General features: G+C 47.8%; 3 protein-coding genes across 7 annotated transcripts; 1 reads left to right on the top strand and 2 right to left on the bottom strand.

The window, feature by feature from the left end:
* Nucleotides 1–1,434: 1,434 nt before the first annotated feature.
* Nucleotides 1,435–8,593, bottom strand: NARS1 (asparaginyl-tRNA synthetase 1). The gene is made up of 15 exons (XM_066569925.1): nt 8,479–8,593; nt 7,811–7,893; nt 7,569–7,634; nt 7,373–7,465; nt 7,110–7,199; nt 6,900–6,978; nt 6,492–6,562; nt 6,169–6,255; nt 5,078–5,299; nt 4,777–4,976; nt 4,483–4,618; nt 3,762–3,875; nt 3,197–3,328; nt 2,897–3,028; nt 1,435–2,779 (listed from the first exon to the last, which is right to left on the bottom strand). Exons 1-15 carry the CDS (start codon nt 8,519–8,521, stop codon nt 2,648–2,650), a joined length of 1,680 nt encoding a protein of 559 aa, XP_066426022.1. The 5' UTR covers nt 8,522–8,593; the 3' UTR covers nt 1,435–2,647.
* Nucleotides 8,594–8,702: 109 nt separating this feature from the next.
* Nucleotides 8,703–30,672, bottom strand: ATP8B1 (ATPase phospholipid transporting 8B1). Its single transcript, XM_066569913.1, has 30 exons — nt 30,562–30,672; nt 30,099–30,269; nt 28,249–28,352; nt 22,054–22,246; nt 19,685–19,782; nt 19,273–19,386; nt 18,695–18,793; nt 18,537–18,598; nt 18,048–18,120; nt 17,870–17,940; nt 17,442–17,524; nt 17,125–17,283; nt 16,870–16,958; nt 16,403–16,593; nt 16,111–16,319; nt 15,645–15,688; nt 15,372–15,528; nt 14,605–14,793; nt 14,268–14,380; nt 13,880–14,044; nt 13,673–13,784; nt 13,383–13,458; nt 13,139–13,271; nt 12,628–12,913; nt 11,821–12,044; nt 11,319–11,402; nt 10,805–11,050; nt 10,514–10,652; nt 10,302–10,432; nt 8,703–9,792 (listed from the first exon to the last, which is right to left on the bottom strand). Exons 4-30 carry the CDS (start codon nt 22,232–22,234, stop codon nt 9,568–9,570), a joined length of 3,753 nt encoding a protein of 1,250 aa, XP_066426010.1. The 5' UTR covers nt 22,235–22,246; nt 28,249–28,352; nt 30,099–30,269; nt 30,562–30,672; the 3' UTR covers nt 8,703–9,567.
* A 13,463-nt stretch (nt 30,673–44,135) lies between these two features.
* NEDD4L (NEDD4 like E3 ubiquitin protein ligase) lies at nt 44,136–127,425 on the top strand. Of its 5 annotated transcripts, XM_066569934.1 has the most exons (31): nt 44,136–44,243; nt 64,770–64,843; nt 73,802–73,883; nt 76,575–76,613; nt 77,979–78,032; nt 100,145–100,195; nt 102,081–102,142; nt 102,259–102,361; nt 102,608–102,771; nt 103,659–103,791; nt 104,307–104,483; nt 105,570–105,644; nt 109,668–109,799; nt 110,262–110,381; nt 111,020–111,217; nt 111,624–111,701; nt 113,060–113,114; nt 113,204–113,260; nt 116,973–117,031; nt 118,320–118,385; nt 118,853–119,082; nt 119,718–119,839; nt 120,602–120,672; nt 120,775–120,870; nt 121,918–121,991; nt 123,017–123,077; nt 123,376–123,435; nt 123,901–124,008; nt 124,320–124,416; nt 124,696–124,768; nt 125,729–127,088. In XM_066569934.1, exons 1-31 carry the CDS (start codon nt 44,196–44,198, stop codon nt 125,829–125,831), a joined length of 2,922 nt encoding a protein of 973 aa, XP_066426031.1. In that variant the 5' UTR covers nt 44,136–44,195; the 3' UTR covers nt 125,832–127,088. The 5 variants fall into 5 exon arrangements, 4 of the variants coding, with proteins under 4 accessions (XP_066426031.1, XP_066426032.1, XP_066426029.1 ...); XM_066569935.1 differs by lacking the exon at nt 113,204–113,260; XR_010785379.1 differs by lacking the exons at nt 44,136–44,243; nt 64,770–64,843; nt 73,802–73,883; nt 76,575–76,613; nt 77,979–78,032 and adding an exon at nt 81,176–82,369 and having other exon boundaries at nt 125,729–126,138; nt 127,064–127,425.
* Nucleotides 127,426–134,602: the final 7,177 nt, after the last annotated feature.

Raw genomic sequence — 134,602 nt, 5'->3', positions numbered from 1 at the left:
AAAATCTAAAAAGAGATTTAAAATGTTATTGTAGAAAATGCTGGGGGCTTTCTCAGCGGGCGCCTCATGAGAAATGAGGGTTCAGCTCTGCGCCCCGTCAGACACAAGGGCACAGGAGCACGGAGCTCAGCTGGTAACCTCCATTCCCAGTAGAAACTGAGGCACTGGAATTCAGGCACTGGAAAAAGCTGCCCAGGGAGCTAGAGGAGTCACCATCCCTGGAGGTGCTTAAAAAGCATCTGGATCTGGCACTGGGTGATGCGGTTTAGTGGCTTAGGAATTCCAGAGGTAGTGCTAAGTTGGTGGTTGGACTTGATGATTCTATGATAAGGATACTGCAATTTAAACACAAAGGAACAAACACCACAGCACTTATCCTGCACATGTGGGTGGCTTGCATCCCACGTCTCAGCAGGCCGAGGGCAGAGCCAGTTCTCGGTGCCAAAGGCTGGCAGCACCACGTTCTCCTCAAAAGTGCCCTACAAAGCGGGGCCAGGTAAACTTTAACACAGATAAATATAAAATAGTGCATGTCAGAAGTGGTAATCTAATCAAAGCTAAAGGATAGTCATCCCAAAGTTGCCAGGGACATAGCTGAAAGGTCCTGAAACCAGTGCTGCCAGTCCTGTTTACCAGTTCCTAATCCAATTACCAATCTCACTTTCTGGAGATATTGTGAAGGAAAATGAAAGTGAGGATGAGATCCAAGTTCTGACTACACATTTTTTTCTCTTCTACAGGCTTGTTTTCCCTGTCTAATAAAAATAAATGCAGGTTCTTGTGTTCCAAGCAGCTGCAGCATCTGTCCCAGATCCCAGCCCACCTCTCTCCAGCAGTTGCCGAGGGAATTGCACAGCAGTCTCTGGTAAGTTCCACAGCATCTTTCATCTGGTCACCTTTTAAGCTCCTTATCTGATCTGCCTCTTCCATGAGCACTTCTTAAGTCCTCAGCCCTTCCTCTAGCAGCTCCCCTGATAAGGAGGCCTTTAACCTTTACAAAGCAGCTCAGCCCTGTCAGGTTTAAGGACTGAGAACTCATCCCAAACAAGGGATGTTTTTCTAGAAGCATCTTTTCCTGACACTCCTGCCTTCCCATCACTTCAGGCACTAAAAGGAAAGTATTTTATAAAGTCTTTACCTGGTGCCAAAAGTCCAGGCTGCTCTCCCCAGCACTGCTGCCTTAATCAGCACCACATTGATTCTCTCCAGCACATTTCACTGGGCAGCTGAGGTGGTCCCTCCAAACTAGAAAAATTCATGCTTTTAAGTTGATTAGTGGGGATTTTGTTTACAAAGGGAAAAAAGCTCATGCCAGTTCTTGGGATACATTTACTGCTCTTGGGTAAGTGGGATTTTGTCCACACTGTATCAAGCAGCAAGCTCCACAGACTCAGTAAAAGGAATAAGCATTCAAGTACTGTCTTGCACACCAGCTTCTGTTGCCATAATTTATTGGTTGCTGATTTAGACCAGTTTATATAACATGCAAGATGAAGAAAACCAATCACTTATTACAAAAATGTGGGTATCCACAGCTCAACAATTCCAGGAGTGAATGGCAAATGCAGCCCAAGTCTCAGTGCAGGTGGCAAACGATGCACCTACCTTTTTCTTCTCTCTGGTAAAGGAATTGCTTTATGACTAGAAACAATACCAATGACTGAACACATGAAGTATTTCATTATCCCTATTTGATAAGTTCATTACAGCCAGGGGAGCTGCTCAGCTGCAGTAGCACAAGGGAACAGGGAGCTGCTCTATGAACATGACATGGGAAAGCCCTGCTGGGACTACAGTCTGGAAACCCAGCGTGTTTCAGTTGCTATTCCTCCGGGTCTCAGTCAGTCACTTCTGGCTGCACACAGGGAGCAAAAGGCACCACAAGCCCCCGTGCCCAGGAGCCAACAGACATGTGCAGCTGGGCATGCATGGACCCACGGCAGCTGCACCCACAGCCTGGGGAAAGGGAGCAAAGCCTGCCTCGCCAGCCTCAGCACCGCTGAGCAATAATAAATAATCTGGAAAACCCCCAAAGCCCCAGCCCCAACCCGCCCCTCTCACAGCGGAGTCCTGTGCACTGTACTACACACCCTGCTACTGAATCAGCTCAGAGAACCCCATTAAAATCAGCAGGAACTATAAACGTGCAGTGCTCAAGGTACTTATTCCTATTTTTATCATTTGTTCATGCCTCTCCATACCGTTCTCGCAGGACACTCTTAGGGAATTTCAGGAGCTTGAACTCCTGACTTCCCCAACAAGAAACCCCAAGAGGAAGGAGATTAAAATGAAAGCAAATTTACAAATAAAATTATCAAATGCCCAGCATATTTTAAGTCACAGAAATTAAAAGCAGAAGTGTATCTTGTTTTCTAAATGACAACTTATCAGGATCTTTGTTTTGTGATGACTCAAGAGCATAAATGCACCTAAACAATTTTTCTAAGGCTTTTTCCAGTTAATTACTAGTATTTTGTTTTAAAAAAGAGGTTTTGGTTTTTTTTCCTTTTCACATCCTAAACTGGTATTTGAATTAGCAACAGGTTGCAGGAAGTCTTGTTGTCAGACAGGCTGTAGTACAGCAGCGTGTATCATTCTTTCCCAAGCATCGGCTGCTCAGTTTTCCAGGAGTTTTTCCCAAGGATGGCTAAGGTTTGCAGCGCTGGACAAAGCGTGGATAGAGACAGACATCTCGGATGTGGTGTCTGTTCAGAATCCAGGTCAGGAACCGCTCCAATCCCAGACCGTATCCTCCATGAGGGCACGTACCGTATTTCCTCTGTGAAATCCAGGGAGGGATATGACACATTTTCTAGTAATTTGCAGCAGCCAAGCCCTGTAGGAGGGGAGAAGCCCCAGGTGCCGTGTGAGCCCAGCACAGGGGTGCTGTACTGACCTGATCCGTGTACCAGTAGTAGGGTGTGGGATCGATGCCCTCTCTCTTGTAGCCCTCGAGCAGCTCCTCGCTGTCCCAGATGCGCATGGAGCCGCCCACGATCTCGCCAACGTTGGGCATCAGCACATCCACCTGCAGGGCACCACAGCACGGCCCACTTAGAGCTGAGCCACCGCAGAGGGCACTGGGCCCAGGCAGCCGTGCCAAGGCACCCGCATCGAAACGCGGCAGGGATTCCTGCAGCGCTCGTGTCCTCACAGCAAGCATGCTCCAACTACCCCAGCAGGTAAAAGCACTCACAGACTCGGTGAGGCGCGAGTCGTCGCTGCAGCGCTGCATGTAGAAGGACTTGATCTCTGCAGGGAAGCGGCACAGCAGGATGGGCTCGTTAATGGTGTCTGTCATCAGCCTCTCGGGAGCTTCGGGAATGTCCTAGGGTCAGAGCAGGCTTTATTCTTATTCAGCACCAAAACTATGCCCACACACAAGCCCCACACGAAGCGCGCATGAAACGAGACAGTTTCACACTGCACATGTCCACGCTTTCATCCTAATATACCTAAACTCTTAAAACTTATTTTAGAAGAAAAAAAAACCCACACGTCTGGGAAAAAAAAATCTGTTCCATTAAAACCTAAGTCTCTCCAATATATGGGACAGAAAACCAAGGGGAAAGAAAATCCTGGCTATGCTGTCAAGTTCTCCTGAGCTCCTTCAAACAACTGTCTCACATGCTAGAGAAGCGTGGCCAGGGAATTGATGACAGGTGACAACACAGGTTTCTATCCTAATGTTGAAGGACATCAGATCAAATCCCAACCCACAGCTGCATTCCTACAGGACATTACATCCCAGCAGGACATACCTCCCCAAACTCATAGTAAGTGCCATCTTCCTTCTTCACATCGTGCTCCTTCAGCCACTCAATGGCTTCAGCATAGTTCATGCGTCGGAAGGGACGCTTGGGGGGCTGGAAACCCTGGGGATAAGAGCAAACACAGGTGCAGGAGCACCATTTTAAAAGGGATACTTTTCTAGCTGATCAGCACGTCCATAACCTTTCCCAGCTCACAGGCCATTAAATTACCACTTAAATTAACAAATTAAGCTCAGAACTACAAAGCTAGAACCAAACACAACCATCTCAAGCCCAGTAAATCCCATAGATCACCTGGGAGAAAAGATAAGGAAGTATTTCCAGAGCTTTAGGCTCATATTCCAGGGGAGGAACTGAAATGCTACTTGTTTCATCACTCCCTCATGCTCCATCAGCAAGCACCAGCTGGTTGATATCCAGTCTCTGGGATGGAGGGTTTTATTCCACTGGCACAGCACACGCTTTCCACAAATCCTGGCACACTGCTGGCTTCTGGAGCGTGCTAGCAAGGAGCATCTTCCCCCATAGTTCCCTGCTTGGGTCTTTACCAGCCTTGCAGTTTTTTCATTCTTATTATGTTTAATATTCTTCTTGCCATTACAAATAGTAAGTAAGCTCACTGCCATGCCCTGCATCTCCCAAAGGAATGTGCTGAGTAGGAAAGGCTTAAAATCCTATTTTCTTGGCTGATCCCATTGCTGCTGCCTACCGGGTTGAGGTCGTACAGTAAGCTCGCTGCAGGTGATTTCAAGACTCTGTCTACGACATCACACACCAAGTTCTCCAGACGGTCCAACAAATCCTCAAAACTTATAAAAGGACATTCAGCTTCGATGTGAGTGTACCTGGAACAAAGCCACACCACTGCAAAGTCGCGTACAAGCAACACATCTTCAGCTATGAAACAAACTCATCTAAAAAACCGACAACCCAAACCTCTTTTACTCCCACACCATAAAGGAAATCAAGCTGTTTAAAAAGAACCAAGGACAACTGTCCATACTCTGCCAAGTGCCTGCGGGTCCTGGACTGCTCAGCTCTGTAGGACTGAGCAATACAGAAGACATCTCCCAGAGCTGGCAGGCAGGTCTCCAGGTAGAGCTGGGATGACTGGGTCAGGTACGCCTCTTCACCAAAGTAATCCAGCTTGAACAGGGTGGAGCCTCCCTCCACCTGCGTCTGCACTAAGGTAGGTGGTGTGACCTGCAGGAGAACAGGGCTGTCACTGCTTGAGTGAAGAACTGAGCACATGGTGAGTCAGGGCACCAGAGCGGTCACTTGCTGACCAGGGAACACACACTTACTTCATAGTATCCGTTGGCAAAGAAGTGATCCCTGAAGGCCTGCACGACAATGGAGCGCACCTTGAAGATTTTGGACATGTTCTCACCTCGAATCATCATGTGCCTGTTGTTGAGCTGCACGTCCACCTCTGAGTCCTCGTTGAGCAGGTTGTCAGCCCCTCCTGCCGGGGCCAGGCCGATGAGCTCCCAGTAATCACAGCTCAGCTCGTGGCCTCCTGGAGCCTGCCAGTGGGACAGAAACCAACACTGGGGAAAAAGTCCCCTGCTCGCCCCTTGGACGTCTTCTCACAAGGGCTTGGAGCGATGGGACAAGGGGGAATGGCTTCCGATGGACTGAGGGCAGGGTAGATGGGGTATCAGGAATTCTTCCCTGTGAGGGTGGCGAGGTCCTGGCACAGGGTGCCCCGAGCAGCTGTGGCTGCCTCGCCCCCAAGGCCAGGCTGGATGTGGCTTGGAACAATCTGGGATGGTGGGAGGTGTCCCTGCCATGGCAGGGGTGGTACTGCTCGGGCCATAAGGTCCCGGCACCCAAACAGCGCGACTGAGCTCTGCTCTCAGTGGCGCCCCCGTGTGCTCACAGCCGCCTTCCACCCCGACAAGCGGCACTTGCAGTTCCACCTCTAAGTTCAACTGAAACCAGTTTATTCACTGCAATTTTCAGGGTAGAAATGCAGATTTTCAAAGGCTAACCCACAGATTTTTACCAAAGTGTGATAGTGGGGGCTTACATTACCTAACCTTGGGTTGAGCCTACAAACACACCCCGGTAAAAGAGATATGAAAAAATTCTTAGCCTCACAAAGTAAAAACTGAATAAACCTGTTAAGGAAAGTGAAATCATGCCACTTATTTAATATAGCTCTCCATGTTATAGTCTAGGAGTTGTCTATCAGTGGAAAATCATTTCAGGCAGAAGCAGAACAGTCCCACAGTTCATCTGTCTCACACTAGACAGCTTTGGGAGCTTTGTTCTTTCTCTAGCCCTAATTCCCTCTGAAATAACGCAATGATTCCTCCCACCTCTGCCTGTGCCTCCCTCAGGACACCAGGGACCCGTGAGGGAGGAGGAGAAGCCCGAGGAGCTCCCGTACCTGCTTGCCCTGGGGCAGGAGGTTCAGCATGCCGTACACCACCACGCTGCTCTCCGTGGACAGCACCAGCCCATTGTAGCACTGGCACTGCAGCGAGACAGACAGAGGCACAGGTGAGCAAGATTTTATTCCTCACTTTCCTACAGCATCCACTGGAGTCACACATTAGCACATAGTCACTTCCAAACAGCTCTCACACTGACAAACTGCAGTGGCAGGACATACAATTTAACAGTAACACAACTGAGTCAGTAGGTTGAGGAGAACACCAGATGAGGTATGAACTCTTAAATTCACAACAGAACACAATCATCACCACTTACCAGTTCATCAGAAAGGACACACTGAAGAAACCCTGTGCCATCTCTCAAGACAATAAACATCAGATTTTTTCCTAGTTAAAAAGAGAAGGAATTTGGTTTCACTATGAGCAGTTGCTGGTTAGTTCCTCATTTGGCAGGACTAGTTTAAAACACAGAAGTTAAGGAAATTCTGCAGGACTAGCCTCCAAACTGAAAATCCCATAGGATTTGAACTAAGAAATGTGTGTACGTCCACACATTAGGGGGAACTGTCAGTGTTGCAGTGATCATTGAGATCAACCAAAGAAGGCACCTGACTGGTTTAAAATTTGAGACCAGGTGCTGTCACACTCATTCTGTTTCCAAATTTTGAAGGCGACCATTGTTGTTCTATCTCCCTGCACGAGCTCAACCGTGCTTGTGCTTTACCTTGCCTCCGTAACCTGTGGATCCAGCCAAAAATCTTCACTCTCTGCCCTCTGTAAGCCTCCAGAGCGTTGATCTTCACCTGTGAGGCAGGGAATAAAAGCCATTACAAGGGGAATGGTTCATCCAGACCCCAGCCCAGAGCAGCACAATCTCTGTGCTGACCAGATGCCCTAGTACACACCACATGCCAAGGCACGGGACCATACTCACACACTTGGGCTCTGGAAGACTGGGATCATTTTTGATAACAACCTTCTTCGCTTCCTCCAGGTTCTTCTCTCTTCTCAAGAGATCTTCTGCCTGGTTGGAATAAAATTACTTATTAAATAGCTGTAACCAGGCCAGTTGTAAATAACACGTGCAACAATGACACCAGTGAGGAACCACCTGCAGCTTTTTCAGAGGGGCAGGAATGATGATGACACTGTAATGTTTTTTGAAAGCAATGGTGCTCTGCTCTTTTTGAAACCTACCTCCTTCTTCTCCTTAGCTTCATTTTTCATCTGCTCCCTGTGCCATAGCTTTTTGACATTCTTCATCTGTGATTTGGAAATGATGGCCCATCTCTAAAGAATTCAAGGAGAGAGCAAGAGACAGCAGATTATGTGTCCCTTCACACCAAGATGCAGAGAATAATTCCCACTAGGAAACCCTTCAATGCCACAGCACCTCATTTTCTTTTTGGGAATCCACATAAATTGTAGGAAATGGCTCTTTTCCTGCTGTCATCAATGCCTAAAAAAGGGGAAAAAATAACCAAAATGAACCAAAATCATCCTTATAGAGCCTGAGCAGGCACCTTGCTCCTGCTCAGGTTGCAAAAACAGGCATGAAACTCAGATTTAAAAATACAAGGGCCATCACTTGCCCCAGAACACACTCCACACAAAGCATGTGTTTTCCAGACTCACCTTCAACACGGTCTTGAACGGTTTCTTTTGCGTTCCATCACCAGTGGAGTCGTTGCCCTCTCGTTCAGACACATACAGCTCTTCTGGGATACGTGACAAATACGGGCAATTACTCAAAAGATTATGAGAAAGAAAATGGACACACACAGATGTGTCCCTACTCACTGCATGGGGCTGGAAGAAGTGATCGTTAAAGGCCTCTTCCAACCCAACCCTTTCTATTATACCAAATCTTGCTGGTTATCAGCAGTGATAAACCTTCAAATGTACCACCCGGTCAGTCAAGATAAGAATTGTATCCTATATTTCATTAAAAAAACCAATCCATGCAGTGCGTTCGCTAAAATCTCAAGGGTTCCCGAGGTACCGAACCCTCGGGAGCCACCAGCTGCACATGGGGACCCAGAAGGAGCAGCCCTTCCTTCCCGGGCACAGCTTTGAGCAGGTAAGCAGGAGACGGGGCCTGGGGACCAGCCAGGACCCGAACGAGAAGCGCAGCGACCCCTCCCGTGCCCGGGGCCGGCCCGGCCCAGCGCGGCGCCGCGGCCGCTCCCGGGGCCCTCCCAGCGCTGCGGGCCCGGCCCGCCGGGACACGGCCCGGGCGGGGCTGCGAGGGGATGGGGATGGGGATGGGGGCCGGGGTGCGGGGCCGGGGCCCGGGCTCTCACCGAGGGCCAGCGCCGCCGTCCTGCCCAGCACGTCCCCCGCCATGGCCGCGGCGCAGGAACTGCATCACGGGCGGGCTGAGCCAACGCGCCGCCGCCTTGCGTCAGCCGGCCCTGCCCTTCCGCTCCTTCCTTCCGCACACGGGCGGGCAAAGCCGCCGCGTCTCCTCCCCGCCAGGTGCTGACACGTCGGCACGGTCCGGTCTAACCCCCGGAGCCATTGCAAGGAAGTGCACTATCGCGTATTTATTTGCATTACACTTTTGAAATGTACATTCCATTGAATAAGAGCTGTAGGTCATAATTGTTACTATAAAACCATTTCAATAATTAGCTTTTAGTTCGGGAGGGGGAAGTAGATAAAAGTGAAACATTCAAACACATCAACTCCTGTAAAGAATGTGCAAATGTAAAGAGACTGATAAAACCACTTTTTACACTGTAAGAACTGAGGCACCAGCAACTGAAATACGTTCCAATGAAAGTGACTGATTTCTAGTTATCCATCACTGACTGTCCAGAACTGAAATGAATCGCTTGTGCCAGCTCCAGGGGCAGCTTCCAGAGCTGAGATCTATCCTGATTCCTAATCCAATGTGACACGGGCAGGAGTTTATCACCAAAGACATCCCAGCTCAGCGGTGACAGTTCGGATGGGAGCATCCAGGGCCCTCTCCAGGGCCGAGCACCCCACATGCCATCATGTCTGAGCAGTTAATGAAATGGAGCACACAAGCGAAATCGCTTCCAATGACAAGGATGAAATGTAGATACAGTTTTATACCAGCATAGTATTCAAAAGTGAAAAGTCTGCAATTCCAGGCATCACTAAAAACAGACACTGCTGGGTTTCCATTCCCAGCACGTGTATCCTTCACTGTCATACAGAGCACTCACACAAGGATCAGTAGTTCCACGGAGAACTCTTGGCCTCTCTGTGCTCCCAGGAGTCCAAACCCAGAAACTCCTGTGATAAGACATAAAAATCTTCACATCCTTATGCCAGGTGTTTGAACGAGACGCTGAGTTTGCCCGGAACAGTTCTGTGCAGTCGCTGTGACAAGCAGCCCCGGCCGGCAGGCGGGCAGTGCCTCAGCTGGTGTCGCGCGTGTCCCCGGAGCCCGGCCCGGCCAGCACGGCGTCCAGCGGGGCGCGCCGCTTGCGGATGCTGCGCCCCGAGGCGATCAGGTCGGCGTAGCCGCGCTGGTGCGAGAAGGCGTAGGCGGAGCGGCGGGCGGACACGCCGCGGCGGAACGCGCTCTGCCGCCGCTTCCACTGCTGCTCCTCCAGCAGGTACTTCCGACGGTTCCTCTGGATCTGCGCGCACGCAAACACACCGCGGGGCGTGCATTAGGCAGCATCACCACAGCTGATCTGTTCTCATAGCTGTGTGCTGGCTCAAGGCAGAGCAGGTAGCCAAATCCATCCCCTACACTCTTGAACTGTAACCCTGGCACTCAGCCCAGCCTAAATTAAACCCAAACTAGGGCACTCAGCAGCCTCATGGGGTCTCGGGGGCACCACCAGATCTCAGCCAGGCACACGAGGAAACAGCCCCCACTGAGCTGCTGCCTCTGGCGAGCCCTGCAGCCACTCTGCTCACGGGACCCAAGCCAGGCTTGTGTCACTCTCTGAAGGGCACCATCACTCACTTGTCTCTAACATTATCACAAAATCCCAAAATGGCTTGGGTTGGAAGGGACCTTAATGCCCATCTCGTCCTACCCCTTGCCATGGGCTCTTCCACGAGCCCACACCCTAGCACTGACACCAGCCCCTGTAAATAAACACCTGCCACATTCACCCAAATACCAGATTTCACTCACTTTATCGCTCTCCGAAGGCCAGATTGTCATAGATAGAAAGCGCTGTGCCACTACGGGCAGTAAGCAAATGGCAATGGTTAAAATCATGGTAAGCCAAAGGTATGGCTGCCGCAGAGCATTCGGAGCAGTTCCTGGGAATAAAAGGAGGAAAAGTTAATTTATGACAACGCTACATCAGACAGGACTGAGAACCACAAAGCACCAGGACTGACCTGTGAACTGAAAGCCAGAAGGGAAGAGAACATGGATTCCGGCACTGTGAAAGTCAAACGTGATCCCAAAGTAAATTGCAATACTCCCAAATACTGAAAAAGCATTAACAAAAGTCCAGTATGATGTATCCAGGCCAATCTAAAGGCAAACAAAAGTGCCAAATGAGTTTCTTAATTCCAAATAATGTCAATTACTTCTTACATGTTGTTACCTTTCTAGTAGAGAAATTTAGAACAGTGAGCAGAAAGCGTTCTCAGAACACCAGAACTCAGGGAACTAAGCTTACTTGCCTGAAAATTGACCACAAATATCAGAGAGGATGCTGCTGTGACAGCAAAGGACTGATAATCTGCAGGGGCTTCTCCGTCTTGTCCCATAGATATAAGGTAGGCTCCGTACGGGATGAAGAAGATGATCAGTGAAGTTACAGCTCCATGGAGCAAACTTATAAAGAACTTCTTGTAGTTGAAAAGTAAATCTCTCTGACCCAAAATATAGAGTCTGGGGAAACGAAGGCTCAGTTTGTCGCTCACATCCTTAATAAAGAGGAAAAAGAAAAAAGAAAGTTGTGAATTGTTGTTCTCAACCTGAGGTTTGGAGAGTGAGAAGCTGAACTATACAGTGTCCCAAAGGGAATGGCAGATCCTTTCTCTTTCCAATAGCAGGGATTTGCACAGAGTAATGCAAAAGGAAGGCGTTCTTAAAAGCCACAAAACCAAACCTCGTTTCATGGACAACCAGTGTAACTTAGATCTGGTGACAGGTGCCTTTGGATGATTCATTGTTGTAACAACATGGGGATACCTGGTCGAGCAAGCCGACGAGCAGGACCGGGAGGCTGGAATACAGCACGTTGTACAGTGTGATGAACCAGTCCTCGTAAGCTGTCTGCAACACAGGGGCAATTGCAGGTCTTGGTGATTTCATTTGATTACATCCTTCCCCTCCAGCTCCTGAGAAAATTCACATGTGCTTTACTACAGCTCTAAGTTCCCTTTCTTGGTGTTCACCCAAAGGCAGCAGCACCTTGGCTCAGGCTCTGCTGAAGCTCTTTAGTCTGTGTTAAGCTGCCCCACTCCTTCCAAATGTTCCTCCCTGTACAACAGTGATCCTGACTTCAGTGCTCTGGAATCATACCTAACTGCTTGTAACTAACTCGCTCAGTACTCATCACATCCTCTTGCAGAAATCACTGGTGACAACTTCACCTTCCTGACACTTGCCAGGTTAAGCCTTTGCTGTTCCACACTGACAGAAGCACCTGCTTGTTAACCTGTTGTTATCCCACATGAGCACACCTTCCTACCTGGGCAGAGAAGCCATTGAAGAATGAGTACCAGATGTGGACCAGCGTGAAAGCGAAGTTTTTGTAGAAGAAGTATCTCAGGAACTTGCACATCCTGATGTAGGACCAGCGCCCGTGGACCAGCAGCAGCCGCTGGAGGTAGCGGAACTGTCCGAAGGAGTAGTCACTCGACATGACAGCCTGCATGCCCTCCTGGCCACTGATCCCAACTCCAATGTGGGCAGCTGGGTGAGGGACACAAACACCACACACTAGGTTGGACAGAGGGACAGGAACACGACCAGGGCCATTTCTACTGTCACCTGGACTGTCTGTTGGTGCCTGTTCTGTCAGAATGCACCTGGGAAATTTGACCAAAGGAGAACCAAGCGATGAGACAGTGAGTAAAGTGCTGAACAAACTGGGCAGGCAGTTTACAAACACCCTTGGGACAGAAACCCTATCCTAGACATTTTTTCCTCACTTGCATCTCTTGGAAAGCAGAGCAGGTACAATCTGGGATGGCTAATGCCACCAGGCAGGGGGTAACCAAGCTACTGCTTTGGTCTTTACGTTACAGTTCTGTAACACGCAGCATGAGAACAGATTCCTGCTCAGGGAATGTCTACAGAAAAAAAAATAGATCAGGAAAAATCACTAACCATTTCCTAAAGTGCTTCCTCAGAAAGGGAAACAGGCACAGAAGCTAAAAGGCCCACGGCAGCAAAGCAGATGGAAGAGTCTTCTGACAGAGAGGGACAGTGGAGAGACCGCAGGAGCAGGCCAGAGGAGATCTGTCCTAGCGGGAGAGCTTGACAGCTGCCTTACTTTTGATCATGTTCACATCATTGGCCCCGTCCCCGATGGCCAGGGTGATGGCCTTCTTGTACTTCTTCACCAGCTCCACCACCATGGCCTTCTGCTTGGGTGTCACACGGCAGCAGATCACAGCCCTGCACTCGCAGGCCAGATCAACAAAGTTCTTCTGCTGCTGCTCCTTGTAGGCCTCTGCCCTTCTCCTTTTCTCAGTTTGTTTTTTCTTCTCTTCTGCTGTTCTGGGGAATTTCAGTTTAAGTTTCTTTTTCTTCTTCTTCTTCTCCAGCAGGATTTCATTCTGTGAAAAAAATAAAACATACTGTATTCTCTTCTGCACCTTTCCCAGTCCTACTCCAGGCACTGCCTGACAACACACCTGAGGTCATGATGCTCCCAGCATCCATTTCTGGCATTTTAATGAACTGCTTGTGCAGACAAAGGAACAGAGTCCTCAGTGAGAGACACTGCAGGCTGGTGGTGCCCCAAAACCCCAAACACTCGGGAGAACAGCCTTTGTACATACCAGCCAGGAACCAGTGATGATCAGAGCCCGGTCTCTGCTGCCCTGGAAGAATGGCTCGTTCATTCTGAGAGAAGAATGTGGACTGGATCCAGCCCTGTTCCTCTGGTTTTCCAGCCTCGTTTGAAGGAGAGCACTGGAAAGAGAGGGGGATACTGTACTGAAAAGTCAAGGATAAACTTTAAACTAGGTCAGTCCCAGACTGAAAATCCTGAAAACTTACTAACTCCTGTGTGTTTTTACTTGCCTGGTATCTTCTCCATAGCAGATAGCTGTTTCCTCTGTTAGGAGTTCACAAGAAAATCCAATATTTTCAGCAGTTTCTACAAAAAAAGTTAAGAGAGGGAAGTATTTACTGAAAGTTCTGCCACAAGCAATTGTTAGGAGCAGCCAGAAGTGATCTTAAGATCACCTCAAGTGATCTTAAGTAATTTCTGATTTACATTTCAGTATGAGAATTCCCTTTCAATGCCACAGTGTAGATGAACAGGCAAACATCCTCCTGTTTTTAGCTGTTAGGCTGTAAGTAACCCCCACCTTTTTTGTCACCAGTAAGCACCCAGATTTTAATGTCTGCTTTGGAGAGCCTGGAGATAGTTTCTGGAACTCCATCCTGTAGTTTGTCTTCAATAGCTGTTGCACCAAGCAGCTGGAAGGCATTTGAAACACAGGTGGTTAGTAGCATTGAAACATGTTTCTCTTAATATAAGAATTGAAATGTACTAAAAATGTACAGCTCCTTACAATCAAGTTTTTTTCTATTTCCTCATACACTTTGTCCAGAGCTTCATCCCGGTGACTTGTAGCTAAACTGGCCTCCAGAAACTTTTTATTCCACACTTCAAATTCATCCTGGCTTATGTCTCTGTAGCACAGGCAGAGTGTCCTGAGAGTTTCATTTGCAAAGACCTGAAAAATAATTAAAACCACATATATCAAAAAAGAAAACTCTTCATTTCCAATCCAAACACGAGGGCAAGAACATGAGCATTTCACAAGTTCGACAGACCAAGTCCAACTTTCAGAACCAATTGGAGGTTTCCATTTGTCTTAACAGCTTAGGAAAAGGAAATTAGTAACACTACTGTTGGAAAGAAACAATTTTTGTTTTAAAAAGAGCATACAAACATACATCAAGGGCCTCTTCTGTGGCTTCTCTCTTGACGTTCCTGGGGTGCAGCCGCTCATAAATCACCGTATCAGCCCCTTTGCAATACAGCCTGATATTGCCACCGGACTCTCTTACTGTGGAGGGAAACAGCAGAGGTGGCACCCTTACATGGAGGAATCATTTCAGATTGGATTTTTCAGCCTACTGCCAAGTACCAAAGTGCAAGATGGTGTTTCTTCTCCAGTGAGCTCAAACGTGCCCCAGAACTGGTAATTCTTGACCCCAGCTTCCTCTGCACATCCCTTTTCACCCCTAAACAAGTGACCTTCTCCACACAGGCTGGTGGCAGCCAGCTTACCAATGACAGACATCCTCTTCCTGTCGCTGTTGAAATCCAGGATGGCCAGGACATCGTAGGTCCTCTGGACGCCCATCTCACTGATGGTGATGGTGTTCTGCGTTCGGGACAGGAACACGTACCCGAAGTTGCGCGCGGCCGTCACCAGCGCCCCCTCATCCGGGGAAGCTGCCTGGTAGTGGAGCTGACCTGCAGGATGCAGCCAGCACACAGCTGAGGGTGCAGCTGGACACTGCCGCAGCACCCACCAGCAGGGCACACCGAGAGCAGCGACCACAACGCCCCAGTCTGTTACCGTACTGCCCAAACAGGAGCAGTCCTCAGCCTGCTTCCCTTCACATACGAAAGCAAAACTCCACGTTTTACACCTCAACATCCTAATTTCTCAGTCCAGTCATTTAAACATTTTCAAAAGAAGCTCCAAAACACAAATCCTTGGCCAGAGACACCAATACAGTGAGTGGAAACAACCCCAAAAACATTGAGAACAAGAAAGGATGGGACACTGTTGGTTTCATGGAGATTTTACAAAGATGGGAGTAAAGCAATATTCATATTCCATGATGTAATTGAATCTTCCAACCCATGAATTCATGAATTCAATAGCTGATCACCTCTACATTTAGTTTTGTTTAATTTAAAAGGCAGCCTAACACTCCTTCCTTATGGTATCAGCATTAGTTGCAGATGTCTCCCTCATGGAACTGAATTTGAATTATTGTTTTCTGCTACACAAGGAAAACAAACTAAGCAAAAGCCACACTCACCATCAGAAGTGTCAGCCATGACTGTGTGACAAATAGCAAGCAGAAAAAAGAACTTCTGGATTTCTGGCTCCTTTCCAGCCTTTATTTGCTCTATCAGATAGTGATCATAGAATAAGAACTTTCCATCTGCGTACACATTCCAGCTGAAATCAACTTGCTGCTTAGACAAGAGGGGAAGAGAGGCTGAGTCACCAAGGCGCCGTTGCTTTGTGCCCACCCGCATCTCTCCATCCCGTGGATGGGACCAACAGGATGGACCCGGGCTGGACCTACCTCTGCGTGGCTCTGGAGCTGCCCTGCTGCGTCCCGGCAGTCCCCTGCAAGGCAAGCACCCGCACTCAGGGCACCAGGCACAGCAGAGCTTTTACAGCCCACCACAAACTAAAACATATCCACCACATGGACTGCCACCGGAGGGAAAGGAAAAGGACAAACTGCTGCTCACACTACACGTTCCTTGTCTGTTTCTTGACTTTGTCCCCAGAGCATTTCTTGTGAAAGCAAATTTGTACAAAAAATTGTGCAAATTACCGATTTTCAGTTTTTCTGAAAGCTGAGATGTTCCCACTAAAGTTACTTAATTTCCACTTTGTAAGTGGGAAAACCCCAACAGCTCAACCCCATGCTTTACCCAGTGCCAGGTCTAAATTGTGGAACTTCAGCTGGGAACTAAGAGAACTTGTATGTACCTGACCTCTAGCAGGTATTAGAATTCCTCCTCTTCCTTTGCACAGCTTACCGTATCTTTGCCCATTTATGCAACACTTTTTAAAGGTCATGATGTTCTGTGTGAGGGTTCCAGTCTTGTCAGAGAAGATGTACTGGATCTGGCCCAGCTGCTCGTTCAGCGTGGTGGTCCTGGCCTTGGCAGGCGTGTCCTTCTCGGGGTAGTACATCTGCAGGTCCCAGTTGATGAAATAGCTTTGGCCAAAGCGAATCACTTCCACACTGAATCAAAGAGAAGGAAGGTTCTCACTCCCAGCTGCAGCTCCCGTTTCCACCCAAAGACAGCTCCTCAGGTACCGCCCTACCTCACGTAGAGGGAGATGGGCACCATGGTGTTGAGGACAATGATGTATCCCCAGAAGGTGAGGAAGCCCCGGTAGGCAGGGCTGGAGTCCTGAGCATCGTACAGGTACCAGGAGGAGTTGCCAATCTGCTGCTCCCAGTAGGTGTGACCGATGGCCAGCCCAGCTGACAGCAGGATAAGGACCACGATGATCTGCAGGGCACAGAGAGGCCTCTCACACTTCAGGAACATCTGCTCCACTTAAATCCCAAATCCCCATGTTCCTAACAGAATGTGACAGCTTTTTGTGAGGAGAAATGGAGGAAACATTTCCCACAAAGGCAGATTTCAGATTTCCTCCTGGTCCATCCCAGCTCAGCAGGCCAGAAAAAAGTCAAAATATATTTATTACATACACACAGGAAGAAGCTGCCTAACTTCACATTCACTATGCACTTAAAATCCTAATTTAAAAAAAAAAAGGCTTACAGTATAAACCATGTAGTTCATAAGGGAGTCAATTTTTGTCCTTTTAAATCTTGTCTTTCCACTATTTTTCATTATTTTTGTGTCAGCACCTAAAAATAAAGAGTGAAAAATTAAAAAAAGGGAAAGATAGGAGAAGCAAACACATGTCAGTATTACAGTTTTACCAAACTGGGACATGAAATACAGTTGGTATCTATAGGATGAAGATTCTTTTTCACTCTGCAGGTGTGCTTTTAGTGGGGAGATATTACACACCTGCAAATATGACCATTCCATGGCAGAAGTCCGTGTTCCTGATCTTACAGCCACGCAACAAAATCTTATCAGCATCCAGGGGATAAATTGAGTTTCTCCAGGATAACGTTCCTGTAAACTTATCCAGTCGGTTATTGGGTTCTTCACATTCAACCAGACCTAGAAAATGTGGAGAGAATGTGTTTAATGTACAAGTTAAATCCAAATGCATTGACTTGTACCAACCATCAATATCAAAGTCGCTTTGCTTTACTTTTATTGACTTGCAAACGATTTGAGCTAGGTTCTAACAGCATTAGGTGTAGAACTGTACCAACCATCAAAGTCTGCCAGGGCACTTTCTTCCTGAAGGTGTCTGTGTGTCACCTCTAGGGCCATTTTGAATTTTAAGTTAGTCTCACTAAGAAGAAAAAATAAAAAGGTGATTGTATTGAAACCGTGGATAGAGGAGAGAAGTTTAAACACAATTAAATTAAGGTACCACCACTTCTCTGGGCAACCTATACTAAAGTAAAAAATAAATTCATGTCCTTCCCCCTTTCTTCCTATGTCACATTCTCCAACACTTTTGATGTGCCTGTAGCACTCCAGTGGACAAGTTTTAATGATTCTTGAATTGTGGGAATCAGCAGCTGGATACAGTTCCCCAGGTGTGGCTAAACAAGTAGAGTCTAACATACACAATCCTTGCTCTTTTCCTACTCAGCCCAAATTAACTCCAAGACATCCTTAAGTAGAACCTTACCCATCCAGTTCAGCTGTCTCCACATAGCACAGACTGTTTGGTTCTGAGCTGGACAGCAGCAAAATATCAGCCTAGGAAACAAATAAATACACATCAAACAAAGCCAGGTAAAAATTCCTACAGAGCTCTCTTGAAACATCAAACAAATGTATCTGAAGCAGGAACAAAAGGAACTTACAGGAACAAAAGTATTTTTCTTCAGACGAACGACATCACCAACTTTGATATCTTTCCATTTAGTGGCTTTGAACCTAATACCAAAGATAGTTTAATAATTATTACTTTTAAACTAGAACACAATGCACTCTATAAAGCTTACAGTACTGAACTTTCCTTAGGAAAAAAATGACCTTTTGGTGTGCTGTGGGTTTGCCTCTCAGAAACTGCAATTTTACAGCTCAGAAGCCAACCTACCTCTCCTCTTCCCACTTCACCTAGTTATGAATTCCTGTCCTGCTCTCCAAAGAAGTTGCTCTTAGCACAGATTTAGTCCTGGAGAATTAACTTTAAATGACTCCTTTAAGCAATTCTTTTCCAGTTTCAGTTAGGTTTTCAGACAGAGAACAGAGCTGAGCCTTTCTTGTCATCTACAGCTTCAGATCTGTGGCAAAGCTTAGCAACAGGGACACGATCATCCCTGACAGAGCTCAGAGGGCAACGCACAAACCTTCCATCCTTGATGACATCACATGTCCTGTTATTGACCTCGTTGTCCATCCTGTGACGAGCCTGAAACCGGAGCAAACAATGCCCTGTGTCACAACAGGAGACGTGAGCTGCACTGGGAGGGTTTTGCTTTTTCTATTTACAGAACATGGTTCTTACAATGTCATCCACCAGGTCTTTGACTGCAGTTATTCCCAGCACCAAGAGCAAGGGCACCAGAGTTGTGTACCATGACAGGGTACTTATTTGAGGAATCGACTGCAAAAGACCAATAAAATCAGGTCAGTACGGGATCATCAATCAAATTGAAATCAGAGATATGTCACAGTGACCTGGCTAGAGAAAAAAAACAACACATCAGAGAGAATTTTAAGTCAGGTTGTGAAAATGAACAAAAGAAGAGTTTGCCTGTTACATTACTTGGGAATCAGCTTCCCTTTAACAATTGCACTGGCTCGTATAGTCTGGTGGTGATTCTGATTTATGGGATGAACTCAAAAAACATCTTTTCCTCATGAAATTCATGAGCTCTGCAATGAGTTCATTCAAATCCTGTGCAACTAGCTCATCCCAGAAGCCCGCCATAGCTCATCCAGATTTGCTGCAGGTTTCTGTTATGATGGGTTTGGTCTCTGCAGCAGTGCCCCTCAATTCCCTGACAGGACAGCAGTGAACTGTGTCATAAATATTATTGAGCTCAGATTCCCTTCACAGTGAGTACTCTCCATCTTGCTTACCTGCAATATGAGAAGAACAAGGAAATAGAAGTTGGCTGCTCTCTTGAACTGTTCAAACAGATTCAGAGGTAGAAAAGTGATGGGGTTGTACTTGTACGTCTTAATTGCATTTCCCTGTGGGAGAAACCCAAATATCACCAGTCACACAGTGGAGCTTCTCTTTCCAACACAAATGTACAGTGCACAGGTTTAAGTTCCTAATTCTCTATCTCACCTTAAACATGTCTCTTGATAGACGCCTGATTTTCCATTCTAAAACCCTAACCCAGTTATTCTTCCCCCCCCTGCTGGAAACACCGAGGAATTGTGAACGGTGGCTTTTACCCCACTCGCCAGCCATTCCAAAGACCTTGCTGGGATTAAGGAAGAATTCACCCGACAATTAGCACCTCATTGGGATAAGACAATTTACCGCATATTTGCTTTTCTTGAAGCACAGGAAGATTGTTCTCTTGAAGCCCGGCTGATCATAGAAACGCTGGTCGTTTGCTTTAACTTGCCAGCTGCAGTCTGGAAGGGACAAAAAGAGTTGAAAAGTGTTACAAACACGAGGGAACAAATCTGCCACTTTCAGGTTTTCTCTCAAATGTTTTAAAGGTACTTTCGACTGAAGCAAAGTCAAACACCTGCTTTATAATACATCTCCTTAAAGAAACCTTTTCAAGGCATTTCCAGGCTGTTTGTCTTTATTAGCAATTCCAGTACATTCAGAGAAGGGAGAAGCTTGCTTAACATTTGAAAGTTCCGTGGGACACCTGCACAGTAACATTTATTCATGCTAAATTCCCTTCTCTCCCCTCTTCTGGTTTGCCTCTGTGAGGCCCGTGAAGCGCTAAGCACTCCAACCCAGGTATGTGTCTTGCTGGAAATGAAGAGGTCAGTTCACCTTTTGAAGGCAATTAATTGATTTAACCACACTGTGCCATGCTCTTCATTCACACTCATTAGAAAATACGCATCCGAAGCGCTCATTTTATTTCTTCAGCCAGCAGATTTCGTTCGATTGTGAGAAAACTCAGGAACAGGAATTGCATCCATCACAATTTTCTGTGCCCGCTCTTTCACGGGCTTTCCTTCCCAGGCCCTTCAGCTGCCGTTTGCAGCACGGACACCCTGTGCCACAGCCGCACACCCGGGCCCTGCCCATCCCGGGAGCTCCTTCCCCAGGTTTGGAAGCCGGCTCCCGCAGCTCTGCCTGCCTGGGAAGGATGACGCAGGCAGGGTTTGGAAATGCAGCTCTCCTGACTCACGGGCCAAGCGTCTCCCTTCTCCTGCAGCCCACAGGGATTGTCCCTAGTGCTGCTCTTCCTGGTCCCATGAGATCCTCTGCACCACGGACCGGGTGAAACTGCCGGCGGCAGAGGCGTGGGCACGGCTGTGACTAACACTTCAAACCCAAATCCAACTGCAAAGGTGGTTTTGTTTTTCCCACCCACCACAGAGCAAATTCCACACTGACATATCTGGACTTTTCCTGGGACTACACAACTTTCATTTCCAGCACCTTCTGGTTACAAGCCCAGAAGATAATACAGAAATATTTATCTCGAGGAAGCATGTTTTGAGTTATTATATGCATTAATTTAGAAAGTTACTAAGTTTGTCAAAATGACAGGGCATAAAGAAAAACAAAGTCTACACAAACATTTCTTTAACACATTCCAAAAACATTGCAGTGTTGATAAAACTGATCGAAAACTGACAAATTAGGTCAGAGGTAAAACCTGCAGGAAGGAAGCTCCTCAAAATTACTTTGAAGTGTGATACTAACACCAAATATTTGGCAAGCTGCTTTGGTAATTCATCAACTTTAAAGGATGTCATCATAAAAAAAATCTTAAACTAAACATGTGACGGGTGCTTGTAAAATGACAGCACACAACAGGTGGTTATGAAATGAGAGCTGATCAACTGTTCCCACACAAACAGGAGAAAATCTGTATAAATTACAGAGGCTTTGGTTAATTGAAAATACTCTCATTGCAGCATGAGAAAAGGGAATTTGGGGGGGCTACAGATGTTTCCTGGGTGGAGGTTCAGAGCAGGGATGCCAGAAAGGCTCCTCCCACTGAGGTTCTTATGCTGGCAGCAGCCACAGGCTGTACCTGCCGGTTCCTTGGAACTCCTCCTACTCACCTTTTACCTTTTAGGAAACTCATGAGGCTATAAAATGAGCAGTGAGGGGGAAATCTGCTCTGCACAAGCAGAAATTCAGGGAAAACACTGAGCACAGCTAAATGTTTATGCTGGAGCCCGTTTCCAGAGGGCTGGGAAACCAAGTACCTGAAGGTCTGTCTGAAAGGTTCCCAGAGCACAGGCCATGTACATCCAGGGCCTGCCTTAATTAACAGGAGGCCACCATGCAGCTCATTATCTTTGCGCAAGGAGCAGTGGCACAGAACTGGGCTGCAGCTTGGAATGAAGCTGAGTCTCATTCTGACATTTGTTAAACTGAACTGCAACCAATTTACTCCTCCAGAGTCAGAGAAGCCATTCGAAACCTTACCTGACACATAAACACAGAAGTCCAATCAGCCCCTGAGGCTCAGCCTCTGCATCCAGCATCGTGCACTGCCCAAAGCAGGGCCATGGTGCTGTTACCTTTTGTGCCAGGTTCTCAGGCCGTGGTGCTGTTACCTTTTGTGCCAGGCTCTCAGGCTGTGGTGCTGTTACCTTTTGTGCCAGGCTCTCGGGCCGTGGTGCTGTTACCTTTTGTGCCAGGCTCTCGGGCCGTGGTGCTGTTACCTTTTGTGCCAGGCTCTCAGGCCGTGGTGCTGTTACCTTTTTTGCCAGGCTCTCTGCTCTCCTCCGGGTCCCTGCTGGTTTGGTTGGGTCCCAGTTCAGCCCCAGGCTGCCGACTGTCCAGCTCGTCCTCCGTTTCGTCATCGCTGTAGGGCACCACCTCATCGTTGGGCTGGGAATCCTCCTCGAAGGTGGTCTCTGAATCCCTTTCTGAGATCATGCTGCTAGCACCCTGCCAGCATGGGGGACAAGTTAGGGACAAGAGCTCACCTAGCAAGTGCTGGAAAACACATCTCCAGTTTTACTCTGCTGGTGCTGCTCACCAAACCCCACATGTGAAACCCCAGAACAGTGCAGGGCACAGGCCGGGTTTTCCAGCTCTGAGCAGGATCAGGGGGCAGCTCTTGTCCCAGGCAGCCCTTGATTACTGTTCTGCTCTGTGTAATTACACTCTGCAGCCCAGGAACACTGTGTGCTCCCAACACAGGGTGTAGGAACTGGGGAGCACACAAACACGTCTCCCAGGGGCCATTACATCATCCCCTGAGGAGCCACAGGAGCTGGAGCCCTGCTTGGCCACAGTGGGACACGGAACAGGGCACGGAGTGCAGTCACACAGCTGATCCTCCATGCCTGCCTGCCCAGCCTCACCCAAGCCAGCCTCACTTCCTCTCTCTTCCCACGGCTGAACATAAGAGTTTGCCACTGCCAGATCCCACATCTCGCTGTCCAGACACCCAAGGACACCAGGGGAGGCATTTTGGCTCAGCCCTGAGCTGCATCAGAGGAGGATGAGCTGAGCTGTGGCCATGCCCATGTGCCCTTAAGCTGTGCCTCGAGTGGACATCTCCAGCCATCGCTAGCTGTGATCCTAATCCTGAACCACACATCAGTTCCCAGCTTGCCCCCTGACCCGCCTCACCACCATGGCACTGCCTTTGCTAACAAACTCAGCAACCAGCAGGGCTGGCACCGAACCGGCTGACATCCCCTCAGCTTCTGGTTTTGCAAAGCTGAATCGTCTCCCTCCCCAATATGTGCTATAAGAGTGAGATAAATATTCCATGAGCACAGACTGTGCTACTCGAGTGGCAGGCTGCTGGCAGGGAGCCCAAGGCAGGCCATGCTCCCGAGCCACAGCGCTGCAGGGCCCACCCAGCACAGACTGACTGCCCACAAAATACAACAAATCCACCAGGCTGAGTGCACAGGAACCCACACAACTTCTCCCAAGACCCACTCAAGCTGCTGGAGGCTTCTCCCTGATGGAATTATCCAGCTGGTCACTAACACAGGTGTAGAACCTGAGACTTCTGTGACAGATCCCGTTTTCCTAAATAACCTTGGAGTTAGGAAATACACTTCAAGCTCCAATTCAGGCCCCTGAATACCTCACTGTGATATTCTCCTCTTTTCTGTGCTTTAATTCTTTCCGTCCTGCTAACACCTCTTGTGGAACTGCTGGGGGAACAAGTTCCTCCCACACAGAGTCCCTAGAACACAAAATGCCACCAGATCTTTGACTGGCTCTCACTCTACAACAACTGAAACAAGCTCATATCGCTGGCACACAGCTGTTAGTCTATTAAATTTTACTGATTAACTGCTTAATGATTAATGAAGTAATTAGTCATGCGAAGGGGTAGATGAGATGTCAAAAACTGCTGCTTTTGTTCTCCATTGCAGATGTGTGCCTGCATGGCAATTCCTTCAATGCCACCAGCAGCAGCCTGCGATGCTCACTGAACAGAGCCCGCCAAGTGACCTGGGGTAAGGTTAAATTAATTGTAGTCACTTTCCCTCCTCAGAGAACTAAACTGCCCTGGAAAACCTCGTTAAGAGAGGAGATCTCATTAAGTGTTACCCTGCAGGCAGCACAAGCCTCTGTGCTGCGGGCACACCATTAGCATGCTGCAGGAGGCAATGAATTGTGCCCGGGGCTGGCCAGGAGCCTGCGGAAAAGCTCCCGCAGCTGGGGGAGAGATGAGAGCTGCTGTGGGACCCGGGGCAAAGCAGCCCTCCCCTGACAGGCCAACAAATTGCTTTAGAGTTAAGTTTCTCGACACCTGGTCAGGAAGAAAAGGGCTGGCTGGGAGGGCAGAGCCGTGTCAGAAGTTCAGAGGAAGGTGGGGAGGGATCACCATGTGAAAGGGGAGATGGGAGGAAGCACGGAGCAGCAGAGATGCCAACTAACCCCGAGAGAGCAGGTAAGAGAGGGGAGCACACACCCAGCAGAGCCTGGATGCAGGAAGCACCCAGCAGAAACTCAAGGGGAACAAACATGGCAAGAAGAGAGGGGCCACTACTGCTTCTGGTCACTATTCTGAGGACTGTGGAAACAGTTCATGGAGGGCCTGAGGTGGAACAACAAGGTTGTTAAATACAGTTTGATCAAATACTCAGAGAACACTTTAAAAAGCGGGTTCTTGGCTGCACAGCCCTCAGTTTCTAGTTCCTGACTTGACAGCAGGGGCTTTCACACTGTTTCAGACTGGTTTCAGATCAGAAAACCTTACATTAACCACTTCAGTCCAGAGGAAGCGTCAGCTCACGCTGCCTGGGTGGGTGGGGAGCAACGCCCAGCTCCCAGTTCTGCCTTCCAGCCTGGAAAATCCTGCTGATCCAACAGCAGGATGGATACATGGGGAGATAAAGGAGATCAAAACAGTATTAAGCACAGCTTTAAGTATACCTGATCCACTTTATTTACTAAAAGGGTAAATTCCACAGTGCTTCAGTAACTCAGGTTTTGTGTCTACTTCTGCCTCAGGGCAGGAACCAGATAATTGGGAATAAATTAAACCTTGTAAAAACTCCACTTACTGCATTTGTTTCAAGGCAGTAAACAACAACCCAAAGCAATCTTATTCTAAATTCTTCTCTGGAGAGTCACTGCACATGACACTGCTGCAAGAACCTGGGGTGACTTCTTGCAAATTGGGTCATCACTCAAAGTGCCCTGAAAGTTCAGGAATCCATCTAGAGCAAGGGACATGGATAGTAAAAGGATTAAAATGCCACTAGAGCTGTTATTTTGTGTTTATTATGGATATAAAGACCTACAAGGCTCACCATGACACACCTGCTGACCACCACAGCCTGTGCACAGCCCACACCCTGCACGTTCCTGTCCTTGGCACCACATTCTGCACTACCTCACACACTGGGGCAGTGCCAAGCTCAACAGCTGCCCAAACCTGGCCACGCACTGTTCCTCCAGAACACAACAAGAGCAGTATTTTGAGCAAGAATCATAAAGCAAACTCAAATAGTACAAAAAATAACTCAAATGAACTGCTTCAGGTCTCTGGAGTTTAAATAGGACAAAGCTACAGCAAGATGTTTCACTGACTTAACTTGGCATTTAAAAAAGCACTTAAATGCAAAGCCTGATCCTCAGACAGGTAAGATTTATTTCTTTACTAGGTGTTACTGGAGCATCCAGCATTGCAAAACAAAACCTGCTGACTGGAGGGCAGAATACAAACTCCCAGACTGCAGCAGAAAGCCATGTCTGACATCAGCCTCTGGGGTGGGGCTCCCACGAGGATCTGCAGGCAGTGTATGATCACTCCAATTACATTTTCCCTAAGAGACAGCAGTAATTACTCTGCCATCCTCAGCTGTCCCACACTGCTCACCTCGCCAGCAACAGAGAATTGGAGCCAAAATGGGAACATGGACAAAGAGAGCCTGGTGGGGAACAGCACCTGAGAGGGCACTCAGGGCGGCCACCCTGGAGAGCACCAAAGGAGAAGTCAGAGCCCACAGAGCACCTGCATGGCTCCACCAGAGCAGACACCTGTACTCAAGCGGCTCGAGTCCCTACCCCAGCTCATACCCTGAGAGGTTTCAGACTCATCTTTCATCCATGGGCACAGGACTAAGGCATGGCTGTAACAGCACTTGAGACCTGAAACCTGGAATTGCAAAGACAGCTCAGCATCCACTCTCAGGCCATGATCCACCCTCAGCCCAATAACGGCCCAACTGGTACCAGTTAATGCTCCTGGAGTTATTTTTAACACCCCCAAAGCACGGCCAGAAGCCAAGGCTTCAAACAGCAGGCTATTGCATTTCTGCTCTCCCCTCAGGAATCCCAGCCTAAGGCTTTGGCAGAGTATGGGCCTTCGTTAAAAATGTGTTCAGCAACTCATCTCCCTGGAACCAGAGCTGCTACAGGGAAACCAGCAAATCATAAACTGGAATTGCTTCCAATAGATCAGATGGATCACTGATTACTCACAGCAGATGTGAAATGTGACTGGTAACAAGTGCTTGGACGGGCTGATAGACAGGTCTTCTGAACAGCTAAAACCTTCCAGGTAATCTTTATGACATTTTGAGAGGAAAAGAAAACAGCAGCTAGAATAGCATGAATCAGCACAAATGGGCCAAGGAAATAACCTTCACTCCAAACAGTACTAAGCTTCAGGTAGATTGCCATGCAAATTACATGCTTAAAGCTGATAAATTTATAGATCTATTTCACACACAACAGCTCCAGTTACTTCCTTGAATGACTGCTTTACAGTAATTGAACACACAAAAATTATATCTCAAAGGGAATGATTTCCCTTCGTCATCTGTTCTCAAACACACTGGCTGTCATATGCACCCTAAGAAAGGAAAGCCCAGCTGCTGGGATGCCCCAGAGAAAGGTGAGCTCAGGAGTTCAGGGAGGTACTTTGAGCCAGCTGAGGTTCAAGAGTGTAGGGTAATGAAACCCAACCGCTGACCCTACACACCTCCCCTGCACCGTGACCCTGGGAACAGCTCCCGCTGGAACCTGCCAACACAAGGTGACTCAGAATCACCCCAAAAGGTTAAAGCCTGAGGGATTCCAGTATGGCTGCAGATAAAGCGCTCGTGGGAAGTGATGCACGCTCACAACTCAGGAGAGCACAACGTGTCATACCCCACACAACAGAAGCACCAAGGACTCGGCTCTTCCTGCAAGGTGAGAGGTCCTTGGGGATCCTGTTCTGCCAGTGACAGGTCCCAGAGGAGGCAGCCTGGCTGCACCATCGAGTGCTGCTGTGCATCCAGCCCCTCATTTTACACACACCATTTTTAAATACAAAGTGTACCTATTTGATTCACAATAGTACCTTAACACAGGCACCTGCTACTGCTCTGGAGGCTGGACAAACTCTGAGGATTAAGGACTAATTCCAGTTCCAAGAGACTTTTAAATTGCTATTGTATGCAGCCAACCTTGCAACACTTTGCAAGGAACCAAGCCTGTCCCTCCTGCAATGCCCTAATAACCCTGATTACCTGCACCATCAGGAGGCAAACACCACAGTAAAACTGTAACATTGGCACCACCAAGCTCTGAAAATCTAACTTCAGAAAGCTGCTGGTGCCAACCAGGCTGCATGCAGGGAGGTGACAGTTCCTCTCCTGAACACACTGCAGCCCTGTTCAAGCAAGCTGAGACACCAAGACCCTGAAACCCCCTAGAGGGAGGAGAGAGGGTTCAGTTCTGTGCTGCTGACAAATGTTCAAGTCCCATCTTGGGGAAAAAAATTAAAATAGAAAGCAGAGGCTATTGTGTACTCCCTGGTGTAGCTACTTATTAAAACTTGTATGAAAATAAGTATGAAGGACTTTCCAATATAACTCATTTATCCTGATGAGCCAACAGGATTTGACACAGGGAAGAGATTAACTAGACACCAAGAATTTAACAGAAAATCGCTCCAAGAAAGAGACCCACAGCTGCCTGAGGTTACACAAAAAGGGCTGAAGATGGGCCATTGCAGAAACCAAATCATTTCCCCATTATCTGCCCTAGGATTTCTCATTAACAGATCTGCAGAGTTCTGTCATTTAAAGTCCAAGGCAAGGCAAGCTATCTCTGCAGAAGATAAGAGGCTTGGGTAACCTTTGCTCAAGCTGCCCTCTCTGAAGGGGTTTCAGCCTGCCTTTTAGAGGGTGTTACCTCGGTCTCGGGGTTCATGTTATACAACAGCACATACTGAGGTTAATAGAGGAAAAAATAATTATTGTTGTGCACACCTAAACTGCACTGTTTGGAGTAAAAGATTTTTGGAACTTCATAGAGAGATTTTTCCTAGCAATCGAAAATTCCGTCACCATCAAAACCAGCAGGTATTTTTAACGGGACTAAATAAAGGTTACTTCCTGCTACCAAGATTGGAGATGCCATTAACACACCTCTTCTGGCAGCATCTGCAATAGACACTGAAGCCATTTTCCTAAACTGACCTTTATCCAATGGAGTGTGTGACTGAAGCCCAGCCTGCATCACAGATGCTGGCACCGGCCACTCACAGAGGATCCCCTGTGTTCATCTTCAAATCAGGCTCCATCTGCAATGAAACAATGTAGAAAATAGTTTATTGGCCGATTCCACCTTGTGTGCACACAATAACAAAAAACTACTCTGTAGAAAAATCGTGACATTTATTTGCCTTGCAAAATTTCTTAGGCTTTGTGTGGAACCGTTTGTCCTATGACCCTAAGGTGTCTGGGCTCTGTGATAAACCTGTGGCTTGAGGTTGGTAGAGACCTTTCAAAGATATTAACACCCACACCCTGTTTGTAAAGTCATCAGTACATCTTTCCTGTCACCAGCGATTGTCAAATTGTCAAATGAAAATCACATTTCAAGTTTCTATCGGAACACATGGGGAAAACCCAGCACACGTTGCAGAGGGATTGTGTAAGCTTGCCAAAAAGCAGCAGCGCTGTTACAGAGCTGGGCACCTGCCGAGGAGGGCTCAGAGAATCCGGAATGAGAGTGTGCCTTTCACCTTCACCGCGACAAGCACAGAAACAGAGAGGTTAAGTGATTTGCCCAAGGCCATTGGGTAAGTCACTGGCAGAGCCAGGGTTGGGTTTCAGAAGCTCCTGGCCTACGTCCTGCATTCAATTACAGCTGCACAAAGCAGCTCATTTAAAAGAGGCCCGACAAAGCACACGGCCAGGAAGAACATCAAACCCCCTCGGATCTGAAACAACAACAACCAGCCCCCTTTCCACATTTGAGAGCAGGCAGCACTTCAAGCTCTCGGCCCTCAAACAACAGCCACACCAACAAGAGAGCAGAGAAGTAAATTCCAGCTCATTTTAAAATAACTTCAGTGCAAGTGCCTTTTGGAATTCACCATCCCAAACTTCAAAGCAAAGGTCCAGAACATTCACATGCTGTCTTTATGCCAGAACTAAGTGAGAATAGTTTAGAAATTACTGAAAATAATCTCTATGATAGCTACAAGTTGACACAGAGACAAACAGAGGCCTGGGACAGGTACAAAAGCAACCAGACTCTAAGGTGACCACCAGTGCAGAAGCTGACAAGGAAAACTTCAAAAATGGCCAGAAACTACTTGTCTTCTAAACCAGGCTTTGAGGGCAAAGACAAATCAAAACCCACGACCAAAGAGAAACCTGAGCAACCCGATCCAGCACAGACACGTAGAGGGAGTTAATCCAGGGACTCACTCCAGCAGCAGCCACCCAGGTGGGGATTGCTCAAGGGCCAGACTGCCACCCCAAACCCCAGCGGCGCCGCTCTCCAGAGCCAAACCCCCCTCAGCCCGGGGACCAAACACCCACCCCGGCTGCGACTCATCACCAGCACGCTCCCTGCCAGAGCTCCCGTGCTGTTCGGCCTCTTGGGTTTCAAAGCGCTCCTGCTGACACCCGAGCCAGCGGGGAAATGCTCCATTCCCTGCTCCATCCAGCACAGCTCCGTCCCGGCTCCGAGCAGGGGATGCTCTTTGAGCTAGAGGCACCAAGCACCAGCTAACAGGACCAAGACATCGAATTTGTTTTGTTTTGTTTTCCAAGCAAGTCACTGACCTCACAAGTCACTTGTCCAGTATTTTCTATTGCAGAACTACTGCTCCTTAATGCAGAAACCTATTGCTGCTCTGATGACTGTATAAACACTGACTAATGAGTAATCACCCCGCAGCCCTGAAGGCTGTTCTCATTGTCCACAGGTATGGGGGGGAAAGCCGGGACTAGGGCAACCAGCCCAGGGCCACGAGCTGGAGTGAGTGCCCGGGGGGCTCGGGGAGGTCGGAGACAGCCGAGCTGCCTTAGCTCACCTTCCAGCAAACTCCTGCGCTTTCTCTACACTTCACACCGGAGAGACTGCGCTAAGTTCGACCATCACCGGCCGCACATCCCGCGGGTGGGAGCGAGGGGGACGCTGATTCCCGCGGGGTTAAACCCTCCAGAACAACGCGTCGGGGTCCGCGCTCCGAGCAGGGGATGTTCTGGGAAGGAAAGAGAAAAGAAGGGAAGCCGTTCCGGGTGCGCCCGGGCTCAGCTCCGGCCCCACCTGTGCGGCGGGGCGGGGCGGGCCGGGACAGAGCCCGCCCCGACCCCCGGCCCGCAGCGAGCGCGGCACCTGCGGAGGTGGCGCTGGACGGCCCTGGGGTGATGGATGCACGGCAGCACCGGGCCACCGCTCCGCGGCTGCGGCCGGCACCGGGCACCGGCCCCGCAGCCCCGAGCCCCGCGGCCCCGCTCCGGCAGCTGGGCAGGAGCCCCCGGCCCCGGCCTCACCTGCCCCGCGGGTTCCCGCTCGCCTCGAGCGCCTCCCGAGCCCCGCGCCCGCCCCGGCTCCCCGGGAGCCGCCGCCAGACCGGCCCGACGGGTTGGCCCGGTTCTGCGGGCGGGGTGTAGGGGAGCAGGGAGGGGCCGCGGGCCCGGCCCCCTGCCCGGCCCGGCGCTGCGGGGCCACTCCCACCGCCGCCTTCCCGCTGGGGCTGGCAGCCGCCGCAGGTGCCGAGGTGCTGCTCCAGCCCTGCCCTGGTGATAGCCGGGACCTCCCTCGGGCCGTCGTTCTAAATGACAGGGCTGCTTTATCGCTCCTTATTCACCGGGCTGTACAGCATTAGAGAGCTTTGGAAGGGCTACAGGATTTTAACCTTTTGGCCTTTTAAAAGCTCCGAATGGACTCCTGGTTCCCGAATCCTTCTGAGGAAGGACTGGGGAGTTGGGCGATGCTCAGGAGTGATATTCTTAACTGATGGTTTTGCTCATTAATAAGTAGATAAATTAATTACAGATAAAGCGGTCATATTTAAGGATTGCAGTAGTGCTGTTCTGCCATATGCACATTTATTCACAAATAATGCAATTTAGGGCAAGTGGAATGCAGATATGGTTACAGATGTGATTAAGTATAAAAATCTGGAAAATTCTGTCCCTTAAAGTGATGATGGGCTGCTGCTCTGTACTAAAGGTGATCTTTGTTTTGTACTGGCAGGTATTGCAGAGATCACTTGGTTTCTTTTTCAGCAGCAACAATACTCAATTTTTCTGTGCCAGAAAAGTCTTGTTCAAACAGATTTGGTTTTCCTACACCAAAAATGTGATGCTGAGTTCCAGAGCTGTGTCTTTCAACACTTTTCTGTTTTTCTGCTTGCCTCAAATTCCTCACACCAAACAAAACCAAAGTTAAAATCAGGAACATTTTGGCTGAACAAAGCAGCAGAGGTTACTTGTGCTTTTGACAGTTCCCGCTCTGGGCAGGACATTAATTCCTGTCCAGGGCTGAACATTTGGCTTCCACTTCAGTATTCACAAGGCTGCTGCATGCAAAGCCAGGTCTGTGGGACGCACTGTCAGGAAGGAGATTACTGCAGATAAAAGGGCCCCTTAACAGTGACTAATGGCCCGGCCCAAATATTAGTTTTACACTCAGTACAGATCCGTGTCTGAGGGAAACAGCAGCTGTTCCCCACACCGGGGCCATGAGGAGGAGCATCCATTGCTCAGACCCTGCTCGGATCTTGCTCTTGGTCACTTCCAGCAGGTATTTCCAGTTCTGCCTCGGGACTTTTCTCCTCCATCCTCTCCTTTATTCCTCACTCTCATCTTTCACTCGTGCCCCTTCACCCCAAAATAGCAACATGCCCTAGGAAAAAATACCTTCCTTTCTGTCCCACTGCTGCTTCTCTCCTTCCCAGCCTCTATTCCTGTTTGTCTTGTTTTGTCAGGGTTTGGGACACAACTGTGTAGAAAGGGTTACACATATCAGTAATTCTGTATTTAATCAGCTCTGAACACACCTATTTATTCACATTCTTATTTGAGTCATTTCCTAATATGCAGAAACCAGGGGATAACGCAGATTGTCTTTCTAAGCAATCCTCTCCCTGTTCATCTTTCCATTTTTTTCTCTATCAATTAATCCAAATGGGGGGAAAGAGTTTAATTCTCTATACCTTTCAGCTAATCTGGAATCAAAAGTAATTTAGATGGTAATTTTGAAAAGTATTAATTTGAAGAAAGGGCAGATGCTCCAGCTTGTATAGTTTGTAGGCAGAAAATAAATGGTGGCAATTCTGCATGCTGAAAGAATTGTGCCTTTCTTTATTAAAATGTGGAGGGTTTCTTCTTTTTCCTTTTTCCCTCCCCATTTAAATTAAAAACTTTCAGACAAAATTGATAGATTAGGGATCTTCCTAGGCTAAAGCCCTGTTTCAGTGTCAAGGAGGCTGAGCCCAGATCTTTTGGAAGTTTCAGTTTCCTAACATCAATATCTAAGAGAGAAGGACCCAACAGATCAATAGCAGCCACAGCTCCAGAGATAACCCTTGGCAGAGGGATCCCTGTGCCCTAGTGCCTCCTCGCACAGCAGTGTGAGAATATTTCAGATGGAATATGGTCCCTGCATCAGTTATAGGGGGGTGCATGTTGTGCCAGAACCTTCAAAGTTTTTCTAAGGACAGGAACATTAGCAGGACACTCACGTGTTTGGGTACAGGTTTCTCCAGGGAGCTTTTCTCTGCCCAGGTACTTTCCTGCCTCACGTTTGGCACTTGCTGGAGAGAGCTCAGCTTCAAATCAGGCTCCATTCCAAGTGAATTGTTAATTACTGCAGCTGGGGCTCGTGCAGCCCAGCAGAGAATTCCACAAAGACAGAGCAGCGGCTGCACTTGGAGTGTGCCTCGTTATTCGCTGGGTAAGGGATCCTCTCGTGCTTACAGACATACAGAAATCCTAACACAAATTTCATGGCAAGGACATGCAGGTGTGGAGATTTTCCCTACTCCAGCTATTCAAAAAATGTTTCCTATGCATTCCCCTTTCTGCTGTGATCCGCCAAGTCCATGGGTTTTATACAAGCCTATGTTTCTGTAAAACCTCTGCTCCAAGCACGGCAGGGATGTTTCCCATGTGCAGAATAGCTCTTTTCCCAAGCTGTGAAATCAGGGGCTGACACAGGACGGGGCCCTTGGCTCCATCTGGATCCAAATCTGTTTTCCTGAGGAGCTCCAGTGTTACTCCTTGCTTCTGCCAACAGATGGGGAACCACACCGCTGAATCGCGGCCGTGAGCTCTGCGGGACAGCACGGACCGAGCTGCTGCTTCCAGCCTCGCCGCCTTCCTGACGGAGCACGCTTGGCTCTGAAACACCGCTCGGAAAGCCTTAGATCTACATGCTGTCACTCAGGATTAGGCTGGGAAACAGCAGGGAATGCAGTCCCTGGGATCTGGGAAATGACAAATGCTGCCGGCGTGGTGATACATCAGAGTAGTAGAATATACACGTGGTCTTGTAGGGTATTTGGAAATGAGGGATAAGACTGAGGAACTGAAAGTTCCCGAGTTCTGTGCCTCTTTCCACTGTATTTCCTTTCTGAATTTCCTCTCCCCAGGAGAGCTGAGAGACTGATTTAGTCCTGAAGCCTCGCAGCGCTCAAACGCTTCATTCCATCTCAGGTTCTCACTTGGAATTTCACTGGGAAGGTGAGTTTTGCTCACAGATTGGTCTCTGGACCCTTTTGAACATGGAAATGTTCCCACCAGAGTACACTTAGGAAGTTCTCTTTTTCTTCTTTGGTTGATTTTTTGTTTGTTTGGGGGCTTTTTTTGTTTGGGTTTTTTTTTTTTTTTTTTGTTGTGGTAGTGGGTCTTGTTTTAGTTTGGTTTTGGTTTTGTTTTGTTTTTAGGGGTTTGTTTGTTTTTTTACAGTAGAATGTTTATTTTCTTTTTCTTTTTTCTCTTCCTATGAGTCTGTGTTGCCACAAATCAAAATTCTGTCTTTTCTGGCTGTCACTCTTCCTTGCTGCATCCTGTCTTCTGTGATTTGTGAGAGGTCTTTCCTTAAGGGAGCATTATTTCTGCTTAGCTTTCACCCAGTGTATCCCATTGTTCAGCTCTGGGCAATTGTTTTGGGATATTATTGATTTTATGACTTGCATTGTTGTCTGCACAAAACCAGACCCATTTGGGGCAATTTGCTGCTTTCATACTTTCTGAGGGAAGGGAATGTGTGTTGGCTTGACCAGAGCAGCAACAAAACCCTGCTATTATTTTATGTGGTTTGAAGAGGGAATCCATCTCATGTTTCCCTGGAGGCACTTCTGTGATCAGGAATTACTACAACATTACTCAGAGCCCTTTGTGAGGGCGTTTACTTTGGGATGGTGTCCCAGATAGTGCACATTGCTGTTCTCCTGACTGGCTGGCATGCAAAAAGAGAGGGGAGAAACCAGTCTGCCAGGCAATTCTAGCTGTAATTCCATGAACATTCCCAGCAGTAGGGGAATCCTCCAGGAGGCAGCAAGGTACATGGCAATGATATTACTTATGAATTCAAAGCATTGTGCAAAGATTAAATCATCTCTGAAGCAACTCCAATGATATGTCCTAGTGAAGTGATTCCACTGAAATGCTGCTCACACAGCAGCAGGCCAGGAATACAATTAAGGAGAAGAAAATAAGAACACCAAAGACAAATTGTGGCTGCAGGGTATGCATCCAGATGCTCCTAATGGATTATTCTGCCCTACAATTGCTCTCTCAGCACATGGGCAGCGTGTCTGGGCAGGGAAGCAGCGGCCCGAGACACAAAAGGAACACCAGGTTATGTGGATTGTTATTTTGACTCCATGGCAGGAGCAGTGTGCAAGGAGGACACCCAGCTCTGTGCACACATTTCCAGCAATGGCTCCCTGCACACAGGAACAGGTGAGCAGCCTCTTGAGAGCAGCCAGGTCCTGCCAGGGACCTCACAGCTCTGCTGGGACTGGCAAGGCAGCTGTCCCCAGCACCCACAGGGTTTATGCATCATGTAGCAGCATCCCTCTGTTTTACCAGGGACATGTGAAAGTGAGTCAGTTTGTTTGTTTTTGAGGGAAGTTGCTGCTTTTAGCCACCTCACAGTGTCATTTTATGGAATGTATTCATGACTGGGCCTGTACCAATAACTATGGATGTGTATATATGTATATATTTACATATACATGAATGTGTGTATATGTATATATACAAGAGAGGCATTACAATAAAGTGGCCACACTGTATGTACACACACACACACACACACACATGTATATATATATATGTACATATTTATAGCTTGCCACAGCATCCTTTTATCCTTTTCTTCTTTTCCTGGCTTAGAGCTCCCATGGTTCTTTTGCAGGCTCCATATACACAGGAAAAAGAAATCCCTTTGGTCTTTGCTCCAAGGAAGGTGCCTTATGGAAGTTGAAATGCTGGTCCCTAGAGATGTGGCTTGAGGTCTGAAATTAAGGGGAAAGTATTCCAGAAAAGGAATCACTGGGAGGAGCTCATGTGGAGCTGTGGCAAAGATTGATTTGAAACAGAACGAGGGCAAGGAGAGGTTGCCCTCTCCTTGGACTTTGGGAGTTGGACTTTGCTGATCCCTGTGGATCCCTTCCAACTCAGGATATTTTATGATTCTATTCAAGACTTAAAATTAATATGCAGAGAAGCATGTGCTAACTAGAAATTCACTCACTCATCCTACTTTAAGCCCCCATTACTGCTTTAAATGGCTGATTAATGATGTTAGATGGTGATGGCATTCATTTGATTAAACTCCCAAAGTAAGCAGAGTGGAAATGCCTAGCACTGGATTGCTGGTAAATGTGATATATGCTTTGTGTGTGTCGGTCTATAAAAATGCCAGCAATCTTGATGCAGGCACATCTGTGTTAAGCTGATGCAGCTTCTTCAGAAGTGCTGCTATTTGGACCGAGGGAAATGCACGGTGTGTTTGTGTTGTAGGTGTGTGCCCACGGGAGGCGCCTGCAGCGCTGGCTGCTGAGAGCAGGCCGAGCGCGCCGCAGTCCGTGGGGACTCCGGGAGGATGTGCAGCCACCCCCGCAGCTACACGTGCTGCAGCTTCTGACAACACACTACCTTCCCCGATGCCTTTCTTCTCTCTCCACTAATCCTCCTCCCATCAGCAAGAAAAGTAGCTGCACAGGCTCACACAGATGCCAGCCATCAGCCTTACTCTGGAATAATTTAACACATCCCTGGAGAACTGTTCCTGACTCTTGTTTAGGAGGCTGGGCATCGGGTTCCCTGCAGCGCTCAACCTCCACCCTCGGATAAAGAACACATTTAGGTTCTGGTTGATTACTGTTTCCAATTCTTGCTCTCAGAACTCCTGCAAATTGTTGTCTTGCCAGAGAAGCTCCAAGGAGCCTCACTCGGGTGGATGGAGCTGTGCTGTCCCCAGCTTCCCTCTGCCATGTGTTGCCATCCCCGTGAGCATCAGCAGAAATGACTGTGCTCAGAATTTATGAAGAGAAGTGCAAAACATGTTTGTCTGGCACAGAAATGCCAATCTTCTGAACCTCAGGTAGCCCCAGATGGTGTTTTTGACAGATCTGTATGTCTTCCTTGCTGATGAAGATTCATCTCTGGATCTTTCTGTGCCAGAGAAGGAGTTTGCCCTTTTGAGGGTGGTTTGAGTACATGAAGTATGCGATCCCATCCCTGGAGAGCATGTTCTGCTACCTGGAGGTTCTTCTGGCAAGAGGAGGCATCACTTACTGCATCCTTCTGGCTCCTCTTCCCAGGGTACCAGATGGAGATGAACATAGCAGCATCAGGAGAACAGTCTCCACATGATGTTCAGCCACTTCAGCACTGAGTTGCATCCACAGCTGCCAGAAGTTTAGAGGGTGCTATGAAGTGTAACCTTACAGAAATAAATAGTAAGGCAGATGAGGTTTTACAGCAAGAGGAAACATCACAGTTTTGTGTCATCTGGCACCGGCCATTTTTAGTTTGCCAGGGTGTCTCTGCTGTGTGTGTGGTTGATTGAGGAGAAATGTCCACGAGTGTAAGTCAGAGGCTGGGTGGATTGAACTGATTCCTCTTCAGAGCCTAAGCTGGCTCTGTAAGTATAAACCATACCTATTCCTCCTTTTTCAGGGTGAGTAATTACTTTCAAAGTAATCTCAGTTTTTACATTTTTGCACAGTTCTTAATCCCATTCTATTCTTTCCTTGTATTTTGAGCCTATTTAGAACCTGTGCCACCACCTGACCCCACATGTGTGCATCAGCTCCATGACTCACCTTTGAGCATTACTTACTGCACATGATGAATAATGGGTTTGTGTAACAGGCCTCTGGCAGAGGGGTTATTTCCCCGAGTTTTTGTGTGAATTAGAAGAGCCTGGGATACCCTTTGTAGACTTGTTTCATGCTTTAGTGCTTGACTCACGACTCTAATCTGGTGTCATCTTCATGGCTTTAGGTACCTCTTACCCGCCTACAGCTCAGATTGATTTTCCTCCTACTCACCCTTTTGCTCACTACTCTCCTCCCAGTTCTCCTCTAACTAATCCCTCTTGTTTCCCTCTGCTCGGTTTTGTTTGTTCCCTCCTCTTCTTCCCTGCTCTGTTTAAAAGCCAACACAAACCCAAATGGAACCAAGCAGCTCATTGAACAGGAATATCCAAATGCCTCAGTGTGAGTTGATGGGATGGGTGCCACAGCCTGGCAAGCACTTCGTGGGCTTGGAGCCAAATCTGCCACCCCATTAACAGGGATGCTGTTGCTTTCTGTGCCCTAGCATCTTCCAGGGTCTCCAGGCTATTATTATCCTTCTTCTGATGAGCATGTTTAATTAAAGAGCGGGTATTTCCTAAAAGATTTTATTGGATTTGAGGACATCACGTGAAGGAAACCACAAAAAGACACTTTTCTCCCAAATCGTTATAGCCCTGTATGGAAATGGTTGAAAGCTTCTTACACCAGTTTTCAGGTGTCAGTTTTGTCTGAATTCACATAACTGAGATGAAGGCACAGAAATGGTAAAGCTCGTGGCTGCTTTTGAGAGAGGGATATCAAACCTCTCTCTTTTGGACAGGAACAAAGATGGGGGCTGAGATCTCTTGCCAAACCCCACTGAAGCAGTTTGGCTGTTAGCTAATTGGATGCTTGTCACACTTCAAAGGGTCTAAAGGTCATATCTTGGGGATAACCCTATTTCTCCTTCAGGCATGGTCAGGTGGGACTGTGAGTTTGACCTGCCTTCAATTCTACAAGAAGCAAAAGTCTTGAGGCTGTCTGGATTTGAGGTAAGGGAACAAATTCTCCTTTAAAAAGATGACATTAAAAGTAGGGATAGCCCATTGTGAGAAAATCCATCCTCCTATCCTCATGCTTCCAAAACCTCCCCGAGGAGGAGGACTTGTCCTAACTTGGGTAAACCTCCACCAAGGTACTGTGATGGACCTGGCATTTGGAATGGGAGAAGCCAGTCCGTGCCCTGCAGACACAGGAGAAATGATTGTCAGCTGCAACCCAAACACTGGGGTTACGAAACCCAAAGTGCAGGAGAAATCTCCGCCCTGAAAGGAGATATGCATGCTGATTTGGAATTCCAGTGGGATGGGTGGGGTGGCTGTGCTGATTACAGTTTGGGGCAGGAATGATAGAGGATTTACAAAAGCTGGGCTCCTTCCCAGAGCTCTCCAGTTTGTCTGCAGAGAGGGGTTTTAGTGCAAATTCCCATTGATAATCCTGCATAGAATGAGCAATACAGGCAACCGTGACCTGTGCTGGGGTGGTGACAGCTCTTCAGGTGGCACACCAGCTTCAGCAGGATGTGAGCTAAGAAAAGCCATGTTTGGGGGGGGTAGCCCAGTGCTGCAAGTACCAAATCCGCAGCCAAAAAGTGCTTTACAGGAAGGTGCAGGTCTGTTGTCTCCGGGTGGTGTTTGTCATGGCTCTTACTCCCAAAGAGCCACCCTGTAACGGGCTGGGAGGGGAGGAAAAGAGGATGAGGATTCCAAAGGCACTGCTTGGAACTGAAACAGATTGTTTGAAAGCTCTCACAGGTTAAGGAAAGCTGGGGATCTCGGAAGGACTGGATGTGCTACAGATTTGCAGCAGGAAAGGGACTGAGGGAGAGGGTTTTGGGCCTGTAAAAGCACAAATCCCTGGAAAACATGGACAGCTGATACTTACTCCTTATGTACCATAAGAACCAGGAGAAATCAAATGACAGAATTCTAGAGAGGTCAACAGAAGGAGGTAATTTTTCACTCTGGCCAGTTCCAGAGACAAGAGAGCAGGCATGGTGAGCCTGAATGTTAACTGCACCAGTCTTTTAGGTCTGGGGTTTTTCCTCCCTCAGGGGTGAGCAGCCCCGGGAGCACTAGGGAGAGCTCGGCGTGGTTTGTGGTGTGGTGGAACAGGAGGGACAGCATTGCTTGAGAGATGCCCCAAAGATTAGAGGCTCTGGCCTGACTCAGGCCCCCGTGACTCACCTGAACACCCAGATTGCCATGGAAGCTGTGGAGAGCTCCTGAGGCTGACTGTAGCGCCAGCAATCAACCCTGGGTCTGCAGGATGCTCTCCCTCCCTGCCGCCCACCCAGACAGCGAGTGTCACACGCAGCTGGGACTCACACACTGCTCAGAGACCATGACACAGCGTGAATCTCAGCAACTTTACTAACATACATGCTTCAAGTTTCATTGTGTGTTTCCTCTTTCTCTCTTTTGCTGTCCTCCCCAGGGATGCCTGCCTGTGATCCTCAGTACCACCCTCATCCCCACCAACCCAAGGTGTATTAACACAGACAGAATGTGAAATCCAAGTGAAAGGAAGAGTCCACAGAACAAATCTCATGGTATTTGGATTGCTCATGGGCTAAACAAGGTAAGACATCCTCAGGTTAAGTACTGAGCTGGAAGAAAAGCCCCTGCCCTGTGACAGCACTGCCCAGCTGGCCTCTGCCGTGGCACTGCTCCCTGGGGACCTGGCCCTCCACTCCCACACTATCCAGAACACTTCCATGCTGTGGGACACTGAGCTGGAAGGAATTGTCTGGAAAACAGGCCCCTGCCTATATCAAAGGCCTTCCAGAACAATTAGCAGCCCCTGTCCAAAGCCTTGTGGCACCACACCTCGTGCAATTCTATTATTACTCTTTAAATAGCCCCAAAATGTTGGGTTTTTCCTTTCCTGTAAACTGCCAATTACTGACAGAAACACTGGGCTTCTCTCGACTTCTCCAGGGTTAATCTTTCTTTCCTTGCTCATGCCTGCAGTGTTATATTGTCACTGGGAACTGAGCAACAATTAACAATTTATGTTTTGTGGGAGCTTGATTCAACTTAGCTTATAGCTTTTTTTCTATGACATTCTCAACAATACATTATAAAATACAGACATATTTTTAAATAGTTAATCTTTTACTAGTTTTCTGTGTTCTGAACCATGCTCAGCCCCCAGCCATTTCAATAATGCTTCAAGGAAGGTATATACTGAGAACACAGAGGCAATTATGTTAGTCCAACAGCAACCTGATAAAATATTAACATTTCTTATGAAATTTTTCCAGAAGGAAGGAAAAAAATCATCACTAGCGAGAAGCTTTGCAGTGGGAAAAGCCTTTTTTCAGCAAAAAATTGTTAAGTAACACCATTAAATATTGAACGATGCTGAGGTGTGTCTGTACACAGCCTCATTTCAGCCCAGTGTGATGCAGATTTCATTTCCTCCTCTGCAGAAATCACGAAATCCTGTTTTAAACCATGATGGAAGAGCCAATCAGATAAGATTTGTACCTTTCCACTATACTTTTATGATTTGTTAAGTTCACTGGAATGAGTAATACAGTATGAATAGAACATTTTAAATACCCCTTTGCAGTCACTGAAGTACAGTAATAATTTAAAAGATACAGGAATCACCAAACTCCATGTGCAGCTGGTGCCACATCAAACCAAAGGGAGCACTGTCTGGGTGATTTTCACCTCTGCACTCCCATTTTGCATTTCACCAGAGCTGTTGAGAATAAATAAATAATAAATTGAACAGCAAAAAGCAAGTCATTCTGGGCAGCCTCTGGCAGCAGTTTGCTCTCTTAATGCTGTTTGGTGAGCTGGAAGCATCCAGCTCATTTCCTAAAGAGCATTTTCTGCTTAGGTCGGGGCTCTATTAATCTGTTCAAGCCAATTCTCTACAATCCAAACCATCTGTATTTGGGAAGATCGTGGTTTATTTGGATTCTCTTTGTGTCTGCTGTCAGTAGATGATTAAAAGTACGAGGGATTTAGAGTGTAAAGTCTCTCTACTGGCATGTTACAGTGACCTTCTAAGTAGCATCTCCCAATATTTGGGTAACAGCTGGTACAGTTAAGTCCAGCAGGGAAACAAAGAGCAGCCACGGTTGCTGGAAATGGCTGAGCTTTGGCAGCGCAGAGTGGCTGCGAGGAGAGGGCATGGCTGAGCTTTCAGAGTTTCACCAGGGGTTCCGCTGGCAGCTCCCGAAGGCTCCTCGTGAAACACACAGCAATGTTCAGGTAGCACTTTTGTCTCAGGGGTGCCTGGAGTTTCTAGGGAAGCAGTGAAGCAGTCCCTGGAGATGTGGCCCAGGGAGCCATGGCTCCACACTGTCCCCATGTCCCCATGCCCATCCAGCCCCTGCTGAGCGGGGGCAGCTGCTGCTCCTCCAGGCAGGGGTGCTGCATCCCCCACTGCCGCTGCTCCCCTCCTGCACAGGTGGATGGAAAACTGCCAGCCCCAAACACACTAAATCTATTTTTCTCAGAAAATTGTAAATAATTCATGGGGCTTGGTTCTATAAAGAGGCCAGTTATAAATCATCCGAGCTGCACCTGGAGATTTCTGATGTCGGCATTATCACATGAATTACATCTCTCCAGGGCCATCTATTACTGTAAACACAATTCCAAAGAGGAGTTATGCATGTGACATGCACAGGCAAACAAACAAGCAATCTTCAGCCTGGATTTGATAGTAAAGCTTTGCAACCCAACTGAGCTGTTAGAGGTGCTAATTTTCTGCTCTGGCCTCAGAGATCCCTCCATCCTGCTCCTGTACAGGTGTACTTTTCCCTGGGGAGCACCTGTAGGTGGGAATGCGGGTGGACTGTACACCACCAGAGCCCAGTGCGGTGAGGTGCAAGGGAAAAGCCGTGAATGTGACTTTAGAGAGACATGAACATGTGCTGCAGAAAAGATCTGGATTCTGAGACTTCCATGTATCACCATCTTGACCTGCTGGAATTACAGTCCAGTTACAGATGTTGAATTACAACAACTGTTTCTTTTTCATTCTGCCCTTCAGAAACCAACATTCTTGGATAGGAACATGTAGGTTCCTGATGGTTTCCACCTCCTGGTGTCAGCACAGAAAGATATGGGAGGCAAAGAACTGAGGTGTGTTTGTGGACTGAATGAGAGGACTCCTGAAATCCTGGTTTTCCATGGCATCCAGGGGATGACAGCTGGCGGAGATGCTTCTGTTAAGGCAACCAAGTAGGTGAGTGCAAAGCAGGGGGCCAAAGCTACATCCAGAGCTGGGAATGATCTGCTGAGCTTGGAACAAAGAAGAATCAAAGGGAATGTATCTTGGAGAGAGGATGTGGAGTGAGCCCGGTGCCAGGTGCTCCTGTGGGCTCCACCATGCCAGGGCTGGCCTCGGCCAGGCAAACAGGAGCAGTCTGGCCGTGCTGCTGGGGAAGCCCCTGCGCAGCCCAGCCCTGCCTGCATCACGTGTGTTTATGGCCAGGAGGGACCGGGCCAGTGCAAAGGCTGATGTCTCCCCCGGCTGGACTTTAACAGCTCCGAGGCACTGCTGCCTGGGCAGAGGTCACATCCTTCCTGCCCCGCAAAGGGCTTTGGAAAGGCTGGCAAAACACTTTCTGGCCTACAGTCTGCTGTGGGGTCTCTCCAGAAAAAGGGATCTCCTTGTGCCCGTTCTGCTCGGCTCTGTGGAACAGAAAGAGGCTCAAAGCACCTGAGCACACAGAGGCAGGCTGCTGAAGCCAGTGGCACTTGTCTAAGCGCGCAGAACAGCCCTGTGTCGGGCGGTGGTGACACATCTGTCCTGTGCCAGTAGCCTCACGTGCCTTTGATAACACATTGTGCACGTAAAGGTAAATGTGGCAGGGCATAAACGTGTCTGGGCACCGCTGCCATGGAACTCCCTCAACAGCCTCCACTTAAGCACCACCGTACTGCCAGGAGACAGCGAGAGATCATAAATGGGAGATTAGCACAGGGAGAGGCACGGCTGGGGACAGAGCCAGCTCAGGGGCACAAACCAAATCAAAACCTCATGCAGAGCTAAAGCGGGACTTGATTTTGCCCAGAAGTGCCTTCACTCCAAGGGCCCACGGTGTTTTGTTTCCCTAAAACTTGTGATGGAGAGGGAAGAAATGCCACAGTGAGCGACCACCTCCGACTGCTCTGGAGAGCCGCGAGCAGCGGGGGCTTCGCTCCTGCGCATCCCGGGCTCGCACCGGGACACGGCCCGGGACAGGGGCTGCTGCCCGCAGGGGGACACGGCCCGGTCCCGCAGGGGGACACGGCCCGGGACACGGCCCGGTCCCACACGGGGAGCGCTCTCGCGGTCCGGGCCCAGCGGCGCCGCTCCCGCCCACTGGGGGGCGCCACCCACACGCTCCCGCTGCCCCCGCGCGCCAGCTCCGCGCGCATTCCTCGCACGCGCATCCCTCGCGCCCCCCTTTCTTCCCCCCCTCCCCCCTCCGCGCGCGCCTCCCTCGCGCCCCCTCACGGCTCCTCCTCGCGCCCCCTCACGGCCCCTCGCGCCCCCTCACGCCCGTCCCTCAGGGCGGTGCGGGAGCGGAGCGGGGCCCCTCCCGCGCTTTGTGCCGCGCCCCGCCCGCCGCCGTTGGGCCGGCCCGGCGCTCTCCCCGCCCCGCCGGCGCTCCCCGTCCCTGCGGCCGCGCTCAGCCCCGGCCCGCGGCGGCGGCGGCAGCGCGGGCGGCCCCCGGCGGCCCCGCCCCCGGCCCCTTTCCGCCGGGCTCGGCTCCCGGCGTCTTCCGCCGCCCGCGGGCCAGCGGCGGCAGCAGGAGCAGGCGGCGGCGGGGGCGAAGGCGGCGGCGGGCGGCTCGGCGGGCCCGGGAGCGGCTCCATGGCGACCGCGGCGACGGAACCGGTGTACGGGCTCTCGGAGGACGAGGTGGGTCGGCGCGGACGGGCTGGGTTGGGGTGTGCCGGGGCCCCGTCCGCGGGAGCCGCGGCTGAGGTTCGGGAGCTGGGCGAAGGTCGACGGTCGGTCCGGGAGGGCAAGCGTTGCCCGCCCCTCGGGGCTTCGCGCCCCTCCCGCAGCGGCCACTTGCCCGGGGGCGGCCCGGGTCGGGGAGCGCTGCCCGCACCCCAGGCAGGTGCGGCCGCCCGGAGCCCGCGGGTGCCTCGGTGGGGCCGGCGGCGAACAAAGAGCCGCGGCCGGCGGTGCTGCGGGCGGGGGCGGCCGCCCCTCTCCGCCTCCTCCCCGCAGCGCTGCCGGTGTCCCCAGGGGAGCGGCCGCGGGGCCGGAGCGGAGCAGCCGCCGGGCCGGTGCGCCGGGTACTGTGTCAGACACAGCCTGGCCCCAATGCAGATGGAGCTGATAAGCGGGGTAGGACCCGCGATAACTAATCACCGCGTGCCGGCTTTATCAGCCGATGTCTTCTGCAGAATCAAGCAAATCATACAGGCATTAGGAGAATAGTCCAGTTTACTTTAGGTGAATGTTAAAAATCTTACTTAATGCCCTTTTTGTTTCGTTGCCTTGGTCAGGTGCTCCTTTTCTTAGGAGCCAGTGTCATAGAGCATCAGCAATGGGCAAGGCTGCATTATGGGCTGTGGTTTCAGGGTATCGGTTGTTAGGAGCGCATGTATATCTTTTATTTTTACAGGCGTGAATAGTAATTATAACAGCATTGCTTCCGGTTTTGTGGGAAAACTGCCCACTGACACTGGTTATGTGTCAGTCTGTATGTAGTGTAGAAGAAACATTAAAAACATCCTCTGCCTTGTGGCAGAGGTTTGTGACAGTGTTTCTTACCTGGTGTATTTCAGCGGCACCGGGTCTGGATGACTGTAATGTTTAATTCTCATTGGAAAGGAGGTTCCTGGGCAGGAGTGGGTGTTTTGGTAAGGGGGGGGTGTCATTCTGTTGTTGTTAAATTATAAAGCTGAGAGCAGAGTGATTGCAAATGCTCTGCGTGTGTGTGAAGGTAGGGGAGAGGAGAGGGCGTTGCAGGAGCATTGGGTGATGTAGATAGCGAGCACAACGGCAGAGGAGAACCTTCTCCTCCCTGGGCTGTTTCCATAAGCCTTCGCGTGAGCACAGCGGTGGCTGGCAGCAGTCCCCAAGCAGCTTTGGGCCAGCTCCGGTGCATTGCCTCACCCTGCAGGTAGCTGGGCCCGCTGCTGGGCCATCTGCAGGGCCCTGCTTGCTCCGGGGCTGCCAGGGGGCCTGCAGCAATCCTGTCAGGTCCTGGGCTCCAGAGGGCCTGTGGTGATCTTGCCTGCTGCTGGGGGGTTTGCACACGCTTAGGGAACAGCTAAAGGCAGTGGGGTTTGCTGTCCCAGAATGGGCATTCCAAGACATTTGGTTGGAGGTGCTTTTGTGCTTATATTAGCAAGTGTGATCTGTGAGGAGAAGGGAAGCCTGGAGCCACCCTGCCAGGTCCCAGGGAGGTGGCTGAGAACATCACGCTGGAGCTTGGCTGCTGCCTTTTCTGTTGTGCGTGCGCTTGGCTGTGTCTTTTGTCCCTGCCTCCTGCCTCGACATATGCTGGTACTTGCACAGAATGCTAAAGAGAAATGGATACAGGGAGAAATCTGCTGGCTGCTCTTACCTTGGCTTGGAGGTGGAGGGATCTTGGGACAGCAGGGGCTGTTCCTGCCATGATGCTCAGCCCCAGCAGATGCTGGGGACTTGGCCTGTGGAGCAGTGGGCAAGGAGATGTGGTTTTACCTCCCGAGGCAAAACCAAGCTGTTAGAAAAGGAGCTGCTGGGAAAAGAAAGGCTTTGGTCTCTCAGCAGTGACCAATGTCACAGCTGCAGTGATGACCACAGCCACACTGCCTGAGGGACAGCAGACTGTGCTTTGTGTCCAGCTTTGCTGTGCATCTGCTGATGCTGGACGCTTCTCAGGAAGAGCAGTGACCATCTAAAACTACAGTGGGAGTCCACAGATGGAAATAGGATGGAAGAAAGAGGGAAAAGGGTCTGAGGGAGGGGGTGGCATGGAGAAGGGTGCAGGTGATCCTCACAGCCTGTTGGGCTGTAGTTTCATGACCCTGAGAGCCTGACCCACTGTTGAGTCTCTAGTAATGGGCAGAGGAGAGCACGGAGGGAGGGGAGGATGGTCTCTCTCAGGAAGGTGGCTGTATGAAAGCTCTAGTGAAGGGAAAGCTCAAGTGGGCTGAGGAAGGTGTGCTGACAGTTCTTTGCATGCTGGCCTGTGGGTAATGACTTCCCTCCAGCATTGGCCTGGACTTGGCTCATCATTTTTTGGAAAGCAGAGCTCTATTAGCTGTGAGAGAGCTGTGAGAGGCTGAGTTACGTACGTGGACATATTCAGCCTATTCATTTCCTTTGTTCCTGCCTGGGTTTGAAGTGCAGTTTGCAGATCTGTTGTAGATGGGTTTTGGAGGGCTTTGAGTTGGCCTTGCACAATGCTTCCACTGCTGGCACATTTGCCGATTGGAAAATGCAGTGATTTACATGCGAGCCGGACTCGCTGAGTGGCTCTCCAGAGAGAGAAGCAGCAGTCTCTCCTGCAGAGCAGAGGCACAGGCTTCCCTCCCGCTGCACAGCTGGTGTGTGTGCTAGGCGTGCAGCAGGCCCGGGCTGCGTGTGCCGGCGTGCCTGCAGATGTGGGCCTGCACTCGTCCCTGTGCGCGGGGCTGCCTTCCATGTCAATGTGGCTTCCTTTTGCCCAAGGACTCTGACAGGTGTTGGAACACTAGGCCTTTTGGGGATTTGGGGATCACCGAGTCACAGGGGATGAGCCAACCAGTGCAGTTTTTCATGGCAGATGATGTTGTGTTCATAGATCAGCCTCCTTGTAAACCTGAACTGTAAAGTGTTTTATATTCATTAGTTAAAATGAGTTGTAAATCAGATTCATACCCTGCCAATTTTTCACTCTTGGGATGACCTCAGCACTGGGCCAGGCTGCTCAGAGGCTGTTGGAGCTCCATCCTTGGGGCTGTTTGGGACCGTTGGGACACAGGCCTGGGCAGCCAGCTCTGGCTTAAGCAGGGGTGGGCCAGGTGACCTTCAGAGGCTTGTGCCAACCTCAACCTCTTTGTGATTCTGTGAAATAGTATTTATACGGGCTCCTGGAAGCTTAGGTACTTTCATGCAATCTCTAAATATCAGTGTATATAAAAACTTACAGCCCTTTGTAGTGGAAAATATTTGTGAATGAAGTGCACCTTTTGTTTGTTTCAGTTTGGGTTTCTTGAGAGTCAGATGTTGCCCACACAAATCCACAAACATTTTGCTTTCTGAGTGTCCTTGGATGGAAGCAAAACTTGCAGCTCCTTGGAACTTGTTTGCTTTAATAAAAAGCGGAACTTCAGAAAAAAGATCCTTGAAGATTGTCTTTCTATACTTTAAAATATTAGGAGGAAAAGAGGTTCATATGTGAAACTGCTCTCTGCAGTTCCAGCATTCTTCTCTTTAAGTTCTGTTCAACTTCTGTGACTTGTGATTGAGTCAATTGGAATTAGAAGCTTCCTACTGAGATGACATTTTGTCATGCCTTAGAATTTGTCAAAAGGATCTTATGTTCCTGAAAATATCTCGATGTGTGAGATACAATCCCATATGCCTCAAGATAAATAATTCTGTGTGTAGTCACTGTAGCCTAACCTTTCATCACTGTTGTGGTGTGCCGGGCAAAGCCTTGTGCCTGAAGAGTGAACCCTGAAAGATTTCAGAACCTCAGGAGCCTGTGCTTCGCTTTACTGAGACACACTTTGGGGAAAGGGAAACAAACCCAGCTCTGAGTATGATGGAAATGGTTCCTATGGACAGGAGAGCACAGGCTCACCTGTACTGGATCTGGCATCAAGGTAAGGAGTAAGCCAGGATTTGCTACAGTGGTGCTGTGGTGAAATGCAGCTCGTGCTGTGATGGATAAACTGTCTGTAAACTGTTTCAGACTGAGGCATATGGGAGGTTGGCTTTTGTGCCTCATGTTTACATGTTCCTGATGGATTTGTTGCTCTGGAATGATCTCCCTTGAGGGTGTCTCTTTCCCAGTAGTCGAGTATCATGTTAACAGATGCATGAGATGGGGCTGCAAAGGCCTCAAGAAGGTGTTATTGCTCATTATCAGCAGGATTTACTGGGGAGGAAAAGGGCTGTGATTTTCCCTCCCTCCCTGGACTTGGTGACAGCAGTGACATGTGGGAGTTCAGGGCCAGATCTCTCTACTTTGCATTTGGAGCAAACCATAAACTTTGGAAGTGATGCCAATGCTGAGTTGTTTGGGCAGTGTCAGTGTCGTAGATGGTTGCAGTTAGATTTTGGGTGACGTTCTCTGTTGTGTGGTCTCACGGTGAGGCTCTACCTCGCAGCTCACCCGGCTTCCGCGCTGTGCTGGCACGGCCAGAGATGTTTGCTGAGCCCAGGCTGTCCCCACGGAGCCCCTGCCAGGACAGGTGCTGGGGAGGGGTTCCAGAGCCACGTCCCTTCATTCCCAGCTCAGCTCCTGGGGCAGCACTGGAGCTCCGGGTGCTGTGGCACTGGAAGAGTGCTGCATGAAGGACCAGGGCACTGAGGTGCTGGAGAAGCAGCTTGTGGGTGGCTGTGGCTCCTCAGCTGTGAGGTGGAAAGGGGCAGTCTGCCCAGGGATGTGCCCCTGGCCCCATGAGCTCCAGCCCAGCCCACTGTGTTCTTGAAACCTGGAGGCTTTATGTGAAAATACCCTTGAGTTCCTTGAGAAGATGCACCCTTTGTCACCACCACTGCACAGACCCTTTAAATGAGAGCTCTGTTGTTTCTGCTCTGAATATTTCAGTTACATAAAAGCTTCACTGTGCCATCTGAGTGTGAGAGGGGCCTCCCTTGGTCACAGCACTGACAGTGTCTTAGCAATAAGCAATTCAGAATAGTGACTTTTTTATTGACCCCGAATTGTTTTTATAGACTCTAAGTGCACTGACTTCAGGGCTAGCATGTAAACCTTAGATGATGATTAAAAAGTTCAGGTAAGGAAGCATTTCATAAATGACAGGGCTTGCATATCTACTTGTGTGGCAGAATATCAAAATAGGCTGTGGTTCTCAGGAGGTCAATAGATTTTTATAACAGCCTGCATTTTAAACCAGCTTTTGATGAGTTATCGGCATGTTTTGGTCACTAGCGCTGACACTAAGTAAATTCTAGTTTTATTATAAAATTAATGTAAAGACATTGAAGGAGGCTTGTAGTAAGATGAGGGTCTGAGGGAGACGAGGAATGTTAGTTCTAGCTATGCCCCCATTCAGAGATGCTCTGTGTCCCCTGGCTGTTGCCTGTCCTCTGAGGGTGGTGTGTAGGTTCCGCTGCTGCCTTGGGGAAGGGGGATAAGCGGTCCTTGGGTGTCATGTGAGGGGCTGGCCGCTGGAGGGCGCTCTTTAACAAGAAATGGGAACTCGAGGTTTTCCTCCGCTCCTGCACAGAGGCCATTTTCCGGGGCAGCAAACATGGACTGTGAGCCCCACACCTGTTGATGAGCACGCACCTCACCCCCGGGGCACGGCTTGCACTGGGAATCACGGTTAACAGATTTCTGACGGGATTTTTTGTGTTTTGTTCTGAAAATATCACCAGGCATGCTATGAGTGCTGAATGAGCTTATCTGTCAGAAGGGAATCGGTATTACATCTTAGGGTTTTGTGGGAAGAATTCACCCCTGCAGCTTCTAGGCTGGACTTGTATGTGCTAAGGACCTTCAGCTGGTGCTTATTATGTGCTAAGGACCTTCAGCTGGTGCTGGTATTTAATATTATATATTTAATATTGTATGCTAAGGACCTTCAGCTGATGCTGTGATTGATATGTGCTAAGGACCTTCAGCTGGTGCTTATTATGTGCTAAGGACCTTCAGCTGGTGCTGGTATTTAATATTATATATTTAATATTAAATATTTAATATTGTATGCTAAGGACCTTCAGCTGGTGCTGTGCTTGATCTGTGCTGAGGACCTTCAGCTGGTGCTTATTATGTGCTAAGGACCTTCAGCTGGTGCTGTGCTTGATCTGTGCTGAGGACCTTCAGCTGGTGCTGGTGTCAATGGTTGATCCCAGGACAGTTTACTTGCACCTCCACCCTGTACTTGAGTAGAGAAGTCGAGGCTGATGGCTTCTGGAGCAGCCCACCCAAATCAGTGGATTTGCACTGCTGAAAGAGAGATGTGGCTTTCTCTTGTACACCCTGGGACCACCTGTGGACAGCATCCCATGTCTTTGCAGGGCTGTTGAATTGTAGTAACTTCTGGAAAGGTGGTGGAAGTCAGAGGTATGTGGCACGAGCAGCTGGGGTGGTGGTGGAGGGTGTGTGTGAAGGGAGGGTAGGGCACCTGCTCTTTGGTGGCTGTGAGCTGTGACATTGGCTGTGTAGGTCTCCTGAATCCAGAGCTTTGGCTAGAATCCTGACCCTGATGAAGTCTCTGACAAGTTTGCCTAAAAGCAGAATGTTAAATAGATGAATTCCCTAACAAATAAGTGGAGTTTTTAACCTTTCTTTAAAGATTTCTTGAGTTGACCATTCCTGCTGTTTGTGGTGAAGGGCGTGGTAAGAGGGAGAAGCGGGGAGTGGACAAAACTGTGAGTTTGGGCTTTGTGCTTGTGCTGATTCAGCCTCACTAACAAAGCAACAGCTTTGCTGTGCAGCGATGAGCAATGGGTGTGCTTCCTTAACCTCTGCTCTTGGTACAGTGATGTTCGAGGTATTATAAAATCTTGGCTATTGTTTGTAAAAGTTGAGCTGAAAGAACTTGAAAATGCTCTGTCTTGGACAGGCCTTGCTTTAGTGAACTGAGAGCACGCAGCAGTGGTGTAGATGCAGCTCCATTTTATAGCTGAGGGAATGGTGTCACTGTTTGGAGTTCAGGGTTGCAGGATCACCTCCCTGCCTCACTTGGTATCTTCATATGTGCCTTCCCCCTACCTCTTTATTAAAAGGCAGTCTTAGTGCTAAAGTTTACACCCGTCCCACTGGGTGGGTGGACACTTGGGATGGAGAGCTGCCCGATCCAAGGAGCAGTGAGCTGGGCAGCTTAGGTGCTGTGTGCCACAGTGAGAGGCACGTTCCTTGCACAGCCTGCGCTTGTTTCAGTAGGATGAGTGCTGGAGGCACGCATCTGGGTGGGTGCCAGAAAGACCTCTGCATTTATCCTTGCTGGCTGTTTGGTTTGTTTCAGTCTCATCTGGTCATTTACTATTTTATTCCTTGTTTCCAGTGTCTATAGAAAAACATTGAGTCCTCAGGGTCAGGTGTATTCCTGTGCATGCCTGGCCTGGACTGTGTGTGAGTAACACCGCTCCTGCTACCGTGGCCCGAGGAGGCACTTCTCCTTTCTGTTCCCTGTGGGAGGGAGCCTTGCAGTGTGGTTTTCCCTGGCAGGGTAGGCTGTCCCCAGCAATGCGGTGACACACCGGGATCCTGCCAGTGTCCGTGCTGTGACTCGCCATCCCTGCTGTTGGAGCAGGGCGCTTTGGGAGCGCAGCGGGTGGGATGAATCTTGCTTCCTGCCTTCTCTGTCGGCAGCGCCTCCTGGCCGCTCCAGCCCAGCGGGAGGGCTGGTTTCTCCCGTGCCAGTCCTGCCGTCCTTGCCTCGGCTGGCTCCGGTGCTGTTTCTCGCCCACAGCTCTGGGGCTGATCCTCTCCTACCAGTCATGCTGCTAAGAGGCTTGTAGGAGACGAGAGCATTGTCGTTGGAAACCAGCTATTCCCATGGCACAGGTAGCCTGAGAGCGCCAGAGGTGTGTTTTCCTTCCTCGGAAGCCGCTCTCTGGTTGTGGCCATGATATCAGGATTCCAGCAGTGCTGCTGGGTTCTCCCTGGAGGTGCAGGTACAAGGACAGGCTTCCCCTGGCCATCAGGGAGGCTGGCTGAAGGTCTGGAAACCAGAGCTGGATGTGGGCCTTTAGGAGACATAAGGGGCAGTGAACCTAAATGGATTGTTCTCTTTTTAAGGTAGCACTATAGATTTTTTTTCCAAATTTTATTTTTCGTACAAAGTGGATTATCCTATGCTTCTGTTACCTCTCTTTTCCAGAAGCTGCCTTCTCATTCTGTGTTCTGATTAGCATGATAAAGAACATGTTGCATTTTCCTCCCCTGTGTTGAGGCTGAGATTTTACTTATCCCTGTTTTAGGGCCAGCTGCATCCCAAGGGTGGTGGCTGTGGCACTCTGGAACCCCAGAATGGGACAGGTGGTTGCAGCAAAGGCTAGCAGACCCCCCCTGTCCTGCAGGTGCTGTGCTGGGCAGGTCTGACCAGGCTGGGAGCAAGGTCAGAGTTGTTTTTTCCAGGGATATCCTGCAGCTGTACTAGAGGTTGTGCCAAATCAAGTTGCAGTCAGGTTTTGATTTTGTCTTAACTAGTTTCTGTTGTAGTTTGAAAGTCAAACATTATAAACTAGACTGTGCTAAATGGTTACAGGCGGGGTGTGGATTACCTGCCAGGTCATTTGTCACCATGTTCCTGCATGCTCCTCGTGCAAGATCCTGACAAGAGCCCCTTTGGAAGCTGTTGAAACCATGGGCCCTTCACAACTGTTAGCGACTGGCCTCAAAGTCTGCACAGTTAAGATGCTGGAGTTTGTAGCTAACATGTTTTCAAGTCCTGTGGTCACCTTCTCATATCATGTGCCTACTTGTGTCACTTTTTTTTTTAGAAAAAAGCCTCCCTCATTCATATTTTGGGTCTTGTGCTTTAACACAGACTAAGTCTTCACAAACCAAACTGCTGACCCCGGTGTGGTGGTGTGGTTTGATTTAGTTGCCCTCAGGGCATTGCTGTGCCTGGCAACTTTGGTTTTTTCACTGACCACTTTAGCACTTTTCTTAGTGTCACAAGTTCCTTACCAGCATTTTTGTTTTCTGATCTTTGGAGCAGATTTTGCTGTGTTCAGTATAAGCAGCTGCAGTATGGGCATGGGGGACATGCAGGACAAATGCCATCTCATGGAATGTGTTAGGTTGTCTGTTGTTGTGGAGCCTCAGCCTATCTCCAGTGGGAGCCTGTTAAAGGAAGCAGTTCTGTGCCATTGCAGTTTGGGCTCTGCAGCTCCAAGCTGGTTTTCTCCCTTTGCTTTGTACAGCACGGTCACCATTTAGCAGCAGATTTGGACTTTGTGTAGATCATCTTGTTATTTCTGGAAGGGGGTGTGACTTCATTTAAACCTGCCTGGAGGAAACTGAGTTTGTTCTTCAGACTTGTGTTAATTTGTGTGACCCCAAGAGCTTTTCACTGCTGTACTTCAGTCACTGTAATATGCATTTGTGGTTTTGGAAGAAAAATCCTCTTCTTTATTCCCAAGTTCTTGACTGAGCCCTCTCAAAGTCCTTGTGGTGTCAGGAGCAACCAGCCCTGTGTGTACCTCATCATCTCTGCAGGTAGCAATGTGATACGGGGTCAGGAATAAGCAGGTAGAAGCAACAGTTTCTTTACACAGCTGGTTGCTGTGGAAGCCGAGCCACTGCCTGTAAGTTGCCTGAGGAATTCAGCATTGCTGTGCCCTCTGCTCCCTTCCTGTTCTGCCTCTTTGAGGAACATGCATCTGTGCTTCCCTGGGACAAGGTCCTGCTCTGGGATGCTGAATGACTGACCCTATTGCAGCGCTTCTGCAAAACATGGATTCTGAATGTGCCTTTTGTTTGGGGCATCGAGCCCCAGTTTGCATCCAGAATGCCTGGCAGGACACAAAGTGCAGCCTTTGTTTTAGATAATGAGTGGTGAATATTTTAATGAGTGTTTCTTAGTCTAGTCAGTGTCAAGTACCATTTTGGGAACAAGTGACTGAGCTAACCTCTGAGCTTGGTCTGTCAACAATCCATTTATTGATAGAATTTCACAAATTTTGAAGGAATTTCCCATAAACAATTAATACAACGAAAAAACCCAAAACAAATGGCCACTCCAAATCCAGCAACCAATGCAAGCAACACTCCAACCCTCCCTGAAACACTTCCAAGCCTTCCACGTCAATATATAAGCAGAACTGATACAAACCAAAAAAGCACTCAGTATCACTATCACTGTATTTGTTTTACTTTAGAGTCTGTTCTTTTACAGCATGTGAAAGACAAGCATATTCCATTAAAAGAAGAAAATGCCTTTAAATTAAGATAGTACCTACTTATCCTCTTTAAAAGCACCTTCAATGCATGTATACATAGGAGAGAGCTTCTGCAGCTGAATTACTCAGTCTCCTGCATTGGGCATATTCTTGTTAATATAATTTTTTTTCATTCCAATTATTTTTCACATGAACTTAAGTTCTGTTCTCATCTTTGGCTGTTCATAACATATCCCTGTATGTTACTGGAGGCCCTGGAGAAGAAGGGAAGAAGATTTGTCTTTCCAACCAGGAGGGGCTGTGCTTGCTCCTGCTCAGTTGCCAAAATCTAGTCCGCCTTAAGCCTGGATTAGTAACTGAACAGTTTTCCTGTTCTTTGTGAGACACCAGTTCTCAGATGGAAGAGCCTGCTAGCCCTAGGCTATCCATTTATATGACAAATAAATACTTATAATGAACAAAAAGAGTCAAAGCTTTGTCAAGGGCTGCTGTAATAAAAAGGGAGGAGGAAAGGAAGAGGTAGAAGGAGGTGGTAGAACATAGTGTGCAAGTAGGTTGGAAACACCAGGACTGCAACCAGGATCCAAAAGCCTGCCACGAGATGTTTCTGGTGGGAGCAGATCCCTTCCCTGTTGGCTTGGCCTTTTCACTGGTTGAAGTGGCTGGTTTTTGTCCCCTAATCTGTAAGGGGGCAGGGGGGGCAGAGGCTGTAATGGAGTGATTCTTCCCCCAAATGTGAAATTCCTGGGGAGGAAAGCCTTACGGGACAAGAGGTACTGCTAGAGGCTTTGACTTGTTATTCTTTTGGAAAAAGAAACTTAATCAACGTGAAGAAGAGAAGCCAAAGGAGTGAACTGCTGGAGTGACTGACAACACCACTCACTGAAATGTTAATGTGTTTGGAAGAATTTTTTCACCAGGGGAGGTTGGAAACTCATATGGTAACATTAATTATTAACTGCAGCCAAGAGCTGGAAGATCTAATTTAATTTTTGGTTGGATAATAGGATGATTCATGCAACAAAACAAACTGTGTCAGAAAATGAGGTGTCTCTGAAAATTGACATTCCCAACTTCTGCTCTGAGCTAAAGCTACTGCAGGTAAGCTATTACAACAGCTAAAAAGTGAAAAGTACAGGCTGAATTCCCTGCAGGTGTCAGGCTGTGATCCATAGGAATTAGGAGTTACTGCCTTCTCCAGTCTGAGCAAACCCCCCTCCTTCAGCCTCTCTGCTTCTGCCCCCAGCACCCTTTGCCCATTGAGGCACAAGTAAATGCATTTTTCCAGCCTCTGTGGAGCAGTAACAAGAGCACTGCCTCACATCAGACACTCCACGGGCTGTTAGGAGAGGTGACTGGTGGGTGCTGGTGTCCCAAAGTAGTTGCAGTGTAGCCAGCTCTTCCCTCTGGCAAACACTTCTCCCAGCCTGGCTGAGTGTCCGTCACCTCAGGGTACCTGAGCCTTGTGTCTTTCCGAGACTGAAGGAGTTGAGAGCTCTTTCAGGTTTTAAGAGTGACACTGGCATTTTCATGTCAGTTGGCATAGTTTTCCTTCTCTCAAGGTTTTTCCAGCAAAGCCTGTTTAAGGAGCTCCCTGTCCAGCTTTTCTCCAGGTGAAGCAGCCAGTGGTGCAGCTCTGGGCTGTGGGTGTGTGCTGTGGAATCGATCCCTGGAGTTATCTGGGTTAGAAATGAGCCTCCAATCACAGTTTATTGTTGGATTACGGTTTTATTGAATGTGTGTTTTGTCATTAAACAGTGCAGCCACTGATGGTTTATGGTCTGGAATCATTAAATATCTAACAAGAGTATAGATTGTGGTTACATAAACATGTTTGTGTGATCCGTTGGCAACTAGCTGGGCTAGCGGAGTGAATGCAGCTCCACTTCCCCTGTTTGACACAGGAGCTTTGCCTGCTCTGCCACACCTTCCACTAGCCCAGGTTGCTCCGAGCCCCGCCCGGCCTGGCCCCGAGTTGGGAATGGCATTAAGCAGAGTGACATCGCTGCTGAATTCGGGCGGGGAGTGGGTGTGTCTGCTGAGCGCTGAGCGAGGCTTTTGGATACATTGGTGGATTTTTGTGGGAACTGATTGTCTAAAATACAACGTTACACTGGATTGGTGTGCCATTTCACACAGGAAAAATGGAGATTATTGTATTAAGTGTAAGGCATAATTTTTCACTCTTTAAAAGTTTGAATGTTACAGGCTAGTGCATTTCATGAGATCAGAAAACACCAGTTCAAGATGTTTAATGTTTCTTTAAAAAAATAATTAAATTATAAATGTATCAGAGGTTCATTTAGTGAAATGTAAAAACCTTTGTGTTGTTCTAGAGCAGCTGCTTTGAAAGCAAGTCCTCCTGTGAGGTCCTTCTGTGAGTCCTTGCTGCAGGCTGCTAATTGGGAATTCAGACCCTTTCTTGTTACTGGACGGGGTTGTCACACATCCACTGGGGACATGGCTTTTTAGTGATTCTCTTTTGCCTAGTAAGTTTTGAAGTACTGCTGGAAAGTAATGGATCCCCGTGGGCCCTGACCTGAGGATAATGAGGATTTGAAATTAGCCAGCCTGCCTTGTTCTTTTGCCAGTGTCAGGGCCAGTGTCCTGGCACTGGCAGAATCCTACACAGAGAATCATCGTTCCTTTGGTTTATGGTAGTTTGTGCATGTCAGAAAGTGGGGTACTTGTTTAAATAAAACCTTGATGTTTTAGTTAATCAGTTTGGTTTTTGTATCCCCAGAGGGAAGGAAGAGAAGTTCTGTCAGATTGTCTTTAGGAATTTTCTGTTGAAATTCACAGTAAATGCTCAGTTTGGATGCAGAAGGCAGCACTGTGGTTTGAGCCTGTTTGTTAATGGTGTGCTTTGGCATTGGGCTGCGTGTCTGGACTCCTGGTCCCATGCACTGTCACTGGTGTGTGGGTACCTTTGATCCCTATGCACCACTCCTGGTGTCTGTGTTCCAACTTGCTCATTCCAGTTTTGTGTGCTCTTTCCTTCTGGTTTGTCCCCTTGGAAGAGCAGCATCGTTATAGTGTCCCTTTAAGACAAACTGGTGCCTTGATGAAATTCTGCCTGGTGGTTTTTTTCTGCTGAGTATGCCATTCCAGCCAAGGAAAACATGAATATAGTCCCTTTTCTTTAGAGGTCTGAAATAGGACCTAAATCGCTATTGTAAAACATTTACTATTTTTCTGTTGTATCAGCTTTTGAATACCATAGTTCTCCAAACTCTGCAGTTCTTTTAATGCTTTCTGGTGTTTGCTTCCTCTTATGATTCCTTCTGTGTGAGAATCCTTGCTTGGCCAGGAGTGCTCTAGAGGACCAGGTATGCTCCATGAACTGACCAATGCATTTCAGCCAGGAGGGTCTTTATGATCCAAACTGCATAGCCTTCTTTTCTCCAAAAGCTTTTAGGTTTAGTTGCTCTAATTTTGTGATCTGTGGAGAAAATAATGGGGTTTTTACAAATGCATTGCATCCTGCAGCAAGGGTTGAGAACTTTGTGGGTAAGGAAAGGCGCAGTTTGATTTACTCTTGGATTTGGTGAGGAGTGTGATGAACACATGCAAGAATCAAGTTCTGAGCTGTGTTCCTAGGCTGCTTGTGGTGAAGCTGAAAAGAGATTTTAATGTTTGAGCCAGATGAGTTGTAACCAAGTGACCTTTTAAGTTTGTTTTCTGTGCTGAACTTGCAGAGGCGAGTGGAGATTTGGGTCATAGCCCTGGTGCATGGTTTTGTTTGCATTGCACAACTGAGATTTTATCAAACACTGTTGGCAAAATTGCCACTGATAATTTCAAGATTAGTAAGATATTGCAGGAATTACAGGGAGGCTTTCCACATTCTGTTGCTATGGCCTTTAGAAAGTCACTGTGATCAGAGATCGAGCTGTTTCCTTGGGGTGCTCTCAGCTGCCTTCACTGTGGGTGACAGCCCCCAGACAGGACACCCCACCTGGATTGGGGTGACAGACTGGGGGTGACAGCCCGCCAGACAGGACACCCCACCTGGATTGGGGTGACAGACTGGGGTGACAGCCCCCAGACAGGACACCCCACCTGGATTGGGGTGACAGACTGGGGTGACAGCCCCCAGACAGGACACCCCACCTGGATTGGGGTGACAGACTGGGGTGACAGCCCCCAGACAGGACACCCCACCTGGATTGGGGTGACAGACTGGGGTGACAGCCCCCAGACAGGACACCCCACCTGGATTGGGGTGACAGACTGGGGGTGACAGCCCCCAGACAGGACACCCCACCTGGATTGGGGTGACAGACTGGGGTGACAGCCCCCAGACAGGACACCCCACCTGGATTGGGGTGACAGACTGGGGGTGACAGCCCGCCAGACAGGACACCCCACCTGGATTGGGGTGACAGACTGGGGTGACAGCCCCCAGACAGGACACCCCACCTGGATTGGGGTGACAGACTGGGGTGACAGCCCGCCAGACAGGGCACCCCACTTGGATTGGGGTGACAGACTGGGGGTGACAGCCTGCCAGACAGGACACCCCACTTGGATTCTCCCTCTTGGGCTGCCCAGCATTGTTTGATGTTAGGGAGGTGCCAGTCAGAACAGGATAAGCCAATTTGGGAATACTCTCTGCAGGAGGGTGTTGTGGAATAGCTTCCTAAAGCACTTTTTTTTCACTCAGCTATAAGTGGACTGGTTCAATCCACCAAATCAAAGTAAGAATCAGTTCAACTCTTCTGCCACTGAACCTGGTTTCAGTTGCTGGGAGATTAAGAAAAGCCTAACATGGTTACTAGGCTTGCTGTGGCCAACTCTGTCCCTTAAGTAGGTGACACACAGTGGATTTGGCTTTGGAACTGCAGATCAATCAACTGCAGGGTTGATTTATCCCCTGCAAATGGGGAGAATTCTGAGCAGTGTGTGTTTGGGTGATTCTGGGTGTGTAGCACACAGGGCTCTGTGTGTGAATTTTCATTCAGGAAACCAGAAGTGCCACAGTTAAAACACTGAATTAAAGGTTTGTTGTCTTTTCCATTTGGATTTGTTTTGCCATCAAAACACTGACTTAAAGATCTGTTATCTTTTAGTATGTTATGTTTTGCAAACTTTGAGATATAATGAAACTAGAGATGAGGTGCTCAGTGGATGAAACCGGATTCACAGAGTCTCTATGTGCAGGTAACATTCCAGTGGGATCTGGTTTCTCTCCTCGCAGTTAGTGGAAATTTACCTCTCTGGCGCCTATCATGGGTTGGAATCAAAAATGTCTCTACAGAGAGGGAAGGGAAAAAAGTAGCCAAACTGAACCCGACCGACACTCCCCCACCGTGACTCAGGTGAAGCTCTCTCCGGTGAAACCCAAGCTCGCCGGCCTTTCCCCTCGTTGCCTTGGCGATGGTCATTTATTGCCGCCGTTGCTGAACTTCCGCGTGTGCGGGCGGAGGCGGCGGGCGAGCGGCGGTGCCTGGCGGGGCTCCTGGCGCGGGGTCGGCGGTAAGTGCAGCTCTCGGCGCCCCTCGGGCGGAGGCTGTGCTGTGACTGCGGGGGCACAGCCTGGCTGGGCTCACGGGCTGGGCGGCTCAGAACGGAGGGGCACAAACCTGCCCGCCTCGGGCTGTTTGACTCGGAGACGCGTTTATATACCTTTGGAAAAACACGTTAAATGTTTAATCTTCCTGGTCTGCGTGACAGCTGTTCAAATATTGGCTTGCATTGATCCAGCCGTTGTGCCTTTCACACTTGTCTGTTCATTTAAACGAGTCAACCTTCTAATTTTATACCCCCATCGATTGTTATTTTCAGGCTGTTCTCTTAATGCGTACGCTACGTGTGTCATGGGATTGTTTGTCCTGTTGGAAGTTGACATCTGCAGCTTTCCTTCTTACGCCAGGCTGGATTGCTGTGGCTTTCTTTTCTGTGCATTCAGAACATACAGATGTGTATTGCAAAGCTCTTTCAGGTTGGTTTTACAGCACTTCTATGTCGGTGAAGCTGGTGCTGGCTGAGCTGCGTCTCCTGGATCACCCTTTGAACAGGCAGCATTTCACCCTGCCTGTGGGGGAGAAAGCAGCTCGGGACGCTGTGTTTGGCCTTCATTCTTTCTCTCTGCTGTCGCAGCTCTTCTCTAAACTCCCCAGCTCCAGGGTATTTTACTAATCCAGGGGGAGAACTTAATAAGTTTTCTTTATGCCAGTACTTTAATGGGTCTAAGAAATTACTTGGCTTTCCAGAGCAACTGGAGAAAGTGAATGTGGTGTGTGTTTAACAAAGAACTAACAAAATGTGAATAACACAGATAAATATATGTACAACGGTGTACTAAATCTGGAAATACATCTATTTTCCTACATCTTTTCTGAGGTGAATTGAGGTTTGTTCACTGTTGATGAAGTCTGGGTTTTGATCTATAATAGGCTTCCAGTTCCACAGCTTGGTTCCACCTAAATAAGCTGAGTCCTCTGAAATGGCACTGTGAACTGCAGCTAGGAGACCACAAACTGTGTAGAGGTTCTCCTTCAGCAGAGAGGAGAACTCTGTAACCTTTGGCATGTTTTGGGAAGGCAGGAATATGTAAACTTCATGTTAATGATTGGACAAAGCAGAAGTTGGTGTGGACGTGCGGCGCAGTGGAGCTCAGCACTAATAGGTAACCAGGCCCTTCAGGGCAGGCTGCTGCAGCCGCTGGGGAGGCCGTGTTTGGGGGCAGGACAGGAGCGTGGGCAGGGACAGCTGCTGGAATGTCTACAGGGAGCTGCCAAAGTGCTGCCAGCCCCACCGCCATCCCCACCTGCACACACAGCCTCTGTTCCCAGCAGCCAGTGGATTGAGTCACAGTGCTCAGGACAGCACTGCTTGGAATCCCTGCCTGTGTTCTGCACTGTAGGGGCCAAACCTGAGCGAGGCAGGAATGGAACTGCAGCATCAGCTCTGGGGCTGCACTGAGAACAGCCCGGCCTGGGGAAGCAGGAGCCACCCAGGGTAGGGAGAGGCAGCACCTGGAGCCCCTCCTGGGCTCAGTATGCTCCAGGCAAGGCTGAAATAGGATGGATAGAAAAATGTCTCTGTGGGGTGAGCTGAACTTCTCTTTCAAACTGTGCTTCAAAAAGCAGCTTAGGATATGTGCTTTACAGAACACAGGGAATTCAGTGGAACACAAAAATTGCAGCCAGGTGTTCTCTTCCTGCACAAGTGAATATAGTTTAGTCTCATCACCAGAGAATTTCTTTCTGCTGTGTAGTTTCAGCTCTGGGCAGAACCAAGGATTCTCCCTTGACAAATGACAACTCAAGTGGCAAGTGGCTTCTGAAGACTTGTCTCCCCTTAACTGTTCCCAGGTTGCCGTTTCCTGCATCCTGATCTCTGTGATGCTGCAAGGAGGAGAATTTGGCTGCTCATGGAAGGATGGGGTGGGATGATAAGCAGATGAGGGTGCGTGCTGGGTTCTTGGGTGCAGGAGAAGTCAAGGAGTATCCCAAGATTGTGGCCTGTAGTGTACAGTTGCCTCCACTGCTTGCTGACTCAAAGGATATTGGATGGTCAGAAGATGGGAGTTTGTGTTGAGAAATTGCTCTTTAAGAATTTGTTAGGTGATTGATCACTGATGGAAGTCTCAGTCAGGGTACTTGACTGCCAGTAAATCGTGCTCTGCAGTTTTTGTGTGGATTGGGTTGTGGTCTGGACTGTGAGTCTGTGTGTGTGCGCAGCAGTGTCAGTTCATGTGGGACTGAAGCTGTTCAGCTGAGGGAACTCACAGTTGCACCATTGCTTCTGGCATCTCTTTCCTTTTGAAGATATGGCTGGGCTAATTGAGCAAGTGCTTTTTTAGAGTGCAGCAGGGTGTCTGTGGTCGGTCAGCCACGGGTGCTGGAGGAAGCCCTCATTTCCCTCCGTGTGGCTCCTCCCCAGGGAGCCTTGCTCCTGCCGTGTGTGTACCTGCTTCCCTGCCTCGAGTCCCGCAGAGCTCTGCTGTGTCTCTGATCAGCCTGGTTACCCTGCTTTGCTGGCTCTTGTTTGTTTACTTGAAAATTAGGACTCCAGCTATATACTTGTTATCCTTCAGCCTCGCTGTCTGCCATGTCAGATCCCCATTTCTTCTTAATCCTCCCAATCTGTCTCCTTATCCCATTCTCTGCTTGTGCTGGGGATCCCTTTATTATTTGGGGTTTGAATCCTGGGTCTTCTCACACAGAATTTTTCTGTGGTTAGTGATCCTGTCATGGTGCTCTGGGTTTATAACAAAAACCGACCAAAATCCCAATTTTCTTTTGGAGCCTTTTCAGAGAGGGCTGGGTGGAAACCTGCATCAGGTAATTGGTACTCTGTGAGTCTCAGGCTGTGCCCAGCCAAGCAATCCTTTATCTGATTTTTTGGTGGACAATGAAGTGAGATCACCTCACTGCTGCTGTAATCATTTAACTCCTTTTTTACCTAGACACAGCACACTTGGAAATAAAGGGCGAAATTGAGATACAAGGAGTCAGCAAAAGTTAATGCATATGGTAGACCTCATCACTAACTGAGGAGGTGGTTTAATTTTTTTTTAAACATTACATATATGTGTATGCATATTGAAAATTGGAGCAAACATTTGCAAAAGCACTTGTTCTGCTTGTTAAATTGGAATATTGAGTAGAGGCTGAGAGCCTTCTGGCAGGAGGGAACAGGGTCATAGGTTCTGGGATCCTTAAAGTGGATGTGACCCTTCAGGTATGTTTCTGAGCATCTGTTTAGATCATCTACAGCATTATCTTTTGTATCTTGCAGAACTCAATTGGGGATCCTCCAGCACTGGGACCTCCTCTTGCATTTTTTTCTCTTTCAAAGATGGTGGGGGGATGTTTGTGTTTTTCTTTGATTTCTTTTGAATCGGTTAATATGCAGAGGTGCCCTCAGGAGGAGGAAGATGCCACTCTAGCAAAGTTGATGTTGGACTTTGCTAGAGAGAATCTGAGTAGCACTCAGATAGAAACAACTATTGCAACTTCCCCTGTAGTTCTACTTCAATGAGGTCTGAACAGTCTGAGTTTTTGCTTGTGTTTTATTCTATGCTCTCTTCTCTCATTGAAGGAATTATCTTGATCACAATTTGCAAGTTCATTGCCTTTTGTATATTAAAACTGCTCTAGAAAACTGGGCACATGGTACTTAGGAAATATCCACTATTGTGAGTCCATTGGATTGTTCTTTTTCACATGCTGTTTTGTCACCTCTCAGGTAAGCTTTGGGCTCTTTTGGGGAAAAAATCCTGTTCCCTAATTAGAAAGTACTGTGTGGTGTTAAGTGCTGCTGGGGAGAATACCAAAGGCCAGGTTTACAGGAAGGATTTGTGTCTCAAGTGTTGTTTTGCTGCAGCCCAGCTCCTCAGGCAGGACATGTGCCAGGGTGGAACTTGCCCTGAAGACAGGTTCAATGGGACTGTTGTTTTCTGCTCCTCTGTCTGCGCCTCCTTCCAGAGGGGCGAGTTGGGCTGCCCGGGTATGGCTTTACTCTGGGGCTGGTCCTGACCTTCCTCACAGTTGGAAAAATCCGTGCCAAGACAGCTGACACAAAGCTGTGTCTGGCTATCAGCTGCCTAAAGCAAACAGACCAGGAGAAACCTGTGGGAAAGTGTAATTGTTTTCTGAACAGGCTTCAAGGAACAGAGTCTCAAGTTACTGTAATTGAATCCAGTATCTTGCAGCTCTGGGAGGCTTATCAGAGGAGAGAAGGTATCACTGATATGGGGGACTGCAGAACCTGTTTCTGTAGAAGGCTTTCCAGGTTTCGTTTTGGTGGCCTCTTCCTGTTGCTCAAACGCAGTGAACAAAACCAAGGTGGAAAAAGGCCATTTTTACTGATGTTCCTCAGGCGCTTCGTGCAGTGAAGTGATAAGCTGAGCATCAGGCTGATGCTCCAGTGATGTGCATCTGCAGGACTTGCCATCTGTCAGTGAACGCTGATTTTGAGCTCTCCACGTACACCAAGGTGGTGAGACAGGCTTAAAAAATTCATTTTAAGTATTTATTTTTAACTGTGCATCCTCGATTTTTACACTGCAGACATCTCTCATTACTAAAACGTTATGAATAATTTCCCTTGTGTTTGAAGGGTTTCAGTGTCAATGCAGAATGAATTTGTGGTATATGGATCACTCAGGATGTGAAATGGCTCTGTTCAGCAAATACTCTTCTGCTTTTATTGCTATTATTTTTACAGTATTATTGCTATGATGTTATTACTGTTATCTACTTCTGCTCTGCCTTTATTGAACTCTTAACAGCTCTGACTGGAGTCGAATACTCCTCATTCAGATAAGCCTTCCAAGAGGTGGTTCTTTTCCAAATCCTCCCTAGGACAGACTCCTGCTATCTGCTAACCTCTTGCCAGCTGCTGATCTGCCAAATGGCATAGAGAATAAACATTAAACCCATTTCTTTTCTATTGCAGGAGGAGTCTCGAATCCTCAGGGTGAAGGTGGTTTCTGGCATCGATCTGGCCAAGAAGGACATCTTTGGAGCCAGGTGGGTGTTGTGCAGTGCCTGTGATCCTTGGAACATGATCTGGGCAGGGCCAGGGCCCTGCAGGTGCTGGGCGTGCGCTGGCACAGCTGCCATGCAGCTCAGGCTGCTCCTGCCCGCTCCCTCCCTCCGCTCTGCCAGCCCAGGAAGCAGCTCAAGGCCCAGGCTTGCAGAGCCCAGCCAGGTAATAGCTGGGGGACAAGCTGGTTCTGAAGCTAAAATGAACCCAAACCCAGTGATTTTCTTTTTTGAAGGTTAATTCAGGCTTGACATTCCTGCTCTCTTAAGCCTAAGCATGACAAAGTGCTCTGCTGCAAATGTTCCAATCTACTTAGAAGGGTTTTATCTGTTGGAAATTAGTGGTAGCCAATTTTAGCTTTTATTGAAATGACTAATTTCTTAATGTATGAATGAACCTCCCTATAGATTTTCCTGTATTTATTTAATGATGCTTACAAATTGTTCCTTAGCTTGTTTATCTAGCTTAAAACTACATGAAAGCGGCAATTAAAAGTTTAATCAACTTTAGTATTTTGGGTGAAATTTGCAACAAGCGTTCCTTTGGTAGCTATGTGCAGAATATGGTATGCCAAAGCTTTTTTATTTTCTTTCTCCAAATGTGTTGTTTTGAAGAACAGTTTTTGATGCTGACCATAAGCAACATAACTTTTATCTTTCAAAATGCATGAAGTTAAATCTAAGTTTAGTTAGTACTGAATCCTATTGATGCGGCCGTTAACATATTTTAAGGAAATTGGTCTCAAGATCAGTAGGATTTCCATAAAAACAGAGTTCAAAACACTCCCTACATGTGTTTTTAAATTTGTTTGAATCTTTGAAATGAGTTAACGTACAGTGATTTGAAAACACGTTGGCATTGCAGAGCTGTGGCCCCAGCAGCTGCTGTGCCTCTGCGTGGTGGAGCTGTGCAGGGCTTCAGACTGGAGCCGAACAGTTACTATGTTCCTGCCTGACTGTGAAGGATTGGCTACAAGGTGTACATTGTGGTTTGCATCTCAGTGGGAAGTTGTGCCCGCTTTTAATCAACTTTACCATTATAAAACACTGCCGGTGGGCTTGCAGAATCTGAAAGGCATTTCCTTCTTGATTAAATCGAAGGAAAGTCTCTTACAGTGTCGAGCGCTGGAGAAACTTGTACTTTTCTTCTGAGGATTGTAACAGTAAAGAAATCTCAATGCTCTTGCGTTTGATTTTTTTGGGCTTCTTTTTGACTTAGGAAATCATTTTAATAGCAAGTAAGAATATCTTAGGACACTCAGGGGAAACCACCTTGCTCTCCACAGCAGCCTGACAGGAAAGTGCTGCCAGGTGGGGGTCAGGCTCTGCTTCCAGGGAACAAAGGGCAGGACAAGAGGAGAGGGCTCAGATTGTGCCAGGGGAGGTTTAGGTTGGGCATTAGGGAAAATGTCTTCCCAAAAGGGCTGCCTGTCTCTGGCATGGCTGCCCAGGGCAGCGGTGGAGTCCCCATCCCTGGAGGGATTTAAAAGCCAGTTAGATGTAGCACTTGGGGACATGGACTTGTGCTGGACTCAATGATCTTGGAGGGTTTTTCCAACCTCATAGTTTGCTATGTTTTCCCTAATAGTTCAGAAATTTATGGAATTACAACTGCAACGACACAAAGCAACTAGAATGTAGAGTGCATTAGTAAGTGTGAGCACCCTCAGGTGATGGTTAAATGTGGGGCATTTCATCTGCATAGATGCAGTGGAGGTGGGCACAAGGGGCTGGTTAGTGTAGATGTAAGTGGGGGTCTGTAACCAGCTTTCTATTTTGCTCTGTAAAATTACAAGTCTGTGATGTGAACTGTAGATACTGCAGACTGGGATTTTGTGAATTTAGTGTCAGCTTACATGTGTGAATGTTTGACATTTATTTCCTTCCAACTTCTTAATTGAAGTGTCTTAGTAAATTTCATACAAGAATCCAGGTAGTGGCTGAACTCAGATTGTGTGTATCCTGTAAAGATAGAGCTGATGGGGTGCCTTGGCTGCTGTATTTTGCCTTCTAAATGGTGAAGTAAGTGAAAATGTGGCTGTCTGGAAGTTGAAAATGTGAGGTGCTTTTCAGTTAAAATTGCAGATGTTTTCATTGTCAGGGAGCTGTGCTTCTAATGGCATAGGAGTTAGTTATGGGTTGCCTCTGGATTTATTGCTTTTACCTGCTCTTTTCTGAAAAGCCCTTTTTCTGGTTTGATTTCCTGTGTCCAGGACCCATGATGGAGCTGGGGAAGGCAGGCTCCAGGCTGCTGGTAGGATTGTAAGTCATGCTGTATACTCCTTTTGTGAGCAAGGCTGCTTGAAATGTGGCTGAATTCTTTAATTCATGTGTGTTCTGTCACTGTGGTTCCTGATGGGAGGAGAGCACATGTGGCTGTGGCTTTGCAGGCGACAGAGATGGCAGATATTTACCCTGTACTTACTCTTTTAAGTCTGCTATCACTTTTCTGGTCTGCTTTGAGTTATGGTATGTCTGGTTTTAACTATTGGAAAACTGGATCTGGAGCTATCTTCTCCAGCATGTGTGCTGCCTTGGAACTGGATTGGCTAACAGCCTGTTCCCCTTCTGGTACCGATGGCTCCCCTGATGAGCAGAGACAAATCCATTGAAGGGAGGTGCTATCATAAATGAATCAAACAATTAAAAAAATAATCTGGCTCCTGAATGCCTCTTCAGCACTTGCACATGTGCCAGAGGGAGAGTGCTGCGTGCGTCCTGGCCGAGGGAGGTCCTGGAGGGCCTCTGGGACTGAATTCCCAGAGCCACTTGACTAGAGGGCAGCTGCTCAAGTAGGGGAGAGTTCATACTCTGTTGTTGCTTTTTCCTTTTCCTAGCTGATTTGCAGTGGAAGTTTGTCCAGTGTAGTGGAAATGAAATGTTATTACCAGTGTGGGGAGGGAAAGAGAGCAGCAAGCCCACGTGGCTCATGCTTTCCCTGGGGAATGAAGTGTGCTCCCATAAAAGCCGTGGGGTGCAGGGAGCAGCCGGGGGCAATGCTGAGACGAGTGCAGTCAGTGCTGGCTGCAGAGCAGAAGTATGCTGGATAGTCGATAGTTTTGTTCGTGCAACCGTGATGTTGATGCCCATACAGGTGTGGGAAATGAATATTGGGCTGCCCGGTGTCGGCGCAGGGTATCTGTGCATCCTTTACATCGGTGCGGGCGGGCCCGGGGCTGTGCCTGGCAGCAGAGGGTGCCAGAGAGTTTCCGCAGCTTCTGCCGCCAACCGGTACCTGATGGCTTCCGACCAAATTAGGCTGTCACGTTTTCCACCAAAATCAGCAGCTTTTTACCCATTCCTACACGTTGTGGTCTTTAGGATGCGCTGGGTATATATTTCAGGAGCTTTAAATGGAGAAATGCTGCTTTTTCGAGGATGTGGTCTTGCTACTTAATAAGAGGAGTTGGTAATAATTCCTGACAGTTATAATGTCATAGTGAAAAATAATTCTCATCAGATAGTTGCTTAATGGAAAAATTGTACAAATACAGAAACATAAAATGTTTCTTGTTACATAAAATGTTTCTTGTTGCTTGAAGAAAAGAAGCTTCTGCATTCAGCTCCTCAGCTTTCCCACCTGCCTGCTGTCTACTGTGAGCTGTGAGATTACCTGAATCTGGTATCTTTAAAAGAAAAAAGGGGCATATCAATAAAATCATCTAAGGAAAATATTTTGGTCTGAAATATTTAAGACAGAACTACTGTGCTGAGCTTTTCCCTTCCAAAAGCCAGGTGTCATGGAGTTCTCTCTCTCCTCCTCCACCCCCGCTGGATTTTGGAACTTGTTAAGGTATTTTGGGAGTGTGAAATGGCATAGGAAGATCTATGCATACATCAGTCCCTCAGCTCCAGGGGCTGATGTATGCATATTCTGTTAGAGCATTCATTTAACCTTTGCAAAAAAAAAATGGCCTCAGGGAGGAAGAAACCCCATATTTACACTTCCATCTGTTTTGGAAGATTAAAATATTCTTTATGCTCTGGGAGACTTCCAAGAGAGCAGGAGTACAAAAGGAATCCATCTCGTTACTCCTTATTAGAACATAACATGGTAAAGGAAGGTGGAGACACTGGAGGTGGGGTTTGAGGTATAATTTTTAACTCCTTTTTTCACCCACAGGCACTTCTTCGCAGCTGTCTGTGATGTGAGTCATTATCTCTAGCAGCTCTTTGCTAAAGCCTTGCTACATTTCTTGTAGAGTCAGAAGTGTGAGCCTTTCTTTGCAAAATAAAACACTAGAAGGGAAATGGGAGGTCTGTAAAATGACTCTGGGATTTGGTATGGAAGAATGAGATTTTGGGATGCTTAGGCACAATGGATTGCAAGTTTGACTTTGCGGTGGAGGATAAGGTAAGGTTTTGTTTTCTTTTCAGAAGTTGATGTTCCTTTATCCTTGTGTGATTGGACACTTTGTGTCGCAGGACATGAGACTTGTATGGCAGTGAGGTCAAAATCTTCCTTCTGTTTGAGAAAAACTCTCAATGGATGTTACTCAGTACAGGCAGAAAGATGAAACCCAGAAGGCTCGTGCTAAAATAAAACCAGGGAGCAAACACAGCCAGTGTGCTCTGGAGTATTCCTTGTAGTTAATTGCTGTGTATTCTTATTGTGCTTCTTACTGTGCAGGGTGGGGAAGGTCACCGGGGGAATGGTTATTGGAATAAAATGACAGCGACTGTAAGAGGCTCTGCCTTAGAACATTGTTTTTACTGCTCTCCATAAAGCTTGGTTAGAAGTGTCTCATTATAATTCTAATCTTCTTTGAAGATGCGTGTTTTGGGAATTTGCTTAGTCACTTTAGATCCTCATCTCTTTGGATCTAAAAGTGACTAAGCAAAACATTGGAGTTTAAAAAAATTTTGGAGTTTTTAAAGCTCCACTAAGTGCATGCACAGCCAGAGTTTCTCTAAGTATGATTAAATGATTCTGAAAAACATTTCCAGGTTCACAGAATTTCCTTTTGCCAAGCACAACCTGCTTTTCAGCTCTGATGTTAACTGCTATCCAAGGGCTCCCATAATTTTGTGGGGACTCCTTGAAGACAGTGTATGTCAGTGATCCGAGTTTGTAAGAGTTTGGTGTTCTTGGAGACATAGTGTGTGTAGAAGCACATTTCCCCTGTACAGCCCCCAGTCTGCAGGTTTACCAGCGTGTCCGTGTGCAGCAGCTCAGTCCCTGCAGCGCTGAGTACTGGGCACATCTGCCTCCACACCTGCCCACAGGTGGAGGGATCCCCAAAGCAGCAAGCCCAGAGCCCTCAGCCATCCAGTCCCGTGGGGAGGAGGTGGCCTGAGGTCTTCTGCTCTTCTTGGCAGAAATCTGAAGGTGCTCATTTTGGGGGTTTTTGAAACATTCAACTTCTCTGACTTAGGAGTATGAGGAGGCACGTGCCTTAAGGGCTCAGTAAGGGTGTTGTTCTGTGTGTACCTGCACTGAGGAGAGTGCAGCTAGGCTGGATGGAGTGAGGCGGTGGGAAAAGGGGATGGATGAAGATTAACTGATAGCCAAAGAGCAGTCTCCTCAAGACCAGGGAAAGAATCTGATTGGGATGTGGCTTTGAGAAAGAGGCTTCTCTGCCTTCATGTTGGAGTGTGCTGGTATTTCTGCAGCCAGAATTACAGGAGCTGCTGATCAATTCTTTCAGATATGTGAGGCAGAAAAGGGGTAGCATAAAAGGAATGGTTCTGTATTTCTTACAGAAGCAAAATTATCTTGTGCAAGACTGTTCCAAAGGAAACTAGTCGGGCTATTTTGAAATGCAAAGTTTGCCTGCATGTGACAAGCCTGGCATTCACGCACTTGCATAACAAGTGTTACTAAATTTTATGTGTGGGGAGGCGGTTTCAGCTTTTAAAATAAAAATAGAGCCATGTAGGCCTTGGTAGTTCCATTGTTCTTTTACGTGTGCCTGTGCTCTCCACCCCCTTCTTTTAGAGCTTAAAATAAGTAAATAATACATCATGTCACTACCAGAAGCTAGTTTGAGACTTGCTTTCAAAACTGTTTCAAAAGTATAGAGCAAATGCGATTCCAGACTCAAGTGAACAAATGGGACACTGTTCATTTCACACTGCTCTAAAGTAATGTGATTTTTAAAGGAGGCTGATCTTCCTTGAGATTTTTTGCTGGAGTTTTTAAGTCATCAGTGCTTTTATTGTCCTCCAGAAGAAGAGCTGGAAGCGTGCCTTTTCATGCTGAGATTCAAATGAAAGATGATAATTATATATCTAAGTTGCATGAGCTTTAAGAAAATGCCAAATACTGCAAGTTGACAAAACCATGGCAAATAGCTAATTCTGGATGTCTGAGGGATTCCTGAGGTCAGGAAAAGGATTTCTTAAACCCTCAGATTGTTTTGATGGCTGTTCTGCAAAACTCTCTTTGTACTAAGTTGTGATTATGATTAATATAACTTTGATTATTAGCATCATTTTCTTAGGATTTCCTTTTATTCTCTAGAGAACTGTTACCAGCTTCAAGGTTCTCCTGATCTTGGCAGGTGCTGATGTTCTCTTTAGGTTTTGGCCAATCATGTTTGGATAGATGAGATTTGGTGCTTTTAATAATTTTCGATTTTGTAGCGAGGAGCATTTTAGATAGGTGTCCACAAATCAACTCCCCTTCATCTCCAGTCACTGGTATGCTGGTGACTGGGCTCATTTCTCTTTTAAACACGACTTGGTGCTTTGAAATTTCTCTTTGTTGCCCTACGCGTAGGTTTGTTATCACTGTGGCTTCCCTTGGGTCGCCCCTTGCGCTGCATTGGGCAGCTCTCTGTCAGTCTGTCGTGCCCCTGTGTTGGTGCCCCTGTTTGAGTGCTGCCAGTGGAACTCTGGGGATGTGCTGGCCGTCTGTAATGTCCCCAGGCTCCAGGCTTGCAGTTCATTTCCTGTGTCCATTTTCTGGTGTTACAGTGATTCTACCAGAACACCGTGTAGACTCCACTTGGACATTTCCTACATTAACAGATTCCTAGCAGTCCATGACTGCCAATTTGTTGTGCCGCAGGTTTCATTAAGATGGCATTTTAGCCATCTTACACTGGTACTAGTGTAAAAATTGATGTAGAGAAAGTTTTCTACTTGTAGTTTTCTGTTTTGCGACATTTCCACATTGAATCCTTGTTCCTCTTCCCCAGGCAAACCCAGTACTTTTCCTCCAAGTGACCTCTACAGTGAGCTTTCCTAGCAAGGTGCAGAACTGTTAGTTCCATATGTCAGATACATGATGTTATCTGTGTGAGTGGAAGGGCTTCGTTCTGCTCATCCAGTGTCACTTTGACTCCTAAGCTTTTCCAGCATGCCCTTCTAAATCCCCTTCTGTGCTGCGTTCCCGTGCAAGCTCCGTGCAGAGCTGGGCTGCCGCTGGGGCTGGGCAGCCCGGGGGCTGTGTGAGACACTTCCACCTGGGGCAGTGTCAGCTTTCCTTGCTCTCCAGATCGTTTTGAGTAAACAAATGCATGTAAGTAAACAGTCTCAAATATCCAGTCCTTTGAGTAAACTCCAACTTCAACTTCAGGACCAAGAGCTTGGCTGCTCAGCTCAGTCTGACTCACTCTGTCCCGCTTTTAGAGCAGGCAGAGATGTCAGTAGTCTGTTCAGTAAAAGCAAAATTTCCTTACTGAAATTTGTAATAAACTTAATTATTCTCTAGTTTTTTAAAATAGAAATAGATTTTAAAAATAATCTTTACCACTGTGCCACAGTTTTCATTTTCTGTAGGCAGAAGATTCTTCCAGGGTATTTTAGCACTAAAAAATTGCAGTATTTCTAAGGGCTCCTGAAAAGAGCCTTGTCTAAGTATGGATTGATAACCCAAATCTGGGAGGATACCTATCAATATTAGTATGGTACATGAGGCAATTCAAAGCAGCACCAGCATCTCTTTATAATCACAATGATGCTTTGCTTTCTTCTAAACATTGCTGCTTAATGCTCAACTTAATTGCAGATGAGGTAGATGCATTTATGTGCATCTACTGATGGGAATAATCAATCCCACAAGATGTCTTGTTTATTCTTGTTGCCACCTTTGTGGCATTTTGTATTCAATACATGGAACATCCAGTATAATGAACATGCAAGCGCTGCTTGTTCTGTAGTGATACTGTCACAAAATAGTTCCTTAACTTCAGAAAGTATCAGCATTTCAGTGACTTGGTTGGTAAATCTGAGTGTCTGGTGGTACTGTCAGTGTCTCTCATTGATACTTTCAAGAAACCTTGGGTCACCACCCAGCAGAGTGTGCTGCAGCCTTGAGAGGGAAGCACCAGAGCAGGTCAGGGTCCTGGTTTTACTCAGGCACCCCTTTCCCCCCTTCAAGCAGAGGCTCTGCTCTGGTTCCACCTCCTGACGCTGTACCTGTGTGAGGTTCATCTGTTCTTACAGGTTCCTGTTCTAGAGCACAGAACCATGGAATGGTTTGTGTTGGGAGGGGCCTTATGGGCCATCCAGTTCCACCCTCTGCTGTGGGCAGGAACAGCTTCTACTGCAGCAGGTTACTCTCTGCCCTGTCTGAATCGCTGCTGATGCTGTGCAGCTCGGTTTGATGGTTCAAAACAATTATAGCCACTGCTTCCAAATACTTCCTGTTGCACTTGTGTCAGCCTCCAGGGGTTAGCTGCAGCCAGTCTCTTCCAGACTCCCATTTTCCCTGCCTGGTTTTAATGGAGTGCTACGGGCATGCTTGTGGGCAGGAGCTGTGTGGGAGCAGGGGCAGAGCTGCAGGGAATGATCTCTGCTGCTATGGGCAGGGTTTGACATTCAAACACTCATTTTCAATGTGTCAGTAGCTTACCAGAGTTCTGAGCTTTCACTGAAGACAATTCCGCTAGGAGTGTTTGGAGGTGCTGTTGTTACCCAGTTAAATGAAAAATTCCTTCTGCAATGCTCTTTGGCTGTACAATTGTAGGCCATTAAATCTGATGTCTTCTTTTACAGTGACCCGTACGTGAAACTTTCCTTGTATGTAGCAGATGAGAACAGAGAACTTGCTCTTGTGCAGACAAAAACTATCAAAAAGGTATGTGTATACTCTTTCTAATTCCATGGCTTCGGAAGGAGTAAGAACACTGGAACACAATTGTATAACATAATGCAGCACTAATTAAAATCATTACATTCATGTCTAGCAGCTGGATAATGTGCTTGTCTCCTAAGCAAACTCTGAGAACAAGTGCCTGCATCTCAGTGTTGTCTGGCCTGGAGACTGCACCTGATGTTGCATATTGTTCCCCAAAGCTTGGCTGCATCATTGACAGATTCTTTTTGCAAATTCATATTTCATTGGAAGACATGGCTGAAATAAAGGGCTGAGAAATGCTGTTTTAATTATCATTTATCTGACTTCCAACAGAAATGATCATTCTGTTCAAAATTTCCATTTTCAAAGTATTTTCCTATGGTGGAAATTTAAAACAACCAAGTACCGTCGATCTGAGGAATGACTGCATGGCAGTTACCTTCAGCTCTGTAACTGTGTCTAACCCTTCACAAGTTTCTCATTTTTCTCCTTGTTTTTGTGTTCCTCAGTTGAGTGGGTAACTTTGTGCAGCACTGCCTTGCAGGAGTGCTTTTGGAGCAGCAGAAGGAACTGCAGTGTCCCCTTTTTGTTCTCCTTTTCCATGTCCTGTATCCTACTGCACAGCTGGACTGTGCTTCTGGAAGTGCTTCATTACAGCCAAAGGGGTTAAATGCACATTGTTTCCTTACTCTGAAAAAATAAAGTTACCAGAAGAATATCAGCTTCATGTGGCATGATCTACCCAGGTTAAATTTCTGAGGCTTTTTGTTTCAGTTTATCTCCCTCCATAGTTAATACAGCTGTAAGGTTTGATTAATGCTCTGTGCTTCGTTTTGGAGCTGTGTTTGGAATGCCCTGCTGAAAAGGTTCTTTCTGAAGCAGACAAAACTGTATATGCTGTTTGCTGGCTTTGCTCCTGTAATGTGCTCAGTGTGTTCTTTAGATACCTGCTGGAATTTAAAAGTTCAGATGAAGATTATCCAGTTTCTTCAATTTCTTCACCTTGACTGTGCTGAGCTCCAAAGACTTCTACCTTTCCCATATGGAATATTAAAAATACCTCCATCTCTGAGAATGCCCAGTCTCCCCATTGAGCTCTGGTGTTCAGGAGCATCATTTCTCTCCATGTTCTCCTTTTCTGTGCAGGATTGAATGAAAACCCTTTTTTGACTACCCGAGGAAGGTCTAGCTCAGCTTGACTGCTGGCAGTCCTTTATGTGTGCAGCGCTTGCCCTTTTTAGGATGTGGCTCTTCTTGAGGTTGAGTTTTTGTTATTGTTTCCCTGCTCATGTCCTGTATGGAGCCATTCCTGCAGTTCCTTCTCCTGTGCTGGCACTAAGATAAGTTTGCACTTTCTGACTCAGCCCACTAAGAGTGGGGCCTGTAAAGGTGGGACAGATTTCTGTGAGTTACCAGGCATTTACCAAAGACTCTGCTGCCTTGTCCATCAGATTTCCCTGAACTCTGTGGTTAAGCAGCATTCAGAATGAATGGATTATCAATGGGCAGTAGTGCCCTCAAAACCCAGGTTAAGCCAGTGCTTTGTTTGGTAAATTGTATGTACCCTCTCTTGCAACAGCAGTAGCACTTGATGAATACGAGTAGTTAAAATGTAACGTTGTTTTCCTTACTGCTTCATTTTAATTTATGTTTTACTGAATACATTGTGCTCCTTCAGGGAAAACAGCTGAAAGTTTCTCTGCGCCCACAAGCCCATCCCTGCTCTTCCTGTCATTGATTCACCTGCCCTTTCCAGTGGTCTTTTCTTTCAAGAAGTGTTTCCTGCTCTGCCATGAGCTCCTGTATTCCCAGTTTGTAGAGAGATGCAGTATAATCAGCCCTCATGCCCTGCATATGAGGAATCTCTTGGATCTGTAGCAAGGAGTAAGATAAACAGCCAAGATTCCCCTTCTCTGCTAAAACAGAATTGTCGTGGGTGTAAAGCCAATTTTTCCTGTCAGCTCTGCCCATAAATCTCTGCTGTGTGAGAGCATGAGGGAATGATTTGGCATGAGCACAAAAACATTGGACATATTGTCCAATTGTTTTTATACTTACCCAAGCTTGAATTGCCCAAATTACTGTTTGTAGTTCTCATCTCTTTTTGTCAATTTATTATGTCATGCTTGAGCTCACTTCAGCTGGCAATCTATATGCACGTTCATTCTGTGCATTTTAGTCAGGTTGTTAAAATGAAAATCCTTGGCATGGGAGGACATTGGAAGAATATCTTACCTAGTCCAAGGAATAACCTTTTTTGTTATGTTTTGGTTTTGGGGTTTTTTTTGGTTTTTTAAAAAATTTTCTGTTTATTTCACAGTATAAATCTGAGCATATTCTTGTAGCCCTAAAGTTACCTTTGTGTTTAAAAAGTTCATCTGGGTTTAAATGAATCTCAAGAATGAAATGTCTTCAGATTTTATTTCTATAGGTTCTCAATGATTTGTCTTTTAATCATCAAATTCTATTTTTATTTAATGTCTATTTTAGGATCATCTGAGTCAAATATCCTCCCACATTTGGTTAACTCAATAGAGAATTTCTAGTTGGCAGTATATTTTTCAATTTCTTTTATTACATGCTTTTCTTTCTCTTTTATTTCCCTAGAAAACTGTCACTTGCATGTATGTTTTTATAATTCACACCAGAAAATATAAACATTTGATGTAAATATTGTTATTTCTTTTACAGACACTGAACCCTAAATGGAATGAAGAGTTTTACTTCAGAGTAAGTTTATCTTTATTTGCAGTCATTATTAGAACATGCACAGCTAATCTTGTTTTCTCTTTGTTTATCAAATGGATTGTACAGCTGATCTTATTGTGTATTTGTTTATATGTTTACTCCAAAGACCTGCTTGCCCTGATGTACTTGCTGTTGTGTTTCTGAGGGGATGGAATGCTCAGCAGGAATTGGCCTCGTGTTCCTTGGAAACTGTTTCCCAACCTGCAATTATATAATTGTGAAGGGCAGTAATTTTGCTACTCAGTTGCAGACAATATTTTTCCAAATAACAGTTGGCTTTTGACTTTTAGTGCAGCTGTAGCTCCCGCAGAAGCAGGTCAGGCAGCATTTCAGGGGGTTTCAGGCATTAATCTCCAGCAGTGCCTGAGGGCTGATGTGGTGGATTGTTCGGCCGGGAGTTCTGTGGATGTGGGGAGCTGCTGCCAGGATGGGGAGCTCTGGGACAGCAGTGCCACCAGTGGAATGTGCCATGGGAATGCTTCTGGGACATGTGCACCAACCAGCTTTTCTGAGTAATGCAGATCTAAAATCTCAGGAAAAGGGAATGCACAACACTGCTGCAAAACCTCTGGTGTAGTTCACAGATGCTCTGTTAAAACATCTTGAATGTCCTCAGAAACAATGGGACCTGTAAAGTAATTGAGACCCTTTTATGTGTGTCACAGTTCTCTGATTTTCTCAAAACTGAGAAGTCCATCTCCAGCCCACAGAATTGTGGCATATTATTTCTAGATTTTCTCAATTAAACATGCTGGTAATAGTAACCAAGCTTGCAAAGATTTTCTGAAAAAATAGAGCAACTGGATCAAACATTATAAAACTTGTTGTCATTTAATAGCAGCATTCTTTTTATGTTTGATTTTGTCCTTTTAAATGTTGGCAGTCTTTCTGCTTCAGTTTAAGTAAATAGTTTTCTGGAGGTATATTTGCTGTTTTATGTGTTGGGGAGATTTCTGCTGGGTGTTCCAAGGGTGCTTGCTAAATGGGCTAGAGATGGTGAGCAATGGACAGTTAGAAACATAGCTGAATATGCAATTCTGAAGGAAATGCAGCAAAACTCTTGCTCCTTGTAAATCAGTCAGTCAGGGAGCCCTGATGGTCTGTCCTGGGACTGGGCTCCTCTGCCAGGGAAATGCAGTAACTGGGCACAGCAAATAAAAGCTTTCGTATCAACTGCCAGGCTCTTCCCAGTTGCAGTAAGGTTCTGGTGCTCCAATTCGAGTAAAGATTTACATCAGACCTGTTAGTCCTGTCCTAATTACCTTGGTTTGACTGCTGCCTGATCTAGTACCCAGATTGTTACTGTCCAGCTCCTGAACTTGCAGTGACATTTGGATTTTCTCACAGGTAAACCCAACCAACCATCGGCTTCTGTTCGAGGTGTTTGATGAAAACAGACTGGTGAGTACTTGTCTTAGTTGTGTTACACTAATCACAGGCTCTGTGTGCCACAGCTGATAGAAACACAACACAGCCTAGAGGTGTCTTCAGACAGTTGTTTCAGTGAGTGTGCCCAGAAACACAAATAGAGGTGTAAAAACCATTTGAGTCTGGGACTAAAAGGGCACTAAAGTAGTGCCCTTCTGGGTCAGACCAAAATGGTCATCCTCACCCAGCCCTCTGACAGCAAAACCCTCAGTCTGTCCTTCTGCAGGCCTCTCCACTTCAAACCAAAGTCCTGACCCTTTTAGTTGCTGATAAAGCAGCAGCTTTATCATGTTCATGTCCCTTTCCAGTCCTTTAATGTTTCTGCATCCTGCTTGGGGAGATGCATCAGCTTTCAGAGCTGCACAATGCATGTGTGAAGGTTTGAGGTCATGGCAGGATGATGCTCCCTTGGGTTTCATCTCCGCTTCACAACGCTCACATGTTGCTAGTGGGTTTTGTCTTACACTGTGTTTGGCTGATGCAGTAGCTTTTCTGGAGGAGGCTTTCACCATCTGACTGCTGCTGTTATAGCTTCTGTTACAGTTCTGATCCATGGGAAAAGTGGCAGTGTCCCTCTGTACATCCGGGGTTAAAGGTGCCAGTGCAGTGGCACACTGGTGGATGGCTCTTGGGGGTCTGCCTTTTGAACATTGTAACACCATCTCTGTTCCTGAGATCAGGAATTAACATTTTCTGGGCTGGGGGCAATACAACCTTTACTAAACTTGTTTACTTTCTGAAGATTAGGATCAGAGTTGCAAAGATACTTTCATTAAAAAAAGACAGTGTAAAAGCATTTGGCTTCAACGAATAGGTTCTTTCCTTCTATCTTCCTAATAAATAAAGAGCAAAGGAAACCACACGAGCTGTGTTCTGGGGAGAAAGAGGACTTGGCAGCTGAATGACTGGATCTTTCCTCAGGAGGAAGTAAATTGGTGAACTGGTGGCACTGTGCCTCTACAGTGGCTGACCAGGAGCATATTTATTTGTATATAATGATCATAATGACCACTTGCGCTACTCAAACTGCCATGTGCCGTTGGATTGCAAAGGTGCCACAGGAGCAGGGAGGTGGGTTAGAGAAAAACCTTGTATGCAGTGACAGCTGGAAAATGACAGGTTTGGGATACTCATTTCAGACATGCTGTTTTGGATTTTCAAGTTTGGGTTTGCAGTACTGGCCTTTCCCTGGCAGTTTCAGCACTTTTTATTGTTGAACCAATTTGTGTGTACTCTCCTTCTGGTCCTGCCTCCAAAGTCAGTCTGTCCTTGGTTTGGAACCTTCTGGCCAAGGCAGCACCTGGGGTCAGGAGCCATGGCTTTCCTTGCAGGAGGTCTATGGCAAGGTGACTGCTTTGGGGGGTTTGGAATAGCAGGTTTCCGTCAGGTTGTGTTTACAGAGTGAGAAGACACTGAACTGATTATTTTGGCTTTACTCTCATATACTTATTGTCAATACTTAAATGGCTTTTGTTGGAATGACTTTATTCCTTCTTCTTCCCGAATTACCAAAGCACACTCTGTCTCTGCAGGTGTCTTTGCCTTTCTATTCCCAATCTCAACAGAGTAAATGTGATGGAGCCTAATTTTGGATGCAAAGACTGTGTTATTGAGTAACATGTTTTAGCTGAAAAATAAGGTAATACCAGCACCTGTGCTAGTTCTACAAGGCAATCTCCAGACCATTGCTGTGTGGAAGCTGTTCACATTTTTGTTGCGTCTCATAATCCATATTAAAAAATTGTGGGATTGTGGTGGCTGCTGGCAGTTTGATCAGTTTGAGCTGCCATTGCTCTTGGGATTGGTAATTTTCTGGCTTTTGAAAGCAAGCTGCTTGCAAGCAGAGTTCAGATGGCAGAGGACTGACCTGCCACATACAGGTTTTCAGAGCTGTTGACAAGATTTAGGCTTTCCAGTTCTCGCAGGGAACAGCTGTCCAGGCCCTGAGATGGAGTTTCGCTTCTGGTTAACCAGAGTTTCTTATCTGGTATGTGCTGAGAAGTGTCCCTTCACGTGTGAGTGCCCCCAGGGCACTGAGTATCTTTGTTGTAGCAGAGCTGATTTAGGGTGGTTGCTTCACGTTCTGGTGTATCCTGTCTGCCTGTCCTCCTGAGCTCTTCTGGCTCTCAGAGTGTAACTGTACTCCGTGCTGGCAGTGCCACGTGTGGTGGCATTGCTGACTCCCTCGCTGGAGGCCAGCCAGGAGCAGGCAGTTCTGTGCAGGGTCTGAGACAAATCGGTACAAACGGACATGCAACACCCAGCTCCGCTTTTCCCTCACCTGTACTGCCTGGTAAATCTGGAAAAGGAGCTTTCTGTCTTGCTCTCCTGCTTGTTTCTGCTGGTTTTACTGTGTGAGAGGTCTTTGCCATATGTATGATTGCTTTGTTTTTAATTTGTAGTTGCTCAAAGAGAACTGCAGGTTATATTGCTGTTGGGGATTTTTAAAGGCAAAAGTTTTTTGCTTAGTTGTGTTTTGAGCATGGTTAAAATGGAAAGCATAACCATGTTGTATTTATTCCTGTCCTGCCATGACAGCCCAGAGCGGTAACACACCAAAGTGTTATGCTTGAAAGAATTTTCCTCATTTGCATGTGGTGTTGACTTAAACTTTTAACACAAAATGGAAGTGTTTTGTTGTAGTTACATTTTTCTGCAAGTGCTTTCTCCAAGTCTGCCCTGTGAATCTGATGCGGTTTAGATTTATAGCAGTGCTGAGTGTATTCGCTGCCTCCGTCAGCTGCGAGAGCTTTCCCGCTGGGGCCGCTCCTCCCTGATGGAAAAGGAGCAGCTGGGAAGGTGCTGTTTCAGGCTCTTGCTGGCATTACAAAAAAAAAAAAAAAAGGAAAAAACAAACTCCTCACACACACTTACATTGGAGAGGGGGAACCAGGCCACGTGACTCCCACCACCCTACCCTATGTCACCGTGTGTGTAGGAGCGCTGACTGCTCCTGCCCAATCATGCCTGGAATGCCGCTTGCCACTTGGGCTATTTCTGCTATCTGTCGCTCCCAGGGCTGCAGTGCTAACCATTTGGCAGATGGGACACTTTTTCTCGGAGTTTATGTCTTTGGTTTTTAACTTCTGGCAGTGCCTGAATTGTTGCTGTTCTCCCTCTCCTTTTCTCCTCTCTGTAAAACCATGGCCCATCGGCTGCGGTTTCATTTTGGCTCTGGGAGAAGCAACACAGCCCCCGAATCGGAGATCCTCGCCCGGGAGAGAGAAGATGACTTTTTCATGGCATTCCACACCTTGCCGAGAAGAAGCAGCCCTCACGCGTTCTCGCGGCACGGAGCGGAGGACGGCGGCGATGGAGGTTTGCACGAAGCGGGTTCCTTGAAGAGGAGCACATCCATGTTTATCCCGCAGCTGCTGAATGGCGTCGACGCGCGCCCCACCAGGAGCTCGTCCATGCAGATCTCGCTGCAGCGCAAGGCTGCCGACGGCTGCGCCGACGAGTGCGCGGCCCCAGACTCTCCGGAGGAGATGCTCCCCTGGAAATTCTCAGACTTCAGGGAGCATTACGCATCCCCCGCTGAAAAGCGCTCTTCTCCGAGCGCTCCACAGGTGACTGCTGAAAGTTCTTCGCCCAGGCTGCTGGAAGAGTTAGGGCAGCAGACAGATGGAAGTGTTTGCTGTAACCATAGAATGTTTTGTAGTGCTAATCCCCAGAGCGAGGAGGCTCTGCCGACTGCCCAACGAGAAGAAGCGAGTGAAGCGGCTTCAGGTTTAAACATAAGCGGTGTGAGGATTCAGCATCGGGCCTCAAGTGCTGAGGTGCCTCAAGTTACTCTACTTCCCTTTGGTCCTGAGGCTCCAAATAGTGCTCCCACCTCTGAACCCCGGCGCTGGTCCTTGCAGCATGTGCCAGATGTGTCAGCAAATTCAGGGAAAAAGTTCTTTGTTCTCCAGTTACAGCAGCCACAGGCAAGCAGTACGGGCACAGGAGGTGGAGGTAACTTTGGCTTTACCGGAACAAAAGGGGACAGATTGGTCAGGTACCCTCGGATACGGCTGGAAAGGAGTACTTCCTACCCTGTCCAGCCACCAGAAGAAGGAATTAGCCCCACAGGTGATGGGCTGAATTTGGAGCTGCCTGGAAACAGCAGGAACAGGGCAGAAATACCTAGAAGCAATTCAGTAGAGCGGATGCCTCAAGGGCAGGGATGCTTGTTTAAAATCAGACCTGATCAAAACATGAGGCAGCAGCACTTCAGGATTCTTGTCACGCGTGGGCCGGAAGAACAAAGTCAGGGTGTTGGTAAGGAGGGTCGTGGCACCCCGTGTCCTGCGGCAGCCGGCACCGCAGTAAGTATGATGCTGGGTGTGCTGTGCTGCTAAAACAGATTGCCTTACAAAGGCTGCCAGGCTGCAGCCAACTGCAGCACTTCCATTGGTAGTGCTGGAATGTTCTGCCTTTCTGTGGAGAAAACCACAAATCAGCTTTATTTCTAATCTAATGTAACTTTGCTCTCAGTTATGATTACATCCAGTGTAATATTTTCAGATCTTACTATCACATGTTTCTTAATTCGCTGTTATGTCAGCTGGAAAGATTTTTTTAAATCAGAGCATTCAAATAGCAAATTAAATGTTCCTGTTAGTTTAGTTGGCTGGGATCTTGCTGCATGAAGAACTCTTTGTGCACTCTGGTTTTAAAAGCAAATACTTTGGCACTTTCTAAATGTAATGGACACACGTGTACCTCTACACACTTCTAAAATGTGTATTGTAATGAAGTAGTTGTTAAAACTCTGGGAATCTTAGGGTGATTTCAATCAAAGTACTGACTTAGTTAAGATACCAGGAAGTCTGGGGAAAAAAAAATCTTTTTTAGTAATTTCTTATAGTAATCTTACAGTAATTTTTCTTTCTTCCTTCTGGAAGTGAAAAACATGTTATGCCTTTTGTATGCCACAAGTCCTGATCCAAGTCCAAGTGCAAGTGGCTTGGCACAACTCAGTAAACAGTCTTGTTGTTTGGATTTGCCTAGATTTGGTGTTAGGATGGCAAAATTAATCTTCTGGGTTTGCTTTGTCACAGGAGGTGAGGATTGATGGTTGATGTTTTTCAGCCACTTTTTCAGCGCCCAAAGTAGGAACGAACCTGAAGGGTTTGGATTAGTCATTTGCTTAAATTGCTTTGCTGTGCAATCCAACACGGCCCACTCGAGTTCCCAGCTCGGGGATGCTGTATTTAGCAGAGCGAGCTCTGGCTCCAGCTGTGGCACGGGCTCTGAGGAGATTTCAGGCTCCATGGCTCCTGTGCTCTCAGGCACTGAAATGCAGCACAGGGACAGCTGCTCCCTGCAGCAAGGCCAGGGCTGACTCTGCAGCTTTCCCATGGAAAAGCTTTTGGACGCCGTGTTTTGCCAGCCTTCTTTCTGGGAGCTCTTGAAAGTGTAAAATAGAAAGAAATCCCTTCCTGGTACAGGTTTGGTTCCAGGACACGTAAGGGAGCAGAAAAAAGTATGTCTGATTTTCCCTTTCCTCTTTATTATCCCTTGCTCCTTTCCAAGATCAGCCATTCATGGAGACCCAGTTCTATAAGTAGTTGTGAGGTGTCAGACCCAGCACAGAGGCAGCAGAGGTTTGCAGAGATGTGCCCTGGGGTCTGTGCAGCAGTTCTCATTTTCCTAAAGCATCTCCCCTCAACGTCCCTGCTTTCATCCCTCCCGTAGTAACAATTCCCATCCCAAGGACATGCTTCAGTGTTCCCAGAGGAGAATGAGGAAATTCGTTCCTCTGTGCTCTTGGTTTGAGAGACCGTGAGGAATGGATTGAGGCAGCTGTGCAGCATGGCAGGCACAGAGGTGCCCGGCCCATGTGGCACTGCATCCTGCGGGGCAGAAACTCTCAAAGGAAAAGAACTAACTGAAACTTAAACATTTTTGGGTTGTTTCTCATCCTTGTAGTAAATCCAGAAATACTGTGGGTAGAGGTGATGGACTGGGCAGGATGCCATGGGAAGCGTGGGGGATGGAAGCATTTTGGTGCAAGTTTTGTTGCATTTTTTGACCACAGAACATTACTTGTTAAGGTGCCATTTTTAATCTGTCCCACAGAAGTTTGTTTGAAAGATCTGTGATGTGAGTAAGGGAGTGCCTGATATACCTGATCTCTTGAGCTGAGGGGAGAGGTTGCCATGGTTTATAGTTGATAGTGTGAAAGGAAAATAATTGTGGTGTGTCCCAGTGCAAGAAGTTTATGTGGATGTGATTGATATAGGGCCTGGGCCGGGGCTGGGAGCAGCAGCTGCTGCAGCCTGATTTATCTCAGAGCAAACATCCGAGCGGGCGTCTGCAGTCCTGCTGCTCCGAGTGGTTGTGACCTTTCAAATATCTGCTCTTTTACACAAGCGCTTTGGGGCAGGCAGGATGTCTTTCATTACCAGACAGGGTAAAATATTAAGTAAAGGCTGAGCTCATGTCAAGCTGTGAAAAATTTTATTTGGAAGCCTTGTTGCAAATTCTTTTGCCTGCTCTGATATTTTATATGCCGTGCAATAGAATGTCTGTGCACTGTGCATATCCCACATACTGCTGTTGTTTATCATTGGGGGCTGTGAGTGCAGAGCTGCATTTGTGGGAAACACTTCAAAAATGTATTGGACAACTGCTGGAGAGAGCTGACAAAGGCATCTTTGTGAGCAAAAACCAGCGTGCCCTAACAAAGTGTTGCAGGAGTAGGACTGAATTATATTTAGTAAACAAACAGAAGTGGCACCTCTGGGTTTGGCAAGCCTGCATTTCTCACAGCTCAGCTCTTCCTCTCCTTTCTTTGAAATCATTTTAGAATAAATATTGCTTCTGCTTCAGGGATTGCTACCTGGACCCCTAACAGGCATTTCTAGGAGATAATTCATGTGGCCTTAGCTGGAGGTTTAAATGGTCCAAATGAATAGCGCAGTGAATTTCCTGGCTCTCCACTTGCTCTGCAAGGAGTGCAGATGGCCATCTGGAAAGCCTTTGCTCTCTGCAGATAAGGACTTTGTTAACAGCTGCAGGTAGAGGATGATGAATTCCATTCCTTGGGTCTCTAGCTTTTCTGTTAAGGACAAAATCAGTTCTTCTCAACAGGAAATCACCCTCTTGATTCTGGTGTCCATCAGCTTGCAGGCCTGTTCTGGAGCCCTCTGGCCATTGGGGAAGGGGCAGGTGGCACACTCAGACCTGGGCAGAGCAGGAGCTGGTTTTCAAGGCAGCAAGTACCGAGGACCTGAATAAATTCTACCTTTTTTCTTCTCCCTCTCTGGGTGGGAGACAAATAATTCATGGCAAGTAGTGTAAATTAGCTTGCAGAATTAAGAAACCCATCTGTAACTTTTAGTCAAGTTTTCAGAGAGTCAAGAATTGGCAATGCTGTCTTTTTACCTCATCCCTCCACATTCCCAGAGCTCCCTGGGATTCTGAATTTTGTGTCAGGGATTTTCTTTTTCTCCTTGAAAACTGTATCTGTTGGTAGTTCTCTGTGAAGAAACCAGAATAAAACTTGGAGTAGCAGAGATGGAAATAGTATCACTTTTTTAAATAGCAGTAATAAACTCCTTGCTCCTGCATGGAAAATCTGTATGTGAGTTTGGGTACACAGCAATCTCTAAAGTGGAGAATTTATAATGGAAATGCTGACACGGGTTTAACGCTGCAGGTGCCAGCCGGAGCTGCCTTGGTGCGGATCTAGCCACAGAAAATGACAGATAAGAAAGCAGAGAGTGTTGATTGCTTTTTGTGCTCTTCAGCTGGTTTTCTATTTGAGAAAAGCTGTCAAGTAATGATGAGTTTCAGAATGTGCATGTTTTGTACACTTATACAGAACAGAAGTTCTGCACGCGAACTGAAGTTTTTAGTTCAGCAGCTATTCCAAAGCCAAATCTATCCTGTTTAGTTAGTTTCCAGGTTAAGTCTCATTGTAAAATACATTACTGTATGTAATGTCTTCATCTGAAGTCCCGGGTGAATACCAGGATGACATTGGGAGCTTCCAAAAGTCAGCAGTTAGGTACAGAAAAATAAATTAAACTGGCATTATGATCAGCCAGGTTTTGTCTCTGAAAGGAATGAAAAAATGAAAAGGGTGTATGGGAGATGCTTTCAGAGCTGAAGGCAAAAGAATGAGTTGTTCAAATAAAATGAAATTTTATTTGCACTTTGTGGTGTGGTGTGAGTCCAGAGCTGTCAGTGCTTTGGTGGAAAACTGCAGCTTCCCTTTCAACCTGGGATTTATTTTAGAAAATAAATCTGATGCTGACTCTGTGGTTGCTTCTGTCTCTTACATGTGTCCATCGAATAGTCAGTCTCTTCTTGTTTCTGCCCTTTTTGCTCACAGTGAGTCATGTGCAGTCATACCTACAGCATTAAAAAAGAACAGGTAAAATGAGAAATATTAGGAATTACACTGCATGTAATTTAAAGCATAATTAATTATTAGCTTGGATGTATCTGGGGCCTAAGTATACTTTTGTGAGTCAGCTCTGTGCATAAAAATTGCATAATGAAATAAATTCTATTTCCATTTTTGAGCAGTTGCCTTGTCTCTGAGGTGAGGCTGGATACCAGCAATTTCTGAAAGGGTTTAGTAACACATGAAGTATGAAAAAGAGGTTTTCAGTAATCAGTTAATTTGTGGTGACATTATTTGAGGTCTATTACATGTTTTTAATTTATTGTGTAAAAACACCTGATCTTAACTGAGCAAATGAAATACAATTTTCTATTGTTGTTTGCAGATGTGGGGAATGGCACACTGGCTGAGTAGGGAAAACCTTCCAGGAAACATTGCACTGTGGGAACTGGTCTTAACAGATTTGTTTTGGTCTGATGTCACCATTTTTTAATATCTTTTTGGCCTTGCAGCAGCGCCCCAGTGCAAATGTCTTACAGGAAAGCAAATCGTACCTGCTTTATATTTAGTGAGGGAGCTGCAATCAATCTACTCTTGCTCTTGCCCTCCCCCACGTAAGCCTCACAGGGTTTTTTCCTTAGGGAATTAACATTGCATTGTGTTGGGGTTTGGGTATTTTGTTGTCCCTTCACACAGGTTCAGTTAAACAGAGGAGGGAGAGAAGAGTTTCTGTAGGGGCTTTGGTTGCTGTCCCTGTCTAAGTTTGTAAATCCTGTGAATTCAGTGTAATTAACCCACTGCCCGACTTTGACCAGCCTGTATGTAAGAATGTGAGAAACTTTCCTTTCTCATTGAGTAGGTGCACCTTTATCCCAGTGTAGGACCTGAATGGATGCACCTTTATCCCTCTGTAGGACCTGAATGGATGCACCTTTATCCCTCTGTAGGACCTGAATGGATGCACCTTTATCCCTCTGTAGGACCTGAATGGATGCACCTTTATCCCTCTGTAGGACCTGAATGGATGCACCTTTATCCCAGTGTAGGGCCTGAATGGATGCACCTTTATCCCTCTGTAGGGCCTGAATGGATGCACCTTTATCCTTCTGTAGGACCTGAATGGATGCACCTTTATCCCAGTGTAGGACCTGAATGGATGCACCTTTATCCCAGTGTAGGACCTGAATGGATGCACCTTTATCCTTCTGTAGGACCTGAATGGATGCACCTTTATCCCAGTGTAGGACCTGAATGGATGCACCTTTATCCCAGTGTAGGACCTGAATGGATGCACCTTTATCCCTCTGTAGGACCTGAATGGATGCACCTTTATCCCAGTGTAGGGCCTGAATGGATGCACCTTTATCCCAGTGTAGGACCTGAATGGATGCACCTTTATCCCTCTGTAGGACCTGAATGGATGCACCTTTATCCCAGTGTAGGGCCTGAATGGATGCACCTTTATCCCAGTGTAGGACCTGAATGGATGCACCTTTATCCTTCTGTAGGACCTGAATGGATGCACCTTTATCCTTCTGTAGGACCTGAATGGATGCACCTTTATCCCAGTGTAGGACCCGATCCCTGTGAAATGTTTCGGTCCCGTTTCCTGGCACTGCTCGGGAAGGCCTGGGAGGGAATGGCAGCCGGAGCTCTGGGTTCCTTGTGCCCCCAGGTGCCGAGCTGGCTGTGCTGGGCACTGTTTGTGTCCCAGCATTGGATTCCAGAGGGCCTGGTTGGGCAGGTGACATCACTTGGGCTCCTTGTGCCAGGTGCAGCCAAAACAGATGCGGGAAGGGGAGGGATAGAGGGAAGAATGCGGAGCCGCCGGCTGGCAGGGCCAGCTCCATTCTCCACGGAGCTGATGTGGGAGTTGGCACCGTGTGTTCCCTTCCCAGCACAGGCAGGCTCCTGCAGAGGCTTCCTGGGAGCTTGGAGCTGGCCAGAACTCTTCCTTGCCTTTTGTTATGCTCCTAAATTTAATGGGGATTGGCCGTTCTGACCAGACGTTTGCAGCCAATAGTGCTGGAGTTCTGGCTTTTCTGGTTTTTGCTCTAATCAAATCATTGTGCAGAATTCCAGAATACAAACAAACAAACAAAAAAAAAAGAGTGGAACAAACTTTTCAAGCTTTTTCCTGTGTTCTTGAAATTTCACCCAGAGAGTTCATATTACCAGCTAGCCACTGGGTTTTCAACTGACTGCAATTTAAATTATCCACCATAAAAAATCTGGCAGTAAATATTAGTGACTGATCCCCATGAACAAGTCAGTATCATCTTGGCTCTCCTTTCTGTTACAAACAAATGTGTTGCTTGAAAATCAAGCAGGTGTGAAGGTTCTTGGTCTCAGCAAGGAAAAAGTACTTGGACATGTGTAGGTGTAAATGATTATTGATTTGCAGAAGTTAGGAGTAGTTAATGTCCACTAATTAGCATGTCAGTGGCCTAAGCATGAAGTACCTTACTGTTCCCTCTGGTCAGTGCACAGCCATGTTTCCCCTCAGGATTCTGATTATTACCCAGTAGAACAAAGTCTTGTGTCACAGAAAAGCGGCCTTAGAACTCTTACAGTGGATCTTGCTTTTTTCCATAACATTAGGAAAATCATTAAAGTAAAAATATGATGTCACATATTGCCAGGCCTAATGCCTTCTTGAGTGTAAGTGCTGCTGGGATCAGCCAGTTGAAAGAACGTACTTAGTACCTTTGGAAAATTCAGGCTGAATAAATGTCAGCGTGCTTTCCCTGATTCCATTCCAGCAATCTCATTTCCCTGCCTGCAGAGCCTTTCACGACTTTGATTTCCCTGCCACGGCTTCTCTGTTGTTTAACCTCAGCCCACATAGCTAAAGCACTGCATCATGATCCAGAAAAGCCTGGTGATGCTCCTGATGTAACAGGGCTGCAGCAAGGTGCTGGCTGGAGCTGCTGCTCTGCTCATCCCTGGCAGTCTATGGGGTACTCACACACTCTTGGGGAGAGCAGAGCTTTCACAGCACTGCTGCAGTCCTAGCATGTCATAGGATCAGACAAAGGCCTGATCCTACATGATTACTGAGGTGAACTTAAACTGCAGTTTTCTGGACTGTTGCTGGTAAAGATGTGCACCCTCAGCTTCCCCAGAGAGAGGGAGTTCAGCTGGGCACACAGGGAGCTGTAACTGTGTGAGCTGAACACAGCCACCACACTGGCAGGGGAATCACAGCTCGTGTGTGTGTGAGCTGGTGTGTCCATGAGAGTTTACTGGCAGGGGAATCACAGCTTGTGTAAGTGTGAGCTGGTGTGCCCACAGGGGTTTACTGGCAGGGGAATCACAGCTTGTGTGTGTGCGAGCTGGTGTGCCCATGAGAGTTTACTGGCAGGGGAATCACAGCTTGTGTGTGTGCGAGCTGGTGTGCCCATGAGAGTTTACTGGCAGGGGAATCACAGCTCGTGTGTGTGTGAGCTGCTGTGTCCACAGGGGTTACTGGCAGGGGAATCACAGCTTGTGTAAGTGTGAGCTGGTGTGTCCATGAGAGTTTACTGGCAGGGGAATCACAGCTCGTGTGTGTGTGAGCTGGTGTGCCCATGAGAGTTTACTGGCAGGGGAATCACAGCTCTTGTGTGTGTGAGCTGCTGTGTCCACAGGGGTTACTGGCAGGGGAATCACAGCTTGTGTAAGTGTGAGCTGGTGTGCCCATGAGAGTTTACTGGCAGGGGAATCACAGCTTGTGTAAGTGTGTGAGCTGGTGTGTCCATGAGAGTTCACTGGCAGGGGAATCACAGCTCTTGTGTGTGTGAGCTGGTGTGCCCATGAGAGTTTACTGGCAGGGGAATCACAGCTCTTGTGTGTGTGAGCTGCTGTGTCCACAGGGGTTACTGGCAGGGGAATCACAGCTTGTGTAAGTGTGAGCTGGTGTGTCCATGAGAGTTTACTGGCAGGGGAATCACAGCTTGTGTAAGTGTGTGAGCTGGTGTGCCCATGAGAGTTTACTGGCAGGGGAATCACAGCTCTTGTGTGTGTGAGCTGCTGTGTCCACAGGGGTTACTGGCAGGGGAATCACAGCTTGTGTAAGTGTGAGCTGGTGTGCCCACAGGGGTTTACTGGCAGGGGAATCACAGCTTGTGTGTGTGCGAGCTGGTGTGCCCATGAGAGTTTACTGGCAGGGGAATCACAGCTCGTGTGTGTGTGAGCTGCTGTGTCCACAGGGGTTACTGGCAGGGGAATCACAGCTTGTGTAAGTGTGAGCTGGTGTGCCCATGAGAGTTTACTGGCAGGGGAATCACAGCTTGTGTAAGTGTGTGAGCTGGTGTGTCCATGAGAGTTCACTGGCAGGGGAATCACAGCTCTTGTGTGTGTGAGCTGGTGTGCCCATGAGAGTTTACTGGCAGGGGAATCACAGCTCGTGTGTGTGTGTGAGCTGCTGTGTCCACAGGGGTTACTGGCAGGGGAATCACAGCTCGTGTGTGTGTGAGCTGGTGTGCCCATGAGAGTTTACTGGCAGGGGAATCACAGCTTGTGTAAGTGTGTGAGCTGGTGTGTCCATGAGAGTTTACTGGCAGGGGAATCACAGCTTGTGTAAGTGTGTGAGCTGGTGTGTCCATGAGAGTTTACTGGCAGGGGAATCACAGCTTGTGTAAGTGTGAGCTGGTGTGCCCATGAGAGTTTACTGGCAGGGGAATCACAGCTTGTGTAAGTGTGTGAGCTGGTGTGTCCATGAGAGTTCACTGGCAGGGGAATCACAGCTTGTGTAAGTGTGTGCTGCTGTGCCCACAGGGGTTTACTGGCGGTTCTGGAGGGGTCAGACAAACATTTGGCTCTAACTGTCCCTGGTCCGGTGAGCTTGGGTTGTCATGCTCGGGTTACAGTGGGGATTGTTGCAGGCATTTGAGGCTGCTCTGAACTGTTGGGAGTGGCTGACGGCCCAGTGCATGGTATGGATAAAGGGGAGGGTGGAATGGCAGAAAGGAGTGTCTCTGCTGGGGACTTTTGCTTCGCCATGAGTCATTTTATATTATTTTAGCGCTGCTTTGCAACAAGCAGTGTGCATATTCAGGAATAGTGCTCGCTAATGAAGGATGTTACGTCAGTGTGATGGATGACTAAAATTTCATTGTTCTTCAAGACCAGTTCTTTGCTGCAGAGTTCTTGAGTTGAGAATTATTCTAATTTGTATGAAAAATGCCAGTAAATTTGACCAGAATCATAGAAGAGCTGCACAGAGAAGAATCATTAGTTAGAAAATTTCCAATGTGCACAATTTTGCTTACTCAGCATATTTATGCAGAATATGTACACCTTATGCCTCTGGAAGTGATGCTCCCCTAACCCCTCTGTTTTTCAAGCTATTTATTTAAACAGCAGTTCCATTTTTGACAGATTTTGGGAGAGAATTTATGGATTTCTTCAGTTTTGTCTCTGTTCAATTCCCACAGAAGTCACAGTCTGAACATCTTTTTTCTTTCTCAGCTGCCTTCAAGTTGCAGGAGGAGGTGAAAGTGTTTTAAAAGGTGACCATTTTAACCTTCCTGTTAAAGCTAGCTATCCTGCTGTTCATCTTCCAGCATGCTTGCAGGAGCTGGATACATTCTGAATCTCAGGCCCCTCAGATCTCAGTTGCTGCAGTTCTCCAGGATATATTAGAAGCACTGGAATAGCTTTAGGGGGAATATAAATCCCCCTAGCACAGAAGAGCATTTCTACTCTAACAGTACTTGGCTTTTCTGAGTGTTGTATTTCTTAACTGCTTTCTGCCAAGAAAGCACTTAAACAGAAAAATTGGTCATGACAGATAGTGGAATCCAGAAGTCTGAATATATCCAAAAATCTGAACTGCTATTGATGAGAAAAAGAAACAGAAAGTAGGACATTTCTCTGAGCAGAAGGAGAAAGGTAGGATAAGTGGATAAGTAGATTAGTGCAGAGAAGAAATGGCAGTGGAGACAGTAAGAGGTCTGTTGTTTGCATGGTTCCTGGTGTCTGCAGCAAGACAGCATTAATGAAGTATTTGCCAGCTAATTATACTGGTTTTGCTCTGCTCAGTTCTGTACAGCACAGCAGAGCTTCCCCAGCCTCCCTTGCCTGCTTGCCAGGCTCTGCAGGAGCAGGTCCCAGCGCCAGGTGCCCCTCCCTCTGGGAATGCTCCTGCTGGGAGTCCCTGGGTGTCAGGGGTGCTGCAGTGTGCTCTGGGCACCCTCCCCAGGCAGCAGCAGAGCCACCAGAGCATTGGGGGGCCCTGTGCAGGTTCCAAGCAGTAAAAGGCACCTGTTGGTGCTTTGGAAAGCCACAGCCCCCCTTCCTTGGACCAATCCTCCTGCTGTAAACTTGCCTTTGTTTCACTTGCTGGCTTTACCAAGCTGACCTCACCTCTACAGTTTCTCAGCTGGAAGGCCATTGTTTTTGAAATTCTGTACCTTTTGAATCCTCAGCTATCAAAGGCATGCAGGTGTTTGTGTTACACGTGGTGTGCCACAGCTCTGCACATACTCTATGTACTTTGCTGCTGCTTCATAAAACACCTTTCTTTGCTCTTTTGAAGAGCAGCGTTTCCCAAACTTGGTATGAGAAATACTTCCATGATTTTCTGGCTCTGAAACTCCGGTAAGGAAGGTGGCTTGAGGGCTCTGAGCAAAGAGTTTCAGCCAGAGTTCTTTGGAAAAGTGTTTTTGGCACAGTGCCCTTCTCCTGCGTGGCAGAGTGTGCGTGGTGTGGGCAGGGGAAGGTTGGCTTTGCTGGGCAGAGCTCTGAGCATGAGCTGCCAAGGTGGCACCTGCTCACGGGTGGCTTCAGAGACATGAACTGCTCTGGCCACGTCAGCAGGGTCCTGTGCTCCTCTGTGCTCCTGCCCACGCTGCAGCTCTGGGAGGGCTGGTTGGGCATCGCAGGCTGCAGTTACATGGATTGCAGAGGGCAGGTTTTTCTGTTACTCCACAGAGCAGATTATTGTGCAGAATGTTTAGAAGTTAGTGGTGCTTACTGACTATTGCACTGGGAATTTGAGCCCATTCCATTGTTGTGCCTCACTGTTCTTTCTTGGGGAGTTATGATGAAGCTTCATAAGAAGATTGTTTAATTTTTGTTCTGAGAGATTTTTTTTCGGTAATGCCTTCATTTCTTACAGAACACAGGACAGAGACTGTTCTAGCACATTTGTACATTTTCCACATCCTCTCACAGCTCAGGCCTGTTTTAAGTGTCTAAGGAGGAATGGATTCCCATTTTCCAGAGGCTCTTGGTAATGTAGCCATGATAATAGCAGCAGGCATTTGCTCTGTCCATCGCAGGTAGAGAGCCTTTGGTAGCTGAGAGCAGGAGCAGCTCCAGTTTGCAGCCCTCCTGTGTGTCACTCTTTAATTACAGTGGGCAGCTCGGTAGGAAGCCATTTTCCTGTCATGAACAGAGTAAGGCTCAAGTAGTTCTGTTTTCCCAAAAATTGTCCGCAGTTTTCTTGGCTGTTACTGGGTTTCAGGAGTATAGCAGATCTTGGCAGAGGTGCCTGGTGGTTTTTGGGTTTTTGTTATGTTTAAATAAGCAGCAGCAGTGCAAGACAAATAATTCAGGATTTAAATAATTGGCGCTTATGGCTTGCGATTTGCTTAATCCGTTTAACTGATCCAGTTGTGGTTGACCGTGTGTGCCAGGAAGGAGACATTTGTCTCTTGGCTGTGCTGATTCTGGAGCACCACTGCCTCATCTGGGAAACTGCAGCTCAGAACATAATTCCTTCATCTCAGCTCAGGTTTGGCTCCCGGGAGCAGCCCGCGTGTTCCCTGGCTCTGTGGTGTCCCAGGCTGGAGAACGAGGAGTGCGTGTGACCCTGGGAGCCTCGTGTAGCTCCTCGTCCTCCCCTGTGCTCCAGGCTTGGCACTGACACCCCAGGGGCAGTAATGGGGCCGTAAAATGAAAGTTGAGAGGGAAGGCACCAGGGAAAGTGCAATCTGACACTGCTGTATTGAGCTGCCTGGGGGAAAAGTCAGTGTTTGTTTACTCTGGTGGGAAAGAATAACAGATCATTTTTGAAGAAATAAGCCACCCGTGTTGTTTGTTCTACCTGCACTTACAGATTTGGAGTAGGAAAACCACCCCCGCACACATCAATTAGGGGTTTTTTTCTGTGGTTACAGTGCAATATTCTTGATTAAGAATATCAGTGAAAATATCAGAGCCAGATTGCAGAGATCCACTGCAAAAGTATAGTCAGTTGCCATTATTAGCAAATGAAAGGTAGAATTTGAGTTATACTTGGGAAGTGCTGCTGAAAATATTTTGCTTGAGAAAGAAGTGGTGACAGTGGCAAGTGGCAGAATTTCTGAAAGTTTATATGAATGAAGAGAATTTTATTACAGTTCAGAAAGAAAGAAAGAAAGATTGCCGAAACTTTCCAGCTAAGAATTTTAGTAATCATATAATCAAATGATAGAGGAATGTCATAAAAGTATCATTGTAGCTTTTTTCATGAGAATGAGATCAGAGTGTTAATAAGCCTTAGGTGTAGAGAGACATCTATGATGGCTAATTAATACTTTCAGGTTTTAGTCAAGAGCAGTTAAATGTGCTTTGTTTCAATTAATAAAATTGTGTTTTGTTGCTAGGTCTTTTTGGGTTTTTTTTTGATAATCAACAATACTTTAATGAGCACAAATTCTCTGTTTTTTTGGGGTCCTTTTCATTTTTAAAGCCTTTGGTAAAAGTACAGTTCAGAAGAGTTTTCTCTCCGGGTGAGACAGGTGATTTCCTGTAGCTCTTTGAGAAGGCAGCAGTGGTTTCTGCTCTTGTATTTTTCCTGTTGCTGTATGCAGCTCTTGTATTTGTGCTGGGAAATGTGGTGCTGTCTGAGCCAGACTTCTGGAGCAGTTTTCCAGGACTTGGCAGCAAAGGCACATCACATCTCAAGTGCTGGCTTTAAGTACTACATCAGGAAAATTGGCCTAATTCGTGCTTAATTTTTCACTTCTGTTATACCAGAGTGGCTGCTGAGTGCTCAGTGGAGGTGAGAACGCCCTCTTGAGAGCCTGGGATTTGGCTTTGCCAAGTGGGTTTATCTGATCTTGCACGGTGCCTTTGGCCTTTAGCTGTCAGGATCAGCAGGTTTAAGCCAGCTGCCGTGTCCCCAGAGGCTGGGCTCCCCGTCCCTCTCTCCTCTTTCCCACCAAACCCCTGCTGGCACATGTTCCACATGGTGTTCCACATGGTGTTCCCATGAGCACCCTTCACAGCCACTCTCATCACGCTCCGTGTTACCCACCAGGGCTGCAGTGATTCGAAAAGTTTGGAAATAACATGGCTGTAATATATTTAGAATAAATGTCAAGAGAAGATGGGCTCTGAACCTCAGCTGGGTTTCCACCTGGATAATAATTTAGGCACATAGCTGTGTGCTGAAGCACGGCACAGGGTGGTTGTGGTCTGAGAAAGGTGTGAACTCTGGTTTACTTTAAGGCACTAAAAACCAGTTAAATTTACCATAGGGACCATGTCTGCCTGCTCTGAAATTAAGCAATATCTGGGTTGGAATACGGCATCTCTTTAAACAGTGCCCAGAAATAGTACGCAACAATTTTCAGGTCAGGAAGGTGGGAACGTCCTGATCTGATCATCTCAAAATGCCAAGGGAACTGCAGGTGGGTGGAGTGTTATTTCCCAGCCTGGTGTCTGGCCAGGGAAGCAAAGCACCTCTGAGAGCTCTGTACCCGCAGCGCCCCAGCCTCAGCCCTGGCTGGCAGCTGGCAGCAGTACGGGTTCTGGGGTTCCTCTGTTCACAGCTCGTCACTGGCTCTGCCCAGTGCTTCAGCTCGGGTGAGCCATGGCTCTGTGGTTTGTGGCTCCTGCTGCTTCCCAGGCCAAGGTGATCACGTTTTCATACAGGGGCATTCCACGGGAACCCCTTTGGGATCGTTCCCAACCTTAGGAAATTTTCAGGCACTTTCAGGAGTTTGTTCTGCATTGTTGGTGACCAGCTGTAACAGCGTGGTGTATTGGTCCAGGTTAGGACAGGCAGGAAAAGTCCAGGAGCAGGGCAGCTGGGAGAGCTGTCCTGATTTAGTTGTCTAAGGAAGCAGCAGGTAAGCACAGCATTGCAGCTTGGCCTGGTGCTGCATGGCAGCAGTGGAGCCTTTCCTTGGGGGTGTCAGCTTGTGTACACATTTGGGGGGGCTTAATAGTGTTTAGTCCCTGTGAGACCTGGCCCCTCCTGCAGATCCTTCACATTGTCTGTGTGACCTTTTAGTCAAAGTCCTGACTAACCTGTTGTGCCTCTGCTGTTTTCCAACTTCTGATTTCTGTTCAGGCTGGAATAAAGCTAAGCGGAGTTGAGTTGCCTGTTGTAGTTGCTCGTGTGCTCAGCTCTTACCCAGCTGTAATGTCTGTTTTACTTTATGGGTGCACATCTGAGGTAATATTTACCTTTCACTCCAGAGCTGAAATAAGCAAGTCTCTAACAGCTGAACTGTTAACTATTGATGCTTTTCCTTCTGGAAATCAACAAGCTTCAGTGATTGAAATGAGCATCAATGCAAAAGTTTATTCATACTTTTGTGTGGTTCCAAGTAAAGCTGATGTGTGTCTATACAATCCTGAGGCTCAGCTAAACGTTCTGGTTTGCACTGAATTGTCAATGGATGCTTTTCCTTTCTCTGCTGCTTTGGAGACTAAGGGTGTTTAGGGCACTACAGTTTTATCCCAGGCTTTTCTTCCTGGCTTGCAGCTTGGACAGGCACCAAATTGCAGCCTCATTTTTACATACATTTGGCTTGGGAGTGTCACTTTGTCACCTCAGTCTCCTAAGATGAACAGGGGGTTGTTCTACCTTCTGAGGTGTTTGGCACAAGTTAGAATTTCCAAGTAGTTGTGTTGGTTTTTGAAGCTTTTTCGGTCACTGAGTACTGTTTACACTTAATGAAGTGTTTCCTTGGTTTTTTCCATTGTCTTTCACTGGACAGCTGAGGTCTTGGCTGTTCTTGGGATGCAGTGATGAGCAGGTTTCATTGCAGTGTCTGTGCAGGTGTGAGGGGTCCCTCACACACTCAGGAAAATTCAGGGCACAGAATGAACACCTGCCATGGCTGGTGTGTGTGAGCCTGGTGCTGCTTTCCCACAGGATCAATGGATGAATGAGCGAGGTGGTTGGACAGATTTGGGTTTCCTGAACAGACGGGTGTTTATGTCTGCCAAAACACTGCAGTGATTACCTTTCATTTCAAGAGAGCTCCTTGGAAAATAGGACAATGTCTGACTTTCTTCTGTTCCACAACAAATGTGCTAAACCAACCCAACGGGGGGACCGGGGGATGCTGAAACTTGGTAAAATTGCTGTGAGTGTTAAAGGCTAATTAGGAAATTTTGGGATAGCTTTTGCTATACTTGGGCTTTGCAGTAAGACTCTAACAAAGCATCTGAGCCCTGCCCCACCCCTGCCTGCGTGTGCTTGTCCTGCTGCCCACACAGAGGCCACATTCCAGGTGGGACAGGAGCAATACTGAGGGAGCAATGGCATTTGAGGGGTCACTCCTTCTGACTGGGAAAGTCCTACTCAAGGTGTGCGTCTGCATCCTGTGCCTTTGTGGTGGAGAAGGGATTACTCACTGTCTGGGGGGATCAGACTGGAGCAGGAGTTAGCAGTGTGATACTGTGATACACAGCTGAGCAGGCTGGTGCCTTGGGTGGCTCTGTGGAATTTAATGACAGAGAGTTTCTCAAAACAGACACTGTTATTGTTGCTTTTTTCCCAACCTGGAAATAATTTCAGTAAGGAGGTAATCTTTATTTGAAAGCCTTCAGGAACAGTTATAGAAAGATGTCCACAAAAGCCTACCCCCCTAGGGGTGAGTACATCTTTATAGGTTTTAGGAAATTAGCATAATTAATAAAAAGCACCAATTAGGAGGAAAGTGGTGATGCAATTTCCCCCAGTTAAGCCCCTTCTCTGGAGCTCCCCCTTCAGCACTAGTTGTACTTTGTCCATGAAAATGTATCTCGAAGGGTTGTTGTCAGCCTTGATTCCCAGGGAGAACCAAGATAGTACTGGAGCCTTTTACCTCCTGCGGCTTGGAGCTTTGGAATTTGTTTTGTCTTTCTGCTTAGGGAAAGGCTGTGGAAAACTACTGGGAAATCTGGCTACTAATATGATAGGTGACAGAGTTACAAATATATATGTGAAGAATATAGAGAAGATAGAAAAAAAAGGGCAAACCCCAAACAGCATCATTATAATGAGAAATGGAAAAAGAAGGCAATGGAAAAGATTCCTGTGGCTCATGAGGTGCCTTTGCTGGAAGCAGGAAGCCCTAAAGTGAGAATGCTCTAAATTTTAGAGCTGTGGAGGCTTGCAAGAAAAAATTCTTTTCACAGACAAAAATACTGAATACTAATATTAATATACTAGCCTCCCCCCCTTTTCTTACAGATGGATGTGTACAGTCAACTGTTACATAAAGACTGAGTTTTACAAGAGCCCTAGTTCTGGCAAAGGTGACCATATGCATGCAGAATTAGATGAGGAAGTGATTCTGCTTACAGAGCTGGCTGGGACTGAGGGGTTTCCAGTTCCACTGTAAGCAACAAGCATGTTTTGTTGGTTCAGGTTCTTTGAGGCTGTTTCTAATTTACCTGAACATTTCCTGTATCCATGAGTTGTATTTTTCTTGAGCTAAAAGCTGCAAGAAGAGATGTAGCAATAGGTGTGTATTTTCTTCGGAGTAGTTGTTATTGGAGTGACTGTACTGAAGCAGAGAGATGTAGCAATAGGTGTGTATTTTCTTTGGAGTAGTTGTTATTGGAGTGACTGTACTGAAGCAGGAGGTGGCGAGTACGTGGGATTTGCCAGTGTTAAGGGGAAAACATGTTAATTCCCTAAAAACAGGGCATGCTACCAGGTTTTTCTAGTATTTGCTAGGAAGAAGATTAATAGTCAAAATTCTGTAATGAAAAATCTACTCCCTGTTTTTTACTTAAAATTGGAAAAACCATGGTCTCCTTAGTGCTTTTTTGTTGCTCTGTAGCATCCAGCACAGCAGGATGTGTCCATTCTGTGGGGATCACAAAACGTCATCCTATCTTTGTAGTAGAAACAGAATTCTTATGAGGTTATCATATAAAATATGAATTTTAATATTAAACTTAATGCTCTGCTATGAGAAATATGTAAACTTGGCTGTGCAGCAGCAGCATGCACTTCCTGGAATTCCGAGCATAGTGTGGTTATAAATAGGCAGCAGGTTATTTGGGAATCACTGGGGCTGGTATCTGGTGTCACAAACAGTATCTGAACAGAAGCTGCGTTCCCTGGTTGGGTTTGGAAGAACACAACTGCTTGATGGGGACAGTTCCTGCCCCAGTGATCCCAAGTGTCCCTCGAGGCAGGGCCCCAAAGGCTGGAATTCACCCTGCTGGCTGAGCTGCTCCCACCGTGGGTAGGTGTAGGACTGTCATCCATGAAGGAAAGCTTGGACCTGTCCCCCTTCAACAGGAAACCACCCGGGGCTCCTCAGTGCTTGGGGGGCTCTGGGTTGCTTTGGTGGTTCCCCCAGGCAGAATGTGTCAGCACCACCACGTGTGCTGTGGGCTCAGAAACCTGTTTGGAGTGTCACGAGAAATACTGTGCTAAGATAAATGAATTACAGCGACAAACAATGGGCAACAATAAGGGGGTAGAAACCAGTGTTTCCTAAAGTAATGGTACTCAACCATCTTTATTTCTGTCTCATTGTGCCTAGATTGATATTTATTATTTTTGCTTTTCTGACGTAAGTTTACTTTTGTGTGACAGACTCGAGACGACTTCCTGGGCCAGGTGGATGTGCCGCTCAGTCACCTCCCGGTAAGCTCCAGATCTCTGGGAACCCCTGGGGCTGTGTACAGCTGATTGCACTTTCTCTCAAAGCAAGTGCTCCCAGCAGAGCTTAAAATAAACTCTTGTGGACAAGCAAGCCTCACCTAAGCAGGGACAGAGAGATGCATCATCAGCTGTGCATGGAAGAGATGTGCAAAAAAAAGCTTCACGAGAGCAGGTTTGCTTCAGCAAATGCATGAAAAGCCAAAAGGCTGCCAGAACTTTGTCATCCGTTCATTATTTTAGCTGAAATTGAATTCTTTGCCAACAGTAAGAGTTCAATAGCAATCAATTGAAAATAATTTGACACAGGGTTTGAATAATTTTATTGTCAATAGACATTTGAGGTGTTCGGTTTGAAGGTGGTAATGTTTGTTTCTGTTTCTTAATTAATGGAGGAATTCAGTGTAAAGCTGGCTCTGTAATTCTGTAAAGTTGTCTGGTTTCCCCCCAGCAGCCAGGATTCTGCATGGGCTGTAAAATTAGATGCTAAATTAAGTGCAACTTCTATTTATAGATTTATAAATAAGAATAAATATATATGTGTATGTATATACAGTGGTTGCATTAGCCTTGGTACAAACATTTCTGATATTATATACTGTTTTGGATGACTAACATTGGCTGAATGTAGTTAATATTTTTTAAATGTTGTGCATGTGAATCTTAACATATGCCAGTTATGTCAGTTGAGCATAATTGGCTTTTTGTGTCCGATTTTGACTTCTTGCTATTGATGGATGTTATTGTAGGAGAAAAATTGCTCTGTAATGACTTGCACTGTGATGCTTGTTTAGATGTGTCTGTTATGGTTATCTGGAGTGTGTTGGGTTATAAACTGTAACAGTGGAAAGCTACAAGGGAAGGATCAGGAACACCTTGTGGTGACAAATGAGTGGCTCCCTTCTCATGGGAGCTGTTGTCATCCCAGCTGTGCTGTGCAGGATTGCTTGGCCTGGGCTTGTGTGGGTATCTCCATTTATGTATCCTTGTGCACAGACATGATCTAAATAGCCCTGCTGGGGCAGTGGGAAGAGTCCTTTCCCCCTCAGACATTTTCCATGGCAAAGCTGCTGTGTCTCAGAGCAGTTCTTCCTTCAGTAGCTGTGACCTTGCAGGCACTTCCCTGCCTGCTCTGCCCCATTCCAAGGAGAGAGTTACCTGTTGGGAAGGTGTGGGGGCACACTGTACATCTGCACTCATCCTTCCTTAGCTTGGTAGGAGCTATTGGGATGTATTTTTAACAAATTAATAATCAGCTTTCTCATCCTGCTGGTTTGTTTGTCGAGGTCCTCGTTTCTCCGATACCAGCTAATTACTGTGGGCAGAATTTGGGTAAATAATATAGCTCCTCACTGGGAGCACGTCCCTTCCAGCTGAGCACTGAGCAGCAGTGCGAATCCCGCATGCCTTGGTGTCCTGGTGAGCTTGTTCGGATCTGCCATCTCTGAGCAGAACGGGCAATGTGTCGCTCCCAGAGAAAGCGGACACTGGGGCAGGCAGTGAATGGAGAGGCTGTGTGGGATTTGGCTGCCAAGTGTAACGCAGCTCATGCTTTAAGTTTAGAGTAAAGCTCCCCAAACAATCAGCAGGGGAAGTGTGTGTATGGATTCATCATCCTTTTCCCTTGGCATCTGAAATTCCTAGTTCTGTGCCCACAGCAGCTGTGTGTTTGCACATGTGAAGGATATGACTTACTTGGTAAGAAAGCTGAAATTCTCAAGGAATAGAAAGTTTTCAAGATTCCAGGCTTTAGGTAATTTAGGATTAGGAAATCAGAGATGTAATCTGTCAGCCTGATGTGTGAATGTTCTTTGTGTGGCTGGACTTGTGGGCAAGCCCATTAATTTGCCATTTTTTCCACTGCTTACAGACTGAAGACCCAACCATGGAGAGGCCGTACACATTTAAGGATTTCCTCCTCAGACCAAGAAGGTGAGAGGAAGGACCTTTAAAACATTTGAGGACTTTAAAACATTTTTTACTTCATGATTTTTTTATTTGCAATTATTTAAGAGTTCTTAAATGCAATGTACCTCCTTGTCTTGTAGCCACAAATCTCGTGTGAAGGGTTTCTTGAGACTGAAGATGGCGTATATGCCCAAAAATGGTGGCCAAGAGGAAGAAAATAGTGATCAGAGGGATGACTCTGAGGTAAGTCTGAATCCTCAAGGAAGGATTCAAGAAAAATTGTAAAGTCAGCTGCAGGATAAAGGATAAAAGTTAGCTGAAGGATAAAGCCCTGGAAACAGAGTTGGCAGTTGGTTCTCTTTGGCACCAAGCCACCACCTAGCCACCTTTGGAAATCCCTCTTCAGCAGACCGCTGGGGATTTAGCTCTTCTCTCATTGAAATGAGGTGCATACTGTAACCACAGAGGTCTTTTTCCTTCCTTCCTAAGCACGGCTGGGACGTGGTGGATTCCAGCGATGCCGCGTCTCGTCAGGAGGAGCTGCCTCCTCCTCCGCTGCCCCCTGGCTGGGAAGAGAAGGTGGACAACCTGGGGAGAACCTACTATGTGAACCACAACAACAGGAGCACCCAGTGGCACCGGCCCAGCCTCATGTAAGCAGCTGGGGCTGGGGGGCATGGAGAGCCAGGCTGAGGCTCGAGGCACAAAGGAAAACGTGCTTTGTTTGTGCCTGAAAGAGACTTGCTTGCCCCCAGCAGATCACAGAGACACAGAGTATCCTGGGAAATTCCAGGAGCTCTGGGATGCCAGGGAAGGCAGTGCATTAACAAAGCACCTTAGAATATTAGGAGACAGAGAAGGAATTTTTCAGTAAGTAATTTAACAGGAGTAAATTACTTTGTTTATAGAGACTGTTGAAGAGGTAAGGAAAAAAGTCAACTCTACTACGTTTTAATGAAATTGAACAGATTAGCTTTGAGGAGATACTGGTTATTATTCTGTGAATAGGCTTCGTTCCCAGAATGTGCTGTCAGAGAGCTCTGTGGCAATATCTTCTCAAGATTAGATTTAGAAAGCTGTGGTAAGCTTACATTTTACAGAGTGAATAACTGACGCTGTTAGGAGTTATAGTGAGATCATGTATTTAACCTGCACTGCCAAGGCCACTGCTAAACCATGTCCAGGGAAGTGCTGGATCCCCCTTGCACTGGACACGTTCAAGGTTGGGCTCTACAGAGTGCCGGGTCATCTTGTCTAGGCCATGGTTTCCCTGCCAGCAGAGGTTGAACCAGATGACCCCTGAGGTCCTTCCCAACCTTATGTTCTGTGATATTTGTGAAGTGCTTCCAGTTTTATTTTCTTTCAACTGAGGGATTAAACAGTCTCCCAGTTATGAAGCTTGATGCATGCATGAATAATGATTTTTATAATTGAAAGCATTACCGAGGTTTTGAAGGCAATGGACAAAATGGGGGGCTGAGTTTAACTTGGGTTATTTTCTTGTTCTTTTCTCCTTCCTGTGCTGGGTTCCCCCCTGCAGCGACGTGGGCTCCGAGTCCGATAACAATATCAGACAGATAAACCAAGAGGCAGCTCACAGGCGCTTCCGCTCTCGGCGCCACATCAGCGAGGATTTGGAGCCAGAGCCTGTGGAGAGCGGAGACATTCCTGAGGTAAGCCCAAGCCTTGGGCTTGAGGAGCTGACTAAACTTGGAGCTGCTGTGCTTCTCACACGTGAGCTGCGCAGAAAGTCGTGGTTTTACACGGCGTTTGTGGACATTGCCTTGGGAAGATGCCAGCAGCACAATGACAGTGCAGCCAGAGGCACACTGCCAGGCTCCTGTGCAGCTGCAGCTGCCTGCTGGCCTATGGACAGCACTGAGTCCCGTGTCAATGCTGGGAGAAACATTTATCATTCCAAATTGCTTATCTTACATACACTGATAGAAACACTTTCATATTCTGCTCTAAACAACAGTGGAATAAATGATAAAAAAAAGGGAAGTGTAGCTTCCCTGTAAAAAAGGGCTGGAGCTGCCCTGTGCTTAGTTTTCTGTAGTGCCTTGATTTAGGGTGGAGAGAGGCTGTTGTTTGTGTGTTGGGCACAGTGAGAGGATCACACAGAAGGGAAAGGGAAAGAAGACTCAGTCTCTATAAAACCTGAACTTAATTTCTTCTCTTTTGTTAGCCTTGGGAAACCATTTCAGAGGAGGCAAGTGCCAGTGGGGATTCCTTGAGCTTGTCACTGCCACCTCCTCCTGCATCTCCGGTGTCCCGGACCAGTCCTCAGGAGCTGTCTGAGGAGCTGAGCAGAAGACTCCAGGTCACTCCTGATTCCAATGGGGAACAACTCGGCTCTTTGATTGTACGTAATGTGTCATCTGTAAAGCTCTAGTGCAGAAATGTGCATTTCTTTGGCATAACCTGAACCACTTCATGCATGGGGAGTGACTGCTGGGCTCAGGAAAATCTGAGCATATAGTTAAAATTCCCTTCCAAAAAACAGCTTCACCAGCAAGCAAACTGCCTCAGACAACAGAATTCCTCTGTTCAGATTTCAAGAGTTCTGTGTGAGTTTAACTTCAGACTCTGCTACTGTTAGACCTTTAGTGAAACAAAATAGATGAGAGTCGAGGGTATCAAGCTAGGAATTTCCAAAGGAAAGGGAAAAACAAAGAAATGGTCTGTCTATTTGTGTTATGCATTAGTCAGGTGCCATTAAAAAATCAGGATAATGCACGTACAACTGGGGGAATGTTTTGTCTCTTTGATTACAAAAATAATTGTAAATATTAAACACAGCATCATACTCTTATTTATTTTTTATTCATAGTATGATGCTCTCAAGGTACCTCTGCAGTTCAAGAGATAAGAAATACTCTTGTTCTCATCCACCAGAATCTTGATTAGGTGCATTTTTCCCAAAGAGCCAGTGCAGTTGGTCTCTGCCTGATGGGAATTTCACCTGGAGGTTGGTCAGCCAGTGGCAGCTCTGATGCTCTCCTGGATCTGCATGCAGAGGCACTTGGGCTTGTGTTGAGAACTGCAGTTTTAGTAGCACCCACTGTTTTACTGCAGATGTGTCAGTGCTGTGTTTTCCCAAACACTGCTGCCCTGGAGTGGCCAGCTGGACTGGTGCGGAGGAATTACAGTGTAGTGTCAGACATGATGTGTGTCTGCTTTCTTAGGGGGGGTTTGTTTCTAGTTCACAGTCATGAAGGATGTGTCTTGGGAAAAGACATAACCAATGCAAAAGTTAGCAGCAAAGAGGAAGATTGAAACAGATTTTATTTTTTTTTAAGAAATACCATAAATTTTTAAGTCAATTAATTTTAAGATTTTGAGCTCTCTGAGGTTAGTACCTGTAATTACTGAATTTTCTGAATAAACTTCAGTATCATGTTTTAAGACACTCTAAAGTGGAGACATCTTTCTGTTTTTTTCCTTGCAGCAAAGAGAACCTTCCTCACGACTGAGGTCCTGCAGTGTGACAGACGCAGTCGCTGAGCAGTCCCAGTTATCCCTGGTAAGCCAGAGCTCCTTCCTTTCCGGGTGGATTCTCTCATTCTGAATAACACCTTGCCTTGGGCCAGCTCTAGTCAGGCACCAAGGTGGGCATCTGATTGTCCCAAACCAAATTCATGTGAGCTTAAAAAGTAGGATATTCCTGAGACAGGAAAATGTTTGGAGACTGAGCAAGTCACCCTCTCCTCAGTTATTTACCATGGAAATTTAGGTTACTGCACTCCTATGTGCACTCAGTGGAGAAACTCCTCCAAGAGAGGAGAGAGCAGGAGAGCCAGCTCTACCTGGAACTGGAGCAGCCACAGGACTCTGATAGCAGACATATTTCTGTGGCCCATAAGTTGATTTTGCTTGCAATATATAAATCTGTCTAAAATCCCAAAGGATTAGTGTTTTGCCTGGTTGTAGTGAAAAGGAGGCAACTTCTGCAAGTTTATTTAAGGAGATTGTTCAAACAGGAAAAGATACAGAGTTGTTTTGTAAACAAAGCTTCTCTCTCCTATCAGAACCATGCACACTGTGCTCCAGCTGACAGAATGTGGTGCCTCTCCTACAGCCCATGTGCAAGGGTTGCAGAGGTGGCAGGTTTGTTCTCTCTGCCACCTCGCAGCAGTAGGTACAGAGACCACTTAAAATAGGAGTGTGCAAGGTGTGCTTTTGTATAAAACTGGTCAGATTTCAAAAGATGATACTTTTCTTCCAAGAGTTTTTTATTCAGTTTTAAAAGTTATAAATATGTCCCATGTGAATGTGCAAATAGAAAACCTGTGCATACCAAGAAGTTTGGTGTGTCTGTGTCGCTTGTTCTCTCTGCTGCTCTTGGGTGAACATTTCCAGAAACCAGAGCGGTTTTCTCTTGGCTGTAGCAGTTATTTAGCGTAGCTGAAGCATGTCCCTGGCTCTGGGTACAGTCCCAGTGCAGCTCTGTGCCTGGCTGCAGGGGGAGCAGGGGCTGCTGTGCTGCTTTCTTGCTGTGTTTAGCATGCTGGAGCCAGGGGCTGGGCGTGGGCTGGGGAGAGACAGGGGCTTCTTGAGGGACGCTCTGTTCAAATCAGCAGCACTGAGCATTGCCTTAAACATCACCTTACCTGAGCTTAACCACGTCTCATCCTCCCTGAGCTAATGATCATTTCTCTTCTGGCAACTGAGTACACATTCTTCCTAAATCCAGCGCTCCTCTGGGATTCTGGCTTGGTAACCAGTGACTAATGACTTTCAGATTTGCTATTACCCATCTAACTGCTCTCTCTTGGCAAATGTGTCTGATGCCTTGCTCCTAAAGATGTGACAGTAACATGTGACCTTCTTCAGTAAATCTGTGTAACATTAATTATCATTTAGCAGCAGAATGGTCCCTCTAGGAGAGCTCGTTCTTCAACTGTCACAGGGGGAGAGGAGCCAACGGTAATAAAACTCTTTATCAAGCACTATCTCTAAATAAAATGGGGGAACATTTAGGTCTTGTACAATGAGGAACTTTTTTTAAAAAAAGCAGCCATGTGTTGAATGAAGTACAGCTATTGAATGAAAACTTACATATTTTTGTCCCAAATTTTCTCAACATTTCTCAAAACACTGCAATTGTACTCAAATACTGGCATGGTTTAGGGATATGGATGTGACATTGAATTATGACAAAGCTGTGGACTAAGTAAATGCCATGGGCTCTGAGAGCTACAACAGCTAATTCTTTTAGGTACTGGAAGCTGCAGTGACTAGAGACATCAAATCATTGTACATGTAGCTGTATTTGCATCTTGTGTCTTCTTGTCTTCCCATATCTCTCCACCAGATGAATTAATTTTAATTCTTAAAGTTGGTTCTTATTTGAGAGCCTTGGGGGTACAGTGATATGGCATACAGCTCTTAATGGTCTTACTGAATGCCAGTTTAATTTTCCAGCAGTTCCTCAGCAGTCCAAGACTGTAGTTTGATCATCCCATAAAATTCTTGATATGCTTTGCTGAAAGTGTAATACAAGGAAAGTGGGTTTAATCTATATTGAACTTTGATCTAATTATATATGTTGAACCTTTAACCTAATTAACTGCCAGTCTGAAGTGAGTTATTTGACAGAAATCATTTACAGTAACTATCATAAATGGCTTTTATAAATTTATGCCCTCCTAGAGAATTTGTTTCAGAGAAAGGAATTTAATTTTTACTTGCTATAAATTGCTATTTGCATCTGGGAAATAAATAAATCTTACTTCGGGTGTTGATGCATCATTCTGTTATATTGTCTATAGTCACTGGTTTTTAATTTTAGAACCAGAGGAGCACACTTGCAAATAGCAAAGTCTAAATAAAATGCCTGACTAATTAGTAGTTAGTGCTAGGTGAACTTGCACGGTAGTGGTACTCCCTTGGTAGAGCATCTTGTCTTGATTAGACTTTTTAGAGCAAAATATTAATATTTTGGCTCATCGTTACTGTAGCCATACCAAGATGTTTTATGTCACCATGCTGCAGTGTCTAATTCCCCCCTGTCTTTGTTCAGCATTTACACCCAGAGTCCTAGATCTGTGGAGGAGTTGGGACTTACACGGGAGTCATGGTCTAAATCCTTTATCCTCAAAGGCTGCTTTCTCTTGGGTCCTTGGGCACCTGATTCTTGCAGACAAGCAACCTGTCAGCAGTAAAAGTCTCTGGTCACCTTGGTTTTGCCTTCAGGATCCCTTCAAACCCCCTCCTTGGAGCAGGAGCCAGGCTCAGGCTCAGAGGCAGTGTCCTTCTCCCCGTCCCTGAGTTGTAACTGAGTGACAGCCACTGGGGCAAGGTGTTCTCCTCATGGCCTGCCAGCTCTGGGGACCAACATGGGGAAAATAGTTCTTGGCTCTTCAGGAGAGAAGGAAATGAGTCTGGGAGTCTGCACTTGGGTTCTCATCTGTTCCCCTCTGTTTTCTGTTCCCTGTTGGAGTATGTCAGCTTCCTGACCCATCCAGTATCTTTTCTCCTCTCCTTTCTTCATTATCCCCACAGTTGTCCAGTTCCTTGTGTCAACTGTGCTCTGCTCTTAAACAGCACCTGCACTGCCCATGGCAGCTGCTCTGGGAAAGGTCTGGCAGAGATGAAGCAAGAACAAGAATTAAGTTCATTATCTTGCTGAAGCAAGGAATGTAGTGAGGAGGAAGAGAATGTGTCCTGGATTTCAGCAGGAGCCTTCAGAGGCCTTTCTGTTTCATGGCAAAAGCCCAGAGCTTGTAGTGTATCAGCCTCTGAATTAGGCAGGTCCTTCATCCCACTTGGTTCCAGTTCCTAGCTCATGTCTATGAACTCGTGCTTGGGTATTTTGGGGACAAGAAGAACACGAGAGAGCATCAGCCACACGCAGAGACAGTTCCTGTGGGCAGCAGGACGTGACTCTTCCCTTACCTGTGTGCTTCTATTAGAACAGGGAGCTTGTGGAGACTTTACTGAAAGTTTTTGTCATGCTGAAGTTGAGGCTTCAGTTTGGGTTTATTTGGTGTCTTTGGGACACAGAAGCCCTGAGTGCAGCATTTGTGACAGAGCAAAATGATTAACTTTCTATAACCCCACAGTAGTTTCTGGCAACTGAATCAAGACACTCTGGGGTAATGAAGAGAGCAGGACGTGGGAGATCTTTACTCCATGGTTATTTAACTCTTAATAACCTTGGCTGCATGGTTATTTAACTCTTACTTATCCATCCTGATAAAAGGAAGAAACCTCAGCCTTTTAAGGAAAACTCACTAAAACATAGAGTTCCTTTTTGTCATTATGTGTAACAAAATAGAATGTTTGAGGGCATATAAACTTGTCTGTTTGCTGAATATGTGTCAAACGGACCCAAAAGATCTCTTGGGAGAAAAAAATTGATTCAAAGGCACATGATAAAGAGCCTGAATTAAATTAAATCAGAAACTGGATTTTTCCATATGGTTGTTGTGATTAATAAGAGTGTAAGTTAACAAGTTGCTTTTTTTTTACAAAGCAGAGTTTAAAATGTAAAGTTTTTTTATCGATCATAAAATAAGAATTCAATGATTTCTTGCCTGAGCAGCCTTCTGTGGCTTACGTGCACACCACGCCGGGCTTGCCTTCGGGCTGGGAGGAGCGCAAGGACGCCAAGGGCCGGACCTACTACGTCAACCACAACAACCGGACCACAACGTGGACACGGCCCATCATGCAGGTACCCTGCTGCTTCCTGGGAGCCAGCACTTGGCTTGCCTGAGGGGCACTCAGCTGGGGCAGCTTCCAGAAGTCTGAAATTGAAAGGAAATATCCTAAGCATCGTCATGACAATCCAGATGAATCATAAAAAGCTGCAAAAATTTGGGATGGGTTTGGTTACTTTTAATTATGTCAAGGCACAGGGTTAAGGTGACTGCTGCAAGAGAAGGAATTTCCAGAGATGCAGAAGAGCTCTTAAAAGGAGGCAGATGTGTTCTTTGGATTAAATGTGAAAGCTGTCTCGAGCTATTAATAGAACCATAGGCTCTTGGCCCTTCCAGTGGAATTACATTAAATACCCTTTATGGCCTTTAAGGAAATCTGGTTCAGAACAGTAGTGATGGTAACAATGCCATCAGTTTTATCACATCCTACACGTGGGCAGTGTTTGTGACATCTGTGACCTGTTTGCTCTGCACAGCTCGCTGAGGACGGGATGGTGGGGCCGGGCACGAGCAGCAGCAACCACCTGAGCGAGCCGCAGATCCGGCGGCCCCGCAGCCTGAGCTCGCCCACCGTCACCCTGTCAGCGCCGCTCGAGGTGAGCCCCCGCACCCACACTCCTCCCTGCATTGCTTCTAGTGTCTTCCCAAGGAATTCCAAATGCTGGGGACTGATGTTCACCGTGACGTGGCTAAGGAATAGCTGAACTATAGGCTCCCTACGCAATCAAAGCCTGTGCGTGTTTGACTTGTGGCGGTGTGGTTCAAACTCTTGTCTCAGCTACTCATGGCTGTGCTGAAGAGAGCTAGTTCTTCAGATTTCCTCTTCATGCTTTAGAGTTTGAAGAGCTGTGGCTCACACAGCCTTGCACTTACAGGCTTTATTGTAAATGAGATGTATTGCCCCTGAAGCACAAAACACTGCTTTTGTCTTTTCCTTGGTAAAATGAAATGTGGACACATCCAGGGCAGGTGCAGAGGAAGGTACAGTCAGGTGTAAATACTGGAGACATTGTTATTGCAGAGGAAGGCACGGAACACTGTGTCCTTTACAGCAAAAGACTGGGCATGTTAGAAGGCACAGATAGAGCTAATTAAGTTCCAGTAAATCAGTCCCAGCGTTTAACTGTGGTATTAATTCCATGTGGAATGAAAAGCTATTTGCTGTGAAGCCAGGTTGGGTTGGATTTGCAGCCCCGAGTGCCGTGTGTGCAGTGGTTCTGTTTCCTCTCCGCAGGGCATGAAGGACTCTCCGGTGCGCAGGGCAGTGAAGGACACCCTGTCCAACCCCCAGTCCCCACAGCCGTCCCCCTACAACTCCCCCAAGCCCCAGCACAAGGGGGCCCAGAGCTTCCTGCCCCCGGGCTGGGAGATGCGCATCGCCCCGAACGGCCGCCCCTTCTTCATCGACCACAACACCAAGACCACCACCTGGGTAAGGGCGCTCCAACCGAGGCCCCGGGGCCATGGTCCCATCTCTGCCTTCCTGCTGCATGCCCCTATTCCAGCATGGCACTTGTCTTTGTGGTTTTAAGAGCCAAAAATGTGCATGTGGATGTAAAAGCCCTTGTAGAGTGCAGGCATCCTAAGAACAGGCCTGTGGGTTTTGAAGCATATCCCTGAATACAGCACACATTTAATGGAGTCAGGTCTTACATCACCCTTGCTTATTCAGCACTGGAAAATTCAGTGCCCTGTAGAATCCTAATAAGGCATGTGTTGTTTTATTCTCTGAAAAGAAAAGAATAACTGTAACAGAGGAGGATTTCCAGATAAGTCTGTGCTTGACTTTGTAGATCTGCCTTATCTGTTGGATTTACAGTTGCATACCTGTGTTCCAGGAGGATCCGCGGCTGAAGTTTCCAGTGCATTTGAGATCCAAAGCGTCTCTGAACCCCAACGATTTGGGCCCTCTTCCTGTAAGTGATGCTGTGCCTGTGTTCTAACCTACACCTCCTGTCCCAGGGCTCTGCTCCGTTCTGGGCACAGGCTGCTGCAGCTCTTCTTGGAAGCTCTGAAGCCCTGCTGTGCCCTGGGGCTCACTCAGGCCCTCCAGAGCCAGCCCAGGAGGCTCTAACTCATGGTCTTTTTCTGTGCTACTGGGGTGTTGAGCTTTGCACACTCTTACCTGGGCTGTGTCTGACTGTGCTTTTAGATAATCACAATCACTGCTTAGGAAAAACAGAGCAGATTGTGCCAAGCAAGCTCTATCAGTGCACCAGCATATTCTAGCATTTAGAAATCAGAATAAATTTTGATTTTTCAATGAAACCTCCGTATTTTGCAGAGCAAATCATCAATTTAATGTCAGAAGTTTTGTCATACTTGTAATCAAAGTATAATGGGGATTTACAGACATGTCAAATGCAGAGCTTTGCTTTGTTTTTAAAGTACTCCCAGCCCTTAAAGGTAGAGAGTAATGTGTGAAAGCTGACACATTCCTGGTCACAGCAGCAGGAAGGCTTTTTGGCTTTAGGAAACAGCTGTGCTGTTGCAGTTGTCCAGGTACATGGGGTGTGTGTTACCCTTGGAGGCACCGAAGGCCCAATTACAATTTGTTCTGTTAACTGCAAGGGGTGAAACATGCAGTGAAACCAGGGTAGCCTGACCTGTCACTAGCAACAGATTATTAGTAACAGATTTCACCTCAGTTAAACCTCCTGGTTGGGAGCGAGGTTGGGATGGCTACAGAATTTCACACGAGTTTCTCCAACAAGACTGAAGTGAAGTAATTTCTCCTCTGTATTTTCTGGCAGCCCAGGCTGGCCAGCATTGCCTGTCCCTACAGCCTGCCATCCACTCTCCTTTCTGCACTGCAGGCACTTGGGACATGAGAAAAGGGAAGGGATGAAAAGGGAAGCACTGAGGACTAGGTTAGGACATTCTTGTCCCACTGTACAGGGAGCCTGGGTTACACATTTACAGTAAATAACCCACATGGCTTTCAGAAGTAGGAGCAGAAACTTTCCAACTAAGCCACGATGGACCATCTGTTCTCTGTGATTGTTTGCTCACAGAGGAAATGGTGGGAATCCTGAGGCAAGAGGTTTCCACTATAAAAAACATTCCCTGCACAGGATGCAGTCACCTATATAGGTCTGAGTCTGCCTGGATTTGTGGCCTTGCCATTATGCATCTGGTCTCTTGGAGTTTCCTACCTCATAAGCATCTTTGAGACAAGTCCAGTAGGTGTGAGCAATGCACTGCTTCAGGCTGTGTGACACTGATACTATTTCACTTACTCTCTCTTTTCTTTGTTTTTATTTCCCATTTCCAGCCTGGCTGGGAGGAAAGAATACACCTGGACGGAAGAACATTTTATATAGACCATAGTAAGTAAGCACTCAGGTACTAGAGCAAACAGACAAAGGGAGGTACTAAGTATTGAAGTGAAAGCTTTGTGATTTTACTCTTCATTTAGGAAGCCAGGTGTTGATATGTGGAGACATTGATACCAGAGACTTAGTGCCCTCCTACGGTACTGTACATTCACTGGAAGCTTGCTTTAATTGGCTCATCAAGCTTTGTCCCTCTCTGACTTGTGAAGCATTAACATTTCCTCTCTGTGGTTTATTTTGTTCTTGTTGATATTTTGGATTTGTTGTTGTTGTTGTTGATGATCCCATGGCTTATTTGCACTTAATAAATTAAAATATAAACTAGGAATAGAAAATAAGATGAGAAAAGATCCTGTAGCCACAGCTCCACATATAGGCAGTGGAGCAATTAGCTCTGAGAAGTACTTTCCTCTGCTTCCAGGTCTGTGGCAGTGCTGATTCTGATCTTATTTCCTATTTAGAGCATGTGAAACTGCACCAGCCCATTAATATTCTCCAGTTCTGTTAGTGGAGTTTTAGTGTAAGTGATGTTTCATTGTAGATTTGTCTTCCTAGAGCATCTCAGAACTGCTGTGTGAGTTTTGTTGGTGTTTGGAAACAAAGCAGCCCACAAAAGGCTGGGCTGGGTCTTCTTATAATAAGACATTTCTTCACAGCCATAGCTAACTCTCATAACCATCAGAGGAGTGCACAGAGAGTTAAAACCTGAACTTACCATGTTTGACAGAATTCGGTTTGTCCCCCAGTATTGCTGACTCCCACACTCATCCTCAGAGATGACAATATTAAGTCATTATTAAAAGACTGATTTTAAAGTAATACCAATTTTGAAATGGTATAAATACTTTTAACTAAACATTACAAATAACATACTTGTTAAGCACCCGATGAAGCTCTTCCAAACTTCAGTACAGAGTTATTATCCTTTATCCCTTCTGTAATTGTTTTTCCCAACAGAGAACTGGAAATATAACTATGGCCAGTGATTCTAAACTGCTGCCACTAAGGAGTCACAGGATAAAGCTGTCCCATTTAAAACACCTGTGTAGCTGCTGAGCCTCCCAATCTCTCTTAAAACTCTTTAATTTTTCAGTCTCCTAAAGCTATTTGAGCATGTGTTAGTCTCTGAAACGGAATGTTAAAGTCATACATTAATTAGAATTCCTCAAAGAATTTGTTAGGAAGCAAAATTTATGTGCATCTGAATTCTCCCGCTAGTCTCTTTTGATCTGAGTGGATTTAGCTTCTTATATAGCATTTTTCACAAAAGTTCAGGGAAGCTTTTGGTAATGCTGCCTGTTTCCAGCAGATGTCCCTTTGGTCCCAGCCTAGTGCCTGGGCACTGCTGCGGTGGCTGGGCTGGGGGGCCTGGAGGGAGGGCCAGGGGCTGTGCCACTGCCAGGACACAAACCCAGCAGGACAAGTGTGACAGAGTCAGCTGCTGGTCATGTCCTGCTTCCCTGCTACGTTTTGTACCTCTGCTGCATAGTTCTCCAGCACTGTTTGTCCTATTTTTGAGATGTTTTTCTCATCCCTGGAAGAAAGTGCCAAAGTCCCTGCAGCCAGCACAGCCCCTGTGCTGTGCACAGGGCCCAGGAGCACTGAGTACTGATGCAGCACCCCCGTGTTTCTGGTACCAGAGGCTGGGTGTGACAGTGAACCCTCTCCCTGGCTCTCTGGGCCCTTACCTTCCATGGACACACTGGTGTTCCCTGTTCCCTGCACATTGCTGCCATTCCTGGGAGCCTCCCAGGAATGTGCTGTCTGCCTGTTGGAAGGGATCAGAAGGGAAAACAACCATTCTGCAACCATTTTCTGAACCAGTAACTCACAGACAGGGGGGTGAATACACTGAATGGGCTCCCCTCAGAGTCTGTCCACATCCACCTGCACGTGGTGATATTCACAATATGCATCAGTGATTTACACAAGGAATTAGGAGGAAGCACTCCTTAGTTCAGCAGGAAGCAGCAGGGCAGGAGAGGGGAGAGGGGCTCGCTGGAATGGGATGGGAAGTCACAGTGAGTCTGGCAAATGGCCATGCAGTGTGCAGGAAGAGGCTGTGGAAGGAGAATTGCAGTGTTACTCAGAATGGGAGTAATTAGCAGAATTTGAGTTGAAAAGGGCATGAAAAATACCATCACCTGATCATGAGCTATCTCACCCTGTGATGTATTGACAGGAGTGCCTAAATCCAACCCGGAGTAACCATTCTGATGCCATCAGCACTGGGAATGTCTGGCTGTGAGAGTTCTGTATTTGGCAGGGGGTCCCAAACTTCAGGGAAATAGTGGCCCCATTGGAAAGGCAGGGAGAAGAGGGAATCATCAAAGGCCTGATCCTGGTTTATGACAAAGAATTGTATTGGTGGGAAGACTCAAATTTTTGAAATTTTTGAAAATGTTCTTCAAAAAGAATGAGTTTGTTATTCATGTCCACTTGGGATAGGACAGAGAATCCTGAGCTACAGTTCCAGGTGAAGTGGTTCATGCCAGACCCTTGTAGCCCTGGAACACCATTTTAAATATGGAGTCCCTGTAGGACTCAAATGAAAGCTAGACTGAGATTCGTTGGTGTCATCGCATGCCCTGAAGTACAGAGAGCAAAGAGCTGACACACTGTCAGTCATTTCCACTTGAGTTACCTCTGATTCCACAAAAAACTGGCACTGTGGTTTGTGGCTGCTGGTGTCAAGAAGGTGACCAGAGAACTTTGTAGAAGGGAATTGCAGTGTAGGAGTTGAAAAGGGAAAGGGTGAGGCTGGGTGTCCACCTTGGCAGCAGCTCTGCTCCATGAATCTCTGGGGTCTCTGGAGCTCAGGCTGGCAGCCCTCCAGCATTCCCATAAGTGATAAATAGCTTTCATGTGTGAAGGGAAATTAAACAGCATTTTACTATTAAATTAACTAATAGATCAAATGTCTTGAAATGTGCTTGCAATCATTTAGAATTTTCCCCAGTTAACATTTGCTGAATGACACTTTTCAAATCCCAGTCCCTCTTTAACCAGCTTGGGATGCAAACTTACAGGGCTTTTCCAGTTCTAGAGACGTGGAAAATGCAATCTTGATTCCTGATACCCAGTTCCTAACCCAGAGCAGTGTCTGTAACAAACAGAGGGATGGCAGGCCAAGGGTGACCAGCACCTTGCCACTGCAGGTGGCACCTGGGACGGGGTTTGGAGCATTGTCTTATTGTTGCAACACCATTGTTTTGTTGTGATTCTGTCGTGTTCAGAATCTTGGGAGGAGCAGCTGTCTGGAGGCAGGGAAGGGGAGTCCCACCATGGTCCTGTAGAACCTTTCCTGTCACCCTCCTGCTGCTCTTCAAAGCTGTAGATGGAAAGAACTGGGCTGTGTTGTGCCACTGCCAGCATCTCCATTGGTCATAACTGGGTGATTTTCTTGTGCCAAAACAGGACATTTCTGCCTCCCTTTATCTTCTCATTAAATCAGTATAGGAAAAATGTTATTCCCTCCAAATCTAGAAGTATGATACTTAGCTGTCTATGCAAAATTTCCAAAGTAACTTAGGGTGTCATTGCCAAAAGCTCTGGGTTCCTTTACCTGTCAGGCTGTGCATCTCCAATCCCAGCCTGTGTTCAAACGAACATGTTCACTCACTCCTGCAGATGTTGCCATCAAAGCAGTGCAAGTTCCCTGGGTTCTGGGGTAGTTCTGTGTTTTTTAGTGAATGTTTTCAACTAAACAGTGTGTTGGAGCTGGGGAGGGTGGGGAGACACAAGCCTTTGCTAACCCTGACAGACCTGAGCAGCGCTAGGCAGAAAAAACCAACAGAAATTCACAGTGTGGTACCAGAGAAGCCATGGGATAATTTCTTTTGTTATTTGCAGATAATAAAATTACCCAGTGGGAAGACCCCAGACTGCAGAACCCAGCCATCACAGGCCCAGTAAGTACTGCTGTGGGATCTTCCATGAAATATCCTGACTGGGTACAGCTGGAACAGCAGCAGGCCCTGCCTGCTCCCCAGATCAGGGGTGGGCAGCCTGGGGAGCAGGAGCTCTGCCACTCCACATCCTAAGTTAGAAAAGGCTGGGAATGTCACACCAAGCTCTGGGCAGTCTCCCAGATTGTCCAGGGTTTGGGGATGGTCATGGAGAAGTGCTCCTATTGACCCATGACCTGGGTCATTACTGACAGTAGGATTTTACTGAGCTGACACACCGTTCTGTTGATTTTGGGATCTCTGGGCAATGAAAAGCTCTTTACACTTGGCAGGAGAGAGGTGGGCCTATGTAGATTCAAAGTGTGGAAAAAAGACACAAAATGGGTCTGTCAGTTTAAAAGACATAAAGCTGCATGCAAATAAACAGAGGTTTCAGACTATCAGCCTTAGAAAAAAATAAACACAGCATTTTACTTCAGTATCAAATTTTAAAAATATCAAAGAGTGATTCTTTGACTTTTTCTGCTGGGTTATGCCAGTCTATGCCATTTTATGGTATTCTGAGTGATCAGACTTCAATCCCAAGATATTTCCTGGTACCAAGAGTACCTTTTTATTCTGCATAAGTCCTTGGGACCTTTAAGAGTTTCAGCAGATGAGCCTGCTGCAGGATTAAACTCCACTTGCTTAGTAATAATATCAATAATAGTCACTTTTTGACCATAGTTGCTATTGGAGGGATTTACTCATTTATCAGGCATTTAAAACTGGAGATCCTCACACACAGCACTGTGCAAATTGCTAATAGGCCTCTCCCAGAAACGCTGAGCATAAATGAGAGAGACTATTTGAGAAAGTTTGTTTGAAGGAAATGAAATTATCACAGTCTCCTTGAGCAACTGACAGTGGTTTGTTTGTTGGTTTTAAGAGAAAGCAGGAGCTAATCAATTTCACAGAGGCACTAAGGATTCATCTGAATGCTTTCAATATATTTCTGGTGCCATGACAAACAGAATTACTTAAATTGCATTTCACATAGTGTTTAAATAAAGGAAACACGTAGAAAGATTATTTAATGGCTGTAGTAAAGTCATATTAACACCAGTAAAATGAACAGAGTAAAATGATGTCATTTAGTGGGATTTTTAAATCTCTCCTGGCTGCTGTGCCTCATGGGTGGGTTCAGGGGAGCCCATAGCACAGTGTGTGGGTTGTACATCCCTTTTGAATGCTGTGGGGTACCGAAGTGCTGAGTAGCAGGAATGACACGTCCTCCCACCGCTCCCAACAGGCGGTGCCGTACTCCAGGGAGTTCAAGCAGAAGTACGACTATTTCCGCAAGAAGCTCAAGAAACCTGTGAGTAGAACCAGCTCGGGGGCTGCAGGACACGCCTGCCAGGTTACTCCATTGTGCTGCTCATCAGGGGCTCAAGTAGGAGCCAAAAACGTGAAGCAAAGTTTGAATTTGATGGGTTTCTCAACAAAAAGCTTTTCTAAGTCTTAGAGACTCACATTTTTCTAGATAAATGCAAATGCCCTTAAAATAGAGCACAGTCAATGTTTGTCCTTTTTTGTTTTGTTTGTTTGATACTTTTCTTGTCATTTTCATCAAATATTTACTATAGAAGTTTGCAGCACTGTTCTGGAACTGGCCCAGTTTCCCTCATGCTCTCAGCCTGTGGACTGGGAGAGCACTGGGAAATAAAACCATGGGGTACTGGAACACCAGGTTTCTGAGCTGTCACTGGGCTGTTGTCAACCAGTAATTTGCCCAAAGACTTATTTCTTGAGACTAACAAGGGTAATCTAATCTTCTTTCATCAGGCTGACATACCCAACAGATTTGAGATGAAATTGCACAGAAATAACATTTTTGAGGAGTCCTACAGAAGAATCATGTCTGTGAAGAGACCTGATGTACTAAAAGCCAGGCTCTGGATTGAATTTGAGTCAGAAAAAGGACTTGACTATGGAGGTGTGGCCAGAGAATGGTTTTTTCTCTTGTCCAAGGAGATGTTTAACCCTTACTATGGTCTCTTTGAATACTCAGCAACGTAAGTGTCCATTAAATATTTGTACTCTCAAGGGATATACATTACATTTTGCATAAGAGGCAAAGTTGCTGTGGGCAGAAGTAGCTCCTCCTTCCCGGGGTCTCCTGGGCAGCCCCACTACCCTGTTCCTACTGCCCTTCAGAGAGCCTCTGGAGTTCTCCTTGAGAGTCCAGAAAACATTTCCATTGCTCAGACAATATCCAGGGCAGCAAAACTGCAGTTTTTGAGGCCAGTAATGGTGAAGGGACCAATGTCACAGAAAAGCCCCTTTCCTCTGCTGCCCAGAGCTCCAGCACTGCTGTAGAGCAAGCTCAGAATGCAGCTGCTCGTTCACACAGCAGTGGCCTCCCAGAACTGTAAAATGGGGGCTGCCTAGCTTTAAAATCTCGGAGCAATGCATTAGTGCAAGGGGAGAGGGCGTCTCTTGCTCACAGTGGGTTTGGTTTGCTGCTGGGTCAGCCCTTCAGCCCTCAGTGGCTCCATGGTGGGACGGACTGGAAAGGACTTGGACACAGCCCCATGGCGCTGTTGAAGGGACATGCCCCTAAGCACAAGTTATTTATTAACATATCTGAGTATGTGCTTATTTAAAGACTTGGTTCTTTAGCTATTTTTTTTTTCTTTCCCCAAAAAAGGGACAACTATACACTTCAGATTAATCCTAATTCAGGTCTCTGTAACGAAGACCATTTGTCGTACTTCACGTTCATTGGCCGGGTGGCCGGCCTGGCTGTGTACCACGGGAAGCTGCTGGACGGTGAGTCCTGCTCTGCTGCTGCTGCCACGGGGCTTTGGGAAGGAAATGCACCTGCTTGGGAGCCCTGGGGACAGTCTGGGACTGGCACTGTTGAGACTTAAATGGTGATTCACAAAATTACAGTGGCTTACTCAACAAGTGGGTTTCATACAAAGTTTTGCTCCATTCCCCACTCAAGTTAAAACTCTAAAACCAGCATGAGCACTGTCCCTCAAGGAAAAGCATGGAATTTGTACCAGTCATTTCCATGAAAACCTGCAGCCAAACTAGGGGGGTCAAATGCAGCATATTTTGATATGTAGAATTACTGCTCAAGGATTTAATTACAATTTCTGCTGCATTTTGAAATCTCACACCAGGCAGACTTTACTGATCAGATTTTCCTGAGTCCTGGTGCAGAAGAGGAAACAGAGGAATCCTGAGCAGGGGAAGCTCAGCAGCCTGGTTTTCAGGCAGCTCCTTGGAGAGAGGAGCAGTGATTTTAAATGGGATAGTGTGCCCTGAGCTCAATGCCCCAGCTCTCTCTGCCATTAATGCTAGGGTGGTCAGTGGAGTATGGTAGTTAGTGGATAATTGTAGAAACTGAAAAACTGGACTTTCTGTGCCTCAATAAAGCTGAGCTGCTATGATGCTGTTGCAGTTGCAGGACTGTTACAGTCAGGAGTAAGAGGAAATGCCAGGGGCGGTGCCCTCAAGCAGTCTTACCTTTATGGGATGTGCAGGTGCAGAGCAGGGCATGTAACGCTCTCCTCTCTCTCACAGGCTTCTTCATCAGACCTTTCTACAAGATGATGCTGGGCAAGCCCATAACGCTGAAGGACATGGAATCAGTGGTAAGACTCCATTTAACCCATGCCAGGGCTCACAGGCCATGGGTTTCTACCACTCTGCACTAATTGCCCATTTTCAAACTGCCTAATTGTGATCTGCCCTAGGATAGCGAATACTACAACTCTCTGAAGTGGATCCTGGAAAATGACCCTACAGAGCTGGATCTCATGTTTTGCATAGATGAGGAAAACTTTGGACAGGTATGTAAAGGTTATTTACATCTTAGAACTGGTTCTTGCCAACAAGTACCTCAGTACTGAGCAGAGCCTCGTGGTGGTGAATGCACTGATCAGCCTTCACCTGTCTGTGTTCCCAGCTGGGACTGGGGGTGCACATTCCCGCCAGGGAGCTCTGACATCTCTGGGACAAGCTGGAAATGCAGTTGAGTTAAACACTTGCAATGAGGAGGAATAAAGGTGTCCCACAGTCCAGCTGGGACATGGTGCAAGCCCAGGGACTGCTTGGCTTTCTGAGGTCAAAGGTGTTCTCAGAGGAGAGTGGCAGAATGATGCCAGGGAGGTCCTCTCTGTCCTGCCTGTCACAGGGGCAGCTGGTACGACAGACAGGGGGAAGCTGCCAGGTTTAAAAGAGTCACAGTCAATGGGTAACTTTTGCCATTACAAATGAAAATGTTGTAGACATTAAATTAAATTGATTTGCTTAGAGGCTTTTATGACCTTTTTTAGTGTCTTCCCTTTGTTTACTTCTGAGACCTAGATCCTGGCTCCAGGTACAACTGAACCTGGGGACTATAGGGCTTTTTATAAAAACTTACTTCAACAATTCAAACTATGCACTCAATGTCCTGTCAAAAACATTCTGATCCACTTTTCAGTGAATACTGCCTTTTTCCTGAAGCAACATAAGGTTATAGATTACATGGAGAACTAGGGAGAGTATTGAAGCCACAGAATAGAGAGGTTTTGTAATATACTGGTTGGCTTTGGCAGTTTCAATATGTGATTTAGCTTCTTTTATTATAAAAACTATTATAATTTTGCATATGTAAAGTACGTACTTAGTGGTTATATAAATATATCATTTTATTATTATAAATTATATTATTAGTAAATGGCCAGCCTCTCTCTGCCAGTTTTCTGTTGCACAAGTTTGTTCAAAAGTGTAAATCAATTTACTAATGATTTCCTGATGCTGCTTGTAAAATGCTGCTCAGGGAGAGTGGGTTCTGGGAGAAAATCCCAAATGTCCTCAAATAACGGGAGGTTTTTTGGTCTTCTGAAATACAGACATATCAAGTGGATCTGAAGCCCAATGGGTCCGAAATCATGGTAACAAATGAAAACAAGCGGGAATACATTGAGTAAGTATCATTATGGAACATGCCTGGGGGTAAGAAAGAGCAGTTGTACTTAAAATTGACCCTACTGCAATTCCTGTCCTTTGTACTGCACAAGAGCATCAGGGATTGCTGGGAAAAAAAAAACAGCTTACTGTTACCATTGGATATATCCAGTCAGACATAAGAACAAAGAGTAAATTAAATTCCATGCTTTGTTCTCCTGAAATTCCCCCACATGGAAACGTGCATCTCCAACATCTGGCTCAAGATCAGATGAGCCAGAAGGTGCTCTCCAGCCTGACCTTCATCCCATTGTCCTCCTCTGCCAGTCACAGACCAGAGCCAGGATTCCAGTGCCAGCATTCCTAGCAAAAATTGGCCAAATCTGAAACTAGGTTTTATTTTCAGCTTTCCCAGTTCTTTTGCCTACCAGGATGTAAAATGCTAAATTCACTTATACCTGCTGGCATTTTAAATCAGAGCCTTTTCCAAAGTGAAAGACATTAAAATTGATACATTCATGCAAATTGGGAATTCATTTCCAGTGCCTGGACCTGGACCAATTCCATGCCTGGAACTGATTTTTTGTGCCTGCACCTGTGAGGTGTTTGTGCTGTGGGTGACTGGTACTGAAAGGTGTCATCAAGGTGTCCCCTTGATGCTGCAGTTTATTTCTTTATTTATAGAAATAAAGAGATGCTGTCCTGACAGCTCTCCTCAGAGCTTGCAGACTTTGCTGGGAATTTTTAATTACTCAGTGCTCTGGAAGAATAAAATGTCTGCTCACGTAGGTACCTACAGGAGCGAAAATATTCCCACTGTGATTTGGTCATAGTCACTGGGGTTTTTGGTTTGTTTCTTCAAAATTCCATCAGACACCAGCCAATAAATTGCAACAACTGATGAAAGCTGCTTAGTTCCCTGAAGTTGCTGAATTGTTGTAAATGACAAACTGAAAGCACTTGGGGTTGCTGAAACCTCTGAACACTTGGCTGAGACCTGCTAATGAGTTTGTTTTTCTGATGGGGTTTTGTTTCTTTCTGCAGCCTGGTCATCCAGTGGCGGTTTGTCAACAGAGTGCAGAAACAAATGAATGCCTTTCTGGAGGTGAGGCTCTTTAGCTCCTTTCTTTCACAAAAGTAGGGATTTTTTTCTAACACAGATTTCTTACCCACTGGTGTCTGTGAAAAGGGAGCGGGGAGCTTGCAGGGAATGCAAATAGAATACTTACGTTTATGATTTTTTAGTTTTATCTTGTGTAAGAATATATCATCTTTCCCTTATGAGAATAAGGTCATTCTCTTTTCAAGTTTAATTATTTGAGCTTGAAGTAATTTGGTCATTGATGTTTTTAATTAGGATTTATGTGGGATGAGAGTTTTAACTTTGCTTTTTTTCTTTTTAGGGATTCACAGAACTGCTTCCTATTGATCTGATTAAAATTTTTGATGAAAATGAACTGGAGGTGAGTCAATTTGGTGCCCCAAGCTGACAGTTCTCTGACAGATACACCATGTTCTGGGCTCTTCAGTCATCCATCCCTCTCCCTAAGGGAACGCGCAGACGCAGCTGTCTTGCTCAGAGTTGGAAATTAGATGTTTCTTCCTAATTAATAAATCTACTCATGGCATGCAAAGAACTGCACTCAGAGAGGTGGTTGAGGGTGTGCCTCTGAAAGCCTGGAAGTAGCTTAGTGGGTAAGTGCCATCATGCCAGTCACATTCGAGCCAAACACGTGGAAGTTGCTGTCACATTATGGCAGTGTGCAGCCATTCTGCAGTGACTGGAATACTCTGTGAAGAAGCTCTGACTGTCCCCTGTGTGTGCATAAATGACTGGAGGTCAGAGTCCTGAGGGGCAGTGACACCTTGTCACCCCATGAGTGCAGGGAAACACACTCATTCACATCCCACCGTTGTGTTCCCTGCAGTTACTGATGTGTGGCCTTGGCGATGTGGATGTCAATGACTGGAGACAACACACCATCTACAAAAATGGTTACTGCCCAAATCATCCCGTTATCCAGTGGTTCTGGAAGGTAAGACTGGCACCACCTCTGACTGGTCCTGTAAGTGAAAGTTATTGCCCTTTTTTGCAATCATTTTTCTTCATGCAAACTGCTAAGAATGGGGGGTGTTGTGCTGGGGGCAGGGCCTGCTCCCATCTCAGGCAAGGGCAGGCGTAGCTCCTGCTGGAGCAGCCCACAGATGGCACCTGGAGCAGAGAGGATCCATTGTGGCCAGAGGGGTGGCTCATACAAAAGGTGATTCCTGCTGGCTTTGGGCTGCTCTTGGGGCCCATCCAGGCCGCTGTAGGAGGCTGAGACTGACGGTGTCCATTTGCCAACAGGCTGTTCTGCTGATGGATGCTGAGAAACGGATCCGGCTCCTGCAGTTTGTGACCGGGACGTCACGCGTGCCTATGAACGGATTTGCTGAACTTTATGGTGAGCTGCTCGTGGCAATCCAGCCAGCCTTTGACCCACACACAGCACTCAGCTGGAAATGCTGATCTCTGAGCTGAGCTCCTTGGCATTATGCAAGCTCTGAAACCAGCTCACTGGGCTTGGAAAGAAAGAACCGCATTCATGTTGCTTTAATGTACCTGTTACAGGTGAAGAATCCAGCCCACAATTGATGCCAACATTTCACGTTAAAAATAATGTTGAGGCAGTCTCTGTAGCATCCAGCAGTTTCCGTTTCATATGGTTTTCATTTTCACCCAGGTTCAAATGGTCCTCAGCTGTTTACAATAGAGCAGTGGGGAAGTCCTGATAAGCTGCCCCGGGCTCACACCTGGTAAGTCACCAAAGCACAAATTCCAGAGCTGCTTCTGCCAGAAGGGCCATGCTGCTGACCATGCTCAGCTCTGCATCAAACAGCATTTGATCCTGTGGGTCCCCAGTGCCTTCACAAACTGAGGAACTGAAGGATATAATTTTATTTCCCACATCCTAGTAAGTGGATGTAATGAACTACAGCAAGTCAGACATCACCAAACAGCCATAAAAAGCCCATAAATCATTGGAGAATTCAAAACAAATGTAAGATTACAAAATAATTTAACCCTGGTTTATAGATTTTCCAAACATTGAAAGCATCCAGTACGAATTTGTCTTGCTCTGTTACATTTCAGGAATCTGGCTTTTTAAAGAAAAATGGTGCTGAATAGACTATCAGAACAGACTAGGGGATCTTTCTGTGAAACTAATAATTCCATAGAATAATGAGCTTAAAAAAAAAAAACAAAAAACAAAAAACAACCCTGAAAACAAAAGCACAAAACCTACCAAACACAAACAACAATACTACCCTAAACACACTCCAAAATCAACCCATCCTATTTGGGTTCCAGTTCTCTGCTAGCTTTTACCTTCAGAAGATTTACTCTTGGATGTTTAATCTTTTTCCCCTCCAGAGAGCAAAGGATCTGTCCTCTAAATCCAGAATAACTTTTGCTGAGCTTCAAGAAATCAGTCCTTTGACAAATATTGTTTTCCATCATCTAAATACAGTGAAGGGCTTTCTGTTGGCTTTTTTCCTCTCTGAAATGATTCTTACCAAATTCCTACTTCCAGCTTTCCAAAGGAAGGCAGCACACAGAGAGCTCACCCTGGGCAGGTGTGAAGCATGCAGGGAACACTGTGGACCACAAGCTGCACTCTTAATCAAGACCCCTAATTATTTAATCTTTTCTAGTTCTTTAAAACTCTGTTTTCCCGTGGATTATTTGAGTGACGCTTTCCTTGTCCCTTCCAGCTTTAACCGCCTAGACTTACCTCTGTATGAATCTTTCGAGGACCTGCGGGAGAAGCTCCTCATGGCCGTGGAGAATGCCCAAGGGTTTGAAGGGGTGGATTAACTTGGCAGCAGCCATTCCCTCTCCAAGCACGTTCTGCTGGCTTTGGCACCTGCCCGAGGGACTCAAGGGCTTGTGGCACAGCAGTTGCCCGGCGCTGGCTCTGGAGCAAAGCCCGGCAGTGCGGGGGCCCAGCCCCGAGGCTGGGGCTGGCACCTGGGGTGGCCTCGCTGATGTTCCCGCACCAGTTGCGAACTGATCACATTTCAGCAGGACTTACTCTATTTATGTTGTGCCTCTGTAGGCAAAGCCCTTAATAAATATTTTACACAATTTCTAATGGCAATGAACGGGATTAATCATTTTACAGGTATAGTATTACAACTCATGTTTACTTCTTAATTGATTTAAGCATTTTCAGATTTTATTTCATTACAATTAAATATCATATACTTGGAAAAATGAGCATTTTTCTTAATTTCATAGCAGACTTTTTTTTTCAAAGCACATTGAGCCTTGTGTTCCTAAACCAGGAGAGTAGGAAAAAGCTCTGTTGGAAGCTTTCCCTCCACAGGCTGTCTCTCAAAAGCAACTCTTCATTAAGCACATCACTGTTGTTCTGTATCCAGAAGTATAGGCTGGATGTTGCATTTTTGTATAAGTACTAGAAAAGTGTCAAGGCACAGCAGAGCCCTGACACAGCATGTCCAGATCTCTGTTCTACTGAAACTGCCTCGTTACTGCCAAGCTGTACATGTGCTACAAAGCATCTGGGCTGGGGCTGGCATTTAGCCTTTTAGGAGAACGTGCTGAACCCTGTCATTCTCTCTGTACAGTGATTCGTTTTCCATCCTTTCCGCATTCCTGTTTGCAATGGAGGCATTCCAAATGAAATCTGGCACTCTGGAACACAGCTCTGTTCTGGCTCCTGTTTGTGTGCAGTTGCTAATGAACCTAATTAACACTGGGGTTGTTAATTTCTAACAGCACTGACTTTGAAGGCACTTGCTGTACCACCAGGAAGGCAGACCTGGTTTGAGCATAAAGTTAATGGGATTTTACTCCTTCCCACTACACATGTCCTTGTATGGTGAATTTGGCTGCTCCTGTGTAAAAGAAAACCCCACCAGCTCTAGACCGGAGCCTGCAGACGTGTTCCTCAGTAATTGTTTCTGTGATTTCTTTTTTACTTACAAAGATTTATTTAATATACGCTGCTATCTAATTCATTTTGTTACCTATGACATGTTGCATGCCTAATCTATAATGTCTGAGTTGCATCTGTTTTCTGGCAGATTAAAGGTGACAGATTTGTGCTTGCCCCAGTGCAGTGACATGGTGACAGCACTGCTGGAGCAGGGCTGGTTCCACTGACCTGCAGCTCTGCCCCAGCCTGCTCCCCAGCATCCAAGCAAGATGACACCACTTGCCAAAACAAACTTCCACCTCACCGCCAACAGTTTTTGAGCCCTAGCCTTACCTGCGTGTCCAGCCTGCATCCAGCCACACTGCGGAGCCTGGGATACAGCATCACCCAGCTGGGAAGAAGCCTCACTGCCAGTAGCATTCAGCAGTTATGGTCCCAGTCCTGAGGAAGATTAGGGCAGTACTTGAATGCAGTCCAAGATTCCTTCTCTATTAAATATGCTTCCTGACATTCCTGCCTGACCTTTTCCATCTGAGGAGCGAGTTGGAACACAAGACAGTGGCTGGCATCAGAGTAGACAGGAATGCCGGACTGACTGCTTGGCTCTGGGGATAGAAGAGATAAATCCAGGTATTCCCACTGACCTGTACATTAAGCACAGCTGACTCTAACGCGGAACCCCGGAGGGTCCCGAGAGGCAGGGCCCGGGCGACATCAGGGGCGGGCCCGACACAGGTGCGCGGGGCGGGGCCGAGGTGATTTAAACCCCGGAACTCGCTCTTCAGCCATTTGCTCACTATGAGCGCGGTGAGAGTAGGCGCTCCTTGTCCCGGCTTCCCAGGTGAGTCGTGGGGGCTTCGGCTTTCCCACCTCTCCCCCTCCTTTCTTCCCATATTCTTCCTCTTTCTCCCCCCTTCCCTCTGTCCCCAAAACCTCCCCACCTTCCTCCCCACCTAGCCCTCCTTCCTTCTCCCCGTATTCCCCTTTTTCCTCCCCATTTTCCCCTTTCCTCGGCCCCCCAAAAACCACCGCTCCTCTCCCCCCTCTACCACTACTTTCTCCTCCCCGTATTCCTCTTCCTTCTCCCCTGTCCCCCAAAACCGCCCTGCCCACCTAGCCCTCCTTCCTTCTCCCCGTATTCCTTTTCTTTCTGCCTCTTCCTCCCCCGTCTCTCTTCCCCCAAACTGGGGTAGAGCGAGCCACAGAGAAAGCAGGGGAGAGGAAGGACAGCATCAGGCCTCACCCGGCAGGTATCGGATGAGCGGCCCGAGCAGGGCCCCGCTCTCACCCCGGGCGCGGTCAAGAGCGACAGAGGGGGAACGGCTCCCTCTGCCCGCGGCGATCCAGCCCCGCTCGTTCCGCTGCGTGCCCCGGGGCTGCGGCGGCCTCGGGGGCCCGGGGCAGGCTCGGTGTCCCCGCGGCGGGAGCGGCAGGGCCCGTGGGGTCCCGGGGCCGGCACGGACGGTCCCCGTGCCCCGCCCGCTGCCAGCCGCGAGCCGGCGGCTGCTCCAGGGAAAAGCGCCGTCCTCCTGGTGGGCCCGGCAGCAGCGCAGCCCCGGCTCCCTGCGTCGTCGGAGCCCCGGCGGGACCCCAGCCCCACGCCGGCCGGAGCAGCAGCGCTAGGCTCGGTCCCGGCGCCCGTCCCGGAGCGGCTCTTCCCGCCCGCGGCGATGCCGGTCCTGATCCCAGCCCCAAGCCCGCCTCGATCGTCCGGCCCCAGGACTCGTATATCGCTCGCCGAGGAAGAAGCGGCTCTGCCCAGCTTCCACAATAGGCACCGGCGGGACCAGGACCCGAATCCCCGGGCCCAGATCCCGGTCCTACCGGAGCGCCTCGGGCTCCGCGCAGCGCCGGGAGCAGCCCCCGGTCCGAGTTTCCGCACAGCGCCGAGCGACGGTCCCGCCACACGCCGAGATGAGCATCCACCGCAGAAAGCGGGGCGGGCGCGGGTCCGCCGGGATTTACGGGCGCGGGCGGGGCGGGGCCCCGGGGGGCGGGGCCGGCACAGGTGCGAGGGGCGGGGCCGGCACAGGTGTGGCGGGGCCGGCACAGGTGCGAGGGGCGGGGCCGGCACAGGTGTGGCGGGGCCGGCACAGGTGCGAGGGGCGGGGCCGGCACAGGTGTGGCGGGTGGGACGTGCAGAGGTGCACGGCGCCCCAGAGCGGCTGCGCGGGGCGGGGCTTAGAGGATTTAAACCGCGGAGAGGGCCCAGCGGAGCCATTTGCTCCACGGCGCTCGGTGAGTTAGGCTGCCGCTGGCTGGCCTCTATATTTTTCTTTTTATTCTACTGTGTTTCTTTTGTATCTCTTTTTTTCTTTTTTTGTATTTCTTTTTCTCTACACCTCTCCTTGCAACCCTCCCTTCCTCCCCTCCCCCACCCCCTACACCCTCCCCCCCCCCCAAACCCCCCCCCCCCCCTCTCCCCCCTAGCCCTCCCCTCCCTCCCCCCCTACGGCTGCCCCCCGCCCCCCCCTCTATTCCCCTACTCACCCCTACCCTGTCCCTCCATCCTCTCCCTCTTCCTTCCACCCGTCCTTCCCTCTCCAGCCGGGCTCCTCTCTGCCCCCTCTCCGTGCTCCCATTTCCCCCCCGCAGTCTCTCCCCACCTGCCTTCAGTCCTTCTTCTTCCTCTTCCATTCTTCCTTTCCCCCCTACTCCGGCTCCACCTGCCTGCTTTCCATGATACCTTCTCCCCCACACCTTCCACCTCCTTCTCCTCAACCTGCCTTCCATCCTTCCTTTCCTTTCTCCACCCTGCCATCCCCCTAGCCCCGTCCCTTGCTGCCCTGCGCACCCCAGTCTCTCCGCACGTGCCCTCTGTCCTTGTCACCTTCCTCTCGACTAGCGCCTCTGGCCCCCTATTTCCAGTCTCCATCTCCTGCTCGCTCTCTCTCTCTCTCTCTCTCTCTCTCTCTCTCTCTCTCTCTCCTCGCAGCCGCGGGGCTCGGGGTGCCGGGCAATAATAAAGCCCAGAGGGCCGGAGCCCGGCGCCCCCGCCCTCGCTGGGGTCCCCACACGGGGCCGGACGCGCTCTGCGGGTCCCCCCATTGCAGTGCAACACACCGCCCGACACCGCCGGGGTTCCGGCTTTCCCAACATCACACTGGGGGGTGGGGGGTGCGGGTTACAGCGGCCCCCTCATTAGGAGGGGGTCCTGGGGGGGGGGGTGTTAGGAAGGGCCCCCTCATTAGGAGGGGGTCCTTTGGGGGGGGGGGGAGGGTGTTAGGAAGGGCCCCCTCCGGAGGAGGGGGTCCGGGGGATGGGGGGGGGGGAGGGTGTTAGGAAGGGCCCCCTCCGGAGGAGGGGGTCCGGGGGATGGGGCGGGGGGGCCCCCTCCGGAGGAGGGGGTCCGGGGGAGGGGGGCGGGGCGGAGGGGGGCCACCCCCCCTCCAGGCCCCGCCCCCTTTCCCCGGACCCCCTCCTCCGGACGGGGTCCCTGCCCGGCCCCCTCCCGGGGACCCCCTCCTCCGGACCGGGGCCCGGGGGGGAAGACAGAGGGAAGGCCAGTTCGTTTGTCTGGCGATTTTTCTTTTTCACGTCTGTTCACGCTGCAGAGTGACGCGCTCCCCCTCCTGCTACCCCCCCCCACCCCACCCGCCCCCCCTCCCTCCCCCGGGCCCCGGTCCGGAGGAGGGGGTCCCCGGGAGGGGGCCGGGCAGGGACCCCGTCCGGAGGAGGGGGTCCGGGGAAAGGGGGCGGGGCCTGGAGGGGGGGGTGGCCCCCCTCCGCCCCGCCCCCCTCCCCCGGACCCCCTCCTCCGGAGGGGGCCCGCCCCGCCCCCCCCGGGACCCCCTCCTCCGGAGGGGGCCCTTCCTAACCCCCCCCCCCCAAGGACCCCCTCCTAATGAGGGGGCCCTTCCTAACCCCCCCCCCCCCCAAGGACCCCCTCCTAATGAGGGGGCCCTTCCTAACCCCCCCCCAAGGACCCCCTCCTAATGAGGGGGCCCTTCCTAACCCCCCCCCCCCCAAGGACCCCCTCCTAATGAGGGGGCCCTTCCTAACCCCCCCCCCAAGGACCCCCTCCTAATGAGGGGGCCCTTCCTAACCCGCCCCCCAAGGACCCCCTCCTAATGAGGGGGCCCTTCCTAACTCCCCCCCCTAAGGACCCCCTCCTAATGAGGGGGCCCTTCCTAACTCCCCCCCCTAAGGAACCCCTCCTAATGAGGGGGCCCTTCCTAACCCCCCCCCCCAAGGACCCCCTCCTAATGAGGGGGCCCTTCCTAGCCCCCCCACCACCCTCCAGGACCCCTCCTAAGGAGGGGGCCCCAGTGTGATGGGGGAAGCGGAGCCCCGGCGGTGTCCCTCATGTTCACAACCATGGAACTGCATGGGGACACCACCCGGGTCTCCAGCGGGGCCGGGGGCGCCGGGCTCCGGCTCTCCGGGCTTTATTATTGCCCGGCACCCCCAGCCCCGCGGCTGAGGGGGAAAGAAGGAATGGAGAGAACGGGAAGAGAGGAGGGAGAGCAGGGAGGAAAGCGAAAGGGGAAGGAAAGCCCGTGAGGGGGGGAAGAGGGGCAGTGGATAGAGGAGCGAGAGAGAGGGAACAGAATGGAGTAGCGGGGTAGGGACAGGACAGGAAGGAGTGGGGGGGGGGGGGGGGGGGGGTCGGGTTAAGGGGAAAAGAACGGGAATACGGGAAGGAGGAAGGAAGGGTAGAGCGGGGGACAGGAGGGGCGGCCGACAAGGGAGAAGAGGGAAAGGGGGGTAGGAGAGAGAAAGAAAGAGAATATGGGGAATTGGAAAGGAAGAATGGAGGGGGAGGCCGAAATGGGAGGGAAAGGAGAGGGCTTTGGGGAGTAGAGGGAAAGGCAGAGAAAGAAGGGGAATACGAGAAGGAAGAAGGAAGAGCAGAGGCGGGGACAGAAAGGGAGGCCGAAGCACGTCCTGTCCCGGGCTGCAGAGCCCGGACAAGGAGGCACCCGTCCGCAGCGCGCTCAAGCTGAGCAAATGGCGGCCGCGGAGATTTCTGGGCCTTAAATCACCTCGGCCCCGCCCCGCGCAGCCGCCCTGAGTCCCTGCACACCTGAGCCGCACCTGCCCCTGAAGCCGCGCCCCTGGTACTTCCTTGCCCCGCCCCCGCCCGCCTCCGGGCCCCGCCCGCCTCCGGGCCCCGCCCGCCTCCGGGCCCCGCCCGCCTCCGGGCCCCGCCCGCCTCCGGGCCCCGCCCGCCTCCGGGCCCCGCCCGCCTCCGGGCCCCGCCCGCCTCCGGGCCCCGCCCGCCTCCGGGCCCCGCCCCGCCCGCCTCCGGGCCCCGCCCGCCTCCGGACCCCGCCCGCCTCCGGGCCCCGCCCGCCTCCGGGCCCCGCCCGCCTCCGGGCCCCGCCCGCCCCCGGGCCCCGCCCGCCTCCGGGCCCCGCCCGCCTCCGGGCCCCGCCCGCAGGGCTCTTCGGCTCGCTTCGGCTACACTCGGCTGAACTCGGCCACAATCGGCTCTTCGGCTAAACTCGGCTTGGTTCGGCTAAACTCGGCTTGGTTCGGCTGAACTCGGCCACAATCGGCTCTTCGGCTAAATTCGGATTGGTTCGGCTGAACTCGGCCACAATCGGCTCTTCGGCTAAATTCGGATTGGTTCGGCTGAACTCGGCCACAATCGGCTCTTCGGCTAAACTCGGCTTGGTTCGGCTGAACTCGGCCACAATCGGCTCTTCGGCTAAATTCGGCTTGGTTCGGCTGAACTCGGCCACAATCGGCTCTTCGGCTAAATTCGGCTTGGTTCGGCTAAACTCGGCCACAATCGGCTCTTCGGCTAAATTCGGCTTGGTTCGGCTAAACTCGGCTACTAATTATTAATTATTAATTTTATTAGTAGTAATTATTCTTTACCTAATAATTAATTTTAAAATTAGGGAATAATTAATTATTCATAACATAATGAGCTATAATTACTCATTAATGATAAAATTATTGGAAAGTAGTAAATAATTAAGAATTAATGGTGACCTCATGAATAATAATTATACGATTATTCCTGAAGTAGTAAATCAGTAATAAGAATGATGGCCTTCAGAAGAATTAATTATAATAATAATTATTGACTAGTAAATAACTGAGGGAACCGAACCGAGCTGCGCCGAATTCAGCGAGCGGCACCGAATTCGGCCCAACCGCTTCCCCCATCACACGGGGGCACCCTCCTTGAGAGGGGGTTCCGAGGTGGGGGGAGGTTAGGGAGGGTCCCCTCCGGAGGAGGGGGTCCGGGGAAGGGGGGCGGAGGGGGCCACACCCCCTCCAGGCCCCGCCCCCTTCCCCCGGACCCCCTCCTCCGGACGGGCCCCCTCCCGGGGACCCCCTCCTCGAGTCGGCTGGGGGGGAATCAGGGGGGGACAGGTCACTCTGCAGCGTGAACAGACGTAAAAAAACCCACACAGACACACGAACGGCGCTGCCGTCTGTCTCCCCCACACCACCCGCGCCCCTCTCCCCCCGGGCCCCGGTCCGGAGGAGGGGGTCCCCGGGAAGGGGCCTGCAGGGGGGTGGTCCTCCTCCCCCCTGCCCCCCTCCTCCGGAGGGGGCTCATCCCGATCCCCCCCGGGACCTCGTCCTCCGGAGGGGACCCTTCCTAACCCCCCACCACCCCCCCGAGACCCCCTCCTAATGAGGGGGCCGCTGTAACCCGCACCCCCCACCCCCCAGTGTGATGTAGGGACAGCCGGAGCCCCGGCGGTGTCGGGCGGTGTGTTGCACTGCAATGGGGGGACCCGCAGAGCGCGTCCGGCCCCGTGTGGGGACCCCAGCGAGGGCGGGGGCGCCGGGCTCCGGCCCTCTGGGCTTTATTATTGCCCGGCACCCCGAGCCCCGCGGCTGCGAGGAAAGAGAGAGAGAGAGAGAGAGAGAGAGAGAGAGAGAGAGCAGGAGATGGAGACTGGAAATAGGGGGGCAGAGGCGCTAGTCGAGAGGAAGGTGACAAGGACAGAGGGCACGTGCGGAGAGACTGCGGGGGGGAAAGGGGAGCAGGGACAGGGGGCAGAGAGAGGAGCCCGGCTGGGGAGGGAAGGGTTTTGCGGAGATAACTAAAAACTCTACAACTTTGTGAAAGTTGTAAAGCCGGTATGTTTATTACAGCGCTGGACGCATGTGGAGATTACTCTCTTGAAAAGACATGCGTACCTCTGGGAACTTCAGGTCTCTTTTTATCTCCCACTCAAATACATATGCATACAATTTCACAATAGGTTAATACATATTCATTTTTACGAATTTCGCGTGACATTTGCCGCTAGCTCTTCTTTATCAGAAAGAATTCTTAGGTCAGGTTGACCTGCTCTCACAGCAGTCTCTCTGTCTCTCTTTATCACCTTCAGTCTCTTCTTCCTTATCTGTCTTTCACTGAAGCAGTTTCTCTGAGCTTAGGCTTTTGCAGTCAGGCTACATAGCTATATTTTATAACCACAGACTCAAAGATGTACATTTCAATTAAATCAAAATGTATTTCTACTCTGGAGAATTTCTACTGTGTTTCAGAAGGAAGGGTGGAAGCAAGAGGGAGGATGGAGGGGTAGGGTAGGGGTGAGTAGGGGATGGGGGAGCGAGGGGTAGGGGGAGCGCCTAGGGGGGAGGGCTAGGGGGAGAGGGAGGAAGGGAGGGTAGAAAGGAGAAGTACAGAGAAAAAGAAATACAAAAGAAAAGAAACACAGTAGAAAAATACAGGGAAAAAGAAATATAGAGCCCGGCCGGCCGCAGCGTC

The sequence above is a fragment of the Molothrus aeneus genome (assembly GCF_037042795.1).
Source record: "Molothrus aeneus isolate 106 chromosome Z unlocalized genomic scaffold, BPBGC_Maene_1.0 scaffold_55, whole genome shotgun sequence".
NCBI classification, from domain to species: domain Eukaryota; kingdom Metazoa; phylum Chordata; class Aves; order Passeriformes; family Icteridae; genus Molothrus; species Molothrus aeneus.
The sequence above is the reverse complement of the archived record's forward strand: the minus strand, read 5'-3'. Positions and strand labels throughout refer to the sequence as shown.

Coding starts and splice junctions, on each gene's coding strand:
- NARS1 (XM_066569925.1), bottom strand. CDS start 8,521: ATGGCGGGGGACGTGCTGGGCAGGACGGCGGCGCTGGCCCTCG. Junction 6,563..6,899: donor CCACAGGTTACGGAGGCAAG/GTAAAGCACAAG, acceptor CTTTTTAACTAG/GAAAAAATCTGATGTTTATT. Junction 4,619..4,776: donor ACCCGCAGGCACTTGGCAGA/GTATGGACAGTT, acceptor GCTTTGTTCCAG/GTACACTCACATCGAAGCTG.
- ATP8B1 (XM_066569913.1), bottom strand. CDS start 22,234: ATGATCTCAGAAAGGGATTCAGAGACCACCTTCGAGGAGGATTCCCAG. Junction 18,794..19,272: donor TTGTTCTTCTCATATTGCAG/GTAAGCAAGATG, acceptor GGTCTTTTGCAG/TCGATTCCTCAAATAAGTAC. Junction 15,529..15,644: donor AGCTCCAGAGCCACGCAGAG/GTAGGTCCAGCC, acceptor TTGTCTAAGCAG/CAAGTTGATTTCAGCTGGAA.
- NEDD4L (XM_066569932.1), top strand. CDS start 81,203: ATGGCCCATCGGCTGCGGTTTCATTTTGGCTCTGGGAGAAGCAACACA. Junction 102,362..102,607: donor ATCAGAGGGATGACTCTGAG/GTAAGTCTGAAT, acceptor TTCCTTCCTAAG/CACGGCTGGGACGTGGTGGA. Junction 113,115..113,203: donor AACATTTTATATAGACCATA/GTAAGTAAGCAC, acceptor CTCTTCATTTAG/GAAGCCAGGTGTTGATATGT.